The sequence below is a fragment of the Plasmodium coatneyi genome, chromosome 6 (assembly GCF_001680005.1).
Source record: "Plasmodium coatneyi strain Hackeri chromosome 6, complete sequence".
Classification (NCBI taxonomy): domain Eukaryota; phylum Apicomplexa; class Aconoidasida; order Haemosporida; family Plasmodiidae; genus Plasmodium; species Plasmodium coatneyi.
Window position 1 is genome coordinate 68,417 of NC_033561.1, and position 124,688 is coordinate 193,104.

Sequence of the window (124,688 nt, forward strand, 5' to 3'; positions counted from 1 at the left end):
AAAGATGTAACATAAAAGAAGGGGGGCGAACCTCCGCGAACGCGCGCGCAATTTGAAACACACTTTTCAAATGTCCACAAATGAAACTGAAAGAAGGAAAAACAAATTATTTTGTTAAAAAAAAAAAAAATTACAAAGATAAAAACTTTTGTAACAAAAAAAAATTTAATGACCATATTTTGGATCCTTCAATAAAAAAAATTATCCCAACGAATCAATGAAGTGAACAACATTTTTCACTTCCACTTTTATCAATTACACATGAAAGTGAGCACTTTCATACAATACAAAAAAAAGGAAATAAAAGAAAAGGAATGAAGAGTAATATGAACATTATAGCACATTATTTATGTTGCTTAATGGAAGGAAAGTGAAATATCGTTATCGTATTTTACTCCCATATACTTATATGATCATATGCTTCTTCAAACATTTTGTAATAATCTATCAAAATGAATTTCCTTATCGCGCACATTTTCTTCCCTTTCACATTCCTTAAACACTAATGAAGCGCAAATTATTAGTGCGGGCCGAAATTTTCTGCTAAAAAGGGGCGAAATTGCAACCTTATGTAAATACGAACGGAAGCAATAAAATAATAGCATGGTGCACTGTATAATCGTCTACTATTCAATAATGTAACGGATGGGAGAAGAATTATATGAGGAATTCAATTCGTCCACCTTTTATTCTGCCGTTAGAACATATTCTTTCCTATTTTCCATTTAATTACATATACATATAACAATTTTGGATGCATATGTATATACCATATATTTCCCATTGTTTGATAAATTGAACAATGTGCCACTTTTGGGGAAGTAAGGAATCTTGCTATTCGTCCACATATATAATCATGCAACGAATAATCATCATAGAGGGGGGGTATGAAAAATTTCCATACATGCATGCTTATTCGTATGCATAATTATGTATGAATGACTGAATGAATAAATTTATTCTTCACATAAAAGGTATCAGTATTATAGGAGCAGTACCACTGTAGAAGAAAAAAAATGGCGCAGGACGTAAGAAAGAAAAGAACACGGACAGAGGGGAAATTATCCTCTTCTCTTCTCTGCGCTTACAGTTCATAACGGAATGTGTGCACATATAAAAAATTGAGGTCGCTCCTAAAAGTAGTAGGGAGTACATAGGAACATACATCTATACATGCCCCACTTTTTCCTCAATTATATTTTCAGGGGGAGGAGGAATCAAGTCTATTACCCTCCGAAGTAATGTACAGAATGTTCAACTGGGACACAGAGTGTCATGGAGCGCAGGATCAGGATGAATGCTGCGACCGGACGGGAAACAGTTTGAAATTCCTGTTACAAGCGTGGCTGAAGAATAGTGTGCATCTGACCAGTGAAATTGAGCGAAGTTATTGTTACGCATGTAAAATGGAACAGGAGGAAACAGATAATAAATGGTGTCAATTCTTTTATTATTGGTTAGGTGATAAAATAAAGGACAATTTGAGGCTTGGTTCATTCCCTGAGGTCATGGGAAAAATTTACAACAAACTGCCGAAGGACCAATGTAAGGGTAAATGCAATGACATGTACACTGCTTTTGAGGAACAACTTTTCGAGTGGAGTAAGGAAATATTTGATTCTTACTATAACTATACTATTGCACAAAGTGCAGTAGGGGGTGGGAATACTTCTTGGTGTGAAAAATATAACAGTTCTCTTGGAGAAGTTGCTAAAAAATATGGGCTGGTACAGCAGTTCTGTGCAGAAGATACTAGTTCAGATTATTGCAAAGTTAAAAACATGTATAGGAATTATTTTCAAAACGGAGGGAAGGAACCACCACCATTAACATGTACTTCATTAAGCAAACAGCAAGTAGCAGCAAAATCAAACGAAGAACACGCAGGTTCCACTTCGGAAGATGAACTCGACGAGGACGACATCGACGACATCCTCCTGGAGGACGAAGACGACAACAAGAAGGTAAGGAGTAAAGGAACGAAAAGAGGGTCTTAGGGGTGGAGGGAAGGAAGGGAACCAACCTCCCTCCATGATTCCCTCCTTAGGCCCTCCTTCCTTCCTTAGACCCCTCCTTAGACACTCCTTCCTTCCTTAGACCGCTCCTTAGACACTCCTTCCTTCCTTAGACCCCTCATTTACTCCTTCCTCCTTAGAACCTTTCTTTGCCCTTTCTTTCTGTTCTTCAAGGAGTGAAGAGTATAAATAATTGAGGAGTGCGTACATAATATTTTCTGCGCAATGTAATGAATTTATAGAAAAAGGAAATACATGGGAAAATGCACATATATATACATGTATTTTGCTCAATTACATTTCTGCAGGGGGACAAGCTACGTGATTTACCCTCAAGAAAAATATATAAAAGGTTAAGTGACGGTGTAGAGGAATATAACGAAATTGAAAAAGTTGAGAAGGTAAGAAACACATTAAGAAGCGAAGGAGTGAACGCAAACATTTTTGGGGAAATTATGGGAGCACTCTATAGTATAATTAAAAAGAAGAATGAAGGAGGTGAGCAGGCGGAGGATTGTGAGTTCTTTTATTATTGGGTAGGTAAAATGTTGTATAAGGACTTCGGGGACTCACAGTTCAAGAATGTTATGGAGGATTGTAGGGATAAAATGAATGATAGCACGGGAGAACATGGTTGTGACTTCCTTCGCACTCCAGGTAGGAAAAGCATCTTCGGAACATGGAAAATAATGTTCGATTACCATAAGGACATGGATTTTATAGGAACGAAATTAAAGAAGGGTGAGAAAGTACCGTGTCCTGATGCATATTCTAATTATTTGAGGAAAGTTTACTTCGCTTATAAAGCTATGCATAAAGAATGTAAAGGGGGGGAAGGAGAAGGATACGAGTGGTGTAACAAGTTTAAAGAGTGGTATCCGTACTATACAGATAAGAGAAAATTAGACTTAAATTGTAAACTGGAAAAAACAGCAAAGCATAAACCCGGGAAGGATTTATCATCTCATGAGAGACAGTCTCGTGCAGCAGCAGCAAAACAATCATCCTCTTCATTTAGTTCAGAACCTACCACCACTAATATCCCTGCCATATCTGCTACCCTGGCCACCACAGTGGGAATGGCGGCTATTTCTTTCTTCTTATATAAGGTAAGTACATAATTACAATTTAAGGTATTAATAATGGAAAGTTATTAATAATTTCCTTGTCAATTTAAAAAATAAAAATATAAAGAATAGACTGTGTGCACTGTGCATTATATATATAATACACATATTCCTCCCTTTCTTCTTTCCAGTATGGTCTCCTACCTTCTTGGATACATAACACATTTGGAGCAGGGAGCAACAGTAGTAGAAGAAAAAGAAGAACTGTTGAGCGTCGCCACTTTGAGAACGACACATTCACAGAGAACGATTCTTCTACTGAATATGGGACAGAATATTCTACAACAGTGGGTTCGTCATCAAACTTAACAGCAACTTCAACAGAAGATAATTCTACCATATATCATAAGCCACCACCTAGAAGAGGGGCAAATAATAGAAGACCAGGAAACAGGAAGAATATTAGTTACCATGGCATGTAATATCTTCTGAATTATAAATAGTATACAATATGCCCCCTCCAAAGTATAATAACATACAGTTTTAAGTACATTACCACAGTAACCATAGAATATAAGAAGGAGAATTGTGGTTCAGGGTTAAGAGTTTCACTCTTAGGCTTAAAGGTTTGAGGTGTAGGATGTAAAGTTTAAAGGTGTTAGAATGAAAGATTCTTAGGGGTTTTGGAAGGAAGGTTGTTAGGGGTGGTAGGTGGAAGCAAGGTTGTGGTATGTGGTTGGTGGAAGGAAGGTTATTAGGGGTGTTGTTAGGTGGTAGGTGGGTGGATTGTTATGGGTGGTAGGTCGGAGGAAGGAGTTCTAAGGAGGAAGTGAAGGAAGATTTAAGGAAGGAAGGGGTCCGTATGGAAGAGGTTTCTAAGGAAGAGCTTCCAAGTGCAGATTCCTGGTTTAGGGGAGGAAGACTTTATTCCTAAGGAAGAGGTTCCAATGTTCAGATTCAGTGTTTAGGGAGGATAACTTTGTTCCTACAGAGGGTGTTCCTAAGGAACAGGTTGCAAGTTCAGATTCCGGGTTTAGGGAGAAAGACTTTGTTCCTAAGGAAGGTGTTCCTAAGGAACAGGTTCCAAGTTCAGATTCCGGGTTTTAGGGAGGAAGACTTTGTTCCTAGGTTTGATGTTCCTAAGGAACAGGTTCTAAGTTCAGGGTTCCGGGTTTTGGGGTGTAGTAAATATATATTTTTTTTTTTGTATTGCATGAAGATTTTTACGTTAATGTGTACCTCATATAAGTGGAAGTGAGAAAAATTTTGCTTCAATTTATTTACATTTGTTTGATAAAATTTTTTTTTATTGAAGAATTAAAATGTGTTGATTAAATTTTATTTTTGTTATAGTTTTTTATCTTTATAATGTTTTTTTTTTTTTTGCTTTTTTTTAAAAATATTTTTTTTGAGAAGGTAAGCGCCTTTTTCCTTTTTCGGCGCCCCTTTCTGGGAGTATTCTTTCCTTATGTGCTTATTCAAAATTACAAATGTTGTAAGCAAAAAAAAGGAATGAAATATGAAGAAAAGAAATGAAAACGAAAAAAAAGGAAAAGGTCATTTTGCTTTTTATATTGTTTTAATATTGCGCTGATACATGTTCCTCGGATTAGGTACATTACAATGTGTTACATCACATGCGACACTACATGTTTTGATAACCTACCATCCCGCGACCCCCCGCATTATTATTTCTTCTTCGTGTAGACTGTCCTTGGGTAGAATGCCTTGGGTATGTGGCAACAGAGGAACGTACTGCTGAATTTTCTGTTTGACCTATTGTAGATGTTTCTGTAGAGTATTCTGTTAAAGTGTCTTCTGTGGACGAACTAAAGTTCCGTCCAATTGCTCTTCTTTTTCTGCTCCTTCCATTTCCAGAAGAGTGGTTACCAAACCAAGAAGACCATGGTTTATACTAAAGGGAAGGAAGGTGTGTTGGAGGTGGTATGTGCAAGGAAGGGTTGTTAGGTGTGTTAGGTGGGTTGTTAGGGGTGGTAGGTGGGTTGTTAGGGGTGGTAGGTGGGTTGTTAGGGGTGGTAGGTGGGTTGTTAGGGGTGGTAGGTGGGTTGTTAGGGGTGGTAGGTGGGTTGTTAGGCAGGTTGTATTAGGGATGGTAGGTGGAAGGAGAGGTTGTTAGGTGATAGGTGGGTTGTATTAGGGATGGTAGGTGGAAGGAAAGGTTGTTAGGTGGTAGGTGGGTTTTTAGTGTGGTAGGGTGGACGGAAGGAAGGTCTGAGGAAGGAAAGGATGATCTAAGGAGGAAGGGTCGAAGGAAGAAAGGGAAGGAGTGTCTTAGGAGGGAAGGAAAGAAAGGTCTAAGGAGGAGCAAAGGAAGAAGGGTCTAAGGAAGGAAGGGAAGGAGGGTCTAAGGACGGGTGGAAGGGTAAAAATACTATTATTTATGTTCCGCAACTTTAAATTGTAATTTTACCTTAAATAAAAAGTATGCCAATGCTGGTAATTCTAATGCTGCTATGGTACCAAACGTGGAAGAAAGAGAAGAAGCTTTATTTGCTTGATGAACGGCTTCTTCTAGTTTGGATTTTGCTTGGGCGGATTGTTCTTGTGCTGCTTGTTTTTCTGCTTCTGCTTGTGTTGCTGTTTGTGCCTGCTGCCGTTCGGCCTTTAATTTCTGCTTTACGGAGGAATATTTCTTATCTCCGTCTAGAGTAGCTGCCTCTGTACAATACAAATTTAACGCTTCCGCTAAATCACAATGTACCCCATACTTAGTATGGAAGTCTTTACAATATGAATTACTATCCTTTTCTTCCTTATTTGGGCAAGCCTCCCTCATGGTAATACATGCTGAAGCAATTCCCTCTAAGTAACCCATCCAATTTCCTTCACATTTGAGGCCATTCTTCATTAACCTGTTGTTTACTTCCTCATGGTCGTAGAAATAATCGAATATTATTTTCATGTGGCTGACAAGTGTTTCGTTAGAACCTCTGTAATAAGTTCTGCATTTGTTGCTAGAATTACCTCCCGTCAGCGTAGTGTGAATTGCACTCAGCAGGTTTGACAAGGTTTTACCATTTAATTTGTCCCCATATTGATCTCCCAACCAAAAATTAAAAAATTCACAGGATGTGTTTTCATCGTCGTCAGGCTTTGATTTCGATTTCCACTCCTGCTTCATCTTGCATGCGGAACAGTATGCCTTTGCGATTTTCTCTGCTCCATTAATAATTTGCTCACAACCACTGAATTTACTCTCTAATTGAGACTTTAACTGTTCAGGCGTGACACCAATACTACTACATTCACTCTTATCAGCCGTATCGAATTTACTATAGAAGTTCTGGTGTGAAGGTAAATTGTTCGGATCCAATTCCTACAAATGTAATTAATATACATATATATATACGTACTCCTTATATTCTCATTATATTATGTACATGCAGGGAAGTTTGGCTTGTACACATGAAGTGTATTATGTGTTCATAGCTACTTTTACATAGGTAGGATATATAATTTTGAAATTTCGTTCTTCCTCTCCTTACCACTGGTGCTGTTTCTGACATGGTTTATGTAACTGCTTCTTTGTATGTGTAATGTGAATTTTTATATATATGTTCTATATAAAATGTGTTTGCTTATTTTTCCACAACATATATATATATGTATTCATACATTCAATATAAAAGGGTGAGGGGAAGTGTATGTATGTATGTGCAACAAATTTTTGTTTTGCTTTATTTCTGTTTGTTTGTTCCCTATGATGATTATATGATTATTATTATGAATGCTTAGATTCTTACATTATTCAATACATGTGCACATATTTCTTAATTTTTTAAAAGGTAAAGCCGTATAATATGCACATACATACATATGTACATATATGTATTAAGGTAAAAAAATATATAAAGAATTAAGCCCAAAAGAAAAAAAAAAAGTACTCTTTCTAATTTTTTTTTAATGCACATATATATATATATGTGGTATACAGTTCATATATGCATGCCTATGTGTAGTTCTTATATATATATGTATAAGGAGTTATGTTGCATCCCTCCTTTCCCTTTCCTCAATGTGTATATTCATAAATGTACTGTGAAGAGGGTAAATTTATATGAAATGAAATGAAAAAAAGCGTACGTAATATACATATAATTTCCATTAATTATGCATACAAGGGAGAAATATATGCATCCTTATAGTATATGCTTGATAGTATATCCTCCCCTCTTCCCTTCTGTTTATGTGATTGTTCAGTAATAATAAATTGTTTTTTTCTTGCTTTTTTATTTATATTTAACATTATCTCCCCAAAAGAAAAAAAAAAAAAAAAACGGGTAGAATTTTTTTAGTGTATACATGTATAAAAAATGCCACTGTTAAAAATGTGCACATAATTTGCTACTCCTCCTTTCATTACACCGTCAAAAGTACGACGTATAATTTGAAAGGGGTTTTTGGTGGAGGGGGTGGAAGGAAGGTTGTTGGGGGTATTATTTCTTTTTTTCTCATAAAAGGGGAATATGATTATTAAGGATGTTAATTAATAAATTCATAGAATAGAACTAAAAACCATGTCGCTCTTGATTCAAATTATTACATAACATTGGCATTAATTATTATTATGTACATTTTTATTACTTCCTTCCTTTAAAAATATATTTGTACACGCACACTTAAAAAAGAATCAAACAAAAAAAAAACATCGCCCCCCCTTTTTAAACATTTTTTATATTAGATAAGAAGAAAAAAAAAGAAATATGTTATTCCTTGCGAAAATTTTTACACTCACCTTTGCTATGTTGTTCTTGTGGGCACAATATAATTCCAACCACCACTACATAAGATAATAACAACTGTTATATTTTTAAAATGATTGCGCACATTACTATAATTAACTCCCATCTTTTTATTAAGAATAGAAAAGGACTAAAAAAAAAAGAGAAAATTTTCCACCACCATAACAACCTTCCTTCGCCCTATCAACTTTTTTTAGGTGACTGCCATAAGCACATCATCATCATGGTATGGTGCTAGTGTGACAGGAACTGAACACAAGGGAAGTAGTACCACCTTTGGTGGAGGTGTAAAGACCGGTGTTAAAACACTAAAAACCAAGTGGAGTGATGATGATGGTACATCAAACAACAACAACGATGGAGACGTCGTCCCTTTACAGAAGGAAAGAATGGGCGTCCACTTTAATCAGAACGATAAAAATTTATTTAACGATAAAAAATTATATCACCGACTCCATGCAGCAAGAAGTGGTAACAATGGTAACAATGAGCACCCCAAAATGGATAATGATGGTGCTTCCTATCACCCCTTTTGGAAGAACCGTCCCCGCCACTGCGGTGCAATAGACCGCTCTTTGGACAGCAGTTCTATGGACAGCATTTCCTCCATGGATAGCATTTCCATGGACAGTTCCATGGAGAGTTCCATGAACAGCAGTTGCTGCATGGACAGTTCTATGGATAGTCTCTTTGAGGAGCGAAGTGATGACTATCATTATGATGACTACCAAGCGACATATATAAAAAATGGAACACAGAATGGAAGAAGAGAAGTGTTATTCCAACACCGAGAATTTCAACCCAAGGGATTCCGACCTAGAGGATTTTTTAATAAATTGTTTTATGCTATAAAAAGAAGATTATGGACAAGAAAAGGGGGATCATTCCTGTCCCCTCTCGTATGGACGCTTTCCATTTTATATGTATTAGCTTTGTGTTGTGTCGGTGTGATTGTGACCCTTTCTATAGGTGGTCCACCACCACCATATTCGTGGACGCAAAGTGGTTTTGCTATTGTTGCTTTTATGGTATCTATTCTTTTGAGCGTAAAATTAGGTACCAATTGTAACGCTTAAGGAATCGTTAAAAAATGCTACAAATAGCTACAAAAACTTTTAGTAATCGTTACGGATCGCTACGAACAGTACCGACCCTTTTGCGAGGAGCCGTTGTTTTGGGGAAGGAAGGTTGTGTTAGGGTGGTGGAAGGAAGGTGGTGTTAGTTTTTTGAGGGTGCTAGAATGAAGGGGTGTAAGGATGTAAAGGTAGGGTGTAAGGGTATTAGAGTGAAGAATTTTAGGGGTGTTAGAATGAAGGTTGTTAGGTGTGGTAGGTGGAAGGAAGGTCACTTCCTTTAAGGAGGGGTACACCCGAAGGGTGTATAAAAAAAAAGATTTAGGTAAAAAAAAGGTTTAGGTAAGAAAAAGAAGATTTAAGGAATAGAAGAAGATTTAAAAAGAAAAAGAAGTTTAAGGAAAAAGTGTAAAGAAGGAATGCTTAAGGAAGAAAAAAAAAGAAAGTTCTAAGGTGTAATGAAGAAAGTATGTTGAAGACGGTGTGCAGAGGGGTGCAGGTATGCATTTTAGGGTGAATGGAAGGTTGCTGTTTTTTTTTTTTTAAAAAAAAAAAAATAAAAAAAGTATAAAAAAAAATAAAAGGAAAAAAGAAGAAAAAAAAAAGAAAAAAAAAAAATTCAAGCAAGTGAGGAAGGTGTGCAGGGAGGTGCACTTCGGGGTGGTAGGTGGGTGGAAGATGTAAAGAAGGAAGGTGGCGTTAGATTGTTATAGGGTGGAAGGATGATTCTTAGGGTGGAGGGAGGAAGGGAAGGTTGTTGGGGCGGTTGGTGGAAGGAAGGTACTTCCTTAGGGAAGGAATGTTGTTAGGGGTGTTGGGGGTGGTAGGTGGGTTGAACGGGTCCTAGGGGTGGAAGGAAGGTTGCTTTCTCTTCCTTTAGGAAGAAGAGGAAAAAAAAAAAAAAAAAAAAAAAAAAAAAGAAGGAAAAAAAGAGTATTCTTAGAAGAAAAGGACGTAAAGAATAAATGTATGTGTACGTTCTTTTGTACACACATGTAGATACTTAGTGAAATACTATTTTCCATTTAGTAAGTAACGATTCCATTGTGAATAAATAGTTGTGGTGAGATAAAAAGAAAATGACTCCAAAGACGAGTAAATTACAACAAGACCATACGAAAGAGGCAGCGAAGGAAGAGGAACATGGTGCAGATGGTGGAACACACAATGAAGCTAACAAAGTTCGTCGACGTAGAAAGAGAGACTATAAGGTAACTCTCGGTCCAGATCCCGAAATGATAATAACGGAGATTCCAGATGGCGGGTATGATTACGATTACTTATATATATGTGTATATATATATGCTTTTTAAAAAAGTAGTGGTTGTTCGGCAAAAAGAAAAAAAAAAAAAAGTATTTTCTGTTCTATTTTCATCTTTTTTTTTCCGTCCTGTAGGCAAAATGCAGGTGAAAATTTATTTATTGTATTGAATAGGGGGGTACTTTCTCTTCCACTACCCTCTAAACGAGGTGGTACCACCACCTGCAACAACAGTGAATTACAGAAACGCTTAAAGGAAGTGACAGATAATTGGTTTACAAACAGGAAAATGGAAAAAACAAATCAGGATGACATGGTAAGAAATAGTATTGTCCTTCACAGTTAAGGGTACTTCACTGGGGTAGGATGCCTTTTATATATATTAACAAAGGGTGGACGAAACTTGATTTTAGGTGCTCACGGAGTGTACATATATATTCCTGCTTTAACCTGCATATGTGCAGAAGGCCTTTTGGGATGACATTAAAAAAGTGATGGAAAAATTAGCTGAAGCCTTAAACAAAAAGGACGAAAAAAACAATAATCTATGCGAGAAGAATGGTGCTGGAAAGCAAGGTGGTAAACCAATTGCTAGCGAAAAAACGGCATGTAAGAACATTGCTAAAGGGTTGAAGGGTATATACGGTATAAAGCCTGAACCAAGTGAAAATAAGAAGAACCTTGTTCAGAATCCAAATTTTGAGCAAACAATAGGTTGTCTCATGTTAAATGTGTACGCTCAGGAAATAAAGGACAAGTGTCTTATCATGGGAGAAACGGTTAAAAAAGCTTTTACTATCCACAAGGAGCTCCACACAACTGAATGCGCAGATAAGGAAAATAAATGCGATCAATGTGTATGGGACCACTGTGCAACTTATACTTTTAATGGGAGCGAAAAAGGAGTGGACCTACGAGAAGAAGTAAAGAAAATGCTCCTGGGGAATAAGGACATAACACAAACTATGTCTACTATAACTGATTCATGTAAGCAAAGTAGTACAACACTCCCCTTCCTTCCACCTACCACCACCCTAACAACCTTCCCTTCCACCAACCATCCCTAACAACAACAATCTACCACCACCACCCTAGCAACCTTCCTTCCACCTACCAGCCCTAACAACCCACCTACCATCAACCACCCTAACACAACCTTTCTTCCTTACAGCAACTATTGAGGGATGGTTCACACGTTTTTCGGAGGATACGATAGAGGATGATAAGAAGAAGTATAGCGAATTGGAGGCTCTACTATCCTTATGTGAAAATTTGAATGAAACTCCTGGCAAAGATATGAACAAATACAAAAGTTTCTGTAGAATTATGATAAGGAATATAATATTGACGACAGCCGTTCCAAAGGAATATGAAGACCGAACTCGGGGTCAGGAACAGACACCATGTGAAAAGATCGTAAAAGGGATTCCTGTATGTGATTTATTAAAAGTATGGATGTATTATATGCCTTTCTTCTGTGCTCCAAAGGAAGTTATAGAACGTGCCATTAGCGCTGTGGAACAGGTAAGGGGAATATTAAATAAGAATCAGAAGTATGTGGAATGTGCTTATGATGCTGCTCTTAAGATTCCTTACGGAGGCGGAAATGATATGGGAAGTGAAGCGTACGACCTATTTGGCACAAGTACATTATATAATATGATTAAAGAAACAACTAACAAGAAAAAATGGTGCAAAAACGCTCCTGCGGGTGCTCCTGTTGCAGGGGCTGATAAGGATACACCTGGTCGAGTGGTCCCCAGTGATGACGCCTCAAATAAATTCAAAGAAATTGTTGAGCAACTTGAGGAAGGAATAAAACAGGAGAAAGGAGGGGGAGAGGGGTCTACATCGGGCAAAACAGAAGAGACAGAGGAGAAAGAAGAACCATCGAAGGAGGCTGTCTCTGAGAAGAAGGAAGAAGAACCACCTGCAAAGGAAGGAACTTCTGATGAGGAAGGAACTTCTGATGAGGAAGGAACTTATGGAGAGGAAGGACCTTCTGAAGACGAAACGCAGGAATTGGACACGAAGTCTGAAAGTGATGACACAGGTAAAGGCACACATACACATCTTCTTCCCAGGAACTGGACACTGTTACCTTTTCTTTCATTAACTACTACAGTACTCCCATCTTGATGGGATCGGTCACATTCACTTCCACCACAACCACCACAATTACAAAAGCAACATCATCATCCTCCAAAAATAATGACAATGACAATGAACTTTTACAGCACATATTGAAAACAATGCAAGATGTAGTACTTATCGATGGTAATGATAATTCACCTTTACTACCCTTTTTTTAATCTATTCTTCATCTGCAGAGGATACTGTTAAGGTTAAGCCTACTCATCATGAGGAAGCAACGGGAGGTGTTGAACCCGCTTCTCCTGGTGAGAGTGGTGCTGAAAGTCAAGATGGTGCTACTCTTGGTGGTAGAGGAGGTGGTAGTGATGGGTCAATTCCAGTAACACCTGTTGCTGCCGCACGCACTAACAAGATTGACCTCCCCACCCCATACCTTCCTTTAATTCCTTCGGTGACTGGTATCCTTGTTATGAGTTACCTCCTTTGGAAGGTAAGAAAGAAGGAAGAAATAAAAAAAAAAAAGGGCTTAGGATTCCGCGCTTATGTTCCGCGTTTCAGTGTATTGGATTTCGCATTTGAGGGATGAGTGTGTGTAGTATTTCGCATTTTAGGGTGTGTGTGTAGGATTTCGCATTTTAGGGTGCCTGTGTAGGATTTCGCATTTTAGGGGTGTTTGCGTGTAGGATTTCGCATTTTAGGGATGTGTATGTTGGATTTCGCATTTTAGGGATGTGTATGTTGGATTTCGCATTTTAGGGGTGTGTATGTAGGATTTCGTATTTTAGGGGTGTGTGTATGTAGGATTTCTTACTTTAGGGGTGTGTATGTGTAGGATTCCGTATTTTAGGGATGTGTAGAATTTTACACTTGGGTTTGAAGTAGTAATTATTGTTGCGTGAACAAATATTTCACCCCTATAAAAGAAACATTTTCTCGCTTTTTTTTTTTTTTTTTTGCAGTACTTTGGAATGCTTGATAAGAGAAGAAAACGTTACAGAAGGGCTCCTCAGATACGTGGTCCCTCCTTAGAACAGCAGATTGTTGACCATGTGGACCAACCTGGTCCACGTGAATATTACATTGTGAAGGAACGCAAACCTCGTTCTACACCTATAGAGAAGAGGAAAAAACGTGCTGTCGGTCGTCGTGGTGCTGTACGTCGCCGCATGATTATTGATATTCATTTAGAAGTCTTAGACGAATGTCAAAAGGGGGACACGAAACTGGTTCAGGAAGACTTTTTTGAAATTTTAGTTCAAGAATTTATGGGAAGCGAATTTATGAAAGAGGAAAGTGTTCTAAAGGAACAAGTTCCTCTCATAGATGTTCCTAAGGAACAGGTTCCAAGTTCAGATTCCGGGTTTAGGGAACGAAGACTTTGTTCTGGAGGAGGATGTTCCTGAGTGACAGGCTCCAGGTTCAGATTCCGGGTTTAGGGAGGTAGACATTGTTCCTAGGGAAGAAGTTCCTATGGTTGATGTTCCTAAGGAACAGGTTCCAATGTTCAGATTCCGGGTTTAGGTAGGAAGGCTTTGTCCCTAAGGAAAGAATTTCTACGGAAGAGGTTCAAAGTTCAGACTCCAGGTTTAGGCAGGAAAACTGTTTTCGTAGGGAAGATGTTCTTAGGAAAGAGGTTCCTTGTTCAGATTCCGGGTTTAGGAAAAAAGACTTTGTTCCTAAGGAAACTTCTCTTAAGGAGGATATTTCTAAGGTAAAGGTTCCATTTTCAGATTGCGGGTTCTAGGGTGTAGTAAATATTTTTTGTTTTTTTTTTTTGTATTTTGTATTGTATTAAATTGTTTAAATTTTTCATGTGTAATTAATATAAGTGGAAGTGAAAAAAAAAATTTTTTCCCACTTTATTTTGATTTGTTTTGGTAAAATTTTTTTTTATTGCAGATTAAAAAAAATGCTTATTAATTCTGTTATAAAATTTTTTAACTTCATAATTTTTTTTTTGTTTTTTAAAATACATGAATACTTTTCTGAAAGGAAGGTCAAGCAGCTTCCTTTTTTTTTTTTTTTGTTCTTTGTGCGCGCTTGTTTGGGGGTACCTTGTGTCAAGTTGTTATTTAAAAATATAAATGGAAGGAAGGAAAAAAAGTGTCTTAAAAAAAAAGTATTCTTACAAAAAAAAAAAAAAAACAGAAAGAAGGAACTGTGTGTACAATTACACAATTTTTTTTACCATGTCAGACATGTGCCCTTCTCTTCTTCTCCTCCGCAAAAAAAAAAAAAGAGTGTTTCTTACAAAAAAAAAAAGAAAAAAAAGAAAGGAAAGAAAGAAATAAAGAAGAAAGAGAAAGAATTAAAAAGAAAAGAAAAAGAAAAGAAAAAAGAAAAAAGAAAAAAGAAAAAAGAAAAAAGAAAAAAAAGAGGGGAGAACTTATCTAATATATGGAACAGAATATTCTGTTGCAGTTTCTGTTAGGTTGGTTCTTGAATATGTTTCTGTAGAAGTGTTGTCGTCGTCGTCTGTCAAGGTATTTAATTCATGTCTGAATGTTGATCTTTTCTTTCTTCTGCTTCCGCTCCTGCTTCCATTTCCAGAGTGATTATGCTTCCTCAAGAAGAAAGGTTTATACTTGTAAAAAAGGAAAGCAAGAATTGTTGGTAATCCTACTGCAGCAAGTCCACCAGATACAGCAGGTACCACGGCACCATCAGAATCAGCGTGGTCGCCACCTTCTTTTCTGTGACTACCACCACCGTCACTCCCTCCTTTTCCTTCTCCACCACTGTGTCCATGAGCATCACCAAAACTGCCACTACTACCAGCTTGATTTGGGTTTGGACAGGGGGGACCTAGCTCGCAGGTCCCAGTGACTGCAGGTTTGGCAGCAACAGGTTTTGCTGCTGTAGCAGGTTTGACTGCTCTGGGGCATGTTAGTTGTTCTGGTAGTTCCTTCGGTTGTGAGTTGCACTTCTGAGTGTCTATATATTCTTCCCTAAATTTTTTACAATATTCATTCGTAGTAGTCCCACAGGCACCACATGACAATGTATATCCTTGCTGAGCACTCCAATCACCTACCTTGTGGCTTGGATCAATGACATGTCCATTACAATTCGGTTTACTCTTTAAAGCTTTAATGTTATATTCATAGTCAAAAAAATTTTTAAAAGCTTTGCATTTATATTCCATAATATCAGGGTATATATTAATGCAGTCCCTTTGGTGCTGACCCTCTTCCCATTGGAATGTCTTCAATTCTTTGTAAATGTCGTTCATGACCGTCCCAAAAGTTCCATCTGTCTTCAATTTGTCCCATATTTTATGACCAATCCAGAAGAACAAAAAATAACAAGGTGTATTATCATCATCGGACGACTTATTTTTTTCATTCATCCAACATGCGTAACAGAAGTTCTGTAGAATTTCATTGGCAAAACCCTCAGGAATGTCCTTGTACTTCTTCAATATTTGCTCCAGTTTCTTCACTATTCCCTGCTCCTTATTTTGTCCTTCATAAAGTACTTCGCACCCTAGTGGTGCGTTGAATAGAGAATATACTCCTTCTGAAGGCAACATGCTTGAATATCCACCCTACAAAATGTGTAATTAAAGGAGAAAATATAGAATACATATGGACACACTCCTATTTGCCCCTTACATATACACATATACATACATATATACATATATATACACATATACATATGTATATATATATGTATATAGAGCATTATATGGGTTCACTATTAAAATGTCTATTTTGAATATGCATTTGGAACATGTACTTTGAATATAAAATGTCTGCTTTGGACATATATATATATATATAAACTAACGGCCACTTCTTCTGCTACTGCTGCCAAGGAGGTAAAATTTTCCATATGTTTAGTTACACATTGCGATTTTAATTTATTTGGATGTTTGTCACTATTAAGTATTTTGTCAATTTGTATACAGTACGCATCATGGCTCTCCCGAGAACAGAATTTATATATTTCTTCATAGTGCGTAATAACTCCGTCCAAATACTTGGCATATTTTCCCCCACAGCCGCCTTTGGTACCCTTTACGTAATCTTCTATAGTTCCATGGTTGTTCCAGTAGTCGAATACTGCTTTTCTCCGGTCGAAAATGGATTTACTGTTGCTGTGCTCTACTCTGCCACATTTCTCATCGGGGGATAACGTTCCCAATTTTCCGTATATATCTCTCATAGCTCTTCCGAATTGTGTTTTATCTTCTAATTTCTCATATACTGTTTTCCCTATCCAAAAATACAGGAAATCACACCATTCACCCTTGAGTTGTTCACTTTTCTCCTGTTGTGATGCATAATACCAGGCACTTGCAATCTTATCCGTACATTTATATTTATCATGATAGGCACTCAATGCTTTCAATACTTTATTCACTTCCACAGCGACAAGAGGTTTAGTGGTGTATGTTTCCCAGTTCAGGTCGAAAGCTCCATACACTTGATATGAAGGTAATGCATTCATGCATGCATCCTACAAAAATATAACAATTAACGTAGAATATATATTTTATTCCTCAGTTTTTTCTCATTTGAATTTGCTATATTACACGTGGAACATTATATGTGCACATATTACTTTGTATATACACATTTTTTTTACAAAATAGTGGAAATTAATTGCCTTATTCATTTACCATTTTTACCATTTGTGTTTTTAGGTATGTAATTCCTTTATATACAATGATTTTTTGTATTAAAAATGTACCCTGTTTCTTCCTATATATTTTAATATATAATAAATAATTCAAGAATTGTGCACATTCCACAATTACCACTAATGAATAGTTACTATATTTTTACCTTCCCCCAGTTGTGCGTGCATATTTTCATGCTGGACCAAAAAAAAATGTGTCAACATATATATTTTTATGCTTAATTGTTTTTTTTTTTATATAAAAAATTAATCAAATAACTTTTAACAAGCATTGTGTAGTACACATATATATATGTACATATATATATATATCTACATATATTTATATATATATACATAGTACCCCATCTCCTTCCCCTTTTTCATGGATGATCATTTTAATAACAAAAATATATTATCATTTTAATAACAAAAACAAGTTTTCATTTTAATAACAAAAATAAGTTTTCATTTTAGTAACAAAAATATGTTTTCATTTAATAATAATAAGAATTTTTTCCTTCCTTTCCCATACATATTTTTTTTTTTTTTTTATGAATATATATACAAATAAGGAACTCACCCATATATATATATATATATATATATATATATATATATATATATAAGGAATGGTGTGTGTGTACATATGATATATTATATATGTACCTATTTGTGAGCTGTTCGCCTTTTTCCTTACATATAAGTGCACATATGTATGTTATATATGTATATATTTTGTGTGAGTACTTCCCACCCATTCATGAATGGAATTTGTGTACAGAATTTATGTGAACAAACAAAATTTTTGTATAACTAATAGCAACATATTTGTTCCTTCTTTTATTTATTTATTATATATATATATATGTGTGGAATATTATAACCTTACTGTAGTTATAGACAAGGCAAGAGATGGACATTGCGTACACTAATAATAATTTCTTAGAGTGGAACAATTTTACATATTTTGATAACCTATATTATTTCTTTGTCCCCCTTGATGTTCTGCACTACTTGCTCTTCTAGATGTGGTAGTAGTGTATGGAGCAGAAGAATATACTGTTGTAGAATCGTCCAGTGTGGAACTCTTTTCCGATGCGTCGATCGTGGAGCCGCCCGTTGTAGAATCTTCCATTAGGATGTCTAAGTTCCGTTCTGATGATCTTTTTCTTGTGCTTCTTCCTCTAAGTTTCTTGCGGAATAAATTAGGTAGAAAATTATACTAAAAAGGAAAGGAAGGGGTAAATACATATATACACATATATACATATATATACATATATATATGCACCTACATATGTATATATATATATATATAGCTCTATGATAATTGTTGTACTTACCTTATATAAAACGAACATTACTGCAGGAAATCCTATTGCGGCAAGTCCACCAGCAGCAGACACAGCAGCAGGGGCGACACTACCACCCTCCTGTGGTGATGATGAATGAAGTGCTGGCGTTGGTTCTGTTAATTCAGGAATTGCTGAAGATAGCTGTGTTAAGCAACTAAGCACATCTGCTCCGTCCTCCTCGTTCTCTGTAATGTCCTCCCCATTCGTTATTCCATTTTGCAAATTTGGTGGCTTTGGGATTTTACTATCCTTCAACTTGTTCCAAAATGTGTTACAGTAATAATCGATACCCTTCCCACAGTTTGCTTCTACCTGCTTATGAGCGTCTTCAACATCCTTTAGGTAGTCATCATATTTCCCTTTACAGGAACACTCAGTGGTTGTGCAAATCTTCAACTCTTTCAATATAGTTCTATAATCGTAATAATAATCAAATAACTGTTTCCTTTGCTTGAAGATTTCCGTGTCAACAGTATCTTGCATAGATATGTAAGTACATTGGACGTCGGAGTCTTCCAATTTACTGTAGATTTGTTGCATAATAGTCTTAAATGAACTCCATGTATTCAAGCGATCACATAATGTACCTCCTAACCAGTAGTAAAAGAAGTTACAAATTGCTGAACAGGATGGTTTCTCCCTAAGCACTGTTGATACATTACACCAGCTTTTCGTAATTTCTTTGGCATATACTTCCTCATCGTCCCAGGAGTGCCTTAATTTACCTTTCAAAATACTCCCTACTTCTGTTGTCCATGAACTGCTATTTGTACATGTATGTTTGCCATTTTTTCCTAATGCTGCATATATTTTTTGTGAAGGTAATTTATCCACACTACACTGTTTCTATAAATGTGGAATTGTTGGTGGAATATGTATAAATGTATGCATTTCTTACATTTTCCATTACAATACACTCAATAGAAGCAATATTATGTACATATGAATACACCTATTTTATGGAGCAAATAAATTGTATTATCGTTGTCACCATTGTTCCGGTTACTGTTCATATGTGCACATAACTTTACACAATAAATTTTGTACTGTAATGTGTTGTTCATATTTCCGTAATGAACACATGTATGGGAATTATTGTATATTATAGAAATGATTATGAACAAGCACACATATATGCAAATTTATCAAATTTTTTTAATTCTTTACTTCCTCTTTCTAATAGTTCATATTTTTTTCAATTTCCTTAAGGAAATATTGCTCTAAAATATTTATATATATATACCATCAAAATGGTCACACACATATATATATATATAATTTAGGCCAACAGCAGAATTGGGAAAATCACCACCACTACCATCAAGGAAAGTAAAATGAAATAAAAAGCGGAAAAAAAAATGAAAAAAAAAAAGAAGAAAGGAAAGAAAAAAGTAATAAGAAAAAAGGAGGGGGACAAAATTTCTCTCCTTCCCAGTTAAGAATTTCAATATGTATTATTAATTTGGGTCCCACTATTATTAGAAGGAATTATTAAGAACCTTTTAACGTATATATAGTGCAGTCAACATACATACAAAATACTCTTTCCCCCGCACCCTTTTTTTTTTCGAATGTGCATATTTATACATATGTTATAGAAAACGTGTATTTATGACGCAAAATGTGAAGGAATATAATACACAGGAACTATATTCATTATGTACTAAGAAAAGAATGTATACATATTTCCGTGGTAATATTTTGTAGTATATCCTTCTTCTTCTTCTTCTTTTTTATTTATGATCACTTAGGAATAATGATTCCCTCCTTTTCTTTTTTTTGTTGTTGTTTTGTGTATTAAATTGTTTAGATGATCATGTGTAATTAATATATGCGCAGAAAAAAAATTTTTTTTCCCTATTTTATTTTGATTTGGTTTAGGGATAAATTTCTTCTTTTATTGAAGGATCCAAAATGTGTTTATTCACTTTTTTTTTTTTTTTCGTGCTTATATCATAAATACAGTGCACACAACTCACGCATGCATTGAATATGTGTATATTATATACTACCATTTTGAGCACTTTCACTCCTTCTTCCGTCCTTTTGCAATGTAGATTATACTCTATATATTTATTTTATTTATTTTTTTTTTTCCTTTTTTACTTTTATATATAAATAATTATCGCATTCTACACACACAATATTACGCATATATATATGCATATACATTTTTTAAAATAATTTTTTCTTCCTGCTTTGCGTATATTCTATAAGTTCATTATTAAGGGGGGAGGTAATGTATTTATAACATTACATACGTTATTTATAATATTCGGGGGGGAGAAAGGGAAGGAACATTGCATATTGTGTAGTTCATAGGGAGGGACATCACATACACTAATTATATAATTAATACGAAGAGCAGGAAGGAACAACATTCTCTCCTCCCGTTCGTTGCTGTTACATTCATGCAATGTTACATTCCAAATGTGTTACATTCCACACAGATGTGTATGTGTTGTGTTCAACATTCCACACAGATGTGTATGTGTTGTGTTCAACATTCAACACACAATGTGAATGTTGTTGCGTTGTTGTTACATATAGGATGTGTGTTGTGTTGTTGTTGTTTTTTGTTCGTTATAATCTAAGGAAGAAGATGTTGTTCATCTAGATGATGGTATACTAGTATTGGTGGTTGTGGTGTATGGGACAGAATATAACGTAGCAGAATCACTTTCTGTTCCATCATCATCTACTATTGTGGATGTGTCTTCTGTTGTTCGCAGGCCTGTTGTGGAAGAATCTTCTGTTAATGTGTCGAATTCGTGTTCAATTGTTCTTTTTCTTCCATTTTTTGCTCTTCCTTTTCTATTAGAAGAATTACTTCTCAATCCAGAAAATAAATTGGAATACTAATAAAAGGAAAGATAAAAAGGGCAGGGGGGGGAAGGAAGTGGAGTAAGAAATGATGGAAACATATGTGTATGTATTGTGTGTGTATATATTATTCTATTGTTACATATATATAATATGTATTAGTAATTATGTAAGTACTTACTTTATATAGGAAAAATCCAACTGCTGGAAGAGCTGTTAATACAACAGCAGGAGGAATAATGGTGGTGGAAAGGGATTGTGGTGAACTTGCTTCTACAGCATCTTTTCCAGCCTTTCCTGCTGCAGAAGCAGCAGCTGCCGCTGGAGTACCAGCACCAGCAATACCACCTACACCTGGAATTTCTGCAGGACCTACATCACCTTTTGGTCCATGATCACCTCCATCTGGATTTAAGGTTGCTTCAAGTACTGTAGTTTTTAGTTCCCCTACTGTTCTACATATCAAGTCGGTTGGTTCTGAAATTTTGCTCTCTTGAAACTTTGCCTTAAATTTTGTACAATAGGAACTTCCCTCATTGTTAGTAACACACATACTTACTAATTTTCCATATGCATCTTGAGCTCCCTTCATGTATTTGCTGAATTCCCCATTACAGTAATCTGAACTAGCGTCCAATTTTCCACTTAAAGCACTGTAGTTATACTGGTAATCGAACAGTTTTTTTGCCCGTTCGAAAATGTCTTTACTGATATCAGGGTATTTATTAATGTACTTAACTTCCTTTTCGTCCCTGCGTAACTTCTCGTAAATTTTCCCCATTATATCTGCAAAATCTTGACCTGCAAGTAAATTACCCTTTACTTTGTCCCCTAACCAATAATAGAAGAAATCCCAGGGGTCATAGTCGAGTGATTGCTTTTGCCCGTCTTGCCACATTATATGTGCACTGCACCATCCTCTTGCAATTTCCTCTGCCAATGTGTTACCAGGTTTTATTCCTAGTACATCTACTGCCCCATATATCGTGTTCTTCAGAGTTTGTCCGTATTTCGGTATGCCTGATCTTTGGCACCATGCTACCTTCTGCCCTATTCTATGGTATATTTTCTGTGAAGGTAATCGAAGTGAATCGCCACCCTAAAAATATATAATTGGGAAATTATATATATGTTCACTCCTCCTAAATTAATTGTGTTATGCACATAAAATATTATGTACACATAATTTATATAATTGTTTATGTTAGACGATGAAACAAACAAATCCCTTCAGTGTTGTTCCTTACCCTTCCACTCATGGTTTTATGTATACTTTCGCCTATACAGAATCAAATTTCTATTGAAGTTCTTTTCTACTTATTCATAACTGTTATATATGTGTGTGAGATTTTTTCACTTATAATTTTTGAGTTTATGTGCAAATATTTTTTCCTTACAATTCCTTATCAATTTCATTTGGACTATTTTTCAGTAGTGTAAATATATGGAATTTTTTTACTCTCCTTATTTAAATATTTCAATATATATCATTTTTTCCCCTTCCTCCATTAAATATAACTTATGGTAATATTAAATTATATATATAAGTTACACATATTAGTTATATATGTGCAGTATATTAATTCTTGAGCACAATGACAATGATGATAAGATTGGGAGGAAACGGTATGGCGTACATTCCACATTTATATTTACCCTATTCCGCCCCTTTTCCTTTTCTTTTTTACTTTAAATAGAAGCTAGAAATAACTTCCCCACTCTGTTCTATATATTTATTGTTGTATACTGTATTATTATAGCCTTTTTTTTTCCATAATATTTTTGTGTGTGATTTCCTCCTTCATATATATATGACCCCCATAGGTTCCTCCTGTTTTTTTTAAATATTTGTTCGCTTCAATAAAGAACTTATATATGTATAATTCATACATAAGTACATAGAAGTAGGGTATATTATGGAACACTCTATTGCACTTTATTCCTCGTGTTTTAAATATTTAATTGGGGCCAGTTCACCATCTTCAGAAGAGAAAGCAATATATGTGTTTCTCCATTACACTTTACTTCTATTGGTGTAGTACCTATAAATTGAGCATTCTACAAAAAAGAATATTATTAAATACTTATGTACACCTACCACAGAAGGTTCTTATTTGAATATAGTGCTGGCAAGATTAATGCAAAATAGATAAATTAATTACACTTTCCACGCCATCCACTGATTAAGAAATAGTACTATTTCAGTTATTCTAACTTAAAAAAAACTAAGGACAAAAATTATTTATGTTACCGTGATCTTGCCGGTACCTTCACCCCACTATGATACATACTAAAGAGCTATGTGTTCTATGTAACCCACTACAGCAGAATTACTCTATTATTCCCCACATTGTTCTACATGGTTCGACCCCCTTCAATACATTTTAACGTGGTTCTATACAGGAGAAAAATGACATGTTCCATAATTGCTCTAGTATTTTACTCTTCCTTACTACCCTTTCTTCCCTTGGATGGACAGTTAAGGTGCTTACAAATATATATTGTTTTATTTGAATGATGATATTCACGTATTAGTAGACAGCAATTGATGAATGTGTTCCCCCCTTATTATGAGGTATGCACACATTACTATGATGGGGAAAAATATATGTATGTGTTCATAGATTGTCCAGAGTGCATAATGCAATACAATGCTGTGCAGTGAAGTACAATGAATAGAATAGCAGTTCTACATATGGACCATGAGGATTGGTGTCTGCATATACATTACAATCATGGTATAATAGTATAAGGCGGGTATGTAGGTCGTATGGTGGTAGGTACGTTGTTAGGTGGGTTGTTAGGGGTTGTTGGTGGTAGATCGGTTGTTAGGGGTGCTAGGTGGAAGGAAGGTGGTAGGTGGTTGGTGGTGGCGTGGTAGGAAGGTTTTGTTAGGGTGGTGGTAGGAAGGTTTTGTTAGGGTGGTGGTAGGAAGGTTTTGTTAGGGTGGTGGTAGGTGGGTTGTTAAGTGGATGGTAGGTGAGTTGTTAGGTGGATGGTAGGTGGGTTGTTAGGTGGATGGTAGGTGGAAGGAAAGTAGGGGGTGCATATGCAACTTCCCTCTTTCTTAGGTGCTAATAGCAAGTTCCATATATTTTTCTTGAATTTATGCATAGTAGCAATTATATATTTGTTGTTATTTTCCTCCATATGTTTCTATACATACATTTTTATATTCATATTTCAACCTATGAACATTTTTGTAGTTACGCCGACAGGTGTATATAGGAATATTATACTTATGGACTTATTCAAAGTAGAGAGTAATTATTCTACACACACATACATGTGTGTAGAAATTTGCATATATATGTGTGTAGAATTTTTCATATATATATATAAGTTTGCAAATTGCAGAAAGGTTTGCGTTCCCCTTACCCCACCGCTCCCCTTTGAAAGTGTGTTTTCTTCTTCTTCCTTAAAAGTGTGTTTTCTCCCAAATATGTTTCCTTAAAAGTATGTTTCTTCTTCTTCCTCCTCTTCTTATAATAATATGAATGAAGAATTGATTATATGAATAAACAGACAGTAAAGTTTTTCACACAAAAGTATGTGTGTATATTCCCCGTGGAACGAAATAATAAACTGATGTCATCATTAGCATGAAAAATTTTGCATCTATACAAAACTTCAATAATATACAATTCAATAATATGAACAAACCCTGTAGCATATTCATAATATATACAACTTTGCACAAAAAGAGAGTGTTATATAGAGTTCCTATGTAAAAAAATGCATTAAAATTGTGATGTAATGTTAAAATTCTTCATAAAGAATGGAACAATTGCATTCCTTCCCTTCCATTCTTCAGGTTCTTCAGATTTGACTATGTTCGTGGTTCTTTGCTCCTTAAATTGGTATGTATGACCAAATGCTACTTGTTATATTTTTTCTTCCCCTTAGTGTAATAAAATCCTAATACCACCCACAAATAGACTAATCCAATAATTAACTGAAATGTAAAGATAATTGCATTATATGATTCTGTGCCCCAAGAGAAGAAAAAATCTTTCATAAGGGAAATAACCGGTTCAATGGAACAGAGAACTAATGGATAAAAAACTGAGAGAATTAACACAGAACGTAATGAAAGTTTACTCATAACCTTGGGACATAGTAATTTCCTCAATAATTCCTTGCGTCCGCTTTTCATTCTTTCATTTTTTGCTTCATTCCTCCCCTGTCGTGTCCCTCCTGATTGATTATTGTTGCTGCTGTTGTTGTTGGTGGTGCATTTTAATTTTTTTCGTTCCTTCTTTTAATGTGACATTTTCCAGGGAACTACTACTAACATCAGAATATAATTCATCGTGATCTGATGTTGAGGGTGGTATATCAGTTTGACGTGTTAATATTGTGCTAAAACTTCCATAGGAGTGGTGTTCATTATGCCTAGTTCCCCTACCACTATTATTACTTCCTCCTCCTTTCTTTGATGGTGTGCCTAATGCACGCACCTAAAAGAAAAGAAAAAATGTACATTTAGAATTTATATATTACGCAATTATTATATTAGAGAAGAAGAAATTTTTAATTTTCAACACACACACACCAAAAAAAAAAAAAAAAAATGAACCATAATAAGGATTATGCGCAAATTTTTAAAATGTAATAGTAATTGTCATACATAGTTCGGATATTGCCAACAGCAAATGACGAGAATAAAAATAAATAGGAGAAACTTCATGTGAAGCATCATTTTTGTCCTTTTTCTTTTTTTTTTTAAGGTAAAAAAAAAAAAGAATGTTTAAAAAAAGGGTGATGTTTTTTTTTTCCTTCCTTTTTTTATATATTTAGTGATTATGTGGTTATTTCCTTTTTCAAAGTGAAATGCGTATTACTTAGATTGCGTGCACATATGATGGAATGTTTCTAATGATGAATGTGTAAATAAACTTTTATTTTTAAATTGTGAAATTAGAATGTACAATAACATAGATATGAAAATTTATGTAATATAATTTAAAATAATGACGAAAAAATTGATTTCATTTATTACATTTCATATTGCTCTAAATTTTTTAGGTTCAAAGAAGTAGGAAGTGGGAGTGGTTCGTATTCTCCAGGGGAAGTGGCCCACACTACCCAATTATATGTCGCCCCCTTCTTCTTCTAACGGTGTAATAAATATGGAGCGAATTATGCACATTTTGCGTATTAAATTCATATGCATAAACTCAATTTTGCTCCTTCTATTTTAGATACAATGGTGGATATAATGTATTTAATAGGTAGAAAGTTAGATTTTTTTTTTTGCATGTGCTTGAATGAATGGAATGGTGGAATTTTTTTTTTTTTTTTGGTTTTGTGTATTGTATGAAGGTGTTTAGACGTTCATGTGTAATCAATATGAGCCGGGAAAAAAAAAATTTTTTTTTTTGTATTGTTGTTGTTGTTGTGTTTGTTGTTTGTTTTGCTTGTTGCGTTTGTTGTAATTGTTGTTGTTGTTGTGTTCGTTCATTCATCTAGAAGATGATCACCTTCTAGATGATGATGATGAGGTATATGGAATTGAATATTCGGACGAATTTATTGTTGTTAATGTGTCGTCGTCGTCTTCGCCTGAAAAAGGTGAGTTCAATTCTCTCCTAATGGACCTTTTCCTTCTGCTTCCTCCAGAAGAGGAGTTATTTCCCTTAAGGAAGAAGAGGTGTGATTTATACTTATAAAAAAGAAAAGCAAGTGTGGATAATCCTACTGCAGCTAATGCACCTGACACAGACGCAGGAATAACGGCACCACCACCAGAACCTACCCCAGGAGCAATACCCACTCCTGGAGCAACCCCTACTCCAGGTGCAACACCTACTCCAGGTGCAACACCTACTCCTGGTGCAACACCTACTCCTGGTGCAACACCAACCCCTGGAGCAACACCTACTCCAGGTGCCACCCCTACCCCTGGAGCAACCCCTACCCCTGGAGCAACCCCTACCCCTGGAGCAACCCCTACTGCAGGTGCTGGAGTGCACGTAGAAGTGCATTGCAACTTCGGGTTTCCCTTTTGATCAAAGTAGTTCTTATATTCTTGAGTAAATTCTTCACACCATGGATCACCTTCGGCATCCGCACAAGTTGTAGTTACCTTTTCATATGCTGATTTAACTTTCTGTACATACTCGGTACAGTCTTTACTACATAAGAATGCATTCTTCCTTTCACTGCTACTCTGTAAAGTACTATAATTGTAGGAATAATCAAATACTTCTTTCCGTTGGTTGAAAATGGTTTCACTCATATAGAGATATATGTTACTGCAGTTATTATTACATGGTGACCCGGACTGCTGCAATTTCGTGTAAATTGGAGTCATGACTTCCTGAAGTGTGCGACCCTTAGTTAATTTTTCCTTCACTTTTTTACCTATCCAATACCATAAGAAATGACAAAAGTTATAGTAAGATGATTTGTCCTTCTCTTCCGTGTTGCACGCATAACACCAAGCATCTGCGAAGTAATCCGCATATTCATCCCCAGTAATCCCGTACACTTCTAATGTTCCTTCTATATTTCCTTTTATTTTTTCCTTATTTCCCTTTTCTCCGTGGTCCCCACAGCCATTGTTCATATCGTCAAATTCATTATATTTCTGTCTGAAAGGTAACTTCTCTAAAGGATTTTCCTCCTCCTCCTGAAAGTGTAAGTGGTAAAATATATGTGAGTATATATATTTTTCTTTATATGGGACCACATATGTTATTTCATGATTATATTACACAATATGTATAAAGTGCTATACGGATGCACATAGTACTTATATATTTAGAATAATGATTAACCTCATGTAGCGGTACCATTTTCATCCCTTATTTTATATGTACATTTTTATATATAATGGAATTTATATTAGAATTGTGTTATTTTTATATCCATATGTGGGTTATTTTATATCTATGTGGGTGTTATTTTTATATATCTATATGTGGTGTTTTGTATGTGTGATGGGTGGGTGCTATTTTCATATCTGTGTGGGTTATTTTATATGTGGGTGTTATTTATATCTGTGCTATATGTGGGTGTTATTTTTATCCCTATGTGGGTTTTATTTTATGTGGTGGGGTGTTATTTTTATATCTATGTGCGGGTTATTTTATTTATGTGGGTGTTATTTTATAGGTGGGTGTTATTTTATGTGAGGTGTTATTTTTATCTATGTTATTTGTGTTATTTTATGTGTGGGTGTTATTTTTATATATATGGGTGTTATTTTTATCTATGTGTGGTGTATTATATGTGGCTTACTTATCTGCGTTGTTTGATGTGTGTTATTTGTATATATCTATATGTGTGGTGGGTGTTAGACGTTCATATTTAGCAAAGAGAAAGTGTAAATTTAAAAAATGAATAGAAGGAAAGAAATACATAAAGTAGAAGGAATGCATAAATTAAATAGAGGAAAATATAATATAGAGAAATGCATAAATTAGAAGAAAGAGGAGAAGTAAATGCACATCTATAATAATGTTTTATAGTATACATCCTCTTCCTTTTTTTTTTTTTTGCATATGCGATTCCTATATAACAATAATATTCTTTCCTCCCTTTTTCATAGAAAACAGCATAAATAAGTCACCTATATATAATATATATATATTATGTATACCATTTTGAGCTGCTCCTTCCCTCCATTAGGTGCAATACAGAGTACATTTCATACATATGAACGTTTACCTCAATTTTTGTTCTTATTCTTCCCTTTTTTATGCTTTATTTTTTTTAATTTTTGTTCTTTTTCTTTGCTAAAATTCATAAATACTCCTTTGCCAAAAGGTCAGTACTTCTTTCCTTCATTCCTTACATTGTTCCGAATATTTTTCCTTATACAGTTATTTGAACTAAAAAATGGAAGGAAAAGAATAAAAAAAAGAAAAAAGAAAAAAGAAAAAAAAAAAAAAAAAAAAATGAAACAAATTAAATAAAAATGTAGGAACGAAAATAAAAAGAAAAATGCCACTTTGCTATTTCCTCATACACTGTATGAACTGTATATATATAAACTGTGTGTGCGGGCATAGGCGCACTTCATATCAATTGTACAACAAATTACATTGAATGTGTTACATTCCAATGTTGCACCATATTCGATGTGTTTTACATGTGCTACTTATAATGTTGGGCAGTAGTAGCAGTAATGGTAGTAGTAAGTAGTAATAGTAGTACATTTCTATTTTTTTTCCTTTTGCTCTGTAGGTGAGAATAACATTATGTGGGATGATAACTTATATTTTTTCTTTGCTGCCTTTGCCTCTGTTGTGGTTGGCTTTGTGGTCTTTGCTTTTGTTGTTGTTGTGGCTGCCTTGTATTATTACTTGTTCCTGTTCTTGTTCCTCTTCCTCTATGTGGTGGTTCACCATATATAGTAGATGCTGCATCTGTGGAATCATCAATTGTTGAAGCTGCCCTTGAGGCTACTGATGAATAATTAGCAGAATACTCCGTAGAACTGTCCGTTAGTGTATCAAAGTTAGATCTTGCCGATCTTCTGTTTCTTCCTCCGCTGTTGCTATTTCCAAAAGTGTGATTACCAAACCAAGAAGGTAAGAGACCGTACTGGAAGAAAAGGGAAGGAATAAAGGAAAAAAAAAAAAAAAGGGGGATGATAGTATGCACATATGTATATATATATATATATATATATATATATACATATGTTGACATATATATATATGCATATGGTGTCTATACATAAGTATATATAGATATTTCAAATATATAGTGGTAATTGTATGTACTATTACCTTATATAAGAAGAATGCAGCCGATGGTAATGCTAATGTAGCTAGTGCGGAAGGTATGGCAGCGGCCATTGCTGCTGCAGCACTTGCTGCGGTAGGTGCGAATTTCAAATATAATTTAACGTTATTATAGATTGTAGTATTTTCTGATGCAGTTTCCTGCGCATGTTCTAATTTTAATGGGTTTTGTTTATTGCTCACATCAAATGTACCCCTAAACTCTTTGCAATAGACACTTTCTTTGTTTTTGTCCATACAATCAGTAAGCACCTCCCTAAATGCTGTTTCTGCATTTGTGAGGTGATCATAATAACCACTATCACAGGAGTTGTTGCCAATTTTGGTTAGTTTGTCCTTTATTCCTTTATAATCGAAGGTGAAATCAAACACCGTTTTTCGATAACCAAATAGTTCCTTGGTCAAGTTGTTAGGGGTGGTGGTGTCGTCGTATAAAAGTTCACAATTGTTCGGAACATCGAATAATTGCAGTGCTTCATAAATGTGTTTCATAATTTGTAAAAATTTAGTACCTCTACCCTCCCCTATTTTATTCCACACCTCTTTACCAAGCCAGAAGTAGAGAAAATGACAAAGGGATTTATTGAACAGTTTGTCCAATTCGGCCGAGTCGGCCGATTCAGCGTCCGATTCGCCGTCTGTTCCGCTTGGTATGAGGGGTGGGGGCGGGAGCCCGGCCACTCCCCCCGTAGCAGGGTATGCCTGCGTGTGGGTTGCTGATGCTTGTGCTTCTTTTTTCTTGTAAGATGCAAAGCACAAGCCCTCTGCGATCTGTTTAGCTTTATCTCTAATTTCAGAGCATGAATTCAATTTGTTCTCTGTTCTGTTATCCGTATCATGAACACGTGGGCAGTAAACGCCCTGCACTGCGGTGCTCCCTTCGAGGGTCTTATAGAAGAGTTTCTTCGAATCCAACGTATCTAGGTTCGCGCTCTGTAAATGTGGAGAAATAAATGTACACATATACACCTCATATATATACTTTTATTTTCAGTACAATATATATATATAAAGCATTGTTCATTTAATATTTATGCATGTATACACTATTTAAACAAAGGGGTGGTGGAAATATACATGTAGGAATCCTGTCCCTCCTGGTTTTGCCATTGTTAATGTGTATGTTCATGTATATATAATAGGAATTTATGTTGTATAAAATGTGCTTATTTTTCTATATACATGCTTGTAGAATGTGGATGCAAATTGTGCATGTAAAATATTGTAGATGTACAAATTCTCTTTGCATAGAACTTTTTTTGCACAAAATTCTTTGCATGTACAAAATTTTGGATGTACAAATTTTTTTGCATGTACAAATTTTCTTTGCGTAGAACTTTTTCTGTATATAAAATTTTTCTGTATGTAAAAATTTTTTACTTTTTTCTTACTTCTAATTAATGATGTACATATATTGCTTAATTCTTTAGGGAGCGATAACACATTATACACGTTTACGAATTTATTATGCAGAATTGAGGAGTGTGGAAATAGTAACAAATGTGCTACAATAACAAAAAAATAGAACATAAGGGGAAATGAATGGATGTAAACATTCTTTTTCCCTCATATCTTTGCTCCCTTCATTTATTTATTCCATTATTGTTGGTTTATGGCTTAGTGGCTCCCCTCCCTCCCCTTGAGTATTATTATATTATTATTTACCTTATTCAATTATTGTACCAATAGGGGTACACAATTTTTTCTCTCTCAGATAAAAATTTCTGCTTAGGTTACTTAATTCATGCTTGATTGTTATTATTTTAAAAGGATGGGGGAGGGAAGGAGTGGTGGTTGTTCATTTAGAAAAATATTGTTAACATGTACCATATAACTAATGTGCAAAATATACTTCCCCTTTTTCTTTTTTTTTTTTCATTTATAAGTGTTCAGTAAAAAGAAATTATTCCTATTTCTCCCTTTTTTTGATAAATACACTAGAATTTATTTATATATAGGAAATAAACATTATGTACTATTTGAGCTAACCTTCACTCCCCTTTTCCTCAGTATATATTTTACTCCCCTATGTGGGGAGCACATATTTACCGTATTATTACAATTCATGGAGCTATTTATTATAATATAACATTGTGAATAATAAATAAATGAATGCGAATGCACGTTCCCATACGTGCATATTCCGATGGAACTTTATATAAAGTGCAAGTTCTTGAATGGTATTATAACGAACACATATGAGGTAAATATGTAGAAGGGAAGGAAAGGGTTAGGTGTTACAAGTGTTCCGTTACGTGGAGTTCTACCTGGTACTCCATTTTTATAGGTTTACAATGTCAGATCATTATATATTCCTTCTTAGATCTTCGAATAATAAATATGATACTCCATAGTCAAGTATATGACCGTGTGGGGAACAATCACTTCCGAACACTCCTTTCTTGGGAGGTGGTTGTAGTAGGGGGGAACATCCCCTTCCTCCCTGGGGTGTGGAACCCTCCCTTTTTTGGGGTGTGTGGAAACCTCCGCCCCCTTATATAAGGTTGTAAGAACCTCCTAGGTGGTTGTGTGGGAACATCATCCCCCTTCCCCCCCCTTTTAGGAAGATTGTGTGGGGGGGGGAACATCACATTCAACGGTCCATACGACCATAACCAATATTCCTTCTTCTTTGTTCGTTTCTATTATATGCCCTTCCTCTTGTGGGTGATCGTGGTGGCCCACCACCATTATAGTTGGTAGAAGTTTCTATAGAACCTATTGTTGATGAAGTGTCCGCTGTTGTTGAACCGTATGTTGAGCTGTCCTCGGTAAGCGTATCAAAGGCACTTCTAATTGCTGCTCTTCTTCCTCCTTTATTGCTACTGTTGCTATTCCCAAATTGGTTACCAAACCAAGAAGATAGGGGCGTATACTAATAATAAAAAAAATGAGAAGTGTGCACATGTATTATATATATATATATATGTACACATATATATATAGTGGTAATTATAATTGTTGTAATTACTTACTTTGTAAAGAAGGAAGGTGACAGCTGCTGGTAGGCCTATTCCGGCCACTGCAGAAGATACGATTGGAGCGACAGGGGTGTTGCTGCTGCTGGGAGCAGCAGCACCTCCCTCCTGTAGTGATGATGAATGAAGTGCTGGAGCTTCCTGTGGTGATGATGCAGCAACTGCTGAATGTTGTGAAGAAACTGCTGAAGACAGTTGTTTCAAACAACTATCCAGATTTGCTTCGTCCCCTTCGTCGTCCGATGATGGTGGAGGGTCCCCCCCTCCCGTAGCTTTATCTTTCAATTTTGATGGTTCTGTAATATTGTTGCTACCAGCACCCTCCTTGAATTTTTTCCTAAATTTGTTACAGAAGTCATCATTAATGCGGTCTTTCCCCCCACAATTTGCACTTACTTGTCCATAAACGGCCTCAGCTGCACTAAGGTAGCTGTCAAATTGGGTATTACAGGAGTCGCCGTCCCCCTGCAGCTGCTTCCATATCGTTTTATAATTATGCCAATAATCGAATATTATTTTTCTTTTAGGGAAAAGGTTATGGGTAACAGTGGTGTCCATAGGTATATATTCACATTGAACATTGGAGTCTTTTAACTTAGTGTAGATTTGTGGCATAATATCCTGAAGTGTAGTTCCCCATCCACTCAAATTGTTAGATAATTTATCCCCTAACCAATAATAAAAGTAATCACATATTGTTGAACATGGTGGTGATTTTTCCTTCTTCTCTGTATTCATTCTAGATATGGTACACCAAGCTTTGGTAATTCTTTGTGCATAACTTTCGTCACCACTTACCCATTCATTTTTCAATTTACCTTTCAAAATGTTTTCTATTTCTGTTGTCTTAGAACTGCTCTTCGCACATCCATTTTTGCCATTATTGAACGTACTATATATTTTTCTAGAGGGTAATTGATCCACACTACAGTGATTCTGGTTCTCCTATGAATAAAGATAGGCAGAACGTATGTATAAATGTGTATTTCTTACTTTTTTCTCAATTTATTGTGTTATGCATAAAACACTACATACTAAATATGCAGTTGTTCATGCTGTGAAGGAAAGAAGGAGGGAAGAGAAGAATGAACCTTTATCGGCTTTGCCATTTTCCCTGCAGCATATGTATATTTTTTTTGGTATATAGTAAAATTTATATTAGGATGTGTTCATATGTTCATGCAGAATACATATGCACGATAATTTTGCCTGTTCCTTCATTTTGAATTGTTATGGAATTTTTATTCCCCCCCATTAATGATACATATTGTTTAATTTTTCACTAGATACAATATACAATACATATATATCCGAATCAGTATACACATATATGTAAAGCAAAAAGTAGAAATAATTAGGGTGAGAATAAAAAAAAAAAAAAAAAAAAATGTACAGAGAGCATAGTCCTTTATATACAGTCCTTTATTCATGTACCCCTATGATATTATAGTACTTTGTATAAGGGTTATTCGCAATATTCGATTATTATATTATTATTATTTATACCTCATGCGCGTTCTTATTATTATTACATATATACAAAAGAGCGGAATTTTTTTCCCTAACATGCAATTTCAGCGTGTACTACGAATTTACGCTCTACTGCTATTATTAAATGGATTATGAAGGAGAATTTTTTCCTTAACGTACATATTGTTGAGCCTCTATATATAAAGGAAATATATTTTTTTCTTCCCTTCTATACACATGTACCTGTACTTATTCGTTTCCTCCCTCAGGAGCATGAATTTATAAAATGAAGGAATAAGAAGGAAGTAGGATATAATACAGAAGGAACTGTGTGTTTATTGTGTTCAAGAAAGAAAGAAAAAAGAAGGAAGGAAAAAAAAAAAAAAAGAAAATCTACTTATTTTTTTTATAACAACACACACTCTTCTCATAATGCATTCACTTTATTCCTTCCTTTCCCCGTTTATAGTACCTTAGTAATAATGTTCCTACTTTTTTTTTCTTTTCTTTCCTTCTGTTAAAATATTAAAACAACCTTTTTCAAAAGAGGTTAGGATTTTTTTCTTTTTTTCGTTCTCTTTTTTCTTTTTTCTTTTCTGTACCTTCCTGCGAATATTGTTCCTTTAAGCAGAGAGTTATTCAAAAACATACACAAATGAAAAAAAGGGGAAAATGAAAAAGAGCGAAGAAAAAATATCACTTCGTTTCTTACATTGTATGAATTCTGTGTGCAGTGTTATTTATTGCTCCTTCCTTCCGTGTGTAGGGAGGAAATGTTATATTGCTTGGTAACGTATATTATTTCTATTGTGCCTATTCCTTTGCCTTTCTTGTTGTCTTCTATTATTCCTTCGTCCTGCATACGGTGGAGCAGAATATTCCGTCATGGAATCGTCGTCTATTGTAGAATCATCTGTTGTTGTGGAATTATCGGTTGTTGTGGAATTATCGGTTGTTGTATATATTGTTGTTGAAGTGTCTGCTACAGTTGAATACACTATAGAATTGTCATTTGTTAATGTATCAAAGTCACTTTCAACTGCTGTTGTTGTTGTTTTTTTTCTTGTGCCCTTTCTTCCTAATTTATTGCGTAACGGAAGAGGTAAAAGATTGTACTAACAATTGTTCAAGGAAAAGAGAGGGTGGGGGAAAGACATATACATATATACACACACACATAAACATATACATATATACACACACACATAAACATATACATATATACACACACACATAAACATATACATATATACACACACACATAAACATATACATATATACACACACACATAAACATATACATATGTACATACATATATATAACATATATATACATATATGTACATATATATATATATGTATGGTTGTATGTAAATATGTAAGTATATATACGTATATGTATATGTATATATATGATGCACTGTATACAGTTCATTCTCCATGTTTTTTTCCCTTTTAAATAAGGGAGGAAATAATAATAATGATTATTATTATTGTTATATATAATTTCACTATAATGGTAATTGTAATTGTAATGTGGTAATTGTTACCTTATATAAAAAGTATCCAAGTGCTGGAACTGCTCCTATTCCTAGGATGGAGGAGACAGCAGCGGTAACATGGTTCCCTGCGGTGGGAGTAGAACCAGCTATTCCTGCTTCATCATGTGCTCCAGGTTCCTCCACTCGTACTTGTGTAGATTGTAAGTCACATGTAAGTATTTGTAGCTTATCTGCGCTACAGTAACCACCACTTTCTCCGTCCTTCGCTGCATTGAATTGGTTACAATATGAACCATCCTTATTTTTAGGTTTGTTACAGTATTCAGTTACAGCGCTGCATGCTGTAGTAATGTTCTGTAAATGGCTAATGTACTCTGGAGTACAGGATTTAGTGGGTGGTTTCAGGTGTTGTTCCTCTATAATATGACGATCCTGCTGGTACTCATATAATATTTTTGCATGTTTAAAAAGGTTTTCGTCCATGCCATCTTCGTATATAATTCCGCAATCATTTCCTGCGCCATGGGTTGTTCCGCCAGGAATACTTTTAAATTCGTCATATATTGTTTTCATAATGTTCAAAAATGAAGTACCGACTTTTAATTCGTTCAATAATTTATCTGCCAACCAATAATAAAATAAAGTACAAGTTGGACCATGGGGAAAACCTGATGTTCCCTGTGCATATCCGTAGCACCAGGCTTCTACTATTTTATCTACATAATCTTTAACATTTTGATGGTCCCCTAAACTATTCCTTAATTTAGTCTTTGTATCATCCAACCACTTACAGAATATACTATAAGAACTCCGTCCTGCGTCAAATTCATCATATGTTCTTTTTGAAGTTAAACTCCTTAAATGAACGTCCTATAAATGTGATAAGTGATATATATATTTCTATTTGTACACGCCTTAATTCGTTATAGGGCACATAGAGGATACTACAGGAATAATATTTATTTATCTGTTTCAAAGAAAATAGCAGACCCCCAATATTTCCCTTGTTTGTACCATTTTTCACGTAAATTTCTGCTTATATTAAGTTCACCCTGAAATTGTTCATTTATTCATATATTTAAAGAAGTGTGAAACTTCTTCCCCTCCGTATGATTATGAATATTAAATTTTAACATTCCTTCCAATTAGTTTACACATTCCTTTTAATTTATCAAATAAAGATAACAACACATCCTATACACATATGTGTATCGAAATCATTATGAAAAATTATTTCCCTTAACCAAAAAAAGTACGAACAAAGTGTAATGTACTACAAAAAATATACAACGAAAAAAAAAAAAATATTCAAAAAATTTTCACTCCGCCCATACATTATTTTCTAATTCTATTCTATTATATTATAAGATGGTAGGTAATAGTTCGAAGCATTATACTACTGCTCATATCACTTAATTGTTATGTATACATATAGAAGGGAGCGTAATTTTTTTTCTTTTTTTTTTAAATGTACAATTTTGAGCGTGTACAACTGATTCTTTTTATATGTTTTATTTTTATTTTAGGAGTGTTTGTTCATTTTAAAAAAAAATTGTTAGTAGAAATATGGTATAGTTTACGTATGTATGTGGAGCATTCCTTTTCTTCCTTCCCCCCTCTAAGTGTTTACGTTTGTGAATATGTAGTAAAAGAAGAACGTGTACATTTATACAATGAATGATTGAAAAAGGGCGGGGGGCGAGTACAACATAGAAATATTTATATTAGTCCTTTTTAAATTAACGGAAAGGAAAGAATTAAAAAAGAAAAAGGGTTAAAAAAGAAGAATGGCATTTTGCTTCTTTTTATATTGTATAAACCTTGCGTTAATTTATATTACCCTTCCGAAGAGAGGGAGTGGGAATATTACACATTTAATGATACATTTCATGGTACATTACGTAGGATGTTCTATATACGACCGTAATTGATATTTGTTCTTTGTTGTTTGTTCCAATTATTATTCGTTCCTGTTCTTCCGCTACGTGGTGGCCGCCATTCATGATATATGGTAGACACTTCTGTTCTATCATCTACTATTGTGGAAGTGTCCGCTGTGGAGTATTCCGTTAAGGTCTCTTCTGTGAGTGTGTCGTAGTTGCGCTGCATAGTAGATCTTTTTTTTCTTGTTTTTGTGCTTCGTAATTTTTCACGTAATGGAAAAGGTAAAAGATTGTACTAAAAATTATTAAAGGGAAAAAATGGGTGTGCGGGAGGGGTAGAAATATGTATTATGTACATACTAATGCACATTTTAATCTACATTTATTTGTTTGTTCCGTCTATAAAAGTAAATATGAATAATATTGTTATTATTCCTACTATAAATTATAATTGTATACTTTATATAAAAAGAAGGCAACCGCTGGTAGTCCTACTAATGTGGCAACTGTGGAAGATACGATTGGGGCAACACCACTTCCACCTCCCTCCACCTGTGGCAACTGATCTGTTGACGTATGTTCTGATGATGCAATACTTGCTGCAGACAGCTGTTCCAAACAGGAACGGAGATGCTCTTCCTCGTCCCCTTCCTCGCCTGGTGGTGATGATGGAGATTCCCCTCTCATAGCTTTATTCTTCAAGTCCCCTGGTTTTGGGATAGGGTTTCTACCACCATCTCCATCACTTCCACTTTGTTGGAACTTCTTATTCCAGAATTTCGTACAAAAGGCATCATTACTATGAAGTTCCGATCCACAATTTGCTTCTACTTGGCTATAAGCGCTTTTAGCTCCATTTAAGTAGCCATCATATTTCCTTTTACAGGAACACTCCGGGGGCCTGCAATCCTTCAGTTTGTTCCATATAGTTCTGTAGTCATAATAATAATCGAATATTAATTTTCTCCATTGGAGAAAGTTTTCGCCATTATTACCGCGCGTAGTTTCATAACTACATTGGTTGCCGCTGGACCTTCCCTCCAATTTAGTGTAGATATCCCTCATAGTATTCTCAACTGATATAAAAGGTCCCAAGATGTTAGATAATTTATTGTGTAGCCACAAATAAAAGAAATCGCAAATTACGGTACATGCCTGTTTCTTCGACGTCAACTCAGATACATCACACCAAACCTCTGTAATTTTTTTTGCACATTTCTTTTCATCATTTTTCCAGTGTTGGTTTAATTTGTCTTTTAAGATGTTCTCTATATCCTTCGTCACAGAATTCCTCTCCTTACACTGCTGTTTGCCACCATTGTTCTGTTCAAATGCAGCATATATTTTTTGTGAAGGTAACTTATCCAAGCATGCGTCCTAGGAGCATAATTAGAAGAATATGTATAAATGTGGGTATCTCTTACTTTTTTTTTTTTTGCATTTTATTGTGTGTTATTGCACACAGAGCAATATTATATATACTTCATATATATAATTGTTCATGCTGCAGAAGGAAGCGTATTACTTTTGTCACCATGGTTCGGGTCATTGTTCATATGTATACATTGCTTCTTTGTTGTATATATGTGGAATGTGCATTTTATATATATGTAAGTAATAAATTTATGTTATGAAATGTGCTGTTTATATATATATATATATGTTCCCCTCCTCCCCAAAAAAAAAAAAATTCGGAATATTCCATATATGAGAACTTTTCTGCGCACGTTCTATGATAATGATTATGAAGAGGTGTACATGTCAAAATTTTATTCCCTTTTCCGAGTACTACACACCCCTCATTCCTTAAAAAACAATAGTACACTATATATATATTCATACATCATACCATTATGATTATATGTGCACATTTAACTGCAATGAAATATAAATAAATGTACATGAATAATAATGAAATGGAAGGGAAGGGAGGAGGAGTCATAAAAATATGCATTCCCCCATATACATTCCTTCTATTTATGCATTATATTATTGAATTTCATTTTACTATTCATAGTATTATATTACTTCCTTTACTCGAACTCTCCCCCATCCTCCCTCAAATGCTTCATACATAGAAGAGCGCAATTTCTCCTTTGTGACAGGAAATTTTAGCATATGCACTATTTATTTTGTGCTTTTGGTGTTATTTTTAAAGGGGCTTCATGGAATTGCTAACATATATACCACATAAATACGCAGTACTCCCTTCTCTATATATACATTCATTAATATTTAATGCGGGGGGGAGCATGAATTTATAAAAGGAATTAAAATAGGATGTAGCACGGAGAACGGTATTCATTGAATAAGAGGGAAGAAAAATATATGCACCTCTATTATAATATTTGTTGTTAAAATTTTCTTCCCTCCTATTTATTACTTCCCAGCAAATAACCCGTCCCTTCCCTTCTTTTTCCTTCTCTTCTTAATGAGTACATTTTAAATGATTCACTTATACCGAAGGCGCACATTGTAGCATTTAAGCTAACAACTTCCTCCTACTCTTTAAATGTGCACATTATACTTTTTACATATATTCATGTACCTTCTTCCTTTTCCTTCCTTTTCTTTTTCCCTTCTTTTTTTAAATATATAAATACTTGTTTGAAAAGGGTAGGCACTTCTTTTTTTTTTTTTCGCGCCACTTTCTTTAAAAATCTTGGAGGAATACATTGTATATACACACATTATTATTATTATTATAGTTCTTACAGAAGAGACAATATACACAAACACAGGCACACTAATTATATAATTAATGTGGAAGGGGAAGGAATGAAGGAAATAAGGAAAGAAGGGGGAACATATTACATGTTACATGCGACGATAAGCTATATTATTTCTATTGTGTTGTTGTTTCTGTTGTTTTTGTTTATTATTTGTTTTCCTGGATGGAAGGTTATATACAGTGGTAGAATACTCTGCTGTAGAGTCGAACGTGGAGTCCCCTAATGTGGAGTCCGCTGTTCCTGATTCTAATGTTGAATTCTCTGTAGAGTAATCGGTAGAGTAATTGGTAAAATTTTCAGCCTCTGTGTCTGATTTATGTAGAACAAACCTTCCCCTTCCCCTTCTTCTCTTGTTGCTCCTGGCAATAGAGGAATTTCTTCTTGGGAAAGGGAATAATGATATGTACTAATAAAAGGGAAGGGAGGGTAAAATTACACATACATGTATATATATATATACATGTATAAATATATGTATGTATATATATGTAGACATATATTTATATATACATATATACGTACATATATATATGTGTGTGTATATAGCAAATGTATATGGTTGTACATGGTAATCATTGTAATCATTCTTACCTTGTAGAAGAAGAAGGTGACCAATATGGATGCGGTGGTTAACATTCCATAGGAAATGTTATTTATAATTCCAGGTAAGATGGGACATTCATCTGTATGTTTTAATAAACACTTTAATTTTAGCACCTCCTCATGAGTATGATTAGCAGACATGTTATTGAATTGGGTACACCAACTTTCACTATTTTCTGCATTCCCACTTCTACATTTCAAATTCATATAATCATAGGCTGAAAGGACTTTGTCCAGGTAATTAGCATATTTTTCAGCACAAGACGACCCTGGAGTCGAGGAACCTCGTGCATATTTTTTAATAGTGGAGTAGTCTTGGGTGTAATCGAACACGGATTTCATGTTTTTGAAGGTGTCCCTGTCAATACCACTGTAGAATATAGCACGGCACCCTCTTCCCATTCCCAACTCCTCCAGATTTCCGTAAATCGCTTCCATAATGTGTTTAAAATTCTGAACACTGCTTTGCGCATCAGACAGCTTACTTCCTCCCCAATAATATAAAAAATTACAGCGTAGCTCATCGGACGAACTGTCCCTCCACTTTTTATATGCATAACACCCTCCTTTTAAAATTTTCTGCGCATTATTTGGATTGTTCTCAGATTGTCTGCATGTGTGTTCTAGTGATTTTTCCACTGATTCGCAACTACTTCTACCATTATTATTACACTCTTCTGTGGTATTATTGAATGTAGTGTACACTGCTTCGGAAGGTAAATGAAAACGACATCCTATTTGATCCTGCTCCTGTTCCTGCTGCTGCGAATGTGATCATTAGGGAAGGAAGTGAGGGGTGTGTGTAAGTGTATATTACTGTATAACTTTATGTTTTTATTATATTATATACAGTGTATTATGCGTGCGTGCACGCATATATATATGTATGCATTCATTTTGAGTAGGAGGGGAAAAGAAAAAAAAAAAATTGTGTATAGTACTTCGTTTCCCATGGTTCATACACATTTCTGTATAGAATAAACTTATTTTAACGTTGTCCATACACTCCTTATATATGCGGATTACACATATAATTGTGTACATATTTTTCTTCTGTTCATTTTATGATGATAAATATGGAATTTTGAATTTTTTTTTTTTTCCTATTTAGAGCTTGTGCATGTGTATATTAATTTAAGTATTTATTAATTGATGTGTTCATTAATTGATGTGTTCATTAATTGATGTGTTTATTAATTGATGTGTTTATTAATTTATGTGTTTATTAATATATGTGTTCATTATTAATTTATGTGTTCATTATTAATTTATGTGTTCATTATTTATTCATGTGTTTATTAATTGATGTGCTTATTAATTGATGTGCTTATTAATTGATGTATTATTTCTGCTTAGATAATTATTAAAAGTTGTTTACACGCTCCTGTTATTGTTTATATATACGAGACTCCCTCTCTCTTTATCGCCTTTCTTTTTGTAGATTATTTTTGTTTTTATCAGGTAGTTTATCTCTTTTATTCTTTTTTCCCCTCTTTACATGAGTGTATTATAAATAATTCATTTATATGTGGAATATATGTGCACATATTATGTACTATTTTTGAGCTGCTTCTCCATTTCCATCCCCTTTCTTTCCCTTTCAATCTTATACTATATATTATATATTTACCCTTTTTTTCCTTCTCTTTTTTTAAATTCTCTTTTTTCCTTTTTTTTTTTTTTTTTGGAAAGATTCTTTCTTTTTTTTTTTTTTTCGCCAAGTGGAAAGTATTCTTCCCTTATGCAGTTGTTCATACAATACAAACGGAAGGAAGGAAAAAAAATAGAAGGAAAGAAAAAAAAAGGGGGGAAGGACATTTTTTTTTTCACCTAGGATGATAACGTATATTTTTTTGTTCTTGTTTGTTCCTTCCCTGCCTTTGTTGTCCATTGTTTGTCCTTCCTCTTCCTACACTGCTGTCGGATATTAGCCTACCATTATATATGGTAGAATGATCATCTGTTGACGAGTTGAATGTTGATTCTGCTATTGTTGAGTCCGTTACTGTGGACCCATCGGTGGTAGAGTCGTCCAATTGTTGTTGTTGTTGTTGTTGTTGTTGTTGTTGTTGTTGTTGTTGTTGTTGTTGTTGTTGTTGTTGTTGTTGTTGTTGTTGTTGTCGGGTGGTAGATCTTCCTTTTCTTCTTCTACTTTTATTATTATGTCCAAAGAGGTTTTTTATTCCAGAAGGTAGAAGATCATACTGAAATAAGGAGGGGTGTGAAGGAAAGATAAGCAGAGGGGGAAGGATGGAATATATACCATATATACATACATATATGAAGTATATGTATGGTCTATATATATATATATATATATAGGTATATTTTGTACATTTTGTTGTGGTAATTGTACCTTATACAATAAGAAGGGAGCGACTGTCATTCCCAATGTGCCAAATATAGAAGAAAGGGAGGATGTGGTGGTGGCGGAACGAACAGCTTCATTTAATTCTGCTTCTGCTTGAAGGGATGCTCTTTGTGCTTCCTCTGCTGCATTTCTTCTTTCAGATTGCAGATCAAAATTTTTTCCACAGTAGAGTTCTAACAGTTCCGCTGTATTACAGGGAAGCGCGTACCTTTTCCTGAATTCTTTACAATATTGACCACTTTTATTTGCAGGATTATCGCAGTATGTGTTCACAGCAGTACATGCTAAGGAAACTCCCTCCCGGTAATCCGACCATCCTCCTTCACATGTGGGCCCATCTCCCTGAAGTAAATCCTTCTCTACGTAATTATAATCATAGGAATAATCGAACACTTTTTTCCTGTGATTGAAAATAACCTTATCAAGATCATCACAAGGAATTCCACATTTCCCTCCCTCACAGAATTTATTTATCTCTTCGCATATAGATTTGATCTTACCTCGGAATTCGGTATCTTTGTCGCCGCCTTTGGGTAATTTATCACCAATCCAATAATATAAGAAATAAAAGGGTTCCTCTTTGAATAATTTGCTTTCGCCTTTTTCATACTTTCCGTATGCATAACCAGCTGCTTTCTTAATTTGTTCTTCTTTAACATTACATTTATTTCCCGAACACTTACTTGAAATCCATGCTATATTGCTCTTGCATTTATTTGTACATTCTACCGTGCTGCTTTCTAATTCATGGTAAAAATCTGTCCATGAGTGTAATTCCTTTAAATTCAGTTCCTGAAATGTTATAATTAGCGGAATATATATATTTCCAGATTTCCAATATATTTTGCATGAAATATTATTTGCACCACAATTATGTATCCACTTTTAAGCAGTAAAAGAAGAAGAGAACAACAAACCAACCTGTTTTGCTGGATCCGGCATGGTTATGGTTTATGTGTACAATTCTCTATATGTAATGACTTTATATTGAAATTTTTTGTTTATGTTCGTACATTCAGCATAAGATGGGAGTATAAGGGAGGGAAGTGTAAGGAAGGTGTATGTATGCAAAAATTTTTTGTGCTTATTTTTGCCTGTTTGTTCGGTGAATTTGAATGTTTGAATTTTTATTTTTCTCTTAATAATGTATATTAATTTTTAAATAGTAATAATATACACACATATGCATAAAAATTATTATATGTATATATATAATTAAAGTAAAGAAGTAGGAACACAATTTATGGAAGGGGCAGAACAAGGGAAGGAGGAGTGTTAAATTCAGCATATACATTCATTCTTTCCTTCCATTATATTGTTAGGACTTATTGTTCAATTATTTATTGTTCAATGACTCATGTGTGCTTATTTGTTCAATTATTGTAAGTTCTTATCCAACACGAACACACACATTAATACTATTCATTTTTTTTTATTCAATTATTGCGTGTATATATGAGGGGGGAAAGTGCAATTTTTCTTTCCTTAGGTGAAAATTTTCAGTTGTTTATTCAAAATTTCCATTTTAGTATTATTAAAAAAGAATGGATTATTAAAAAAAAAAATTATTAATAATTATTAAGGAATTGTTAAGGAATTATTAATATACATATGTATGTAGTGCCCCCCTTAATGTACGGAGTACTTCACCTTCCCTTTTTCGTTAAATGTATGCATTTATTTATACTTACTGGGGTAGCTCAATTTAGTGGAGCAAAAATTAACTATACATATATAACTCCACACGGAGAGTGTGTGTGTATATACGAAAAAAAATATTCATTTATATGTTTTAACAAGGAAAATGTTTATATATACTTCTACACAGCACTGTTCCTTTATGGTATACACCCTTTTCCTTCCCCTCTCTTAGTTTATTATTGTTCATTAATATTATTTTTGCCCTTTCTACTCCCTCCCCCTTTCTCAATACTCATTAAATTCTATGTATTAATGTGCCCCCTTCCCCTCACTGTTCCTTAAACACAATAGTAGGCCCGCATGACAATTATGCTTACCGTTCCTTCCTTTTTTTCCTTTTCCTTTCATATAAATAGAATTAGCAAGAGAAAATGAAACAAAAAGGGAGGGGGGTTATTAGGAATTACTGCCCTTATATATATATATATATATATATATATATATATATATATATATGTGTGTATATATATCTTTTATTTTAGTACTTTACGGTTTATACATACACATTCTCCCCCCCTCCCCCTCTAGCAAAATAAAAAAAGAAAGGTTAATTATTATAAATATATGTGCGCGAATTCTTAGAACATTGTTGTTCTTATCATACATGGTGATGGTTAGGGTTATAGTGTTCCCATAAGAACAGGAGTACGAAGGTGAGGAGTATGGAATGTTTTGCAGAAAAGGGTGTCATTTTGTTTGTTTCTTCCTCTTTTAAGCGCAAAGGAAGGTTTAAAGGGGCGATGTTTTTTTTTCTCCTTTTCTTTGTTTATATTAATAGATCGTATTATTATTTTATTCTTCTTTGTGTTGAATATAGAGAATGTGTTAAATTCAATCAATTGTGTTGTACCGCTGCGCGTGGGCGAGATATATAGTGCTTTTTATTGTTTTCATTGTAGGTGTGTTACATATATATATTTTAAAATGAAGAAAGAATTTATTATTACAACGTACACAATAAAATATGCATATAGAATTTATGATAATTTGAAATAATGAGAAAAGAAAAATGATTTCATTATTACATATTTATATTACTCTAAAATTTTTAAGTTCAAATAATCAACATTCCTCTCTCCCTCCCTTCCTCTATGAAAAAAGATGTGGTATGCACTTTCCGACAACGAATTTTTCTGACGGTGCAGTGGAACGTGGAGTACCAAATAAACCCTACATATTTTGAGCATTAACATTATATATGTAGATGTATATATATATATATATGTATATGTTCATGTGTTTGCATATATGTGCTCAAAAAAAATTTTTTTTTTTTTGTATTGCTTCAAATTTTGAATGGGAAGTTGAATATAAAACACTTAAAAGAGAAGTTACATTTTTTGCGTGTCGCAATGAGTCCACCCTCTTTTTTGTGCATGTGTTGGAATGTGCTTGGAAGGAATGGTGGAAGGGTGTGGAATGTTCTTTTTTTTTTTTTTTTTCCTCTTTTTTTACTTTCCTCCTCTTCTCCTACAGAAATACAGAGGAAAGAACTGAGGAACTTATCTAACATAAGGGACAGAATATAACGTAGTACCATCATCCTCCTCCCTGAAGTTGGATTCTGAACCTATCGTTGTTGAGCCAATTGTTGAAGCTTCTTCCGTCCCAATATTCAATCTTCGTTCTATTACACTCCTTTTTTTTCTTCCACCTCCTCTATTATTATTGTGTCTTCCAAAATTGTTACCAAAGAAAGTGTTATTTATCCAGGAAGGTAAGAGACCGTACTAGAAGAAAGGGAAAGGAAAAAAAATAAAAAAAAAAAGGGGGAGGGTAGTATGCACATATGCAACATATGTATATATATATACACACATATGTATATATATATGTAGATATATATATATATATGAATATATATACATATGTACTTATATATACATATACATATATGCATTTATATATAGCTCTATTATAATTATGTTAATTATACTTACTTTGTAAAGAAGGTAAGTAAATGTTGGTAATCCTACTACACCAAATATAGAAGAAACAATGATGGGAGCAGCTCCTGCTCCTGGTCCACTTCCACTCTCTATTTGGCCAGGAAATGTGTCTAACATTTCACTCAACTGTTCAGTGCAATTGCCAGTTTGATCGTCGTCATCAGGAAGGTCACTAACCCTAGAGAGGGAAGAAGGGGAAGGAAGGAGGGGGTCATCCCCTCCTTCCACCTCCTCCTCCTCTGCCCCTTCCTCCTCCTGAAGGGTGCATGTTAATTTTGATAGTTTATCCCCTTCAAAAAGTGCTTTATATGTTTTATTGAAAACACGACAGAAGTCGTTCTCCACCCCATTGGTGCATTTACTACTTAGTGCATTAAACGCTGAAACAATGCTTTTTAGGTGCTCGGAATATTTTTTATCACATTGCGGTTTAGTAGTTGGAGGAGAAGCAGGTTTGGAATCAGAAGTGGGAGTTGCTCTACTCAAATCTTCTGTTATTTTTTTATGGTCTATGAAATATTCATAGACTATTCTTCTATTGTTGAGGTCAGTGGCGTCGTTAATGGTAGTGTCTGGGAGGGGACATTTATATTTCTCTGGAATTTGACCTAATTCTTTGTTAATTGCTTCTATTACTTGTGAAAAATTAGATTCATCATTCAGTTTTTTATACAACAAATGCCCGAACCAAAAATTGAAAAATTCGCAGAATGGGTCGCGGGGTTCTCTGTCCCCCCATATTTTTGTGGACGCATAGCACAGGGCCCTCGCAACTACATTAGCATATTTGTCATTTCCAAAATATGCTTTCAACTTGTCATATATTTTTTTTCTTGGGAAACAGGGGTAGCTGCAATAATCGCGACTGTCTATGAACCGTTTATAATATTTTATATTTGATTCTAACATCCCTAAATTCACTTTCTATAAGTATTTGAGGGGTATTGTGTGTGTGGGGAGTTATATATATATATAAGTAGCATATATATAGGCATATATATACCATATATATATATATATATATATACATATTTATATATGTATATGTAAGTATACATATATATGTATATATATGTACACATTACGAATGTAGGTGGTGTTGTTTTTTTTTTTTTTTGTACCGTTAGTTTGACTTGCGTTTGTACTGTTCCTTTCGCCACTGCTGGATCTTCTGCTTCAAGTGCTACTTCTTCACACTTTGAAGTTAATTGAGACAGTCCTTCCTCATTGTACTTCTTATACTTACCTTTCAGTTCTGTACAGTACTTCCTACCAGTGTTTGTGTCACAATCCCTCTGTACAGCATCATATGCGGAAATGACTTCATGCAGACGCGTACAGTACTTGCTCCTATAAGCTTCCTCACTAGACTGTAACTTCTGTTCTATGAGCTCATGGTCCTGTGAGTATTCGTATAATTTTTTTAGATCATGGAACAGTTCTTTTTTAATACTATCTGGGTATGTAATGTAGCACTTATTTCTATAGGGAGCATCCTTTATTACATCGTAAACCGTTTTCATACGGTTTGAAAATTCTGTATCACTTGAATTCCCATAGAATAAACTTCCTAAATAAAAATATAGGGAATAACATGGTTCCCCAGGATGTGACTTCATGCTGTATTTCTCCCTCCAAATTGCGTAGCACCAGGCATCCATAATTTTGTTTGCATATGTTCCAATATGGGATTTTCGTGATATTTCATCGCGCTTCCCTCGGTAGATGCCTCCTTGATCAGAATAACATTTGCTACTTCCAAGTATTTTATATACCTTGTGAGAAGGTAATTCATCCGAAGGATCTTCCATATTGTTATCAACATCATCATCCTCACCGAACATCACCTTTTATAGGTGTATATATTTTTTTTTATCTTTCTGTTATGTTGTTGTTGTATATATATGTGTGGAATGTGAATTTTTATATATGTTAGGAAGGTTGTGTTCCTTTCCTTCTCTTCCTCTTTCCTAAGGAGGGTTACTTCCTTTCCTTCCTTAGACCCTTCCTTCCTCCTCCTTACACCCCTTTCCTTTCCTTCCAACTGCTTCTTCCTTATTTATTTATACAAAATATGTGCAAATGTATTCTTGTGTGTTGAATATTTTGTACATATTATAGGAATGATTATGAACAAGCACACAGATATGCAAATTTTTTTCATTTTTTTTATTTTACTTATCCTTTCTTCTTCCTTTTCTTTTCCTTTCTTTTCTTTTCTTCTGATTAATGATGATGTACATATATATATATATATATATTGTTTAAAAAATTTTTTAATTTTTTCAAAGGGACCGTTCATGCATTATATGTATATATGTATATGCATTATATTATTGTACTGCACACAATAATAATGCAAGAAATTCTATATTATTATTATATACACGCACTCCTCTCTTTTCTTTTCTTTATTCTTTCACTAGTAATAATAAATAATTGTTTTTTTTCGTCCTTTTGAACAGATATTTCGGCAGGGAAGAAAATTTTTGAGCGTGCCTGCTATGGATTTATGTTTTGTTGTTATTTTTAATATTTTTTAGGGCGAAAAATATAAAAAAATATAAAAATATAAAAAAAAAAAAGAAAAAAAAAGAATGGGAACGCTATTAAAAGAAAAAATATATTATTCATAATTTGGAGATGCAAGCCCCCCCCTCTCCATGAACAGGCATAACAGTTTAGCAGTTATTTAGTATAGGAGCATTTTCCGATCGAATTAAAATGACTATAGTAGAATTACTTAAAGACGAAAGTACCTTCCTTAAGTATAGTACAAGTACTGTATTAACATTTCATTGTTTGCAACTCCTTTTTTTCCCAAGTAACACTATGTATTATTCATTTTTGGAGCTCCTATCCTTTCCCTTTTTCCCTTTTTATTTATAATAAATGTAATTAGGGGGTAGGGTAAAAAAAGTGGGAACAACTAATATAGATGATGCATTAAAAAAAGGGAATCTGAAGGTGTTAATGTATATATATGTATGGGAAAAAGGAAGGAGCATTGCATACACTAATTATAATTTGAGGAAGGAACATTGCACATACACTAATTATATAATTAGTCGTGAGAGGATTGGAATAAACATTAAATACACAATTTATAATTAATGGAGGGTATATTACATTCCAATGTGTCGCTATATGCGCTGATAAACTATATTCTTAGGTTGTCTGTTATTATTATTTGCTACCCTTCTTCTTTGGCCAGGTGGTGGTGATGGTCGTGATGATCGTTCTTCATTATATAAGGTAGAATTGTCTGTGGAATAGTGTGTAGATGTGTCCATTGTTGTTGATGACGAATCTGCTGTTAAACTTTCTGTTGAATATAGTGTGGAGGTGTCTGCTGTGAGGGTTTCGAAATTGCGTTCGACGGCGAATCTCCTTTTCCTGCTTCTATTACTTCCTCTTTTAAATTTGTTACTGATCCAGGGGGGTAGAAGATTGTACTAACAATTGTTAAAGGAAAAAAGAGGGTGGGCGAAAGACATATACATATATACATATACGTATATATGTCCACATACATATATGTATATATATACATATATATATATGTGTGAATATATATTGTGTATATTGTATTGTGTACATTGTGTTGTGGTAATTACCTTATATAGGAAAAAACTAACAAATGGGACACCTATTACTGCAAGTCCACCAGCAGCAGACACAGCTGGTAGGACACTTCCACCAGAAGCAGGACCTAGAAATTGTATCTGTGCCTGTTGTTCTTCCTGCTGCTGTTGTTGTTGTTCTTCTTGTTCTTGCTGCTGCACAGCAGGAATAGTACAATTGGCCAATGTGGACAGTTCAGTCAAGTACTGTTCATATTTTCTACTGAAATCGGTGCAATAATCAGACTTTTTACCATTCTTCCCTGGCACCTCGCATTTTGTTTTTATTTTTGTGTAAGCTGAAAGAGCTTTTTTCAGGTATTTTGAGAGTGCTTTACTACACTTATTTCCTTCACTACTTAACTTCCCTTTTATGGTTTCTTTGTCTTGGTGATAATCATAGATGGATTTCATTCGGTCGAATGGAAAACTTTTCGTAATTTTATATATAGTGCTGCAACTTTTTCCCTTTCCCCAAGGGGCCAATTTTGTGTAAATTTCGTTCATAACTGTGGAAACTTTTCTCATGTCCTTAAGTTCCTTATATAATAGATCCCACAACCAAAAGTACAAATAATAGCAATAATCACTATTGGACAGATCACTCCCTTTCTTTTGATGCGCTTTACACCAACCACCTAAAACCTTTTCTCCATTTCCCTCATTAACCCCGCTAGTCTGCAGCTCTCCCTTCACTTTTTCTCGTTCATCGTAATCAAAGGTCTGATCATAGTGAACACAACTTTCCGTAGTGCTTCTACCTAACCATTTATATTCCCTCCCTGAATTTAAACCTTCCAATTCTTCTTCCTCCTGCTGCTCCAATTTTTGTTCCAACTCTTCCTCGGGCATATATTCTTCCTCCTCTTCTTCCTTTGAAGGAAGTAGTACTGCAGATGCTGTGGAGCATGGCAATTCTTGCAGGCCATGATTATTTCTCCCTCCACTGGGCGCCTTAAATTCGGTACAATATGGACTGCCATCGCTCTCACACATACTAACTAATGCGCTATGTGCACCTACAGCTTTATGTAGGTACTCATCATATTGCTGCTTACAGGAACATCCATTACTCCCTGATTGTTTCTTTAGAGTACTGTAGCCATATTTGTAATCAAACAATTTCTTCCTTTCGCTGAAAATGTACCAACTCACGCTAGGGTATATATCAGTGCACTGCAAAATGGACCCGTATTCTGTCAATAAATTATGGACGTTGGCGATGACATTCGGGAATGAGGAATCCCCGCGTATTTCCTTCATTTTTTCACCTAACCAATAATATAGAAATTGACATGCCTTCCCATGTAATTCTTCCTGATCTTTCTTTTCAGATGCATAACATAAACCATGTTTAATTTTGTCCTTATAATTGTCAATATATATGTAACTTTCCCAATTACTTATTTTTTCAGTAAAGGCACAAGTAGAATTACCTACATTATCGTCGAATGCTTTATACACTTTTCCGGAAGGTAAACCTTCCAAACATTGATCTTCCTCCCTTCCCTATAAATATGGAATTGGTAACACAAAGTAACATATGTAAATCTATTCTCCTATGTGCTTCTCACATTCGTATGCAATTGTCCACATATGAAACGTGCTGCATTTATAATGTTTATTTATGTTAAAAAAAAAGGAATAATGTGTATACCGGCTTTGCCATTTTTGACCCTTTATTTCTTTATATACATTATTATATGTGTATGTGTGGGTGGATGTTATTTTTATATATCTATATATGTGGTGGGTGTTATTTTATCTATGTGTGGTGTTATTTATGTGGTGGTGTTATTTTTATATATCTATATGTGGGTTTATTATGGTTTATTTTATATGTATTCCATATATACATTATTTATGTGGGTGTTATTTTTATATGTATGGGTGTTATTTTATCTATGTGTGGGTGGGTGTTATTTTTTATATCTATATGTGGTGAGTGGGTATTATTTTTATATATGGTACATAGGTTATTTATATGTGGGTGGGGGTGTTATATGCGTTATTTATGTGTGTGTGAGTCTTATGTTTATGTTAAAGTGGACTCCTTAACTACTTCTTTGCACATATATATGTATATATAATGATATATATGATTTTTCCCTTCTTTAAAAAAAACTACAAAAATGTAGTATTACCTTCCGTTTCTTTATTATTTAAAAAAAAAATTATTAAGAGCTATTCATGCCCAATATATATATATTCAAAACATGGAGTATGGCATTCCCTCCTTGAGTGAGAGCATTTATCCTTATAACCACGAATGAAAAAATGTGAACTCTCAAACTCATGCGGGAGGAAGGGTAAGGAGGAGTATAGTACAGTACATTAAATTCTATAAGTTATATGATAAAAGGGTAAAAGAATATGCACGCATCTTCGTAATTCCATTTTTTTTTTTACATTAAACGGTTCTCCTTCTCCGTTATTATGATCGTACAGTAATACTATTTTACTCATTGCTCCTTCTTTTTTTTTCCTTCTTAATTAAGATATTATAAATAATTCATTTACATTAGATGTGCATATTACATTATTTGACTTACCCCCTCCCTTTTCTAATATAGATTATATATTTGCACATTAATTTATCCACGCTTTCCTTCCTTTTTTCTATTTTTCTTTTTTTCTTTTTTTTTTCGCACACCCCCTTCGTTCGGAGAGCATCTTTTCTTATTTAGTCATTCATACATAGAAATGAAAAGGAAAAAATAAATGAAAGAGGAAAAAAGAGCAAAAATCAAAGAAAAAAAAAAGGGTGATCCTTCTGTTCTTTTCTACACTCTATAAATTTATGCGATTCGGTTATATATATATGCTCCCCTCCCCCCTAAAGATGGAGGAAGGGTGTGTGTGGGGAGGAACACCACATTCACTTAACATGCTACATACTATGGTAATGCACATTTTTCCTTTGCCTCCCTTCGTTCCTTTGTCCCTGTTGTCTTTGTTGTGGTTGTTGTTGTGTTCTTCTATTAGTATTTCTCCTTCGTGTGGGTGGAACATTATATATTGTAGAATGGTCTGTTGTGGAACCAATGGTTGAATCATCTGCTGAATATAGTGTGGAAGTTCCTGTAGAGTCGTCTATTGATCGCAAATCGAAGTCATTCCTGGCGGATCTTTTTTTTCTTTTATTGCCGTTGTTGCTTCCCTTAGGGAAGGTGTCTCGTAGTCCAGAAAATAAATTGGTATACTAATAAAAAAAAAAGGGAAGGGTGTTAAGTTGAAAGGGGTGATATAGACATGCATTGTATACATATATATGTACTGCATATATATATGCCTGTATATATAGATGTATGTATATACACAACGTATAGTCTATTCTATATTTTTATTTTAAATAAAAAAAAAATATATATATATTAATAATTATTATTATTAATATTTATATTTTTATTCCTTCCATAATTACTTTATAAAGGAAGAAGGCAACTGTTGGTAGTCCTATTGTGGCAAATATAGAAGAGAGCGCTGTAGCAACAGTAGTGGTGTTGTTACTCCCTGATGAGGTGGGAGATGGGGCACCTGGACCTCTCTCAGATGCTACAACACCGGGTTCAGTTGCTGCTCCACATTTCAGTTGTGATAGTTTGTCCTGAGCACAGTAGTCATTACCACCAGCATTTTTCTCATTTTCGTTTTTGAACCAGGTACAAAAATGATCACTTTGATGACTCGTCTGTTTCTGTTGGCAATCTGACTTTACTTTATTGCAGGCTTCAGTAATGTTCTGTATGTAACCTGTACATTCCACATTGCATCGTGAATCAATATTCGGTAATAATGATTGCAATTTCTTGTAGTCGTGGTAGTAGTCGAATACCAATTTTCGATTTTGGAAGAGGGTTTTGTCAATGTCATTATTGTATTTATTATTACAATTTTCTGTGACATCCCATGTTTCGAATGCATTGTAAATTGTTTTCATAGCATCTGAGAGTGATTTGACACTGGTTTCAGTCCATAGGTAGTCCCCCATCCAATAGTATAGGAAATCGCACTTCTCGTTTTCAGGCATGTTGAAACCACTCTCTGTGGACAAACAGCACGCGGCACCTGATATTATACTTTTGCGCTCTTCAATTTTAGAATCCCCCTTCAATTTTTTTTCTAATTCATTCCTCAGAGCACAGTTGTATGGTCTGTCGAACCTATCATAGTAATTTTTTTTGGAAGGTAATTCCTTAAAACATGATTCCTATAAAGTGTAATTAAAGAATTACATATATATATTCGTCCAAATGCTTCCATTCCTTCTATTATATTCTATATACAAATTTGTACATTCCATATTTATGCATTTAGAATGGAATGGGGAAGAGAACGGACCTCCTCTTCCTCTTCCTTATCAGTTGTCATTGTTCATGCGTATATTCTTCTACATATATAAGGTGCATTTATTCTTAAAATTATATTCCACATGTTCATATGGAATACATACGTCAGCATTCTTCCTGCTCGACAATGATTATGAACAGATGTATGTCAATATTTTACTTTTTCCAAATAGTACCGCTGCTTGACTTCTAAATAGAAATAACCGATTGTGTATATTCAACAAACAGTCCTGTACATAGTGAAGAGGAGAATATTAAGGAATATACAGGAATTACGGAATAAACGTAAATAGTTAAGTTCTTCATGCACTCCCTTCATTCATGTACTATAATATTAAATTTTTAATAATTGACCAGAGTACTGTGTTATTATTTATACGCTTAAATTATTATGTATATAGAGGAGTGCTATTTTTTTCTTAAGGCAAATTTCAGTACGTAAAACTGATTTATTTTTTACTGTTATTTTAAGGGGATTATTAGGAATTCTTAACAAATATGTTGTGTAGTTCACATACATGCAGAGACTATTTTTTTTTTTTTACATTAGAATTGTGTATATTTATTCATATTCCAAATAGTGAGCATGCATCTATAAAATGAATAGAACGAAAATATAATACACAGGAATTGTACAAATTAAATATATAAATGAATATGTGTACGCATATACGAGCATTTCCTATAGTATAAATATTTTCCTCTTTATGATTAATAAATAATAGTAACACCTTCTTCCTTTTATTCCCTTCCTTTGAATTAGTATAAAGAATTTTATTTATACAGAAGGTGTATCATATGATCTGAGCACCCTTCCTTTCTTTCCTTGCTTTCTTTTACATCTAAATTCTAAATAATTTTTCACATACAGAAAAGGTGCGCACTTTATTACATGAGCTCTACTTCCCCCTTGAGATTATATTATATTTTAAAAGTTAGTGCATGTTCCTCCTTTTTTTTTTCTTTTTTTTTATAAATAAATACTTTTTTGAAAATGTCAGTACTTTTTTCTTTAATTTTTTCTAAATATATAAATACTTCTTTTTGAAAAGAGGTAAGCATTTTTTTCTTCTTTTACTTTTTCCTTCTTTCGCACCCTATGTGGAGTATTTTTCCTTATGTAGTTATTTATTCATGCAAATGGGAGGAAATGAACAAAAAAAAAAATAACAAAAAATGAAGAAAAGAAAAAGGGAGAAGAAGGAAGGACATGAAAAAAAAAAAAAGAAATGCAGGAAAAAAGAAAGAGAAGGAAATGGCATTCCGTTCCTTACACAGTGTATAAACTATGTTTGGTCATTTATGTCATTTAGGAGGAACATTACGTTGCATGATAATGTATATTCTTTCGCCTATTTGGTGCCGTATTTGTTCTTCCTGTTCCCGTTCTTCTGGGTGGTGATGTACCACCATTATATATGGTAGAATTGTCTTCCACAGAATCTGTTGTAGATGCTTCTGTGGAATATAATGTTAAGTTGTATGTTGATGTGTCGTTGTCCGTTAGTGTTCCAAAGTTAGATCTCCCTGCTCTTCCCTTTCTTCTTTTAGGAGAGGGTGTTCCACCTAGTCCAGAAAATAAATTGGTATTCCAAGAAACGAAAGAAAAGAAACATTCTGCTTGGGTGGGAGGTCGGCTGTTAGGGGTGGTTCGTGGAAGGGAGGTTGATAGGGTGGTGGAAGGAAGGTTTTGTTAGGTGTGGCAGGGTTGTAGGAAGATTGTTAGGGGTGGTAGATGGATGCAAGGGTTGTTAGGTGGGTGGTAGGCGGAAGGAAGGAAGATTGTTACGGTGGTGGTAGGTGGAAGGAGGGGTTGTTAGGTGGTTGCTGGAAGGAAGTTTGTTAGTGTGTGAAGAAAGGATGTCTAAGGAAGGAAGAAAGGCGCGTCTAACGAAGGAAGGGGTTTATGGAAGCAGGGTCTAGGGTAGGAAGATTGATAGAGTGGTGTTGGTTGTTGGAAGGAAGGTTGTTAGGGGTGGTAGGTGGGTTGTTGCGTGGTAGGTGGGATTTAGATGGTAGGGTGGAAGGAAGGTTGTTGAGGGAAGCTTGCATGAGGATGCAGATGTGGGTGTTAGGGTGGAAGGGAGGAAGGTCACTTCCTTTAGGAAGAAAAAAAAAAAAAAAAAAAAAAAAAAAATTGAAGGAAGGTTTGCAGCGGGGTGCAGATTTGGGTGTTGGGGGTGCAAGGAAGGGGTGTTAGGTTGGTGGTAGAATGAAGGGATGTAAGGATGTATAGGTAGGGTGTAAGGGTATTAGAGTGAAGGTTGTTTAGGGGTGTTAGAATGATGTTGTGAGGGTGGAATTAAAGAAGATCACTTCCTTTAAGGAGGGGTACACCCGAAGGGTGTATAAAAAAAAAAGAAGAAAAAAAAAAAGAAGAAAGAAGGTTTAGATAAAAGAAAGAAGGCTTAAGGAATAAAAGAAGAAAAGGTGTAAAAAAAAAAGGTTTAAAGGGAAAAATAAGGTGTAAAGAAGAAAAGAAGAAGGAAGTTTTAATGTGTAAAGAAGGAAGATTTAATGTGTAAAGAAGGATGATTTAAGGTGTATAGAAGGAAGGTTTAAAGGAAGGAAAGTTTAAGGAAGGAAGAATGAATGTATGCGTACATTCTGTTGTACACACATATAGATAATTAGTGAAATACTATTTTCCATTTAGTAAGTAACGATTCCATTGTTGAATAAATAGTGGTAAAAAAAAAGAAAGAATGGCTCCACCTAAGACGAGTGAATTTGAACAACAAGACCATACGAAGGTAGAGGAAGAAGCAGGGGATGATGTTGCACATAGTCCACGTGGTGCACATCGTGCACGCAGTGCAGAAGCTGAAACAAACAATGAAGTTAACAAAGTTCGTAGACGTAGGAAGAGAGACTTTATGTGGACTGTGGGTCCATATCACAAAGGAGTGAAAGTAACGCATCTTTCAAATGACGAGTATGATTACAATTACAATTACTTATATATGCATATATATATATACATATGTGTGTGTGTATATAGGAGTACACACACACAAATATATACATGCTTTAAAGAGTAGTTCGAAGTAAGAAAAAAGGAAAAAAGTGAGAGAGATTAAATATATTTTTTTTTTCTTTTTCGTCCTCTCAATAGGCAAGGTAAAGATGGTGTACTTTTGGTGTTCAATGGAAGGGGGACTTCCTCAACCACCACAACAACCCTCCACCTGCCATCGCAACCATAGGGGTGGTGGTTGCTGGAAGCAAGGTAGTTAGGGATGGTAGGTGGAAAAGAAGGTTGTTAGGTGCTAGGGTGGAAGGAAGTAAAGGATTTTTTGCAGAGTGGTGCAACTGGGGGTGGTAGGTGGATTGTTACTGTTGAAGTCAGGAAGGTTCTTAAGGGAAGTGTGTAGAAGGATGCACCTAACGAGGAGTGTTAGGGGTGAAAAGAAGGAAGGTTACTTCCTTTAAGGAGAAAAAAAGAAAAAGAAAAAAAAAAAAAAAAATGAAGGAAGGGAGAAAAGTGTGCAGAGGGGTGCAAATTTGGGTGTTAAGGGTTGAAGGAAGGGACGTTAATTTGTTGAGGTGGTAGAATAAAGGGGTGTAGGGATGCAGAGGTAGGGTGTAAAGGTATTAGAGTGAAATATTTCAGGGGTGTTTCAATGATGTTGTTAGGGTGGAAGGGATGAAGGTTTTTAGGTGGCAGGTGGACAGAAGAACAAAAAAAAAAGAAAAAAAAAAAAAAAAAGGTTAAGAAAAAGGAAAAAGAAGGTTTAGGGAATAAAAGGGGAAAGTTTTAAGAAAAGAAAAAAAGGTGTAAAAAAAGAAGATTTAAAAAGAAAAAGAGAAGGTTCAAGGAATAAAAGAAGATTTAAGTAAAAAAGGACCATTGAAAAAGAAAAAGAAGATTAAGGAAAAGGTGTAAAGAAGGAATAAGAAGGAATAAGAAGGAATAAGAAGGAATAAAAAGGAATAAGAAGGAAGAAGAAGGAATAAGAAAGAAAGAAGGAATAAAGAAGGAATAAGAAGGAATAAAAGGAAAGAAGGAATAAGGAAAGAAGGTATAAGGAAAGAAGGAAGGAAGGAATAAGAAGAAAAGAAGGAAAAGAAAGGAAGGAAGAAAGGAAATGAAGGAATGGTAGTGAAGGTATGAGAGTGAAGTAAGGTCAGGTAGTGAAGGTATGAGAGTGAAGTAAGGTCAGGTAGTGAAGGTTCAAGGTGTCAGAGTACGGTGTAAGGGTATAGGGGTAGGATTTAAGGGTATTAGGAGAAAAGGTTGTTAGAGGTGTAGGGGTAGAGTGTAAGGGGGGTATAAAGGGTGTTGAGATAGGGGTGTGAGTGTAGGTTTTAGGGTGTGTGGGTAAGGTGTAAGGGTATTGGAATAGGCCTTTTTTCAGGTTATAAGAACAGCAATATGTCCTGTTGCTTAGTGTTTTAGGGGTTTGTACACCCGAAGGGTGTAATTAAAAGAAAAAAGAAAAAGGAGAAAAGCAAAGGAAGAAAATAAAAAAAAAAAAAAGAAGAAAGGGAAGTGTGGAGAGGGGTGCACAGAGGTGTGGTAGGTTGATGGAAGGAGTGTTAGAAGAAAAGTTGTTAAGGGTCGTAGGGTGGAAGGAAAAAATGATGTTGAGGAAAGTGTGCAGATGGGTGCACCTAGGTGGGGTGGAAGAAATAAAGGAGAAGTGAAGGAACGAATGAGAGTGAAGGAAGGAGAGTTAAGTAAGATACGGGAGTGAGGGTTCAAGGTGTGAGAGTAGGGTGTAATAAGGAATGAAAATGAAGGTTCAGGGTGTGAAAGTAGGGTGTAAGGTTATTAGAATAAAGAGATTAGGGTTCTGAGGTATAGGTGTAAGGGTATTAGAATAAAAAGGTTAGGGGTATTAGAATGAAGGGTTAGGGGTATTAGAATGAAGGGTTAGGGGTATTAGAATGAAGGGTTAGGGGTATTAGAAAAAAAGGTTGTTAGGGGTGTGAGGGGTAGGGAGTCCCTAGGTTAAGGAATCGCAATATACGCTGGTATTTAATTGTTTAAGGTTTTTTACACCCGTAGGGTGTAATAAAAAAGAAAAAAAAAAAAAAAAGAAAAGGAAGAGAGGAAAGGAAGAAAAATGGAGGGGTAAATTTTTAGGGTGAAAGAAGAAAGGAGGAGCGCATAAATTAGAATGATGCACGTCCTTGTTATAGGAATATTCTATAATAATATTCATATTGAGAATATACGTGTATTTTACGAACTTAATGTAAATTCAAGATGCCGAAGCTATTAGTGGAATTACTAGTAAAGTGGGTTAATGTGAGGCGAATACAGAAGAACGAAGATTTCAAGGTATGAAGGAAAAAGGAAGGAAAGAAGGAAAGGAAAGAAGGAAAGGAAAGAAGGAAGGAAAAGAAAAGATTATGCGTGGAAATGAACGTATTTGTGTACTAGTGGTGTTGTAGGAAATTATTTATATCGGTAGGATATGCACACATTGGTGGGAATACATACACACACAGACACACACACTTTTCCTTTCTTTCCTTAATATTGTAGGAGAAAATATGGAAGGAGTTGGAAGAATTATTTAGAGACATGATGGAAAATATAGAAGACAGCACGGAAACAGAGAATTCGCTCTGTGGTATGAAGGACGACAGTGACCGTAAATATATATTAAAGGATAATAAAAGTAAGGAATTGTGCAAAATTCTATTAAGAATATTCTTTTGGATGGGTGGATTAAAGCTGGAATGGAGGGGGAAAAGTGGTGTACGCTGGCAATGGAAATTAAAGCAGTGGAAGAACAACGAAGGTAAAGAGGAAAAAGAATTACAGTCCTATTTAAGGTGCTTAGTAGGAAGAGTAACCATGATGAAAATGTTAATACCACATTGTAAGTTAGGTCACGTGGCATCACATGTTAAAGGAGCTGCAGATGCGTATATAAAGGAACTTGAAGGTGTTGAACATTATGATGTTTGTAAGGAAGTCGATATTAGCAGTGTTGGAATGGGTAAGAAATTCATATGGGGTGAAGCTCAAAAGTGGATAAATGATTATAGTACAAAGGGGAACCCAAGTAAAGGAGCAAAGGCAGTAAAGAAAGGGGAAAGTGCACTACACAACATAAATAAGGCAGGAACAACTTGTCCAGAAGAACAGGCGAAAAAGCAAATTGATCGGGAAGCACTGAACATTTTAGGAATAACATTCCCCGACGACTACGATGAGGACTTGACTTTAGGGGAATACGATGTAACTTTGCCAAAGGAGGCTCTGGGGGATGTATTGAAAAAAGTGCAAGATGGGGAAATCACCGGGGATGATGATCTGGAACGAACGGTCGAAACCAAAATTGAGGAAGTGACTGCAGAAGGAAGGGGACGGAATGAGGAGGAGGAGAAGGAAGAAGAGAAGGGAGAAGCATCTAAAGAGGAACCACCGGCGCTGGAAGACACTGATAAAACAGACGACATAGGTAAAGGCACACATACACACCTTCTCGACAGGAACTGGACACCGTTACTTTTATTTTCATTAACTACTACAGTACCCCTTCTTGATGGGGTCGGTCACTTTCACTTCCACCATAACTTCCACTGCCACTTCAACTTCCATTTCCATTGTTCAAATTACTAAATCTGGCATATGCACCCCCTCCTATAATCCCACTGAAACCAACCTTCCTTTATTATTATTTTACTCAATTCTTAGATATACAGGCCCCTGGGGAACCAGGCCCACAAGGAACAGAAGACGAAAGTGAAGAAACAGTAACGCAGAACGAAGTTAAACCAACTCTTTCTGATGAGAGCGACCAGGGTGCCTCTTCCTCTTCTAGCAGCAGTAGTAGTAGTTCCTCATCAAGTGATGCTGCAGGTGCTGCTTCTCTGGGTGACATAGTCACCCCTCCTGCTCCTGCCAAACTTACTAGTAACAAGGACAACCCCTTCCTTCCTTACCTTCCTTTGGCTCCTGCCATGCTTGGTATTTCTGTTATGAGCTACATGCTCTGGAAGGTAAAAAAAAAAAAAAAGGAAAAAATATTTTTTTCGCAGAAAAAAAAAAAAAAGAAATTTAATCTTAGAAGAAAAGAAGAAAGAAAAAAAGAAGGAAAAATTAAAAAAAAATTCATTATTACAAGGAAAAAAGAAACAAAAAAAAAAAAAAAAGGAAAGTGTGAATAAGTGAGTGTGGCATTTCGCATTTTAGGGTGTGTGTGTAGGATTTCGCATTTAGTGTGTTTGTGTATAGGATTCCGCCTTTAAGGTGTGTTTGTGTGTAGGATTTCTCATTTTAGGGTGTGTGTGTAAGATTTCACATTTTAGGGTTCGAAGTAGTAATTACTGTTTGGTGTGAGGAACATTTCGCACCCCTATTAAAGAAACATTTTCTCCCTTTTTTTTTTTTTTTTTTTTTTCTTTTGTTCAGTATTTTGCCTTTCTTGGTAAGGGCAGAAGGCGTTATAGAAGAGTTCCTAAAGCACTTGGTCCATCTTTACAAGAACAACTCCTTGCTCATGTGGACGAAGGTGGTCCACGTGAATATTACATTGTAAAGGAGCGAAAACCTCGTTCTACGCCTATAAAAAGGAGAAAAAAACGGGATGTTGGTCGTCGCCGTGCTGGTTATCGTCGTGGTGTAGGTCGCCGCATGATTATTGATATTCATTTAGAAGTCTTAGACGAATGTCAAAAAGGGGAACTACATTTGACAAAGGAAGACTTTTTTGAAATAATCGTTCAAGAATTTATGGGAAGCAAATTTATAAAAGACAAAAATGTTCCTGAGGAACAAGTTTCTATGGAAGATGTTCCTAAGGAACAGGTTCGAAGTTCAGATTCCGGGTTTAGGGAAAAAGACTTTGTTGCTAAGGAAGATGTTTCTAAGGAACAGGTTCCAAGATCAGATTCCGGGTTTAGGGAATGAAGACTTTGTTCCTATGGAAGATATTTCTATGGTTGATGTTCCTAAGGAACAGGTTGCATGTTCGGATTCCGCGTTTAGGGAAGGAAGGCTTTATTCCTAAGGAAGACTTTATTCCTATGGAACAGGTTCAGAGCTCAGATTCCAGGTTTAGGGAGGAAGGCTTTGTTCCTAAGGAAGGTGTTTCTATAGTTAATGTTCCTAGGGAATAGGTTCCAAGTTCAGATTCCGGTTTTAGGGTGTAGTAAATATTTATATTTTTTTTTTTTTTTTTTTTTTTCGTTTTGTATTGTATGAAAATGTTTACATGTTCATGTGTAATTAATGTAAGTTCAAAAAAAAAAAATGCCCTCAGTTCACGGATGTGTTGGGAAATTTTTTTTATTGCAGATTAAAAAAAATGCTTATTCATTTTGTTACAAAAATTTTGACTTCATAAATTTTTTTTTTTGTTTTTTAAAATAAATACTTCTTCAAAAATGTCAGCACTTTTTTCCGCATCAGCGTTGGGAGTATTTCTTCCCGTTATGTGCTTATTCAAACAAACACATGGATGAAGGAAGGAATATGAAGGAAAGAAGGAAAAGGAAGGAATAAGAAGGCATAAGAAGCAATAAGAAAGAAAGAAGGAATAGGAAGGAAAGAAGGAATAAGGGGAGAAATAAAAAAGGATAGAAAGGAAGAATGGTAATTTTTGCTTCTTTCCATATACACACTGCATAAGCTTTATGATGGTCATTTATGACTCCTCTGATGGGGGATGGGAAGGGAAAGAAACGTTCCCCTCCCATTCCCTTTTTCATTCAGGTGTTCTACATCCGACTGTAACCCACATTTTTCCGGTGACCCGGCGTATTATGATTATTTGTTCCTGCTCCTGCCCTTCTATTCCTTGTTGCCTGCCCTGTAGACCGTCCTCTGGTAGACCGTCTTGTGTACGCAGTAGGAGAACATAGTGTGGTGGAATGTTCTTCTGTTGTGGAGTCACCTATTGTTGATTCAGTTGCTGAATCATATGTTGAGCTGTTCTCTGTTATAGTATCAAGGTCCTGCCCAATTGTTCTTTTTTTTCTTGTGTTTTTTCTTCCATTTCCAAAAGAGTGGTTACCAAACCAAGAAGACCATGGTTTATACTGAAGGGAAGGAAGGTTCTGTTAGGGGTGGTAGGTGGAAGGAAGATTATTACGATTGGTAGAATGGTTCGGTTAGTGGTGGATGGAAGGTTGTTAGTGTGGTGGAAGGAAGGTGTTGTTAGGGGTGGTTGGTGGTAGGTGGGTTGTTAGGTGGTGGTAGGTGGGTTGTTAGGTGGTGGTAGGTGGGTTGTTAGGTGGTGGTAGGTGGGTTGTTAGGTGGTGGTAGGTGGGTTGTTAGGTGGTGGTAGGTGGGTTGTTAGGTGGTGGATGGAAGGTTGTTAGGTGGTGGATGGAAGGTTGTTAGGTGGTGGTAGGTGGGTTGTTTGGTGGTGGTAGGTGGGTTGTTTGGTGGTGGTAGGTGGGTTGTTAGGGGTGGTAGGGTGGTTAGGTGGGTGGAAAGAAGGTTGTTAGGTGGGTGGAAAGAAGGTTGTTAGGTGGGTGGAAAGAAGGTTGTTAGGTGGGTGGAAAGAAGGTTGTTAGGTGGGTGGAAAGAAGGTTGTTAGGTGGGTGGAAAGAAGGTTGTTAGGTGGGTGGAAAGAAGGTTGTTAGGTGGGTGGAAAGAAGGTTGTTAGGTGGGTGGAAAGAAGGTTGTTAGGTGGGTGGAAAGAAGGTTGTTAGGTGGGTGGAAAGAAGGTTGTTAGGTTGTTAGGGTGTTGGAAGTCAGATTGTTAGGGGTGGTAGGTGGGTTGTTAGGTGGTAGGTGGGTTGTTAGGTGGTAGGTGGGTTGTTAGGTGGTAGGTGGGTTGTTAGGTGGTAGGTGGGTTGTTAGGTGGTTGGTGGGTTGTTAGGTGGTAGGTGGGTTGTTAGGTGGTAGGTGGGTTGTTAGGTGGTAGGTGGGTTGTTAGGTGGTTGGTGGGTTGTTAGGTGGTTGGTGGGTTGTTAGGTGGTTGGTGGGTTGTTAGGTGGTTGGTGGGTTGTTAGGTGGTAGGGTGGTAGGTGGGTTCTTAGGGGTAGTAGATGGGTTCTTAGGGGTAGTAGGTGGGTTCTTAGGGGTAGTATGTGGGTTGTTACGGTGGTGCCAGGAATGTTGTTAGGGGTGTTTGGGTGGAATGAACGTTGTTAGGGGTAGTAGTTGGAAAAAATCTTCTTAGGGTTGTAGAATGATGTTGTTAGGGGTGGTAGAGTGATGTTGTTAGGGGTGGTAGAGTGATGTTGTTAGGGGTGGTAGAGTGATGTTGTTAGGGGTGGTAGAGTGATGTTGTTAGGGGTGGTAGAATGATGTTGTTAGGGGTGGTAGAATGATGTTGTTAGGGGTGGTAGAATGATGTTGTTAGGGGTGTTAGTATGATGTTGTTAGGGGTGGTAGAATGATGATGTTAGGGGTGGTAGAATGATGTTGTTAGGGGTGTTAAAATGAAGGTTTAGGGTGTTAGGGTGAGGTTTTCGGGTATTAGAACGTAGATTTAGGGTGTTAGGAGGGAAGGTTTTAAAGGTATAAAAGAAGATTTTTTTCTAGGTCATGGAATAGCAATATGACCGGTTTTTTATCTTCTTTGATTGAATATTCTTTCCGTTGAGGAAAAGGAAATTAAGAATGAGCAAGAAGAAAAAAGAAAAAAAGAGAAGAAAAAAAAAAGAAGGAAAAAAAAAGAAAAAGTGAGGGAAGAATGTAAAAATGCACACGGAAGGAGAGAAGGGAAGGTTGTATACAAGAATTTCTTTGCTTTAGTTTTTTTTAAGCAGAAAAAAAGAAAAAGAATGAAAACAAAAAAAAAAAAAAGAATGAAAGAAGGAAGGAAAAAAGTTTAAGAAAAAAAAAAAAAAAAAAAAAAAGAAGGAAAAGAAAAGAGGGTTCAGTGTATGGAAGTAGGGTTAAGGATATGAGAACAGGGTTCAGTTTGTAGAGGTAAGGTTCAGGGTGTAAGAATAAGGATCTTTTATAGGTTATTTGAACAGCGCTATGGCTTACTACTTAGGTCCTTAGAGGGAGGAAGAGGAAGAAATGTAAGGAAGATAGAATGAAAGGAAGGAAGGGAAGAAGGAAAGGAAAGAGGATTAGGAAGAAGGAAAAGAAGGAGAGTTGTATGGGGTATTACAGTGATGGCTCAGGGTATGGAAGGTAGGGTACAGGTTGTTAAAGTGAAAGTTCAGTGTGTAGAAGTAGGGTTAGGGGTGTTAGGGTTCAGTGCTTAGGTTGTTAGAATGAAGTGTTTTCGATGATAGGGTGAAGGTTCGGGGTGTGAGTATGGGGTTTAGTGTGTAAGTGTAGGTTTTCCTGTATGAGAGTAGGTTTTCCGGTATGAGAGTGGGTTTTCCGGTATGAGAGTGGGTTTTCCGGTATGAGAGTAGGTTTTCCGGTATGAGAGTGGGTTTTCCGGTATGAGAGTGGGTTTTACGGTATGAGAGTAGGTTTCAAGGTGTTAGAATGAAGGGTTATGTTTGTTAGAGTAGGGTACATGTTGTTAGAATAAAGTGTTCAGCTTGTGAGAGGGTTAAGGATTTAGGGTGTAAAGATAAGGTTATTCTTTGTTATGGAGCAACAATATTGTATGCTGTTTAGCATATTCGTCGTGAATGTGCACGTGTACTTTCTGCAAGAGGGTGCATCCTTAAAAAAAAAAGAAAAAAGAAAAGAAGTAGCGAAAAGTGAAAAAGGCCTGAATAACAAAGAAATCAAAAAATTCTAAACTATTAGAAGAAGTCCATTAACAGAATGTTGATGTAGGTGGAAAAAATGTATTATGTGTAATTTTGGATAGAATACTATTCTTAATTGATAAATAACCCAGTGAATAAATAGTGGATAAAAATGGTTGATGATAAAGACTTTCGAGTATTGATGGGAAGGTGGTTAACAGAGTATGAGAGTATAGCCAGTAGCAGTCGCGCCAGGGAGGTATAATAATATGAACCACATATAGAACATGGGTGCACTATTGTCCCGAATTATTCTATTTTTTTCTAATAATAATGATTATAGAGTACACAAGAATTATATACCAATTTATTATCCTTACTTACAGACAATACTTGCTGCTGCAGTAGTAAGTTGGGTTAAGGAAATGTTAAAGGAAATGGTGGAAGAGGGTAATATGGACATTGGTCAAGCAGGATGCAAGGCCATAAATAGAGAAAAAGGAGTAGTAATGACACAGAGGGAAGAAAAAGAATGTGCTTACATTTTAAGTAACTTATGGAACATAAGGAAAATGAGAAAAAATCAATGCGGACAGGAAAATATGAATGACAAAATAAAAGAATATGTGCGTTGTACTGTTATGAACATATGGTCATCCTTGTACATGTCTGCACACTGTGGGACAACAACAGCTGTGGGGGCTGCATTTGGTGCAATGAAAAAATTGAGCAGTGAACTTGGTTCAAAGGTAAGTGTAGGCCAAGAATTAAATACAGCTGCTAAGTGTGAGGAATGCGAACCTAGAATATTGGAACCTATGATAATCGGTGGAAAGAGGATGTTAAATTATATTATTGGAGCTATGAAAGAGAATAACAAAATTATGGAATTAATAAATAAAGAACCAACAAAGAACAAAGACTGTACACAACAAAACAAAAGCAGACTACGAGTAAATCTACCGGACAATACTGATATAATAAGTAGGGTAAGCCGAATGGCACCAGGGAAAATGCAACGACCAAAGGAGGACGAAGGTTCCACAGGACAGCACGAATTTTTAATGAAATTACTTCTACAATGGATATTAGCAAGGAGTGATACGTGGAACAAACCACTACATGTAAGTTACTTTAAATATATAAAAGAGGGAGTAGTAGAATAATAATAATATATTAAAAAATATATATAGAGGAGGTTGTGATAGGGGTGGTAACTAGGTTGAAGGTGCAAGGAAGGTTGTTATGTGGGTGTAAGGAACGTTGTTAGAGGTGGTTGGTGGAAGCAAGGTTGTTAGTGGGGTGGTAGATGAAAGGAGGCAATGTTGTTAGGGTGGTTGATCGAAGGAAGGTTGTAAGTGGGACATGGAGGTAGGGAGGGAAGGAAAGATGGAATAAGGTAGAATAAGGAAAGAACGAATGAGGAAAGAAGGAAAGAAGGAATAAGAAGGAACAAGAAGGAACAAGAAGGAAAGGAAGGGTCTAAGGAGAAGGAAAAAATATATGGCACACATATATATATGTGTACTTACGTTAATTCACTCTTATAGGAACTTATGTGGCAAGATATGGAGAAGGTGTTCAATGACATGATGGATAATATACTGGATGGTGCGGGGAATGACACGGGAACATGTTCTAAGTTGGGGGACGGTGACCATCTCAACAAACAGAAGGAGTTATGTAAAATACTATTAAGAATATACTATTGGATGGATGGATTCAAGCAAAAACACGAAGCGGGACTGCCAAACAGTACAGGGTACTACACATGGGAACCAGCACGGAGGACGGGAACAAAGGAAGAAGAGTGGAAGTTGCAACTTTATTATAGATGTCTACTAGGGAAAGTAACTATGATGAGCATGCTAGGAACGCATTGTGACATGGACAAAGTATTACCAATAGTTGAAGGTGGTGTGGTTAGTTGGAGAGAAAGTCATGGTAGGAGTCCTGGAAGTGGGAATAATGTCTGCAATAATGTGCATCTCCTGAGTTTAAAATTGGGAAAGGGGTTAATTTGGGAAAAGGTTAAGGAATGGATAGATAAATATGAGCGGGACGGAAATAGTGCAGAATCATTAGCGAAAGCATTAAGTAAAGTTGACCCAGGAAATAGTCCACTGCACATAATAGAGAGGCAAGGGAAAACAGATTGCCCCGAAGGGAGTGGAAAGGAGAACCTTGACAGAGGAGCTCTAAAGACTTTAGAAATAGAAGTAAAGGAGGGCGAAGGCCTGAATCTACATGAAGAAACTGTAACTTCCGAGAAGGATGCTCTGGAAGAAATATTGCAGAAGTTTCTGGATCAAGCCATGCAGGATGTGCTAGGACAAACAGCGTTACCCTCAGTAGACAGTACTTCATCCTCCGCAGTTAGTGGTACCAAGGGTGATAAAAACTTGTGCCAACGTCTAGGAGAAGTCACAGATAAATGGTTTCAACTTAGAGAAATGAATAAAAACACTCAACAGTTCAAGGTATTGTACAATAGTGTCTGTTCCACTTCAAGCTATTTTTATGGATAGAATTCCTTATATATATATGTATAAACAAGGATTGAGCAAGCATTAAGGTTAGGTGTGCACAAAATATACATACATGTTCCTTCCTCGTAATGTGCACAGGATACAATGTGGAACGAAATACGGGATCAGGTTAATAAAGTCCACGAAGCCATATCTGGGGAAAGCATAAATGAGGGCCAATACTGTAATGATGGCGCATGGGGGAATGGTGCAAATAAGGACACAAATAAGAAAGTGTGTCAGTACATTGTTCAGGGGTTACAGTATATATACAATATTAAAAAGGAAACGGATAGAACGAAGGACCAGAACCCTGAAGATAACTGGAAATACAAGACTACTATGGCCTGTCTAGTACTGAATGCATTCATAGGGGAATTGAGGAAGCAAAAAAAAACTTGCAACATAGAACAAGGAATAAAGAAGGCTTTTGAGAATGGGGGGAGTCTTCGTAAACAGCTTTGCATGAAGGACGGATGTGATGAATGCAAAGAAGAATACGATCCGAAATGTGTAATAGCCGATAAGGGAATAGGACCAGAATTAAGTGCGAAGCTCCAAGAGGGAGGGAGCAAAATGAAGCAAACTCTGGAATCTATATGTCTAACCACCCCACAAAAATCAGAACCAGCATCACTAGCAACAGGATCAGAAAAGAAAGGATCTGAAGACCAATGTGTAAGTTTCCATGTCTTCACCCATCTTCCTTCACCCTCTAACAACCTTCCTCTCAACTTATACCTTCCCCACTTACTTCGTCCACTTCCTTTCCTTTTTTTCTATTTCTTTGATTCCTCACAATTCCTTTTTCTTCTTCTTAATTCTTTTCCTTTTAAAAAAATTAAGAAGAAGAAAAAGGAATTGTGAGGAATCAAAGAAATAGAAAAAAACATTGAAAAATATTAAAATGAAATTTTAAAAATTAAAAAAAGTTAAAAGCAATCAAAAAAAAAGATAAAGTACAAAATAAGAAAAAAATATATGCGACTGTTTATATCTATACACTACTTACATATGAGCACACATATGTGTATATAAGAATGAAAAGTAGGACAAGGTAGGAACAGGATGTAAGTATATATGGGAATATTTTCCTCCTTTGCAATGTAGAATTTTAACCCCGACCTTGTAGATAGCATGCTTAAAGAATTAGGTGAATATTTAAACAAGGAACCAACAAATATAAAGGAGTTGTGTGCCAAAGTGAAATTGGAAGATGGTCAAAATGAGGGACAAGTGAAGGGCATATGCAAGGCTTTAGTAAAAATAGTCTACTGGATGGAAGGAAAGGGTAAATGGGCAAGAAACCGGAAGGATGAAGGATGTGAAAAGAATTTTATTGAATGTCTAAGGTGTAAAATAGGCAAGGAAGCCATGGTAGGAATCCTCAAAAATAAGTGCAGAACAGAGGGTATTATGGAAATTCTCTCAGGAACGATCAATGGGAAGACGAATATAGAGAAAATGGAAGATGTACAGAACATATGTGAATGTACTCAATTTAAAGATAAGAAATTTAAAGGGGAGACAATTGAAGAACGGATGAAGAAATGGATAAAAGAAAGGGAAAGGGGCGATGCTGGATTTAGTAGAATAATTAATTGGGATTTAAAGTGTCCGAAGAAAGGAAAAACAAAGGAAGCAAAATCACAGGAACAACCAACACATCAGACGACAGCTGAGGGAACTGCTCACGATAGTCGAGAAGGTAAGCAAAATACTCCCCGACCTGTTGTTCACACCGTTATTGTAGAGGATGCTCCTCATAAGAACTGCGTCTAGAATAAGGATAAAGGAAGTAATTCCTTTAGTGCTTCTTCTGCTGTTAGCTTTTTATGGGGGACCTTCACGAACCCTCGTCATATGGGTTAACCCGATCTTACACAACTTGACGGTCCTGTCTATTTCTATTGCGACTAAAAATATTCCTCTTCTTCCAATTCCACTTACTTTTCAGGTGCAAGTAGTAGTGTTAGTGGTCATATTAGTACCAGTAGTAGTAGTAGTGGTGCTGCTGGAGCTACCGTCCTTCCTGCTCCTATCCCAGTTTTTCACAGGACATACAACCCTAATTTTACCCCATACCTTCCTACCGTTCCTGTTGTAATTGGTCTTTCTGCTATGGCCTACCTCCTTTGGAAGGTAAGAAAAAAAAAAAAAAAATTAATAAATTAATAAAAAGAAAAAAAGAAGATAAAAGGAAAAAAAAGAAAAAGAAGAAAAAAGAAAAAGAAAGAAGGAAAAAACAAAATAAAAGAAGAAAGAAAAAGAAGAAAGAAAAAGAAGAAAAAAAAAGAAGAAAAAAAAGAAGAAAAAAAAAAGAAATGAAAAAGAACAATAAAGGTGAATGAATGAGTGGATGGGTGTGTGTAGGATTTTCGCATTATAGGGGTGTATGTGTAGGATTTCACATTTTAGGGTGTGTTTGTGTAGGATTTCACACTTTGGGGGAGTGTGTGTAGGATTTCGCATTTTAGGGTTTGAAGGAGTAATTACTTTTGCGTGTGATCAAACATTTCAGACCTCTATTAAGGAAACATTTTCTCTCTTTTTTTTCTTTTTTTTTTTGTTCAGTACTTTGGAATGCTTCGTAAGACAAGAAAACGTTACAGAAGGGCTCATCAACTACGTGGTCCACTTCCCTTAGAACAGCAGATTGTTGACCATGTGCACGAGCAGGGTGATGGCCAACGTGAATATTATTTAGTAAAGGAACGAAAACCAAGATCTGTTCCAACGAGAACGAAGAGGTCAAAAAAACAGGGCGTTGATCGTCGTGTGTGTCACCGCACGATTATTGATATTCATTTAGAAGTCTTAGACGAATGTCAAAAAGGGGGCCTCCATTCGACGAAAGAAGACTTTTTTAAAATTTTGGTTCGAGAATTCATGGGAAGCGAACTCATAAAAAAAGTCTTTGTTCCTAAGGAACAGGTTCCAAGTTCAGGTTGCGGGTTTAGGGAAAAAGACTCTGTCCCTAAGCAAGATGTTCCAAGTTCAGATTCCAGGTTGATGGAGGAAGACTTTCTTCCTAATGAAGGTGTTCCTAAGGATGAGGTTCCTAAGGAACAGGTTCCATGTTCAGATTCCGGGTTTAGGGAAGAAAGAATTTGTTCTTAAGGAAGATGTCCATAGGGTTGATGTTCTTAAGGATCAGGTTCCAAGTTTCAGATTCCGGCTTTTAGGGTGTAGTAAATATTTTTTTTTTTTTTCGTTTTTTTTGTTTTGTATTATATTGATTGCATGTTCATGTGTAGTTAATAATAAGTCGGGAGAAAAAAAAAAATTTTTTTTTCCCCACTTCATTTTGATTTGTTTCGTAAATTTTTTCTATTGAATATACAAAATATGTTCATTAAATTTTTTTTTTGTTATATATTTTTACACTTGTAATTTTTTTTATTTTCAAAAAAATTTTTTTTTTTGTTTTTTAAAATAAATATTTTTTTGAGATCAGCACCTTTTTTCATTTTTCCGCGCCCTTTTTTTGGAGTATATTCTTTCCTTAGGTGCTTACTCAAACTTACCAAATGTAGGAAGAAAAGAAAGAAATGTAAGGAAAAGGAATAAAAAGAAAGAAAGAAAAGAAAAGATAAGAAAGAAAAAGAGAGGAAGGAAGGGGAAAAAAGACGAATGAAAAAAGAGGAAGGTTATTTTCTTCCTTACACAGTATATAAAATGTGCGCGGTCATTTATTTTTCCTTCCTTGCGGTGGGAAGGAAAAATTCCCCCCTGCCTTTTCCCCTTATAGGTGTTACACAACGACGGTGTTATATTCGACCGTAACCTATATTTTGTCGATGACCTGGCCTACTGTTATTTGTTACCGTTCCTGCCCTTCCTAGTCTTCCATTCCTGGTAGAATGCCCTGTAGACGGTCCTGTGTGCGCAGCTGAGGAACGTAGTGTGGTGGAATCTTCTGGAGAACTTTCTGTTGAGCCCAATATGGAATCGTTCTCTGTTGTGGTGGAAGCTTCCGTTAATGTATCTAATTCGTGTCCAGCTGATCTTCTCTTCCTTCTTGTGCTTCTTGCTCTTCCTCCATTTCCAGATGTGTGGTTACCAAACCAAGAAGACCATGGTTTATACTGAAGGGAAGGAAGGTTATTAAAGGTGGTGATTGGTAGAAGGAAGGTTGTATTATGGGTGTTCAATGAGTTGATAAGGTGGTGGTAGATGGGTTGTTAGGTGGTAGGTGTAAGGAAGGTTCTTAGGGGTGGTTAATGGAAGGAAGGAGTGTTATGTGTGGAGGGAAGAGAACTTGTTGGGATCTATGGAAGGAAGGGTCTAAGGAGAGTAGAAAGGAAAGGAGGGTCTAAGGAGGGTCAAAGGGGGGACTAAGGAAGGAGGTGGTCTGAGGAACAGGCAAGTAAAGGAGGTGATCTAAGGAAGGAAAGGACGTCTAAGGAAAAGGAAGGAGAGTTCTAAGGATGAGGAAGGATGGGGTCTAAGGAGGAGGAATGAAGGGAAGGAGTGTCTAAGGAAGAGGAAGGAAGTTTGTTAGGGTTGTGGTAGGTGGAAGGGAAGGTTCTTAGGGGTGGTGGTAGATGGTAGTTGTATGGCTGGGGGTAGTAGGTCGTATGGTAGGGTGGAAGGGAAGGTTGTGTTCGGGGTGGTAGGGAAGGTTGTGTTCGGGGTGGTAGGTTATTAGAAGTGGAAGGAAGGTTGTTAGGTGGGCTCTTAGGGTGGGTGGTGGAAAGGAAGGTTGTTAAATATATCAATTTTTTTTATTTTTTAAATTTTTGAAAGTTTTGGATACTTACTTTGTATAATAAGAAAGGGGCAACTATGGTTGCTAAGGTGCCAAAGATGGAAGAGATGGAAGAGGTGGTGGTGGCAGCACGTACAGCTTCGTCCATTGTTGAGGGTGATAGAATTGGTCCGGTCGGGAAGGAGCATGCCGTATTTTCGTCCTCAGTAGCTTCCTCTTTGGGATTTAATATAGATTGTAATTGTGATAGTTTATTTTGAACTGATCCCTTAAACCCTTTCCAGAATTGTTTACAGTAGTCATCATCGGTGCTGTACTCACAGTGTGCATCCACAGCATAATATGCTGCCTTAACTCTGTTAAAGTACTTGGTGAGTTCGTCCTTTTTACTGGGCATGTAGTCTTCTTTATGCTGTTCTATAGTACTGCAGTCATGCTGGAAGTCATATACTTCTTTTCTCCAGTTGAAAATAATTTTGGGAATATCTTTATACTGAACTTCACACTTATATTCATGGAAAGCGGTTTTCAATGCCTCGTAAATTTTTTCCATGAATTCCGGGAACTTCTTAGGGTCTGAGTTCTGGAAGAACTTACTTCCCAACCAGTAGTAGTAATAAGAACAGGATGCAGTTTCGGAGTGTACACATCTATTATTCCTACAGGCGTGGCAGTAAGCGCCCCCAATCATTTTCGCAGATGTAGTGAGTTCACGATAATCATTTAATTTACCCTTCAAAGTGTCATCCCACTGTGAGTACCCGCCAATTTCGCCATTACATTCACTCCCATCCGCCCCATCGAATTTATTGTAATACTCGGTCTTGGAGGGTAATTGATCCAACTCGGGCGGCTGCAAACATATAATTCATATAATATATATATACGTATTCCTTATATTCATTATATTATGTACATGCAGGGAAGTTTGACGTGTACACATGAAGTGTATTATGTGTACATAGCTACTTTTACATAGGTAGGATATATATTTTTAAAAATTCCTTCTTCCTCTCCTCAAAATTTTTCCTTACCGTTGAGGGTGCGGCTGGTGCGGTTTCTGACATGGTGCATATATGTATGTTCGTTTATATTTTTTTATATATGTAAAGAACTTTATCCTTTTAAAGGGGGGGGTTGTGTTTATCTATGTTGAACAAGAGTGTGAAAATTTTTTGTACAGCACAGAGAAAAAAAATAAACATGAGCGAATAGCTACTTAGCTCCTATTTCCTCAGTAATACAGATATATATATTTCATATAATTCCTTGAAGAGCAACAGCGATACCTTATTATACATACACACGTATGTATGTCGAATTATTCTCTCTCTTTCTCTCTCCCTTATTATTAAAGTACAAAAGGGAAGAACAGAAAAAAATATATATATAAGAGCAGCAAAATATATATAAGAACAACTAAATGAAAAGGAAGGATCTACCGAAGGGAAGGAAGGGGTCTAAGGAAGGAAGGAATCCTCACTTCTCATATACATTTATTATATTATTTTGCTATAGGTAATTATTCATAACATCATATTATTATTGTTCTTTGTGCATGCAGGCGCACGCTTCCGTCAGTACGTATATAGAAGGGATTGCATATATTCCTTTTACCAAAAAATGGAACATGCATCATTTATTACATTATGCATTTTACTATTATTATTATTATTGTTCGTTATTATTATTATTGTTCGTTATTATTATTATTGTTTTATTATGATGAAAAGTGTGCTTTTCCATAAGTTATGGATACATATGGAGCACTTTATATAAAGAACACTTTTTTTCCCTTTTTTTTTTTTTTTTCCATTTTTATGAATGATTAGTGAGAATAATAATTTGTTGCTGCTCCTTCCTCATTCCTTCCTTCTTATTCCTTTCCTTTCCTTCTTTTTCCTTCCTTCTTTTTATTCCTTTAATATGATAGGAAGAAGTTTTTGTGTTATATTATATACACTCTTTTTCCCATGTATCTTATGCATCTTTCCCATATGTATTCACCTCTTCTTCATTAAAAACTGATGAATAAGTATGCAAACATTGTGCAAAAAGTGGAAAGGGGAGGTAACGAATAGCACAAATAGTATATAAAGTGTACACTCTACACATGAAACAGCTCCTTACAGTGCATAAATCGAAAAGGAAGGAAAGAAGAAAGAAAAGGAATGAAGGAAAGGAAAGGAATGTCTAAGGAGGAGGAAGGAAGGGTCTGAGGAAGGATGGGTCTGAGGAGGGAAGGAAAGGGGAGGGTTGAAGGAGGAGGAGGAAGGGAAGGTGGTCTAAGAAAGAGGAAGGAAGGGGTCTAAGGAGGAGGAAGGGGAAGGAAGAAAGAAGGAATAAGAAGGAATAAGAAAGAAGGAAAAAGAAGGAATAAGAAGGAAAGAAGGAATAAGGAGGAAAGAAGGAATAAGGAGGAAAGAAGGAATAAGGAGGAAAGAAGGAATAAGAAGGAAAGAAGGAATAAGAAGGAAAGGAGGATAGAAAGAAAAAAAAAAAGAAAGGTCATTTAGCTTGCATACTGTATAAACTAGGGGCGTTGTTATTACATCACCCCTCCGAAGGGATGGGGTAGAGATGGAACATTACACATTCAATGGTGTTACATTCCAAACACAATGTGTCTGTGTTACATTAAATATAGACGATGTGTGTGTGTTGTTACATTCCACACACACTATGTGATGTGTATATTGTGTTGTTTACACATTCCACACACACAATGTGTGGTTTGTTTTGTGTTGTGTTGTTACACATTTCACACAATGTTTGTATTGTGTGTTACATTCCAAATGTGACGTTTTACATACATTCCATATTCCACACACGATGTATGTGTGTTGTGCTGTTACATAACACACACAATCTGATGTGTATGTTTCACAATATGTGTGTTACATTCCAAATGTTCTACATACCATGTGTTACATTACATTCAATGGTTCATGTTTTGATAACATATATTCCTCCGTCTTCCATTATTCGTTCTCCTTCCTCTCTGTGGTGGCTGTTCATTATAGATGGTAGAATCATCCGTTGTTGTTGAATATAGTGTGGAAGTGTCTGTTCCATCGTTTATTAGTGTTTCATCAAAGTCGCTTTCAACAGCTGTTGTTGTTGTCCTTTTTTTTCTTGCTTTTTTTCTTCCTCCGCTGTTCCTCCTTCCTCCTTTAAATTGGTTATGGATCCAATGAGGTAGAAGATTGTACTAAAAAAAAGAAAAAAAAGGAGTGGTAATAAAGGAAGTGAGGGGAAGGGTGAAAAGGTGTACTCTATATATACATATATATATATCTATTCTAATTATTACTCACTTTGTAAAAAAGGAGAACAGCCGCTGGTAATGCTGCTACTCCAAATATGGAAGAAACCGCGGTAGGGATAGCAGCACTACTACCTCCAGGAGCTGATGAAATTCTTTGAGGATCTTCTTGTGCAACCATCTTTCTCTGTGCAATTATTGATGAACACTCCTGTTGTAGTAACTCCTGTGGGTTAGGTTTTTTGTCGTTCGTCCTCGTAAATGTCCCACAAACTGATTCTTGGAAATAGTTCCCTGTGCTCCCATCACTCACCCCTTCGCACAATTTGTTGTATCCTTCAGCAGCTGTTTTTAGATATGTTTCATATGCGTCACAATACAGACTCTTATTCTTGGACAGAGTACTACTTATCTTGAAATAGTCCAGAGAATAGTCCGAAATTGTTTTTGCCTTAGGGAAGAGGTCCTTACTAATGTCATAGGTGGAGTATATATTATCACATCCCCCACCATTTCCCATTCCATGTCCAGGCGGAGGCTTAATTTTCTTTAATTCGTCATAAATGCTTTTCATAACCTTTTGAAAAGAAGCAGAATCATTTACATCTTTCCCATTTTTCCATATTTTACTTCCTAACCAATAATAAAAGAAAGTGCATTCATTACGGATGGATGAAAACTTCCCATACCCCTGTGAGGATGCGTAACAATACGCGTCTACAATTTTATCCACCTCCCTTTTAATACTTGGGTGGGCAATTAGTGCACTTTGCAGTGCAGGCTTTGCACTTTCTGCTTCAATTCCTGCAGTGGTACATCCATAATAGCCTTTTTCGAATGCATCATATGCTGTTTTGGAGGGTAGTTCACCCAGGAGCATGTTCTATAAGTGGGAATATATGTGTACATATACATGTACATATATATACATATGTATATATAATATGTATGTATATATGTATTTCATATATTTTGAATGAAGGAAGGTATACCTCTCTTGTCATGGTTGTTATTGTTGTTTATGTGTATGTGTATGTTTGTGCGTGGATATATTTTTCTTCTGTCCCTCTTTTAAAAATAAATTCATTGCAGAATTATTTATGTATATATGTATGTAGGTTACATAGATATGCAGAACATTTTGCATTTCCCATGTTGATTATGAAAGAGCAAATATGGAGTTCTTATTCATCGAATAATACACATTGTTTAACTCTTATGAAATGGTAACGGTATGGTGTATATGTATTAAATTATGTTGCATATAAATAAGTACATGTATGAGCAGCCTGTTAAATAATTAAAAAATGTACCAAAAAAAAAAAAAAAAAAAAGGAGGAATAGTTTAACTTTTTGCACATTTCGCCTCCCATGCTTGTGCTTTATTTATTGTACTATTCGATGGTAATGTGATTATTTAGGGGTGCCATTATATGACCTCTTACGCGCTTATGTTATTCTTCATATAAACAAGTGAGTATTAATAAGTGAACACCTAAATAACTACAACTTTTTAATAAGATGTAAATTCTTTTTCCCATCCCTCCCCCCTGTTTACAATATATATTTCCATGCATTCCATTTTGGAATATATATTTCCATGCATTCCATGTTGGAATATATTTCTATGTTGGAAATAAAAGGGGCAGGAAAGCACAACAACAACCACTTCCGAACAATTCCTTAGTGATAGAAGGAAGGGTCTAAGGAAGGAAAGAAAGAAAAGGAATTTTGTTCTTACATTGTATGAACAGTTCGTGATAATTTATATTCCTCTTCGGGAAAGACATTACATTTAATATGGTACATTCCAAATGTGACGTTTTACATTACGTAGCATGATAATGTATATTATTTCGCCTATTTGGCGTATTTATTGCTCCTCTTTGAGGTCGTTCTTGATTATATATGGTAGAATTGTCTTCTGTTGACAGATTTGATGTTGAATTCTCTGTAGAATATAATGTTGTGGTTGAGGTGCCTTCTGTGAGTGTGTCAAAATTTTGTTTAATGTACCTTCCTTTTCTGCTGCTCTTTCCTTTAAATTTGTTAGTAAACCAAGAAGGTAAAAGATTATGCTACGAACGAAATAAAGAAGGAAAGGAAGGAATGTGGGAAGGGTGTTAAGTTGTAACGGGTGATATAGACATGCATTATATATATGCACATATATATGTGCATATATATATATAATCTACAGCCCATTCTATATTTATTGTTCATATAAGTATAAATAATAATAATAAGTATTATTACTATAATTATTTCTACTTCTACGTATAGTGGTTGTACTTACCTTATATAAAAAAAATGCGATTGTAGGGAGACCTATTAATCCTAGGATGGAAGGGATAATAGAGGCGGCAGGTGCCACAACACTACCTTGTGGAGTGTCCCCTGAAATGGTTCCAGCTAGTGCGCTTTTTCTTGCTTGTTCCTGGTGAGCTTCAGTAGCAGATCTTACACGTGCTTCACGTTGTTGTTTTGATTCTTCCGCTGCTTGACACTTGGATTTTATGAGATAATCAGGTTTATTTGTTCCATACTTAGTTATAAAATTTGTACAATTAGTTCTGTCAGTAACGGGTTTCAGTTTACACTGCCCATCCAGAATATCATAAGCTTGTTTAGCATCCCTCAGGTATTTTTGCAAATTTGGACTGCAGGAGGGAACAGTTTCAGTCCCTACCATTCCTTCTATAATTGCATGGTCCTTAGTATAATCATATAATTTTCTCTCATATGTGAAATAGAGACTTTCCATGTCGTTAGACACAATTTTACACTCAGTCCCATTAGATATTGCTTTCAATTCGTTGAAGATGGTATCCATGGTTCTCCTAAATTCATCACTCCCTAAATCGCTAAATATCATTTCCCCAATAAAATAGTACAAAAAATGACAGCGATCATCATGGGACAAAGTGCCCCCTCCTCCCTCTTCAGTTGCGTAGCACCATACTCTACTAAGGGCATCCATATTCCAATAGACCTCATTATATGTCTCTTTTAATTTCTCTATTTCCTCAGGTAAATTCATTTTATCCTTTTTACTGTCGTTCCAGCGGTCATTGAGTTCTTTATATGCTAATGTTGAAGGCAAAGTGGCCAGAAGTTGATCCTATATATAGTGTTACGGAGAATATATACGTTCCCGTGTATTTCACACTGCCCAATTTACTGCCACTTCATGCCATGCTGAATAAGAATATGACATGCACGCACATTAATTTATCTATAAAAAATAGAATACCAAACCTTCACTCTATCCTCGACATCCACCATTGTTTATATGCATCCTCATATATATAATAAAATTTAAGTTAAAATTGTTAATGTGTATTCTTTTTTGTTGTATATAATATGAATTTATATATGTTATAAATGGTCCGTTGTTCATGTGTTGTTCCTACATGTGTATACATTTTTGTTGTATATATGTGATGTATGCGTTTATGTAATATGTCTATGTACGAAAAGGTAGTTTTTTTCCCCAAACATTTTTTTTTTTTATTAATTTTAGAGTACACTTTTTTTTGTGAGTTCTGCATATATATATATATATATATTTTTTTTTTTTTTTTTTTTTTTTTAAAATTCTTAATCTCCTTCCTTTTTGATTAAAATATTTATGTTACCATGTATTTAATATAAGATTCAAAAAAATAAGAAAAAAAAATGGTAATTCTCCGCATTTCCTATATTCGTAAATTACGATATTATTACATTGTGCATAATTATTTGTAACATTATATATAATTATTTGTAACATTATATATACTTATTTGTAATATTATATTTAATTATTTGTAATATTATATTTAATTATTTGTAATATTATATTTAATTATTTGTAATATTATATTTAATTATTTGTAATATTATATATAATTATTTCTACCATATTTAGATATGTTGCATATATAGAAAAGAGGGTGCATCATTTTTTCCCCCACATTGGAATAAAATAAAAAAGGGTTTGCAGTAATGTTTTTTTCCCTCTCCCATTAAATTAATAATGTGTTTTTCCTCTGCCATTAAATGTTTTTTCTTCCCTTCGACATTAAATTAATAATGTGTTCTTCCCATTAATGTTTTTTTCCCTCCCTCTTCACTTTATTTTGATTTGAACCTGTTGGGTCAATTTCTTTTTTTACGGAAGATTAAAAAATGCTCCTTTACTCTGTTATTACTTTTTATTTGCATTTTCTTTTTTTTTATTCCTTCCTTTTTGATATTTTATTCGTTCTTTCTTCATCTGAAACATGTTCAAACTAAGTTGTTCATTCAGATGAACAACAACAACAACATCTTCTTCCTAGACGATGAATGAACAACTATAGAACATCTTCTTCCAGATGAATGATCATCTACCAGATGATCATTCTCATCTAGTAGATGAGGTAGTGTATGGGATGGAATATGACGTAGTAGAATCGGTAGAATCGTCGTCGTTCATTGTTATAGAATAAATGGTTGAGGCACCTTGTGTAGAAGACGTTTCTGTTAACAATTCGTCAAAGTGGTTACGTCCATTGGTTGATCTTCTTTTCCTTCCTTTATTGCTTCTTCCTAATTTTTCACGTAACGGAAAAGGTAAAAGATTGTACTAAAAAAAGGGAAGAGGTGGGGGGGAAAAAAGGCATAAAAATATATGTATATATATATATATATATGTGTATATATACATATATATATATTTTTTTATTATGATCATTTCACCTTATATAAAAAGAAGGAGGTGATTGCAGCTAATCCTCCTAATGTGGCAACTGTGGAAGAGATGGCAGCTGTGGTGCTAATCCCCCCTGGAGTATTTGTATGTGTTTCAGGCACCCTTACCGGTGGTACTTCTGGTTTTTTTGGTGGAGCCACTGGAACTTTTTTTTCCGGAACAACCTCTTTTGGTGCTTCAGGAACTTTGACAGGTGGTACTGCTCTGGCACTTTGCAATTGGGTGAGTAGCTCCTGTGGTGGGGGAACTTTTCCATCACCACTACCATTATTGAATTTTTTATTAAATTCTGTACAGAAAACATCCTTTGTTGGGGTGGTACTGCTGGTACAAGTTCCAATTATAGCATTATAAACTGAATTAGCTGTATTTAGGTACTGCTCATATTTACTATAACAGTTTGACTCACTACCCCCTATTAGTGTTTGCAGTTTTTCATAGTCGTTCCAATAGTCGAAGATGGTTTTTCGATGAGGGAATGGAATGTTGGTGCCATTATTGTAGTAATCAATGGAACAATTTTTCGACGAACCATTTATACTCAAGTCGTCGTAAATTTTTTCCATATGGGCTGAAAACCTTTGGACGGTGTCGGAATTTTTAGGTAATAGACTTCCTATAAAGTGGTATAAAAAACTGCAACGCTTCGTGTCCACTGTCCTGCCGCCGATGTTGTACCCTATTGTTGAGGAACACCACGCTTCTACAATTTGGTTTAGATAATCCTCAATGCCCGCGGTAATGAAATATACCTCCAACATAGGCTTCTTCAGGCTGAAGTATATCTTATTTTGGTCATAACAATTTGCCTTCTTAAATTCATTGTACATGTCCCGTGAAGGTAATTCCTTTAAACATTGTTCCTACAAGTGTAATAAACAAAAAAGGAGTGAAATGTTCACACATGAGTATGTGTGCACACATACTCTCATGTGCTGCTATACTCCTACACTCATACTATAATACAAATAGAACATTACATGAACAAAATTCATGTGCATATGTGCATTAAATAAAATATATAAGCGTTGAAGAGAACATATAAGCGTTAATTCTTCCTCCTTACTCCTGTCAATGAGGCAATTCTTCCTTCATACAAGGATAAACATTGCGATTTTAATTGCTCAGGACGGTTGCCATCACCCTCAAGGACGTCCTTAATTTTAGTACAGTATGAATCAGTCACGCCATTTCCATTACAGTAAGTATTCATACTATTATAGTCGTCGTTAATTTTGTCTAAGTAATTGTGATATTTTCTTTTACAAGCATACCCACCTTCCTTTTCCAAATAGTCCTTTATCGTTTTGTGGTTGTACCAATAATCAAAGATGTTTTTTCTTTGATTGAAATCATATTGGCTGTTTTTATGTTTTATAATCTCACACTTCCCTTCAGAGAATGTCGGATTTAGCGTTTTATATATCGTAGTCATAATATTCCCAAATGCACTTTTGCCGTTACACTTCTTGTGAATGAGTTTCCCCAACCAAAAGAACAAAAAATAACAAGGTTCCTTATAGAATGCATTACTAGTTTTGTTCATTATTTTGTCTATATAGTACCATGCACTTGCGATTTTATTCTCACAATCTGAACTGACCGAATTCGTCTTCAATGCTCCCTTCAATTTATTCTGTATTGTGGTGACATCGTCCCTCGTTCCATACACGCCTTGGCTGGCGTCCAGAGATTCGTACACTCCTTTTGAGGGTGCATATTTCAAATCCTTTTCCTACAAATATACAAATAACGAAAAAATGTATTTAAGTATTTATTTCCTTCCCTACTTACCATATTATATGGAATATTGAATATGGAAGTATTATATAATTGTAATATTATTAGATTATTTATTTTTGAAGAAGTAGTAGTGTAGTTTACCGTTAGTGGTGGCGTCGTTTTTCCTCTTCCTGACATGATTCATACATATCCTCATGTAAGTATTGAAATTTTGTGTTATAAAAATGTTGTGTGTTGTTGTTCCTTCCTTATATATATGTTCATATATGCAGAATACATATACATATATACATATACATTTTTAGGAAACTCCCTTGCTTTTCCATAGGAAATTTTTTTAACTAATTAATAAAGTATATAAAAAATTTTGTACTTCTTCCTAATATAATGGGTATTTTTCAATGTTTAAAATGTACCATATAACATGCATATCAAAGGATCATACATACACAACTAGGGCAAAAATACAAGAACACCCACCCACGTGTAATGCATAATACAAAGCACAAAGGGCGGGAGGGAAGAAGGAAGAAGAATACACTTTTTTTTTTCTCCCTTATATATACTCCTTTATTCACTTAATTATACATTTTTTGTGAACTTCCTAAAAAAAATTCTACGGTACATTATAATATTATTCATAATATGCAATTATAATATATATGTAAGAGGGACGTAAATTTTTTTCCCCTTTTGAAACAAGAATTTCAGCACAGATTATTATGAATTATGGTTTTTTTATTGATATTAGAAAGTATTATTAAGAGTTATTAACACATAAAATTAACACATACAATTCCGGTACATATAGAGCACTTTTTTTCTGCCCTTCCCTTCTCCCTCCTGTCGAATGTTTGCACATTGTGCGCACACTTATAAATATGTGGTATATGGAGCGTGCACTTATAGAATGCATAAAGGAAGGAATATAATACAGTGATTTGCACTATGTATGAAGTAAAAAAAAAAAAGTACCATATGCACACCCTTTTTACCATATGCACATCGTTTTACCATAATAATGGTACTCGATGATATATATATATATACACACACTCCCCTTCTTTTATTCATTTATGTTGTATTAGTAATATGATAACTTCCCATTTTTTTTTTCACTTTTTTTTCTTCCTTTTTTTTTTGTGCTTGATGTGAGTATGTTTACAAATAAGTCATTCATGGTATATGTATATATGTGCATATGCTTATGTCGTGCACATAATAATAATATTATCATATATGTAGGACTATGGACAAAGTTCCTTAGGAAAGAGTATTTAGTAAAGGTGAAAGGTAGTATTTAGTAGAAAAGGAAGAAGTTGAGTACATGGATCGTATCGAACTGCTTAAAAATGAATTTTCCCTCCAAATACCCTATTAATATGTGTACGTTTTCGCGCTAGAAATTGTTGTTCATCTATGCCATCCATTCATTCATTTTTCTTTTTCATTCTGTTGAAGAATAATTCTGGGGTGACTGTGCGGTATACTCCTTCTATTGAAAACGAGGGGGAGAGAGTATCCCCCTCTCCCCCCCTATGTGTATTCAGTATGGAAACATTTAAGTGGGCTCAAGACCTTACAGTCCTATTTAGGGGCACCGCCCCATATATGTATGCGGGGAACATCCCTCATATAACTGTGTACAGAGGAACCACCTATATGTATGTGGGGAGACAACGCATAGGGAACGTCTATAGGAAACACAAACAATACCTCTGTATAGACTGAATCTAACATTGTTCAGGACTATAAAGTATGTTTACTGTGTCAAATATCGGCAGTCGTGGAAGTAGACATACATAATGGTCGTACACTGATTACATGTGGAAATGCCTTCTACACATTATGAGGGAAGGTGGTATCGTTTTATCATTTATGCACTGTGTGCAAGAGAATAGATAAATTTCCCTTTCGCTACCCCCACATATATAGAAGGTAATATAGATCGAGAGGAATCGATAGTGCAGCATAACGGAGCACATATTGCTTGTGTACAAAAAAACATATTTTCCTCCCCAATATATATACAGAGTACTGTGGGCCCCCCAAAAAATCAATAGTACTACGCAAGAGGAAAGGGGGCATGCCCAGAATCTACTCTTAAATTTCAGTTAATACACTTTCCACCTGACAATATATATAACAATGTGTAAAAAAAAAACCATACTGCACCTTGATTTGGGTTTTAGTGTGTTGCTGTTGCATTGATTCGGTTAGTGTGTCCTGTTGTTATTGTACCTTGATTTGGGTTTTAGTGTGAAAATTTAAAGGAAAATTTTTTTTAAAAGTTTTTAAAAATTTTTTTTTTTCTTCTGTGTGTAGAAATGTGTAATTTCCCACTCTGCTCCACTTGCGCTTCCTTCCATGCAAAAATAGAGAGACATACACTATTTCATATATAAGAATGAATAAACACAACAAAATAATCCACACTACAAACAAATATATTTTTACCCCACAAATAGGTGCTGTTGTACCAGATGTACATGAAGGACAACAATAACAACTCTGCACACACATAAATAGCACTTCTATAAATGATGACCCCTCAAATAACGACCTCTATACATGTGTAACTAATCATTCGTATGTACATATGTATATATATAATCATTGCTACATGTATTTATGTATATATAATCATCGTTATATATGTGTGCTGCAGAAGAAATATTGTGCACGCCGGGGGAAGAACTCATAAAACATCATGAATTTTATAAACTTCGTGAACTTTATGAACCTTCCATAAACCTCCTCAAACCTTCCTTAATATCCTTAATTGCTTTATAATTAAATAAAAAAAAAAGGGGAACCCGAGGAAGAATACGCATTAATAAGTGAAGGAATAATATATATTAAATAAGGGGCAGGTCAGGTAGTATAGTGCATGTTCCATATTGGTGAGCTGTTCCTGTACTGCACCCCCATTCCTCTTCTTAAGTATTATGTAAATGCACAATCTTACCTAAAATAAGTGTAAATATGAAGGAAAAAGGGAATACATAGTGGATTCCACATATATGAACTGTGCACAGTACCTGTTAATAGTTTTCTATAACCCACACTTTTCAAATAACAATGAAGCATATAAATGAATAGATTACATACACAAATATTTTCTCCTGATCAGAAAAAATTACGCTCCCTTACATACACGTAATAGTGGAAGTGTATAAATAGGAATTCACTATTTGGATTAAACCTGTATAAGCGAATAATATAGTTTATAAAAAAATAAATGTATGAAAAATTTGCTCCCTGCCCCTTCCTGCTTTATTTCAAAAATTCCTTCACATATGTATGTGTGTTCAAGAAATATATGAATATATATAAAGAACACACTTCAATATAGATACATTATATATAAAAGTATACACCTATAAGCCATGTCAGAAACAGTAAGGAGAAGAATTTTAAATTATATATCCTACCTATTTAAAAGTAGCTATGAATACAGTGCGCCAAACTTCCCTGCATACTTAATATAATAAATATAAGGAGTGTACATATATATATATATTATATTATTTATAGGCGCCAGATTTGAAAGAATTACCTTCCAAGACCGAATTCTATGATAAATTCGATTCGGCTACTGGGAGTGAATGTAACGACGCAAGTGGCGGATCCGAATGGTGGAAGGCAACCTTGGACAATGCTTTAAATGGGTATAATGGGCTCTTCGATCCTTCGAGTAAGGTCAGGAATGCTCTATGTTGCGCATGTAAGGATAATAGATGTATAGACCCAGAAGGTGCATCGTGCTCCTTCTTCTACTACTGGTTAGGAAGTAAGTTCTTTGAAAAGTTCAACCCCAGCAAATTCCCAGACTTCATAGGTAAAATTTACCCGGCACTGAGAACTACCTTTTATAAAGGTAATTGCGATGTTAATTACAAAGATGATGACAAAAATGTTTTCAACTGGAGGAAAAAAGTATATGACTTCCAGTCTGACTATAGTATTATAGAGCAGCATAAAGAACACTACCTGGAAAAGAAACCGAAGTTAACCGATTATTCTAACAAAGTTCAGGTAGCATATGCTGTAGTGGACGCACTTTGTACAGACAAACCCGATGATGAGTACTGTACTAAATTTTGGAAAGAAAATAAGAAGCAAATTGAGATGAAACTACTAGGCTTGAAATCTATATTAGATCCCAAGCCGAAAGCCGCTGAAGAAGCAGATGGGGCGTGTTCTTCCCTGAATGAGACATTACTCAGTTCACAGAGATCATATCTATTATCCCAAGCTCAGGAAAACCTAAATAAAGCCACCACCACCACGGCCCTTTCTTCTATCTTTGGCACCCTAGCAATGACCACAGTTGTTCCTTTCCTGCTCTATAAAGTACAATTACATTTACACTTCGCATTACAATTATAATTATAATTATAATGGAATATTAAAAATTACCACTACAGTTACATCTATAATTACAATTACGGAATTTATGAGGAATGTGTATAAAAAAAACAACATAACATAATTAATGTGTACACACACCATCCATTTCTATATAAGCAACAATAGTTGCATAATAAACTGTGTACACTTTGCAGTATATATACACACATATATACACATATATATATATTGTATATACATATACTGATATACATATACATACATATATATAGAATACATATATATTATTATATATATATACGTATATATATGTGTATATATATGCATGTGTAATAAATATTCCTCCTCCCTTATTTCTTTCCCTTTCTTCTTTTCTTCCTTTCTTCCCTTCCATTCTTACTTCAGTACACTTCCTTACCTTCTTGGATAAGTAACACCCTCTTTGGAGAAGGAGGAGGAAGCAACAGAAGAAAGGGAAGATCAACTGGACACCACAACTTCGATGCGTCCACCGAGGGCAGCTCAACATTCGATTCAACGGACGCTTCAACAATAGGTCCAATAGGTCCAATAGATCCAACAGAAAATTCCACACTACGTTCTACTTCATACACAAGACCATCTACAAGACAGTCTACCGGGGGAAGGGAAAGAACACATAATAATGCGGGGGGTCGCGGGATGGTAGCTTATCAGAACATGTAACATCCAGGGGGAAGGGGACGTGTTTCCTTCCCATCCCCCAGGGAAGGGGGATGCAAAAATAACCATGAAGCTTATATGCAGTGTAGGAAAAAAAAAAAAAAGGAGACATTTCCTTCTTTTTTCCTCCATTCCTTTTTCCTTTTTTTCCTTGTTTGTTTTTTTTTTTGTAGTTCACAGAAAATAAGCATATTACGTACGTTACGTTATTTTTAATGTGTTGCAGGCCACACTCATAAACTCATTCAAGAAATTGTTGGTATATATAAATGACATGTATTTTATACTATTACATTTTCTTAACTGTAGAATAATTAGGAAAAAACTTATTTTTTCCCCCTCTATCCAATATAATTCTTCTTCTTTTGCTCTTAAATGAAGTCACAATTTTTAAAGGAATATATATATTTTTTTTTTTTGACAAAACATAGAATATGTATTAATTCTATGTAATATAAAAATTTACGAGCTAAAGTGAAGAAAAGAACTCCGTTGTGTATTGTTTAAAAAAAAAAAAAAGAAGTGGTTCTATAAAAAAAAAATTTTTTTATTTGCCCATATTTAAATAATACTTTGTCGCTCCGGCAAGAGCGTATATATTTTTACCTTAAGTTGAAAATTTGAACAACTAAGTTCCAAGGAACGTTTATGTACTTCTAATAATATATGGACGATCTAATTTAGGCTCCTCTTTTTCACCATTATATCTAAAATAGTAGAGGCGCAAAAATAAAAATTTTTTTTTGAGCATACATGCGGAAACACATGCACAACTCTAAACTCTACATGTGAGCATAATTTGTTCCTCCTTCCATTGCACCGTTAGAAGAAGAAGGAATGGCGACACATAATGAGAGAGAAAAAAGTGCTCACATTATTTTTTCTATAGGAAAAATATATTGACCACCCCCAATCCTACTATATTTGAACTTAAAAATTTTAGAGCAATATAATCATGTAATAATGAAATCAATTTTTTTTTCCCCTCATTATTTTATATTATTCCATAACTTCTATATGCATATTTTATTGTGTACGTTGTAATGTTAAATTCTTTCTTCATTTTAACATATATATGTAACACACACTAATAACAAATAATAAGTTGTGCCCAGAAGTGACTTAATAAAAATTTCTCATTAAAGAAGGAAGAAATAATCATTATACGAACTACGGTAACATAAATAGGAGGAAGAAAATTTTTTTCACTTTTAAGCACATTTCTTTTACACTAAAAAAAAAAAAAAAAGAGAAGCAAAAATAGCAAAATGATGGCACCTTTAACAAAATATTTAGTATTCACCTTCCTTTTGCTGCTCATATGGCAATACCCTAACCAACACCACGTAAGATAAGAATGGCAACTGTTACACCTTCTAAAAAATTTGCACATATTTATTATAAATGAACTTTTTTCCCCTTTTTTCACTAAAATTAGAGAAGGAAGGAAAAAAAATTCCTCTTCCCTATTTTTTGCTGAGTGAAGGAAAGTGTATGGGGGGAAGGGGAAGGGAGAACCTTCCCTTCCCCCTACGCCCCATTATTTCCACGTTGTATTTATATACTCCACATGAATTATGAACACACTATTCTTCTTTCACTTTCTTTTCTTTTTTTTTTAGGTGAATGCAAAGGGCACATATGATTCGTCGGATGGAAGCGATTCAAGTAGTGATGGATCATCAATAACAAGTGGTGAATCTAGTACAAGAACACAATTACCAAATCATTTTTCTCGTAGAAGTTATAAAGACCCCTTCAAGAATGCTATGGCTAATGTACCACATGAAAGAGGAGGAACAAATTCATGTAATTTATCATATAGAAAGAAGAACCAAAATAAAAATACCACCTTGCGAGACAAATTTAACATATTTTTAAAGAAGTGTACCTGTCGTAAAAATAGAGGTTGGACTTTGTTATTGCTTATATTGGCAATTGCAGCTCTTTATTTATTAGCTATGTATTATGCAATCATGATGAAGCCAACTGCAACCTAACTTCCCTCAGATGCTGAGAACTGCAGGAATGGTAGTCATAGTTCTCATAAGCATAGGGTTCATTATTTGGAGTATATCATTAGTGGGGTGTTATTACTGGAGAACAAATAAAAAATGTACCAAAAAGTCCAACTTATAAGTAATGAACTTTTCTTTTTCCCTTTTTTTTTCCTTTTTTTCCTTTTTGTTGTCTTTTTTCTCCCCCATCGCCCCCCCCATACATTTTTCTATATTATATATATTTTCTTTTTGGCCCAACCTTCTTTTTTTGTCCACATTTTTGCACACTTATTTTTCAAACAGCTTAAAAACTATATGTATCTAGTTTTTTTTCCGTATGGATGATCAATTCCTCCTCCCACATATATGTAGGGGAGGGGTTGTTTGTGTCCAATCCATGCACCAGTTCAATCCATACACCAGTCTTATACATGTTGGTATGGATAGACTAAGGACAGGGTGTACTGAGCACCTACACTTCCTGTGAAAGGAAATTTTTTGTTCATTAAAAGGTGTGTTTGGGTAGTGGTGAATGGTACGTGCATTGCACTGCAATATCACTATGCGTATCGCACATAAGATCATTCCTTCATGCAAAAAATTTCCCCGTCTGCTGTTCGGAGTGACTTAACTGTGGAAGAATGTGTGGCCAACACATATGTGGACCAACTTATTTAATAAGCAAAATACTCATGCGGTTGAAGTTGCTCCATGTAGGAACTTGCCCTGCATTTGTGAAGAGGTTGTGGAACGACATAGTTGTACACAAAAAAGGAAAAAGTACAAAAAAAATGAATAAAAAATTTTTAAAAAATAGTAAACAAATAAACAAAAATTAATAAAATGTAATGAACACGAAAAGCGGAGGCACACTTTAATATATATATATGTTCAAAGAATATAATCTACACTTAGAAGGAAAGAGACGAGGGGAAGGGTAGGGGTGTAGTGAAGGAACAGCACAAATAATGTAAAATGTATATTTTATATATATATATAACCTAAGTTAGTCCACACATAATACACCTACGAGAAGAACTGAAGGAAAAAAAAAGAAAAAAAAAAGGGAAAAATAAATAAATAAAATAAAAAAAAAAATATAACACTAAAATTATTACTGCTAAATGATCATGAATGGAAGGAAAGGAAGGAAGGGGAAGGAATCAAAATTTTGAAGAAAAAAATATTTCTATTATGGGTGTATGTTTACACATACCTTCCTTTTTACATATATAATTAATGCAATAATATGCATTAGTTTATTTTTTTTTTTTTTGGTACCTTATTTTTTTTTTTTTGTTTTTTGGCTTATTTTGCTTATTTTTTACTGTTTCCATATTCTTCATGGTATATCTATGAAAATATAATTTTCTGAGAGAAAAAAAAAAAAAAAAAAAGAAGTAAATATTCCTCATATATAAACAGTGTATACGCATATTTATACTCTACTCCATAGTTCATTTGAAGAATAGTAAATATGTGAATATTAATACAATGCATAATAAAACTTTCGTCAAAAGAGATGAATTGTGCACCGTTCCTGTATATGTGTAATAATATGAACGTATAAGGAATAATATAATATTATTAATAATCATCCACCATTCAATATTGCAATAAATGTACAAATAAAATGTATAAGGAAGGAAAGTATAACGAAGGAACGAATGGTCGAATGAACGTTCGTACGAAGGAACGTGTATAAAAGAAAAAAAAAAAAAATTTTGGATCCCTTTGCATCGCTTCCTCTTCCCCCATTTATTCTTATATTCCAGTATACTTATTCCTACATTTTTTATGCCTTAAATTGTATGAATGTGCACATATATAAAGATCTTAATGTACACATATGTACATTGTATTATTACCATTTAAAAATTGAAGTATATTATTAGGGAAAAAGTATAAAAATTTTCGATACTTCTCTATTAATTAAAAATTCCCTGTGGGAATTTGGCAAAATCTTTGATTATGTATTCCGTATAAATATAAATAGGGAAAAGCATTTTAAACATCACTTTATTAGGTACGAATGATATGTAACTAAAACAATGGTAAGAGTAGTACAATTCATTTCCTCTATTAAAAAAATGCATATATAGTGATATGTGTACATATAATGATCTCTGCTTTATATAATAGGGCGAGTGCATGCGGACATATATACGCACATACATATTTCACTAATTATATACTTGTAGGGTGGTAATACAATTAGTTTACCGTCAAAACGAGTGTATGACGAGTTCAATGGGGGGTCCCATGGGTGCAGTCTCTATGGTTCATCCGCAGAAACGGGGAAAAGTAAATTGCTGCTTGCATTAAAAAATTATTCCCATATTAAGAGTAATGCAGAGAAAATTGCAAATGCATGGTGTTATGTAACAGGAATGGGCTCAGGAAATCCACTCTATAAAGACAATGTGCGCTGTAATTTCTTCTATTATTGGTTGGGGGATATAGTACGAAGCGCAAAAGAAGGTATAACTAATTTTGGGAATATTATGAATACAATATACACAGCACTGGGACAGTGGGTACACCGGGGTGTGTGTGGAAATTTGTACACTGACATGGGTGGATTATATTTTAATGATAGGAAAAAAGTGTTTGACTATTACTACGACTTCAGTGGTATATGTACATTAGTGCAGCAGGATGAGTCAAAATATACTGATTACTCCGGTTATCTGAGGGAAGCTGCTGAAGCCTATGATAAGATGATTGCATATTGTGCGGGCCAGGGCGCGCATAAACAGTACTGTACGGAGAATGGAAGTACATTTAGTACAAAGGGGAGTCCCGAGGAGTTCATAACAAAATGCGAATCGGAACATGGGCTCAAACCTATATCCATGGCAGAAATAGTAGGAACAGAGACCCTTAGTTCATATATAAAATGGATATTTTAATAATATACACGCACATATAATGCTCTACATATGATATGTACATATACATATACGCATATATACATATATATATAATTATATATATACACTATATATATGCATATATATGTGTACATGTATATATGTAAGGGGGCACATAGGAGTGTGTCCACATATATATTCTATATATTTTTCTCCTTTAATTACACATTTTGTAGGGTGCAGGTCCAGGTAAATTACCCTCAGAAGGAGTGTATGCCTTATTTAAGGAAGGCAACACCTGTACCACATGGACCCCTGGGGGGCGAGGATGTAACGAGCAAGTGAAGTCAGCAGTGCAGAGTGGATTAAAAGCACGCGGAATTACGGATCAGAACTTAGCTGGTGAAATTGTGAGGAACCATTATCGTGCATGTAATGGGAAGAAGAAAGTGGACGACAGCTCATCTTATTACGATCCCTGCCATTTTCTGTACTTTTGGATCGGTGATTTAATAAAAGATCACTTGGGTGTTTATGAACTCTATGAACTCATGACTAGCATTTATGGAAATATGTCGCAATACTCGTGTACGAACAGGTGTAATAACATATATCATCAAATGAAAAAATCTATTTACGATGATAGCAAAATAATATTTGATTACTCCTATAATTGTAAAACACTCCTAGCAAGTACACGGAATAATGAATTTTTGTGCAGTGAAGGTTGTAGCAAATATTTGCAGGAAGTTAAGAAAGCATATTCTAGTGTAAACAGCAGTTGTAGTGGACCCAATACTAGGGACTCATTCTGTACGGAATTCAACTTAGAATATAAGACTTACTTTGATGGAAGTGGGGAACCGAAATTAAAATGCCAAGCAACTCCCAAGAAACCTTCTGCTGGTGATGACTTCGACTTAGGAGACGCCGTCGTCGATGGTAAGTGGTACATTTTTCTATGGTGATAGATTGGTTTATGATGGTGTGCCGTTGGGCGGTTGGTGGTAGGTGGGTTGTTAGGTGGGTGGAAGTTTGAAGGAAGGAGGTGAAGGAATGAGGAGTGTATGTTCCCCCTTGGGGGGGAATAAACCCGAAGGGTGTATAAAAAAAAAAAAAATATATTATATTGAAATTACTTTTCCTATTTTTTTCTCTGTTTAGGTGGAAATGACGATCCACCACCACCACCCAAACCTAAACCAAACCCCAATCCAAATCAAGCAGGTAGTAGTGGCAGTTGTAGTGGCGAAGGTTGTGTGGATGGTGTCTCTTCTGGAGAAGGAAAAGGAGGGAGTGACGGTGGTGGTAGTCACAGAAAGGAAGGGGAAGAACAAACTATGAACGGTGTTGTTCCTGCTGCTGTGTCTGGTGGACTTGCTGCGATAGGATTACCAACAATTGCAGCTTTCCTTTTTTACAAGTACAAACCTTTCTTCTTGAAGAAGCATAACCACTCTGGAAATGGAAGAAGGAGCAGAAGAAAAAGGTCAACCATTCATCACGATTTGAAGTCACCATTATCAGACGACGACGACGACTATGTCACTTCTACAGAAACATATTCAAGAACCAACCTAACAGAAACTGCAACAGAATATTCTGTTCCTTATATTAGATAATTTCCTTTCCTGTTCTTTCTTTAGGAGAAAGGAGGTGAAGGAACGGCATAAATAACATCACTGTAGATGACGACCATTATAAATATATATGTATGTATATATATAATCATTGTTATATGTATATATGTGCTACAAGAGAAATATTATATGTATATAAAAGGGAGGAGTACGGAACTGCAATGAACCTCCCCCCCCTCTTTAAAACGTGTAGAAACGTTCCCTTGAATTTTCTTCAATCTTCCTAAATCTTACCTGAACCTTCTTCAAAAATATTTTTTAACCTTCTCAAAGTTGAACAAAAAAAAAACATAAAATAATAAAAAGAAATAAAAAAAAATAGAAGGGGGGATATTGTAATGTGGAAAAATATAATATGTGATGCGAAGCAAAAAGTGAAGGAGTGAAAGTTAGCTCAAAATGATGGTATATACATAATATGTGCACATACATATATTATATGAATGAATTATTGAGGGTGTACTCATGAAGAAGAAGGACGAGCAGGAAAGTTTTTTTGCAGAATAGGAGGGCACAAAAAAAAAAATTTGTCCTTCTATACATAATTAACGCAGTTCTCTTTGTCCTACATTCCCTTTTCATTTATTCTAAAAAATCCTATTCCCAATTATATATACACAAATGTGTATATTTAAAAAAAAAAATAGTACTCCGTGCATATGTGAACTGTGAACAATATTCGTTGTGAACTAGTAATAATCTTCCACACTTAAAAAACATAAAATTCACAGTACATGCTAAAAGGTTCCTACTCAAAGGAGAAATTGCACTCCCTTATATACACAATAAATAAGATAAGGTGAATAAGAATGTCGTGTTCTAAATAATAATATACAGTGTAACGCAATTTAATAATATAACATACATGAATAAAAGAAAGGGTGTATAAGGAAGTTGGATTTCTGTTCCTTCCCCTCTATTCCATTATTTTCTATTTAATTGTTCACATTTTTTTCCCCCAATTACATACATTATAACTTGATACATATGTATGCGTTATAGTTACTTGGAAGTTGAGAAATGTGTGCTCTTGGAAAAAAAATAAAAGATTTTTAACACATATGTACACCTCTTCATAATGATTATCATGGAATGAGGAAAAGATCTCACATATATTCATTCTATATGAATATATATGAAGAACGGAAACATAATTTCATCCTATACGAGTATATACAGGAACCATGTCAGGATCAAAGGCGGAACTAACGGTTAACATTATTACTTCTGCAGAACTACATAACCCAATATTGCACATATATATGCATACTTTCACATATATATAATACTTCCATATACAATATAAAAAAAAAAAGAAGAAATACATATATACTACTTTCCTTACCTTTATAGGAGGACAATTTGAACCAATTACCATCAAGGGAAGCATATAAAAGACTCGAAAAATATGAGAAAGTGTGCAAAGACAAGGATAATGAATTAAAATTGAGGACTACATTGGGGCAATATGGTGTGGAAGGAACAGTGGTTAATCAAATTATAAACGCATTATGTTATATAAGTAACAAGGGGGAAGATGATTCAGATGAAGGTAAGGAAGAATGGTTCTTCTACTGCTGGGTGGGTCATAAAATATCACAGTTCGTTCAGAATAATGCGTTTCAGGTAGTTATGAATGATTGCAAAGGAATAATTACTGACATGAAGGAAGGACAATTCGCACTTCCCTTTTCGGAAACCTTGGATAATTGGGAACAATTCCAAACTTGGAAAACAGTATTCGAATACGGAATAGACAAAAATGAAGTGGAAACACAAATACAGAGGGGAGATAGAAAATGTACTCCTGGATATCACGAGTATCTACAGAAAATAAAAAACGCCTATGAAATAGTGCACAAGAAATGTACAGGGAGCGAGAAGGAAAAATGGAAGGGCTGGTGTGAAGCTCTCAAAGTATACTTCAGTACTTATGACAGTACCCCTAATTTAAACTTAAATTGTACACCGGTAGATTCTGCAGCGGCACAACTTCCAGGGGTGGAAGGGAGCACGAATAACACCAACAACATAACCCCTATTGCTGTATCCAGCACAGCTGCACTATTGGGACTACCAACAATGGCCTTCCTGTTGTACAAAGTAATGATCATTACCACTATTAACACATTTTAAAGTATAAATAATAACAGTATTTATTAATATTTGTCTCTAATTAAAAGAAAAAAGAAAATGAACTGTACTATATGATACAAATCCTTCCCCCCATACACCCCTCCCACCTCTTCCTTTCCTTTTCCTTTTTTAGTATAATCTTTTACCTTCTTGGTTAAGCGGCTATTTTGGCAAAAGTACAGGAGGAAGCAGTGGAGGCAAAAACAGAAGAGGGAAAAGATCCACCATCAGGCGTAACTTCGATACGCTTACGGAATACACAACAACGGAAGGAAGTTCAACAATTGGTTCTAGCACAACAGACATTTCTACCATCTACAATGAACGACCACCACCACGCGTTGGAAGAAGGACAAATAGTAGACAACAACAACAAAGGCAAAGGAACATTCGTTATGGTCCCATTTAACACATCATATCCTATATGGAACCACGTCCTTGTGTAACACACGCATCCGAAGAAGAATGTTCCCTTTTCCCCTTGGAAAAAGGCACATAAATAACCGCGCTGTGCTTATATACAGTCTAAATAACAGAAGGACCCTCCTTTTTTTTTTTTTTTTTCCATTGTTAATTCTTTTTCTTCTTCCTTTCTTTCTTCTTTTTTCCACCTTTTTTTGTACGCTTCCTTTCTACTTCCGCACTTACAGAGTTAAAAAATGTGCACTGTGTGAAAATACGACCATCACACAGTTAAAATGTGAACACTGTTAAAATGAAAAACAGTATAAAATGTGAACACAGTTAAAAATGAAAACTGTGTAAAATGGGAACACCGTTAAAATGGAAAACCGTGTAAAATGTGAACACAGTTAAAGATGTGAACGCAGTTTACATGTGACCTCAGTTAAAATGAAAACTGTGTAAAAATGTGAACGCCGTTGAAATGAAAACTCCGTAAAATGTGAACGCCGTTGAAATGAAAACTCTGTAAAATGTGAAACTGTAAAAATGTGAACTGTAAAAATGTGAACACAGTTAAAATGAAAACTGTAAAAATGTAAACACAGTTAAAATGAAAACTGTAAGAAATGTGAACACAGTTAAAAATGTTCGTTGTAAAAATTGGAAACAGTGAATTAACAACCGCGACGCAGAAAAATGCAGAAAAGATTTCCGTTCTTGCCGTCGCTGCTTTGCGAAAAATATGCGCAACGTGCACCAGCACGAGCGCGCAAAGCAAAATTACAACGCGTAAAATATTACAACAAAAAAAGATAATTTTAAAAAACAAAAAAAAAGAATTCAAAATTCATCGCACGAAAAAAAGGAGAAGTTTGGAAAAAGAAAAAAAATTCAATTGAATTAATTCATAATACTTAAAAAAAAAAGAAATAATTTGCTAATCAAAAATAGCTAATGTACAAATCACGCCCCGCCTAATTACTCGGAGTTTGATCACCTTCTTCGAAAATATATCTTAGTCTTTTTCCTTTTTGCTTCATTTTTTTACACTTCAATTTTTTTTCAATTCTTTCCTTCCTTTTTCTTTGTTACATTTCAGAATTTTTGTAATGTTCTTCTTTTATTTTTCATACTTTTATCGCAGATAATTCACCCTAACACTTGCAAGTCCTTCCGTAGTTTTCTTGGGGGAGAGTATTATATGCTATACAGTAACCTATACTTCGACCTCGCTCATTCTTCCATCATTTTTATTCTTTCAGACACTGTGTTATAGCATATTTTCTGTGGCAATGTGCACTTAAAAAAAAATGTACGTCCTTATAATGCTTGAGAAAGGGAACATTATATATGTGTGTAACAGTAAATTATATTTCTCCGTCTTTGCTCATTCCTTGTATTATTATTTTTTTTCTTCTGAACTCTATAGAGAATAATACTCTCTATGGTAACGTACTATTTTACAAGGCACTTTGGTAATGCATTTAACACGTTGCAGGTTCGTGCAGTTCTCTGAGAGAAAGGTAGGATAGCCATTAGATACGATGATAAGCTATATTATTTCTTTGTCCCCGTTGTTGTCTATTATTTGTTCTTTTCCTTCTGGGTGGTCTATTATAGATGGTAGATTCATCTGTTACAGATGCTACTGTCGAAACTTCGGTTGAATCATACGTTGAATCGTATGTCGAGCGGTCGTCCTCTGATAAGGACGTGTTTAATTTGTGGTGGATGATAGATCTTGCTTTCCTTCGGTTGCTGCTTCCGCTCCTTCCGATGAAGTTACTTATCAAAGAAGGTAAGGAAGTGTACTGAAGGGAAGTAAGGAAGAAAGAGAAAGAAATATATGTGTATGTATATATATATATGTATGTTTATATAAATGTGTGTAATGGACAATTGTATGTACTATTACTTTATATAAAAATAAACCAAGTGCTGGTATTCCCATTACACCAAGTACAGAGGACACAGCAGCAGGGATGGTGTTGGTTTCGGGGGTGGTGGGTGTGCCTGTTGCGGAGGATTCTGCAACACCGGCCGCAGACATTCCATGTCCCTCCATCGCAGAAGCAGAAATGGAGTCTGCGTTGCACTCTGCTGTTGTTGTGCCTCCTGATGTTATGCTTTCCAATTTGCACTTCAATACGGAGGGTGTTGGAATAGGATTGTTGCTATCAGCACTAGTACTTTCGCAAACTTGCTGGAACAGTTTACAATAATCTCCCTGCCTGGTCCCTGGTTTGCATACATTCTCCATTCCTTTGCAGGCGTTGTTAGCAGTCGTTAGATATTGTTTATATGTTTCGAAACATGTGGTTGTGCTTTTTCCTATATATGTTTGTATATATGAATAGTCTTTGGTGTAGTCGAATATTAGCTTCCTATTATTGAACTCGTCTTTTTTATCACTATGCGTCATAAAACAGTTGTTCAGTTTTCCCTCGTGAGCATGTATTGCAGCGCTTAATGCATTCATTTTTTCCTTGAAGTCATCATCATTATTTGAATATATTCCAGACAATATGTCACCCACATAATAATGAAGGAATGTACAGTCCTCTAGATCCTTCATTGCACTGCTCTTTATTCCTTCTATATAGCAAAGTGCCTTTATGATTTTACTAAGATCTGTAACTGGTATACTACTCTTTAATGTGGTCTTTATTTTCCTCATGCCGCCTTCTGTACTACAGTCATCCCGATGCTTCCCAAATTCTCCATATATTTCCTTTGAAGGTAATTGATTCAAACATGGATCGTCCGCCCCTTCCTATAAATATGGAATTAGTAATGAAATATATATGTACGAGTTATATTACATTTTGCATATTTTTATACATTATATGCAGCATATTCAACCCACATTTCTTCTTCCCCCTTCCATTTGCACTCACCGTCATTTTCCCAAAATTCCAGTTGGCTCGTTTTTATTTTATGCATGAACCTCTTCTGTACATAATGCATCTTTTTACATTGTGTACTGATCTTAATATTTGCCCTTACCCTATCCTACTAGTTCTGGAAAGTTATGCAATTATTCCCCTTACACATTACTATAAACATATTGCAATATTACATATTAAGTTCATAACCCTCTACTTAAGTATTTATTCCTTTTCTTTAAAGACCATAACTCCCTCAAATTTTGAATTGCATATGAATTCATATATATTATTTACGTAAAAATATGATGCACTAAGCATAAAGGAAGGGAGGATGATGATGGAAGAAAGTTTGTTAGGGGTGGTAGGATGGAAGGAAGGTTGTTAGGATGGTGGTTGGTGGAAGGAAGGTGGTGTTAGGCGTGGTAGGTTTGTTGTTAAGGGTTGTGGGTAGGGTGTAAAGGTATTGGAATAGGTTTTTTTGTAGGTTAATGACCTCATAATGTGGCCTGGTGCTTAGCTACCCCAGGGGTGAGGGGAGGAAAGGAAGTGGAAGGGAAGGAAGAAAGAAAAAGAAATCAAGAAGGAAAAGTAGAAAAAAGCACATTATGTGGTGCATGATTATAAAGGTGCACGCACAGAATATTGTTTCTGTGAGGAAAGTAATTCCTCATATTACATCCTTCCTTTCATTCATTTTATAAATGTGTACGTTCCTTTTCCTCACTATGTATATATATTAATGAATATACACGTTCAGGGGAGGAAGGGGAAAAATAATGAACATATATGAGCTGTATTATATGTATGGGAACAAAAATTTCTCCCCTTTAAAAAAAACACAGCAGTCATTACATACATATATATAAACAAAGGAATATACACATTCACAGTAGGAGTGACAGCAGCGAAAATGGTAATAGCAGGAGCGCAACAGGTTCGCCATACTATGTTAAAAAAAGTGGAATACGCATAAATGTTATGAAAACTATAACACTTCCAACATGTGTATATACATACACATATATATATACATATAAATGTATATGTATATATATGTATGTACTTATATATGTATATATACTTGCAACATGTGTATATACATACGCATACATATATATATAACATATATATGTATGCGTATGTATGTGTGCATGCATGAACTACTTATGTATGTATACCATGTTCAAACTAATTGTTTCTTATGTACCTATAGGATTCGAGTACATTACCTTCAGCTGTAATATATCAAGAACTCCAACAAGCAGATCGTTCCCGTGCTGATATACCCCCGAACCCTGTAGTGAGGCAATTACTGAATATACAAATGAGTAATAATGGTAAAGCTGATTCTGTTATTGCAGCTTGGAATTTAGCAGCTCAGAAGAATGGACAGGGGGATGAGGAACTATATAAAAAGTATTGCCCCTTTTTCTATTATTGGATGGGGAGTACGTTACCACCCAATTCCGATCGTACTTGGTTCGCAGGTGCTATGAATGGAATTTACGGAACATTAGAGACGTTGAGTGTTCAAAATGCTTGCCCAAAAATAAACACCAATAACAACATTGATTGGAACCTTTTCCAAAAAAGGAGGACAGTATTTGATTATTACTATGACTACCAAACTATATACGACGCATTACCGTCGCCTGATAAGAAATGGTGTGAAAGTGAACATAAAGATTATCTAACAGCGGTTTCCACAGTTTATGGTACTGTTACTGCAGGTTGTAATCCTGATAAGGACTATGGTGACCTATATTGTGCCGAATATAATGATAAACTGTCTACAGACAACAAATACCAGAAATTGTTAAAACAAAACTGTGCTGCAGCGGCAATTGAACAGGAAACTGTAGAAGATACAGTGGAAGGGGAAACTTCCTCTTCGGGGAGCAAGAACAACAGCATCGCTCCTGCTGCTATATTGGGCACACTAGGTACGATAAGCCTACCAGCAGTTTTGTGCGCTTTCTTCCTCTACAAAGTAAGTAATAACTACAATAACAATTACAACAATTATTCCCCCTGCGATTAGAAAAAAATATATATATATACATAGAACATAATATATGTATGTCCAAATACATGTAAGTACACATATACAACATATGTATATATATATATTATATACTATATATAATACATATTTTTATCCTTCATTTCATATTTTTCCTTTCGTTTTTTTTTTCCTCTCTTCCTTTCAGTACGGCCTCCTACCTTCTTGGTTCCAGAACAAATTTAAAGGACAAATCAGGAAAAAAGGAATGGTTGAACACGACTTTGATATGCTCACAGAAGACAGCTCAACAATAGTACCATCAACAGGATTCGACTCCGCAACGGACGACTCAACTGTAACTTCCACCACAATAGCAGATTTTACAGATGCATCTACTATATATAGTGGACAACCCAGAAGAGGAACAAGAACAGGAGCAGGAACAAGTAATAATACAAGGCACCAACAACAACAACATCAGCGACAAAGACAACCACAACAACAGAGACATCAAAGACAGCAAAGGAACAACAGGAACGAAGAAAAGAGAAATATAACGTATCATCAAATGTAACCTCACATGTAACACCTAGGAAAAGGATGCCTCCCCTGATATGGCATAAATAACACCGCGCACGCAGTTCATACCATCCAGAAATAGGTTGATATTTCTTTCTTTCCTCCTTCTTTCCTTTTCTTCTTTTCTTTTTTTTTCGTATGGTACAGAAGTGTTTACGCTCATGTGCAATTAATAGAGCCCAAGGAATTCCTTACCTTATTTTGACTTGTTGGTAAATTCTTTTTTACTGAACATCTAAAATGTTCATTAGTTTTTTTTCTTGTTATAGGTTTTTTACCTCCATAACAATATTTGTCTTTGTAAATTTTTTTACTTCCATCATTTTCATTTTTTTTCCCATTTTCCTCCTAAGGTCCTATTATGGACATTTGAAAAGTGTTTCAAATTGTGCGCGGGGGTTCGCAGTGGTTAATCCCCTCCTTTTTTTTGACAATTTTTTCTGTTTGACAAAATTTACATTGATGCATTTCTTTTTCTTTTTTGACAAATTTTTTTTTTTTTTTTGTGCAATTTTTTCTGTGTGACAAATTTATATATTAGGGCATTTTTTTTGGACATCTTTTTTTTTTTACTAATATTGTACTTTAATTCGAATAAACACACAAGAAATGAGGCGCAGCTTCCCTTTCCCTTCTGTGAAGAACATTGTGTAATTTTGCACTTTATATATGAATTGCGCATCTAAAAGATGTGTAACACAAGAAGAGGAGCGCGAGAACCTCCGCGAATTTTTCGCGCACAATTTGGGAGGAGCACTTTTTTCAAATATGTCCATAATTGGACCTTAAAAGAGAAGGAAAAACAAGAAAATTATTAAAATAAAAATTATATTTATGCACGAAAAAAAACATTTTAAATAAAAATTTATCAAGTCAAAATTTTATAACAGAATGAATAAGTATTTTTTTTAATTCTTCAATAAAGAAGAAAATTTTACCAAACAAATCAAAATAAAGTGGGGAAGAAATTTTTTCTTTTCTTCCCGGCTTATATTGACTACACATTGAACATGTAAACAATTTAATACACAAAACGAAAAAAAGAAAATAAAAAAAAGTGAAAAGACATTCCGTTTTTGCACATTTATATGAACTGTGCGTGGTTATTTATGCTTCTTCAGGAAGAAACATTCATTCAATATTACATTACGATGTGTTACATGCGACCGTAACCTATATTCTGCCGACTCGGTGTATTCCTTCCTCTTCTGAGTGGTGATCTATCATATACGGTAGATTCATCCGTTGAACCGTCAATTGTGGAAGCTTCCTCCGCTGTTGAATAATCTGTTCCATATTCTGTACAGGAGTCCCCTGAGAATGATGCGTTTAAGTCTTTCCTCACAAACCTTTTTCTGCTGCTTTCCCCAGAGAGGGTGTTACGTATTCCAGAAAATATAGATGTGTACTGAAGAAAGGAAAGCGAAGAAAGAAAAGAAGGGGAAGGAAGGAAGAATGAAAGGGTGTGTCACATATATAAAACAGCTTATTCTATATTTGTATTTTAAATGGGAAGTTAAATATGCGGAGAAGTATTATTATTTACGCTATTACTATAAATATAATTATTACCTTATATAAAAAGAAAAGAACTGCAGGCAGTCCTAATAATGCGACGCCAGAAGAGACAGCAGGTAATATAGCAGCACCAGAATCTGGTTCTTCCCCTTCTTTTCTGTGACTACCACCACCGTCGCTCCCTCCCTTTCCTTCTCCACCAGAAACACCATCCACACAATCTTCGCCACTACAACTGCCACTACTACCTGCTTGATTTTGATTGGGGTTTGGTTTGGGTTTTGGTGTACATTTCTGTTCTCTCAGTTTTTCCAGTTCTGATATTTTCTTCTCACAGTAATCTTTATATTTGTTTTGATTAAACCAGATACAATATTTATCACGTTCGTATGTTGTCCCTTGTGGACAACCTTGTTTCACATCATCACATGCTGTTTTAATTTTCTGTAGGTGGTTCTTATATTGTCCAACACAGAGGAAAGTACAGGTGCTAATATGCTCAAGTAATTTTTCGTAGTCATAGAAATAATCATATACTATTTTCCTATTCTTGAATTGGTCCTTACTGATCTTATTGCTCCAGTATATTCTGTTACACCCATCCGTGTACTCACTTCCAAACTTGGATTTCTCCAGGTGTTCGTAAATTGTTTCTATAACTTCTCCTAGTGGTCCCTTGTTATTCAATGTATCTTTTATTTTATCACCTATCCAGTAATACAGAAAATAGCAGCGATCTTCATAGTATTGATGGCCCTTGTACATTGTGTACGCGTAACAATAGTTTTTCACAATGTCCTTTGCAGGACTTTGATCAACTGTGTATAACTTCAATACTCCTTCTACCAACCCTTCCACTGCTTTTTGGCTCTGACCCTCCATGTGTGTACACCCTATTGCTTTCATGTCGAATGCTGCATACCTTAATTTTGAGGGTAATTGATTTAAGCATAGTCCATCCTACAAATTGTAAATTAAGATAAAATATAATATATATAATGAGGAGGTGGAGAAGGATGAGGAGATGGTATATTTCCATGTATTTTTTTTTTTTACATTTTTCTATTGAATTATGATGAACACATGAAGAATATTATTATATATATGTATAGTAGTGGTAGCGCATCCACTTGAAATTAAAAAAGAGAACAAATTCCCACGTACTTCACCGTCTCCTGTCACCATTGTTCATATATATTCTTTGATGTATATGTAGCAAATTTATATTAGAATGTGTTCTTTATACATTCGTACAGAGTACATATATGTAAGATCTTTCCCCTGTTCATCCATAATGATTACGAATGTACAAGTGTATGATTTCTTCCAGTTGGTTTATAATTATAAACAGGATTATAAAAAAAAAAAATCCTTCTTCTCAATATTATATATGTTGCTCATTTCCCATGCAATTATAATATATTTTACACATTCATGTATATCAGGTCATCACATGTACATATAACTAATACGGAAGTATGAACAAGTTGGGGTAAGAAATTGCAAAGTAAAGAAAGGGAAATATTCAAGCCCCTTCATATACATTCCTTATTCATGCATATTGTTGGATTATGCGTAATTGTTCAACACATCATATTATTATTTATATATACTTCCATTATTACATGTATATAGAGAGGAGTGCAAATTTTTTCTTGACGAGAAAAATATATTATCATATATTCATCATTTTATGTTTTATTGCTGTTCAAAAGAGGGCGGTTAATTATAAATTGTTAACAAATATATTGTGTACAGTTCATATAGAGATTATTTACATCCCCCCTCCAAAATGCGCATATTCACTATTACTTAATAAGAAAGGTACACTTATGCAAATAAATGATACAAAAATAATGAAAAAAATTACTTTAATTACATGTGAGAAAGGAAAATGTTACGAATCCTCATAATAACCTTTTTTGTTTGCAGTACACACTTCCCCCCTTTTCTTCCATAATTGTTGAATAATAATAATTCCTCCTTTCGTTCTTATTTGCTCCCAGATAAGAATACTGTAACTTATTCACATATAAGGAATGTGCATGCAGCATTATGTACTATTTGAGCTCCTTTATTCTCTTTAGTGACATACTATATTCTACATATGAGTACATACTTCCCTTTGTTAGTTCCTTTTTTTCTCTATTACATAGGATTAGGAAGTTCAGTAAGGTTCAGTGAGGGTCAGGAAGGGTTAGGATGGTTTGGGTGGAATTCATTTTTTTTATGTGTACTATATTAATAAATATATATATTATTATATATATGAATTATCATCATTACTGCCATTTGTGTAGTCATTTGTGCGCATTCATTTGTTATGGAATGCATGATAATGATGATGATGATAAATCACAATTTGGAAGGAATAAGAAGGAAAGAAGGAAAGGAAGGTAGTCTAAGGAAGGAGGGGGTATTAGAAGGAGGGGGTATTAGAAGGACGGGGTATTAGAAAGAGGGGGGTATTAGAAGGAAGGGCGTGTTAGATTGAAGGATTAAGGGATGGGGAAGGAAAAGAAAGGAAGGAAAGGACGATCTAAGGAGTAAGAAGGAAAGGAAGGAATAAGAAAGAAAAGAAGGAATAAGAAGGAATAAGAAGGAATAAGAAGGAAAAAGAAGGAAAGAAGGAAGGAGAGAATGCTAATTTTTGCTTCTTACATTTGTATCGACCTGGCGCTCACTTATTTATGTGTTCACGCAGGGAAGGAAACATTTCACATTCCAAATTTGTTACATACCAATATGTTTTACATTCTAATGTGTGTTACATGTTTTGAAAACCTACCATCCTACGACCCGCTGCATTATTTGCCCTTGCTCTTCCTTCCCCTCTGGTAGACGGTCTTGTGTACGCAGCAGAAGAACGTAGTGTGGTGGAATTTTCTGTTGAAACTCCTATTGTGGAAGTATCCGTTGAATATTCTGTTAAGTTGTCTTCTGTGGACGCATCAAATATGCGTCCAGCTGATCTTCTTTCTCTATTACTTCTTCTGTTTTTCCCTCCTCCAGAATGATTACCAAACCAAGAAGACCATGGTTTATACTGAAGGGAAGGAAGATTGTTAGAGGTGGTGGTAGGTGGTAGGTAGATTGTTACGGGTGGTGGTTGGCGGAAGGAAGGATGTGTTAGGGTGGTGGTTGGTGGAAGGAAAGAACGGAAGGATGTCTAAGGAGGAAGAAGAATAGAGTCTAAGGGAGGGGAACTAAAGGAAGGAGGTCTAAGGAAGGAAGGGAAGGAGGTTCTAAGGAGGGAAGTGGAGAAAATATTACTAGTTATAGTAGTATTTTAATTATAACTTTACCTTATATAAAAAGAAAGGGACGGCTGTCATTCCGAGTGTGCCGATGATGGAAGAGATGGAAGAAGTGGTGGTGGCAGAACGAACGGCTTTGTCCATTGCTAAGGATGCTGCTGCAGCTTCAGACTCCTTTGTTTGCTTTGCAGATTTTAAGTCACATGTCAGTTTTGGAAGTTTTGCCGCATCACAATATACGTTGTACTTGTCTTTAAAATCGTCACAGTAATCCTTATTATTAGTGTCTTCAATTGCGCAATATTGTTGTAATTTTTCACATGCATCAGTAACTTTTTTGCGGTAAATTGACCATTTTCCGTTACAATCAGGGTCACCATTCTGGAAGTTCTTTTCTATGCTATTATAGTCGTAGAAATAATCGAATATTGTTTTCATTTCGGGGAGGAGGTTTTTATTAACATCGCCGTATTCAGTTCTACATTTGTTGTGAGGATTATCTCCCGTCAGCGTAGTGTGAATTTTACTCAAAAGGCTTGAAAATGTATGATTATTCTTTAAATCGTTTCCATATTTATCTCCTAACCAATAATAGAAGAACCAGCAAGGTGTGTTTTCATCAGGCTGCGATTTCCTGTCCTGCTTCATCTTGCATGCGGAACAGTATGCCTTCGCGATATTGGTTGCGTCGTTAATAATTTTTGTACACCCTGCGAAGTTGGTCTGTAATGGAGACTTTAACTGATCAGGTTGGATACCAGAGTTATTACAGTCGTTCCCATCCGCCCCATTGTATTTATTATAGTACTTTGTTTTGGAAGGTAAATTGTTCGGATCCAGTTCCTACGGGTGTAATTAATATACATATATATATATATATATATATATGGTGCACCCCTTGTATGTACTTCTGTTCATGTTGTAAAGAAAAGAAGAGGAAGGAACAACTCCTTTATATTATTTCCCTTACCGATTCTGGCATGGTTTATGTGTACAATTCTCTATATGTAATGACTTTATATTGAAATTTTTTGTTTAATTATACATTCAAAAGAAGGAGAAGTATATGAGAATTTTTGCTTCTTTTATGATTGTAAGTATATGGAATTTTTCACTTCCCTTAATTAGTACACACTGCTTAATTTTCAAAGGAACATAGTAGTATTCTATGTACATATATATTAAATATCCATGCATATAGTTCATGAAAGGTTAAAAGAGATGTGATGAAGTAATAGAACGAGAAGGAAGAGAAGTGCATACTCCTTATACACCCTCTATCTATCGTATTATTTAACCTTATGTAATTACTTGGAACACTATACAATTATGTGCCTCATTCAGTTATTATTTCTATAAGAACATAATATTTCCTCCCTTTGAACAAAAATATCATGATACATTTATTAATTAATGTGTTTATTTTTGTGCTAAAGGGAATTAATAAAACATTTTTTTCAGCATATATAACATAGTACATATATGTGTAGTATACAGTTCATATGCATGTGCATAGAGAGCATACATTCTATCTCCTCCCCTCTCTTTATTGTGCACACATATTCATACTAAGTAGGATAGCTCAACTCACAAAGTACATTAATGATATATATAACATAAAGAACTGCATACATTATTAATATTGAAATATGTGTATTCCTGCAACAGTATCTTGCCATACACCTCTTTCCCATAAGCTTCCAATAATAACAACCTTTCTCTTTTTTATTTCTCCCTCCCCCAGAATGGTTATTCATATTAAAGAAAAGTGGTTTATACTAAAGGAAAAAAAAAAAAAAAAAGAAATGGGGTGTTAGAGGGAAGGACATAAAAATATGAGTTCTACATACATATATATATATATGTTATATTCACCATACTTCCCAAAGTACAATGTAATTATTTTTTTTTTTTTTACACACATATATATGAGAAATTTACATATATGTGTGTGTAGAACCACACAACACAGCACACACATTAATTCACTAATTTAATGTATCCATTCTACATTCGTATCCATTCGTCTAATCTATTCGTGTTCATTCCATTCGTTTAATCCATTTGTTTAATCCATTTGTTTAATCCATTCGTTCATTCCATGCATTTATTCCATTCGTTCATACGATGCATTATAATTAGAGGGGTTAATGTGTGTACATATATATATACCATATATACATACATGTATACATATACATATATATATATAAAAAGAGGAAAAGTAAGCAATCCCATCATTTTTTAAAAAAAGTGAATTAATAAATCATACATAACAACAAGATAACAATATAAACAAAATGCACTACCACACGTACCGTACAAACTATTTTAACCTCCCTCATTTATGAACTATATACAGCGTCATAGCATAGCATTAATGTTGCACACTAATATAAAGGTTCGTTACTTCTCTTTCGAACCTTCAATTTGTTCAGATTTTTCAGATTTGTTCTCTGTGAGTTGAACCTTCTGCCCCTGTAAAAATTTACACCCTAATATTTTATTGGACAAATTCCTCCCTTCCTTGGAGAACCAGAATTTTAAAAGTACGAAGAAGATTACTAACCCGATGGTTATGCTAACTGTAACTTCGACTATCGAAGAACTAGGCAGTGTCGACCCTGCTCCAATAACAGTGAAAAACGTGCTTATAGGACTTCCAATCCATGTATAAAAAATAAGAGCAATCAGCAGGAGTACCATCCACTCATGCGTCTTCATTTCACCAGAGAATAATCTACATATAAACTTATCATACCAATTCTTAGTTTTTTTACATGGCGCTCCATTCTTTGTTTGGTTCGTTTTCTTCAATTCATTTTTGGGTTGTGATTCTATAGGGAGTTGATTAAATGGGTTATTATTTGTTAATGGTGATGTATTTGGTTTGTTCTGATCAGAGGGTGGTGTATTTGGTTTGTTCTGATCAGAGGGTGGTGTATTTGGTTTGTTCTGATCAGAGGGTGGTGTATTTGGTTTGTTCTGATCAGAGGGTGGTGTATTTGGTTTGTTCTGATCAGAGGGTGGTGTATTTGGTTTGGGGTCCGATTTTTTTGATTCACTTTTGGGAAGTGAATTTTTGGAAGATGATTGTTGTAAATCACTTTTGGGTGGTGATTTTTTGAATAGCGAACCAAGTGGGTTTTTTTTTGTTGGTGATGATGGATTTTTGTTGTTCTTCTTATCAGAAGTTGTAACCTGCTTCGGCGGATGTGGTTTGTCCTGTTTTGTTGCATCACCCACCTTTATTAATAATGTTTTTACACCTCCACCAAAGGGATTATTTTTTTCCTTCCCCTGTTCAGTTCCTGCCACATCGGCACTTCTTTTCTTTGATGTGCCTAATGCACAAGCCTAAAAAATAAAAAAGGTGGTAAATAGTTAGCATATAAATTGTGGAGCCTATATATAAAAATAAAAAAAACAGAAAAAAATTAAACAAAATAAGTGTGTTAAATTTTTTTTCTATAGGTGTGTTATATAGTTGTTATTATTATACATGATGGTGATGGTTAGGGTATTGCCATGAGTGAACTAGGAAGGAAAGAAATAGGAAGAGCTTCGCAGAAGTTGCCATTTTGTTCTCTTCTTTTTTTGCTTCTTTTTATTTTTTTACTTCTTTTTTAATGTAGAAAAAAGGTTTAAAGGTGGGGCGATGTATTTTTTTTTCTTCTTTTCTTTGTATATTTATTGATTGTGTGATTATTTCCTTTTTTAATGTGAAATGCTTATTACTTCGTTTGCGTGCACATATGATTCAATTTTTTTTTCCTGAGTGTGTTTGTTACATATATATATGTTAAAATGAAGAAAGAATTTAACATTACAACGTACACAATAAAATATGCATCTAGAATTTATGATAATTTAGAATAACTGGAAAAAAAAAAAATGATTTCATTATTATATAATTATATTGCAAAAAAAATCAATTAATATGATCAATATTCTGCAGGGGGAAGTGGGCCACACTACCCAATTATATGTCGCCTCTTCTTCTAACGGTGTAATAAGTGTAAACTACCTACATTTTGAGCATTAAAAAATTTTAAATGCAGTTGTATACAACGTTGCGTTGTATATGTGCATAGCGTTGTGTTGTTTGCATGTGTTCACGCTCAAATGTTTTTATTTGCTCATCTCCTATTTTAGATATAAGGGTGAAAAAAGAACATACTTCAAAATTAGGAGCAATGAGTGGGCCTTTCTTCTTTTTTTTTGCATGTTGCATGTTGTTGGAAGGGGTGGAATATGTTCTTCTTGTAGGTGCACAACGTTGTGTTCTTTGTGCTCAAAAATTTTTTTTTCTGTATTTTTTTTTTTTGTATTGTTGTAGAAGTTCTGTAATTGTTGTGTTGTTGTTCTCTTTATAAGTGTTCAGATACAACAGTGGTGAATATAAATCAGTTAGCAAAAAAAAAAAAAAAAAAAAAAAAAATTGGGTCGGATTTTTTTGCATGTTGTTGGAAGGAAGGGAATGGAAGGAATGTTGTTAGGGTGTGGAATGTTCAAGGAAATTGAATTATTTTTCCCTTCCTTCAGGTGTACAACGTTGCGTTGTATATGTGCATGTGTTTGCATGCTTGCGTGCTCAAAAAAAAAAAATATTTTTCTGTATTTTTTTTTTTTGTGTTGTTGTTGTTGTGTTTGTTGTGTTTGTTGTGTTTGTTGTGTTTGTTGTGTTTGTTGTGTTTGTTGTGTTTGTTGTGTTTGTTGTGTTTGTTGTGTTTGTTGTGTTTGTTGTGTTTGTTGTGTTTGTTGTGTTTGTTGTGTTTGTTGTGTTTGTTGTGTTTGTTGTGTTTGTTGTGTTTGTTGTGTTTGTTGTGTTTGTTGTGTTTGTTGTGTTTGTTGTGTTTGTTGTTTTTGTTGTGTTTGTTGTGTTTTTTGTTGTGTTTGTTGTGTTTGTGTCACACATAGTGAGGGAGTGTTTGTTGTTACACTTAGTGGAGTCAAACTGTGCAGTTTACATTTAGTGAGGGAGTGTGCTTGTGTCACACTTAGTGAAGGAAGGTTGTCATTTAGTAAGGAGGAAGGGAGGAACATATTACATACTTTTGATAACTAATGTTTTTCCTGCTTTCATTTCTTCCTCCTTCTCTTCTACCATTATTATTTACTGCTCTTCTTCTTCTGAGTGGTGGTGCACTATGTATAGTAGATGCTCTATCTTTTGTAGATGTTGACAAGTCTCCTGTTGTAGAAGTGTCCGCTGTAGAATACAGTGTGTAATGGTTGTCTGTGAATGTGTCATTTGTTGTTCTTGTGGACATGTCTTCTGTCAGAGTGTCGAGGTCCCTTCGGACGGACCTTTTTCGTCTATTGTTGTTGATGTTACTGCCTCCGAAGAAGGAGTATTTTATAAAAGAAAATGCAGAAGTATACTAAAGGAAAAAGAAGGGGTGGAAGAAATATGTATATAATGCACTTTTTAACATTTGTCCCCTTAGAGAAATAAATATTAATAGAATGTTACTATTCCTACTTTCAATTATTATTGTACCTTATATAACATAAAAGTAGCCAACGGTAATCCAATTAATGCAGATGCACCTGACACAGCAGCAGGGGCAAGGGCACTGCTAGCAGAACTACCACTATCAGCATCACTAAAACTGCCACTACTACCAGCTTGATTTGGATTGGGATTTGGTACTTCTTTACACTTCAATTTCTTCAGAATATCATCCTTACAGTAATCTCCATCTCCCTCGCATTGAACTCGTTACAATATTTACCATCCCTATGTTGCCCTATTTCCGTATCGCAAACTTTTTCCACAGCAGCACATGCTGATTGAATGGCTGTTAGGTGAGCTTTATATTCCTCAGTACAGGATTTACCGGGTGGTTTCAGTTGTTTCTCTATTTGATCTTGGTCCTGCTGGTGCTCATATAATATTTTTGCATGTTTAAAGAGGTCTTCGTCCATGTCATCTTTGTATATAATTCCGCAACCATTCCCTGCGCCATGGGTTGTTCCACCAGGAATATTTTTAAATTCGTCGTAGATCTTTTTCATAATGTCTAAGAATGAGTCACCTACTTCTAATTTTTTAATTAATATATCACCTAACCAATAATAGAAGAAAGTGCAAAGTTGACTGTAGGATGAATACTGTCCCCCTAGGCCGTATGGATAGCAGTGTGCTTTTACAATCTTCCCTGCATAACTTTTAACATTTGGATACCCCTGTAGCGCAGTCTCCAATGCACTTTTTATTTTTTCATAAGAATCAGGGGGATTACAGAAATTTGTGTCTCCACCGAATTCACGGTATGCTGCCTTTGAAGTTAAGTCCATCAAATTTCCTTCCTACAAATAAAATTTTAGTGGAATACATGAATATATATAAATAGATATTTCTATGTGTATTTCCTTAAACTTTTACATTTGCATTACACACTACACACCACTACACACTCGAAGAGGGTACTATTATATATGTGTGTATATAACATATGTTCATATATCCATATTGAATATAGCAACTGACCGTGAGTGTTTTCGGTGCTGCGGGTTTCACCATTATTTATAGATATTTCCGCTTATAATAGGTTTCTACTAAGAAGTACTTATACATGTAGAATAAATATATGAGAACTCCTCTGCTTCCACCTATTCTGTATAAATATATATATGTGCAGGCAACTTTTCTCCTCTTTGCGCATTCGCACGTTCTTCAGGGTAAACATTATGCACAAGAATATGTGTGAAATTTCTACTCTTATGTATAATACACTCTGTTCAATTTTCGAATGACCTCAGCATAATGTATATATGTGTATCGAATTGTTATATGTATATATAATTACAGTGAAAATATGTGCACAAAAAGTGAACGGGAAATTGTGAAATAGAAAGGAATGTGAAGGAGTAAGCCCTTCCTACACAACATTTTTTATTAGTTTATTTGTTTACTACTGTGTTATATGATAACTGTTTATTTGTGGAGCGTTGCTATTTCATTATTATTATTAACCGCATACCCAGCTCCTTTTTATTAGGAATATAGGAAGGTGTGCGTAAATTCCTTTTTTGGGGGACAAAGAATTGAGTGAGCGCGTTGTTATTTTGCGTTTTATTGTTATTTTAAAAGGGAGATGGTTATTAAGGAGAACTGTTAAAATATTGCTAAAAGATTGTGAACGGATTGATCACATGTATACAGTGTAGTTCATCTGAATAGAGCATTCCTTTCCCTTTTTCTTTAAGTATATGAATTTTAACCATATTTTATACTTCATATAAATTTGTGTATGTGGGAAAGAAAGGTTAAAATACAGAGGAATATATATTAATTATATATGTGGGAAGAAAAAAATATGTGCCCACGCCTATAATAATGCTCTGTCGTACAACCTACTCCTTTTCCTTTTATTACCGTTTAGTAATAAGAATTCCATTTTATTCTGTTCCCCCCTTTTTCTGTACTTTCCCTTTAAAATTCGGTGGGTATGCACCATAAGAAAGTCATTCACATGGGGAAGATGTGCATATTATTTTATGTGAGCTAACCTTATATATTTTAATTTTATACGATATTTTAAAAGTTATACTGCATCACAACACGCCACACCCCATCTTCCTCTTTTCTTTTGTATAAAAGGATTATTCACTTTATTTTTTTTTATTTTTTTACATAAGTTCTTTTCTTTATAAAATATTCTATCTTTCTTTATAAATATGAGAACGCTTTTTCAAAAATGTCCGTACCCTTTTCTCCTCTTTTTTCGTGCTCTTCTATGTGTACATTTCCCCATTTAGTTATATATACAAATGTAAAACAAGCAGAAGGAAGGAAATATGAAGAAAAGAAAGGAAAAAAAGAAGGAACGAAGGAAAAAAGGAAATAAAAGGAATCAATGAAAAAAAATAAAAAAAATTGGAAGAAAAAAATGTCATTTTTGTTTCTTTCCCTTACACACACTGTTTATAAAATTAGTGTTTATTCATGTCCCTAGAGGAAGTGAATATTACGTGGCATGATATTTTATATTGGTTCTTTTTTGCCTGTGTTGCGGTCGTTGCTGTTGTTCCGTACTCCTTCTATTATTATTTCCCCTATTCCTTCCGCCTCTCCTGCGCCGTCCACGATTATATAAAGTAGAACTATCCGTAGAGTCTGCTATAGAACCTATGGTGGTAGAATTATTGGTTGAATATAGTGTGGAGGTGTCTGTTGTTATCGTGTCGTCGTCTTCTGCGGATGCATCGAAGGTGCTTCTGGTAGATCTTTTTTTTCTGTTGCTGCTTCTTCCTCCTGCTTTATTCTTTCTAAAGGAATTATTTATCCAAGAAGGTAGAAGGTTATACTACGAAAGTTGTGTTAGGGTGGTAGGTGAAAGGAAGGTTGTGTTCGGGGTGGAAGGATTTGTATCATATAGTACAGTTCATTTTCTTTTTTCTTTTAATTAAAGACAAATATTAATAAAATGTTACTATTTATATTTAAAAATGTGTTAATAGTGGTAATTATACTTTGTAAACAAGATATACGATTGTGGGTAGTCCCAATAGTGCAGCGGCAGAAGGGATAGCAATAGCGGAAGTAGTGTTAGTTCCGGTGGAAGAGGTTGTTCTACTTTCCTGAAGTGTCGAGGCAGCTTCTACTCCTTTGAACACTTCACATCCTGCTTCAGATGATCGTTCCCCTTGGCAGTATCTTTCATAGGTACTCTTGAATTTGGTACAATATGGATCGTTATTATCACTTTTACCACATTGTTGGCCCACGTCAGTAGGGTTGGAAGGAACCGTTGAGGGGGGAGTTGTTCTGACTTTACTTTGGTAATAATTATCACAGGCATTATAATACTTCACTAGTTGATCCTCATTTGGATAGTAGTCTTGGTTAAGGTCGAATTTTGTTTTATTTTTATTGAAATCTTCTTTGCTATTATGATTGTTTAAGAGATCACATTTATTTTCAGCAGAAGTAGCCTTCAATTCCTGGTATATTTTACTTATAGCATCCGAAATAGAACTTAATGCACCTTCGCCAAATAGCAGATGCCCCAACCAATAATAAAACCACGTACAGATATTATTATCACCCGAACTGCTCTCCTTTATTTTATATACGAGGTTCCATGCACGCTCAATTGTGTTTATCCAACCTTTGAACTTAGCATATTCAGCTACGTTAGTGAATGATGATTCGGTCAATTTGTAAGAACTTTCGGGCTGGAGTCCCCCTTCATGCAACATATCATAGATCCGTTCTGAATATAATACAAGTGCATTTGGTGCTGGTCCTTCCATCTGTAGATGTGGAATTACAACATGTACTTGTACGTTTTTATTTTTTTCTTTTTATTTTCTTTTATTTTTTTCATTAAGTTATATATAAAAATATTATCTGTGCGAAGCAGTTGCAAAGTACAACTTGCATAAGAAACAATGTGTACTACTTGAACATCTGGTGCCATGGTGTGTCATGATTTATAAGTGTGTGTATATTTTTATGTATGGGAATTTTATATATGTAGTTTGAATCTACATTATAGAATTGTATGTTATACTTGCTATTTATATATTCATATGCATTCATATGTATTCATATGTATTCAATATGTATTCATGCATAAAAAATCATGCAGGATTTTATGCAGAAGAATCAATATGTACAGGAATTTCCTTTCTGCGCAAAAAGGAAATTTTTTGAGTGGGAGAAAAATTTTTTCATCGAATGTTGTACACTTTCCTTTTTTCGCTCATTTTTTTTGCATGCTCAAATTGATGTTATTATTTAAAAGGGAGGATGGTTGTTATTAAAATACTGTTAACGTACATATATTGTACACTTTATATATGTGCATAAAACACATTTCCCTCCTCCTCTTCCGTTTAATGTGCGTACATTCATTATTCATATTTATGGAAATAGCTCAAATTTATTGGAGCTAAGGTAACCATGCACATGAAACATGGAAAAAGGAAGGGAATGGAAGGGAGAAAAAAGCGATTTTTTTTTTTTTTTCTAACTGATTTATATTCACCACTGTTGTATCTGAAGACTTATGAAAGAAACAAAACAGAAACAATACAAGAACAGAAAAATCTTTTTGGAGTGCAAATATGCAAACACATGAACATATGCATAACATTTCATTTATAATTTTTTTTAATGCTTAAACTGTATTTATAATTTTTTTAACTACTCAAAATATGTGAGCATAATTTGGTGCTCCTCCTCTTTCATTTCACACCGTTAGAAGAAGAGGCGACATATAATTGAAGGGGGCAACAATATATAATGAGAGAAAAAAAGTGCTCATTGTTTTTTATTATCTATCTTTCTATATATAAAAAAAAAAGAATACGAACTACTACAACTACTTCTGAAATAGTAGAATTATGCGTTAAATTGAACTACTTTTTTTGTCATTATTTTGAATTAATATATATTTTTATGTATGTATGTATTATTATACATTCTAAATCTTTCTTCATTTTAAAATATATATATGTAACACACACTCAAAAAAGAAGGAAGCATACAAAAAAAGAACACCAGCAGGCATGACAGAAAATGTGTGCGTGCGTTGTTTTCATTACATACGTTGATAGCTAATATTTTTCCTGTTTTCATTTCCTCTTCTATCATTATTTTTTCTCCTTCCTCCGAAGGGGGTGGGGAGGGAAACACTTTTTCAGGTGTTAGATACAACGGTGCATTACATTTAATGGTAGACATTACATACGTTGATAACTAATATTTCTATGTTGCCCGGTCTTTCTATTATTCCTTCTTGTGGGTGGTGATGTTGTCCTACCACGATCATGTATGGTAGATGCTCCATCTGTTGTGGAATCGTCACCTATCGTGGAACCAATTGTGGAACCAATTGTTGACAATTCGGTGGAAGTGTTATTTGTTAATGTGTCGAAGTTGTGTCTGATGGTGGATCTTCTATTCCTTCCTCTTCTGTTCCGTCTACTGCTGTTGCTATTTCCAAAAGTGTGATTACCAAACCAATTAGGTAGAAGATTATACTAAAAAATAAAAAAGAAAGTGGAAAGAGGGGGTGTAATGGTGGAAAGGTGTATTATGTATTTATATATATATAGACTTATATATATGTATGTAAGTACATAGTGGTGCTAATAATTATGTTAATTATAGTTACTTTATATAAAAAAAATGCGGCAATTGTAGGAAGGCCTACTGTGGCGACCAATGCAGAAGGAATTGCAATGGAAGCAGTACCAGTTCCTTCGACAGAGGAGTCCGATGTGTGTGGAATTGATCCTGTATCTGTTAACACACAATCCAATTGTAATTCACTTTTAGTGTGGTAATCCGGAAATAATTCCTTGAACTCGTCAAAGCACGGTCTATTGTTGTCGTTCGTACACTTTTCCTTCACTTCCTTATAGGCCCTTTTTACATTCTCTAAATATTTACGGTACCCTTCAGTACACTTCTTATTTTTCCCATGTCCTAATTGTCCCTGTATATTATCTTCGTCTTTTTTATAGTCGAACAATTTCTTCAGCGGTTCAAATGCTTCCCTATCACTAAGGTACATAAACTCGCACCCACTTTTACCTTTACATTTATTCATTTCATTATAACATGGAGTCATAGCGCTTATGAACTTTATGTTATCCAATTTTTCAGATAATATTTCCCCTATCCAATAATAAGTGGCTTTACACCACTTTCCGCCTTCTTCTTCATCACTACGACTCATTCCATATCTGTAACAGAATACTTTCATAATCTTATTTACAGTATCCGTATCTGTAATATACTGTTCTATTCTTTCCTTAACATCACTATTACAATCATCCTTATTGTGATTGTTGGCCCTGCTAACTAAATCATTATACATTTCCTTTGAAGGCAAATTTTCCAAAAGTGTCTCCTACAAAAAAATTATAAGGAACAAAATAGATGTACGTTTATATATACCCACCATACAACTTACAATGCTCTATATAAAATGCTGTATACGCTGTATATAATTATTCATTCTGAATAATAGAAGGTGAGCGAACCGTTAATATTGCTGTTGCGGGCGCCATTTCGTTCACATTTTATGCACATTTATGTAAACAATAAGTTCATGTTAGAAATGTGTGCTGTTTTCCTTTACATATATATATATGTTCATATATGTATGTATTAAATCGTCGTGTTCACATTTAAGGTAAAAGAATGTAGGAACAAATAATCTAAGAACAAATAATGTAGGAACAAATATGTTGAAATAAATGTATTGGAGCAGAATATGTTGGAACAAAATATATTGGAATAAGTGTATTTGGAATAATGAAATAAGAATAGTAGAATGGATGAAGAGAGGGAATTGAATTCTTTCATACGTTCCTCTTTATACATTTTATTTGTACATTATTTGATGTTAATCTATTACCACGGAACATTCTATTATCACTTACACGATTTCGTTATTATGTGCACAGTAGCATTATTCCTCTTGGCAATAAATTTAGTATGCATTATTTATTCCTGCTTAATATTATTTAAAAGGATGGATTATTATGAAGTTGCTAATAGATATTGTGCAATTTATACATATGGAGCATTATTCTTCCCCCCTTGCCTTATATGTGTATATATTTTTTAATATTCATTAGAATAGCTCAACTCGCAAGGAAAAATTCATTATACATGACGCACGCAAAGGAAGGGGAAACTGTACTAAATATATATGGAATAAGAAATATATACAATTCCATAATAGGGCTCCCCTTATGTATTCACACTTTTTCTGCTTATGATTGTTAAGTTATGGTAACTCTCTCCTTTTTTTTTTTTTTTTTTCCTTCTTCTCTCTTTTTAAAGAAAAAACTTATTATAAAAAATTTATTAATCTATGAAGAATGTGCATAATTCATATGGTTTTTGAGCTATATGTGCCCCCTATTTTTTATTGTGCTTTATACATTCCATATGAAAGTATGCACTCCCTTCCTTTATTTTTTTTTTTTCTTCCCGTTAAGGAATAAGGAAAGAAAGAATGAGGAAATCTCTTTTTGTTTTTATATCCTATGAACTGTGTGGTTTTCTATATTCTACAAGGGAGAAGGGGAACATTACACATTCCTATGTGTGTTTTACATACGTTGATAAGCTACATTCTTCCTTTGTCTCTGTTGTTGTTGTTGCATGTTACTACTATTTCTTCCCTTATTTGAGGGTACATTATATATGGTAGAATTGCCTTCTTCCATAGAAACTACTGTAGAAATGTCGGTTGAATATAGAGTGGAACTGTTGTCCACTGATCGTAGATCGAATTCATTCCTGTTGAGAGATGTACTTCTTTTTCTTTTCATTTTGTTAGGCGTTCTTCCCCGTATCCCATGGAATAGTGGTGTATACTAAAATAAAAGCAAGGAAAAAACGAGCAGTGGAAAATGTGTCCCACATGTATACATAATACGCAGCAACTTTTATACTAACTAATCATAGGAAGAAATATTCATAATAAATGCTCCTATTTATATATTTTTAAGTGTGTTAGTGGTGGTAATAGTGGTAGAATGGTGGTGGTTTCGGTGGTAATTGTAATTATTTACCTTATATAAGAGAAGAGCAATGGAAGCTAATCCTCCACCTATTCCAAGTACAGAAGATACGATAGGACCTACGGATGCAGGTCCCCTCTCCACAGAAGAACCTTCCTCGTGTGCCTTCCTTTCCAGAGTGTCCGCACGGAGCTCTGCAGTACAGTTCAATTGTGATAGTTCCTCATTATTGTGCTTCGTCCATTTCTCGTTAAATTCCTGACAATATGCTTCATTAGCACCTTTAGGGTTTCTTCCACTGCACTCTGCATGTACAGCTTGCCAGGCTGTATAAGTATCATTGAGATAGGTGTGATAGGTCTTATCACACTTAGAACTATATTGGCCTAACTGCTGTTCCATATATGGATAGTTAAAATAATATTCATGCGCTAATTTTCTCTGTTCGAAAATGGTTTTATCTTTAACATCACCTTTGCATAGCAATCCACACTTATCACCACCTCCCCCCCCATTTTATTCAGTTCTTCGTGAACTTGTTCCATAAGGTCATAAAATGAACTAATATTGTCCTTCTGTTTAAATAGTATGTCCCCCAACCATAGGTAAAAAAATTTTAAACTTTCATCACGCAATTGTGCACCACAGCTCTTCATCCCCTTAGTCACATAACACCAAGCATATATAATTGGATCCGTATCAACGTCATTAAGCCCATGCTTAGTCAGTGCCTCTTTCAACTTCGTTCTTACTCCCTCTACCTCATCGTTTTCACAATTACTTTTACCATCTCCATTATCAAATTTATGATACAATATTTTTGAAGGTAATTTCTTCAAATGGTCTGCCTGCAAATATGCAGTTGGCAGGGAGAAAAGGAAGAGTGTAACGTGCACATATATACACATATATATATACATATGTATATATATAACTACATATATAGCACATATATATATGTCTACATATACACATAGATATATGTGTATATATATATATGGTATGTGCCTTATTTCTATACATTGTTGTTTTATGTATAAACCATATTATATGAAAAATAATATGCATACACAAATAATGTGCATGTACAACATTTACATATGTTCATTTTGCATATAGATGGTTCATTTTGAATGAGGATGTTGTTCAATTAGGGTGGTCCATTTTTCCTCCCCTTTGTTGTTTTTACTTACTGTAAGTGCTTGTTGCGTCCAATCTGTTGGAATAGCGGCGTCCAGGGAGTCCGTCAGTTCTGTGGGGCATGAATCAGGTTCTTCCTCCTCGTCTTCGTCCTTGTTTGCCTCCCCACAGTCTAATTTTTGTGGTTTTTGATATTGTACTGTTCCCCCAGGTTTGGGTCTGAATTCATTACAATATTCACTACTGTCACCTTCACCACACGCAGTAACTAAGCTGTCATATGCATTTTGAGCTTCTGCCAGGTTTTTGTCCAGTTTTTCTTTCCAGGAGCATGGGCCACTCTGTGCTTGCTGCTTTAATTTTTTATAGTCATATTCATAATCGAATAGGACTTTTCTATTCTTGTAAATGTCTTCACTGATACCATCGTACATAAATTTACAGTTACATTCAGACTCGAATTTCTGCACTTGCTGGTAAATTGCCTTCATGGCATTCTTAAATGGATAACCAGGGTTCGTTTTCAGCTTTACTATAATATCACCTAGCCAATAATAAAAAAAATAACAGGGGTTATATTCCGGTGGCCCCTTCTTTTTATCCTGCGTACATGCGTAATGGTAGTATTCTAAAATTTTATTCGCCAAATGCTGCTCCTTAATTTTGCACATATCCTCTAATAACCATCTTACGTCCCTTATAATTTGTCCCGTAGACCCTTCCCCCTTAATCATCATAGGGCAGTCTTTTCTTCCCCTGAACTCAGCATACTTAACTTCTGAGGGTAATGTAAATGAACCTCCTGCCTGAAAATATCATTAGGAGAACACATATGTATGTGTTCGTTCACATAACCATTATATTATGTATGTACATACATTATGTATACATTACATATTATGTATGATGGCATACATTATGTATACATATACATTATGTATATATAAACATTGTTGTTTGCATGCAAATATACACATAATGTTCCATTATGTGTACTATGTTCTCTAAACATAGAAGGAGGAGGAACGAAAGGGGGTCTAAGGAAAGAAGGAAAAGTTCCTTTCTTCTTTCCCTAAACTTTTTCATTCCTTACCTGTAGCACCATGATTTCTATGTGTACATTTGTATATTATGAACTTATCTTTAAAATGTGCTTGTTCCCTTCTTTATTTATTCATCCACATTATACATGTAAGAACTCTGTCAGCTTTGCAATAGTTCTAAGTGAATATGTATCAAAATTTCTACTTTTCCATTCAGTATACATTTTTCCATTTTTGAGAAATGACAATGCACTATATTTATATACGTCAAATCATTATGTGAAAAATTAGAGTAAAATATAAATAAATGTGCACGAATAATGAAATGTGAAAGAAGGGAACCCAAATTCCCTATAGATTCAGCATGCATACATTATATTATTATTTATATTATTAAGGTATTATATATGGAGGGAGTACAATTTTTCCTGGGTAAAAAGTTTAACATCTATGTACTACTATATTTATGTTTTATTGTTGTTCTGTTTGGAGAAGGGAAAGGAGGTGGTGGTTGTTCGTTTAGAAAAAAATTGTTAATATAAATATAGTATACTTTATACACACAGAGAATAAATTCCCTTCCCCTCTCCCCCCCCACCCTCTTCTAAATTCGAACATGCATCCATATTTAGTGAAGGGAGGAGCGTGTAAATTTTTATGGAATTAAATGAGAAGGAAGTAGAATATAATGCGAAAGGGGGGGTGGTGGTTCCATTAATCAATTATGAACAGGAGAAAGAATTTTTTTTCATATTTTTATAAATCCCATATCATGGAAACATCGTCCCCCCCCACCTTTTAGGAAGGTTGCGGTGGGGGAACATCACCCCTTCCCCTCACTTTTGGGGGTGTGGGAAAAACCTCCTCCCCATCCTTCCTTTTAGGAGGTGGTAGTGGGTGAAACATTACCTTCCCCCCTCCTTCTAGAAGGTTGTAGGAACATCTTAGGTGGTTGTAGTGGGGGGGGAATATCATCCACATCATCCCACATCCTTCCCCCTTTTTAGGAGGTGGTTGTAGTGGTGGGGGAAACATCATCTCCCCTCCTTTCAGGACGGTGTCGGAAATTTCC

At 34.9% G+C, this 124,688-nt stretch overlaps 18 protein-coding genes across 18 annotated transcripts; 4 read left to right on the top strand and 14 right to left on the bottom strand.

Moving 5' to 3' along the window:
- Positions 1–4,727: 4,727 nt before the first annotated feature.
- On the bottom strand, positions 4,728–6,609 carry PCOAH_00012930 (KIR-like protein; the record flags this gene model as incomplete). The annotated part of the gene is made up of 3 exons (XM_020058102.1): positions 4,728–4,997; positions 5,514–6,419; positions 6,589–6,609. 3 exons carry the CDS (start codon positions 6,607–6,609, stop codon positions 4,728–4,730), a joined length of 1,197 nt encoding a protein of 398 aa, XP_019913735.1.
- Positions 6,610–12,431: 5,822 nt separating this feature from the next.
- PCOAH_00012940 (SICA antigen) lies at positions 12,432–13,676 on the top strand (the record flags this gene model as incomplete). Its single annotated transcript, XM_020058103.1, has 3 exons — positions 12,432–12,456; positions 12,510–12,763; positions 13,233–13,676. 3 exons carry the CDS (start codon positions 12,432–12,434, stop codon positions 13,674–13,676), a joined length of 723 nt encoding a protein of 240 aa, XP_019913897.1.
- A 983-nt stretch (positions 13,677–14,659) lies between these two features.
- Positions 14,660–16,728, bottom strand: PCOAH_00012950 (KIR protein; the record flags this gene model as incomplete). The annotated part of the gene is made up of 2 exons (XM_020058104.1): positions 14,660–15,820; positions 16,123–16,728. The coding sequence occupies 2 exons, from the start codon at positions 16,726–16,728 to the stop codon at positions 14,660–14,662; spliced, it is 1,767 nt and encodes a 588-aa protein (XP_019913655.1).
- A 1,132-nt stretch (positions 16,729–17,860) lies between these two features.
- On the bottom strand, positions 17,861–19,321 carry PCOAH_00012960 (KIR protein; the record flags this gene model as incomplete). The annotated part of the gene is made up of 3 exons (XM_020058105.1): positions 17,861–18,124; positions 18,246–19,103; positions 19,208–19,321. The coding sequence occupies 3 exons, from the start codon at positions 19,319–19,321 to the stop codon at positions 17,861–17,863; spliced, it is 1,236 nt and encodes a 411-aa protein (XP_019913830.1).
- Positions 19,322–21,207: 1,886 nt separating this feature from the next.
- Positions 21,208–22,339, bottom strand: PCOAH_00012970 (KIR protein; the record flags this gene model as incomplete). The annotated part of the gene is made up of 2 exons (XM_020058106.1): positions 21,208–22,179; positions 22,328–22,339. 2 exons carry the CDS (start codon positions 22,337–22,339, stop codon positions 21,208–21,210), a joined length of 984 nt encoding a protein of 327 aa, XP_019913861.1.
- Positions 22,340–26,559: 4,220 nt separating this feature from the next.
- Positions 26,560–27,880, bottom strand: PCOAH_00012980 (KIR protein; the record flags this gene model as incomplete). Its single annotated transcript, XM_020058107.1, has 2 exons — positions 26,560–27,714; positions 27,863–27,880. The coding sequence occupies 2 exons, from the start codon at positions 27,878–27,880 to the stop codon at positions 26,560–26,562; spliced, it is 1,173 nt and encodes a 390-aa protein (XP_019913752.1).
- Positions 27,881–29,302: 1,422 nt separating this feature from the next.
- On the bottom strand, positions 29,303–30,946 carry PCOAH_00012990 (Variable surface protein Vir7-like protein; the record flags this gene model as incomplete). Its single annotated transcript, XM_020058108.1, has 4 exons — positions 29,303–29,418; positions 29,528–29,633; positions 29,816–30,769; positions 30,914–30,946. The coding sequence occupies 4 exons, from the start codon at positions 30,944–30,946 to the stop codon at positions 29,303–29,305; spliced, it is 1,209 nt and encodes a 402-aa protein (XP_019913785.1).
- A 1,580-nt stretch (positions 30,947–32,526) lies between these two features.
- PCOAH_00013000 (KIR protein) lies at positions 32,527–33,923 on the bottom strand (the record flags this gene model as incomplete). The annotated part of the gene is made up of 3 exons (XM_020058109.1): positions 32,527–32,598; positions 32,812–33,759; positions 33,906–33,923. The coding sequence occupies 3 exons, from the start codon at positions 33,921–33,923 to the stop codon at positions 32,527–32,529; spliced, it is 1,038 nt and encodes a 345-aa protein (XP_019913819.1).
- Positions 33,924–35,020: 1,097 nt separating this feature from the next.
- PCOAH_00013010 (KIR protein) lies at positions 35,021–36,852 on the bottom strand (the record flags this gene model as incomplete). Its single annotated transcript, XM_020058110.1, has 3 exons — positions 35,021–35,140; positions 35,835–36,656; positions 36,838–36,852. The coding sequence occupies 3 exons, from the start codon at positions 36,850–36,852 to the stop codon at positions 35,021–35,023; spliced, it is 957 nt and encodes a 318-aa protein (XP_019913851.1).
- A 1,255-nt stretch (positions 36,853–38,107) lies between these two features.
- PCOAH_00013020 (KIR protein) lies at positions 38,108–39,206 on the bottom strand (the record flags this gene model as incomplete). Its single annotated transcript, XM_020058111.1, has 2 exons — positions 38,108–39,046; positions 39,195–39,206. The coding sequence occupies 2 exons, from the start codon at positions 39,204–39,206 to the stop codon at positions 38,108–38,110; spliced, it is 951 nt and encodes a 316-aa protein (XP_019913886.1).
- Positions 39,207–40,486: 1,280 nt separating this feature from the next.
- Positions 40,487–41,957, bottom strand: PCOAH_00013030 (KIR protein; the record flags this gene model as incomplete). Its single annotated transcript, XM_020058112.1, has 3 exons — positions 40,487–40,807; positions 40,993–41,766; positions 41,946–41,957. 3 exons carry the CDS (start codon positions 41,955–41,957, stop codon positions 40,487–40,489), a joined length of 1,107 nt encoding a protein of 368 aa, XP_019913645.1.
- A 1,049-nt stretch (positions 41,958–43,006) lies between these two features.
- On the bottom strand, positions 43,007–44,317 carry PCOAH_00013040 (KIR-like protein; the record flags this gene model as incomplete). The annotated part of the gene is made up of 3 exons (XM_020058113.1): positions 43,007–43,152; positions 43,441–44,167; positions 44,297–44,317. 3 exons carry the CDS (start codon positions 44,315–44,317, stop codon positions 43,007–43,009), a joined length of 894 nt encoding a protein of 297 aa, XP_019913694.1.
- A 2,633-nt stretch (positions 44,318–46,950) lies between these two features.
- Positions 46,951–48,869, bottom strand: PCOAH_00013050 (Uncharacterized protein; the record flags this gene model as incomplete). The annotated part of the gene is made up of 2 exons (XM_020058114.1): positions 46,951–47,949; positions 48,147–48,869. The coding sequence occupies 2 exons, from the start codon at positions 48,867–48,869 to the stop codon at positions 46,951–46,953; spliced, it is 1,722 nt and encodes a 573-aa protein (XP_019913727.1).
- A 1,299-nt stretch (positions 48,870–50,168) lies between these two features.
- On the bottom strand, positions 50,169–52,317 carry PCOAH_00013060 (Uncharacterized protein; the record flags this gene model as incomplete). Its single annotated transcript, XM_020058115.1, has 3 exons — positions 50,169–50,480; positions 50,643–52,157; positions 52,306–52,317. 3 exons carry the CDS (start codon positions 52,315–52,317, stop codon positions 50,169–50,171), a joined length of 1,839 nt encoding a protein of 612 aa, XP_019913757.1.
- Positions 52,318–54,045: 1,728 nt separating this feature from the next.
- Positions 54,046–54,678, bottom strand: PCOAH_00013070 (Variable surface protein Vir7-like protein; the record flags this gene model as incomplete). The annotated part of the gene is made up of 1 exon (XM_020058116.1): positions 54,046–54,678. One exon carries the CDS (start codon positions 54,676–54,678, stop codon positions 54,046–54,048), a length of 633 nt encoding a protein of 210 aa, XP_019913791.1.
- Positions 54,679–60,209: 5,531 nt separating this feature from the next.
- On the top strand, positions 60,210–62,867 carry PCOAH_00013080 (SICA antigen; the record flags this gene model as incomplete). Its single annotated transcript, XM_020058117.1, has 4 exons — positions 60,210–60,284; positions 60,492–61,416; positions 61,653–61,957; positions 62,370–62,867. 4 exons carry the CDS (start codon positions 60,210–60,212, stop codon positions 62,865–62,867), a joined length of 1,803 nt encoding a protein of 600 aa, XP_019913875.1.
- Positions 62,868–69,207: 6,340 nt separating this feature from the next.
- Positions 69,208–69,969, top strand: PCOAH_00013090 (SICA antigen; the record flags this gene model as incomplete). The annotated part of the gene is made up of 2 exons (XM_020058118.1): positions 69,208–69,780; positions 69,949–69,969. The coding sequence occupies 2 exons, from the start codon at positions 69,208–69,210 to the stop codon at positions 69,967–69,969; spliced, it is 594 nt and encodes a 197-aa protein (XP_019913909.1).
- Positions 69,970–70,239: 270 nt separating this feature from the next.
- On the top strand, positions 70,240–72,222 carry PCOAH_00013100 (SICA antigen; the record flags this gene model as incomplete). Its single annotated transcript, XM_020058119.1, has 3 exons — positions 70,240–70,810; positions 71,060–71,244; positions 71,677–72,222. The coding sequence occupies 3 exons, from the start codon at positions 70,240–70,242 to the stop codon at positions 72,220–72,222; spliced, it is 1,302 nt and encodes a 433-aa protein (XP_019913749.1).
- Positions 72,223–124,688: the final 52,466 nt, after the last annotated feature.